Source organism: Coregonus lavaretus (assembly GCF_964263955.1).
Source record: "Coregonus lavaretus genome assembly, chromosome: 17".
Taxonomy (NCBI): Eukaryota; Metazoa; Chordata; class Actinopteri; order Salmoniformes; family Salmonidae; genus Coregonus; species Coregonus lavaretus.
In genome coordinates, this window is record NC_140004.1 from 24,784,749 (window position 1) to 24,928,927 (window position 144,179).

The 144,179-nt window shown below is 43.9% G+C and overlaps 5 protein-coding genes across 5 annotated transcripts in view; 3 read left to right on the plus strand and 2 right to left on the minus strand.

The window, feature by feature from the left end:
* The first annotated feature begins 3,422 nt into the window (after window positions 1–3,422).
* Window positions 3,423–101,616, plus strand: LOC311144520 (membrane-associated phosphatidylinositol transfer protein 2-like). The gene is made up of 25 exons (XM_084180546.1): window positions 3,423–4,044; window positions 61,047–61,264; window positions 66,248–66,462; window positions 67,414–67,535; window positions 69,610–69,843; window positions 70,074–70,415; window positions 71,237–71,332; window positions 73,877–73,981; window positions 74,131–74,195; window positions 78,599–78,843; window positions 78,986–79,169; window positions 79,993–80,112; window positions 80,361–80,575; window positions 89,259–89,434; window positions 92,788–92,958; window positions 93,984–94,136; window positions 95,348–95,512; window positions 98,172–98,320; window positions 98,430–98,546; window positions 98,654–98,770; window positions 99,422–99,570; window positions 99,806–99,955; window positions 100,092–100,272; window positions 100,519–100,647; window positions 100,750–101,616. Exons 2-25 carry the CDS (start codon window positions 61,187–61,189, stop codon window positions 101,101–101,103), a joined length of 4,032 nt encoding a protein of 1,343 aa, XP_084036672.1. The 5' UTR covers window positions 3,423–4,044; window positions 61,047–61,186; the 3' UTR covers window positions 101,104–101,616.
* A 6,742-nt stretch (window positions 101,617–108,358) lies between these two features.
* On the minus strand, window positions 108,359–110,331 carry LOC311145109 (uncharacterized protein). The gene is made up of 6 exons (XM_084181295.1): window positions 109,994–110,331; window positions 109,509–109,856; window positions 109,202–109,319; window positions 109,020–109,086; window positions 108,855–108,907; window positions 108,359–108,551 (listed from the first exon to the last, which is right to left on the minus strand). The coding sequence occupies exons 1-6, from the start codon at window positions 110,175–110,177 to the stop codon at window positions 108,548–108,550; spliced, it is 774 nt and encodes a 257-aa protein (XP_084037421.1). The 5' UTR covers window positions 110,178–110,331; the 3' UTR covers window positions 108,359–108,547.
* A 383-nt stretch (window positions 110,332–110,714) lies between these two features.
* Window positions 110,715–124,377, minus strand: LOC311144457 (bifunctional methylenetetrahydrofolate dehydrogenase/cyclohydrolase, mitochondrial-like). The gene is made up of 8 exons (XM_084180480.1): window positions 123,832–124,377; window positions 118,819–119,003; window positions 118,474–118,596; window positions 118,067–118,219; window positions 117,847–117,954; window positions 117,538–117,630; window positions 112,125–112,250; window positions 110,715–111,999 (listed from the first exon to the last, which is right to left on the minus strand). Exons 1-8 carry the CDS (start codon window positions 123,909–123,911, stop codon window positions 111,851–111,853), a joined length of 1,017 nt encoding a protein of 338 aa, XP_084036606.1. The 5' UTR covers window positions 123,912–124,377; the 3' UTR covers window positions 110,715–111,850.
* Window positions 124,378–124,748: 371 nt separating this feature from the next.
* LOC311144551 (MOB kinase activator 1A) lies at window positions 124,749–142,982 on the plus strand. The gene is made up of 6 exons (XM_084180581.1): window positions 124,749–124,944; window positions 125,519–125,685; window positions 135,596–135,689; window positions 139,858–139,991; window positions 140,091–140,254; window positions 140,526–142,982. Exons 1-6 carry the CDS (start codon window positions 124,931–124,933, stop codon window positions 140,601–140,603), a joined length of 651 nt encoding a protein of 216 aa, XP_084036707.1. The 5' UTR covers window positions 124,749–124,930; the 3' UTR covers window positions 140,604–142,982.
* A 147-nt stretch (window positions 142,983–143,129) lies between these two features.
* Window positions 143,130–144,179, plus strand: part of LOC311144320 (TRAF-type zinc finger domain-containing protein 1-like) — a 6,017-nt gene continuing 4,967 nt past the window's right edge. The window contains exons 1-2 of the mRNA XM_084180355.1: window positions 143,130–143,615; window positions 143,978–144,014. Coding sequence (XP_084036481.1) covers window positions 143,980–144,014 — 35 coding nt within the window. The 5' untranslated portion in view covers window positions 143,130–143,615; window positions 143,978–143,979. The remainder of the gene's footprint in view (window positions 143,616–143,977; window positions 144,015–144,179) is intronic.

A 144,179-nucleotide genomic window follows, 5' to 3' on the forward strand; every position in this document is an offset into this window, starting at 1 on the left:
AAGAGGACTGAGCACACCCCCATTCTCAACGACGGGGCTGTAGTGGAACAGGTTGAGAGCTTCAAGTTCCTTGGTGTCCACATCACCAACGAACTATCATGGTCCAAACACACCAAGACAGTCGTGAAGAGGGCACGACAAAGCCTATTCCCCCTCAGGAGACTGAACAGATTTGGCATCGGTCCTCAGATCCTCAAAAAGCTTCACCATCATCACCGCCTGGTATGGCAACTGCTCGGCCTCCGACCGCAAGGCACTACAGATGGTAGTGCGTACGGCCCAGTACATTACTGGGGCCAAGCTTCCTGTCATCCAGGACCTCTATACCAGGCGGTGTCAGAGGAAGTCCCTCCTAGTCATAGACTGTTCTCTCTGCTACCGCACGGCAAGCGATACCGGAGCGCCAAGTCTAGGTCCAAAAGGCTTCTCAACAGCTTCTACCCCCAAGCCATTATTATAAGACTCCTGAACAGCTAATCATTGCTACCTGGACTATTACGCTGCTGCTACTCTGTCTATTATTTACGCATAGTCACTTTAACTCCACCCACATGTACATATTACCTCAATTACCTTGACTAGCCGGTGCCACCGCACATTGACTCTACACCGGTACCCCCCTGTATATAGCCTCCCTACTGTTATTTTATTTTACTGCTGCTCTTTAATTATTATTATTTTATTTTTTTACTCAACACTTTAAAAAATACAATATTTAAAAAATGCATTGTTGGTTAAGGGCTTGTAAGTAAGCATTTCACTATAATGTCTACACCTGTTGTATTCGGCGCATGTGGCAAATACAATTTGATTTGATTTGATTTGAAATGCAGCCTCAGGATATGTGGTTTCCAGTTTGCATAAAGTCCAGTGAAGTTCTTTGAGGGCCGTCGTGGTATCGGCTTGAGGGGCGATGTACAAGGCCGTGACTATAACCAAATAAAATTATCTTGGGAGATAATACGGTTGGCATTTGATTGTGAGATATTCTAGGTCGGGTGAACAAAAGGACTCGAGTACCTGTATGTTACTACAATTACACCATGAGTCGTTAATCATGAAACACACACCTCCGCCCTTCTGCTTCCCGTAGAGATATTTATTCCTGTCTGCGCGGTGAACTGAGAACCCATCGTGCTGGACCGATTTCGACAGAATATCCCAAGAGAGCCATGTTTCCGTGAAACAAAGTATGTTACAGGCCTTGATGTCTCTCTGGAAGGAAATCCTTGCCTGGAGTTCGTCGATCTTGTTAACCAAAGACTGAACATTAGGGAGTAGTATACTTGGAAGCGGTGGGTGGTGTGCGCGCCTCGTAAGTCGAACCAACAGGCCACTCCGAGTGCCTCTCCTCCGCCGGCGATGTTTTGGGTCAGCCGCTGGAATCAGTTCAGTTGCCCTGGGGAGAGCAAACAAAGGATCTGCTTCGGGAAAGTCGTATCCCTGGTCGTAATGCTGGTGAGTTACCGTCGCTCTGATATCCAATAGTTTTCCCCGGCTGTATGTAATGATACAAAACACTTTCTGAGCTAATAATGTAAAAAATAATACATAAAAAAACAAAATACTGCAAAGTTTCCTAAGAGCTAGTCGCGAGGCCGCCATCTTCGACAGCGCCAGGTAGTCAGTCTATTCTTGTTGTCACGCCCTGGCTCTGGGGACTCTTAAATGTTGAGCCAGGGTGTGTAGTTTCTGTGTTGTGTTTATTTCTATGGTGAATATCTATTATGTGTAGATCTATGTTGGCCGGTTTGGTTCCCAATCAGAGGCAGCTGTAGCTCGTTGTCTCTGATTGGGGACCATACTTAGGCAGCCTTTTGGCACCAGTCAGTTGTGGGATCTTGTTCCGTGTAAGGTATGTTGTTTGTATGCTACCTTGGACTTCACGTTTCGTTTGTTGTTTTGTCGTTAATAAATATGAATGCATATCACGCTGCGCCTTGGTCCTTCTCGTCCGTAAACGATCGTGACACTTGTTCTGAGAAAAAATGAATAAATAGGCTACATTTCTTTAAATGTACAATTCTGTGAACTGTCTTGTGTAAGTTTTAAATTGACACAATACCTGTTAGCAAAGGTATCAGATAGAGATGACGTGCAGGAGCTTGCAGGGATTTGAAGTGGGTCTAGGGTGACAGGTATAGAGTACCATAGTATGAGTCATAATACCCATAAAACCTAGAGGACAAACAAGGAAATGGTTGCAATCGTTTTTTTACCATTCATTTTAGAAACACTTAAAATAAGGGCTGTGTTTTGTGTAGGCTTACTCTGGCGTGATGTTTTGATAACCGTTTAAATCTCTCTAGGACAAGTTGACTTTTATCAGTATATTCGGCTCTATTTACTATCAGATTCGAAAATGCTAATTAGCATCAAAGTAGACATCATGCAAAACTACAAATCCCTGCAAGCTCCTGCATGTCATATCTAGCTGAGATTTAAAACTTACACAAGACAGTTTACAGAATTGTCCATTTAAAGAAATGTAGCCTATTTATTCATTACTACATTTAGCTAACATTAGATAGTTAATCCAGAGATTCTTATCTTTGCCTCGATTCGGCAGTCTCGTCCAGATCATCATGGCATTTGTAGTTCTTTATGATAGCCACATTAGCAGCTAATTAGCATTTCATTTTTTGTATTATTTTTTTTTTTGGGGGGGGGATAAATACAGGTGAATATATTGATAAAAGTCACCTTGTCCTAGAGAGATTTACACGGTTATCAAAACATCACGCCAGAGTAAGCCTACACAAAACACAGCCCTTATTTTAAGTGTTTCTAAAATGAATGGTGGAAAAACATTTGGAACCATTTGTCCTCTACGTTTTATGGGTATTATGACTCATACTGTGTCTTTGAATGTAATGTTAAGCCTTATATCACTGTCATATGCACGACCTAAATTGTTCCTTTACATAATTTGATCTTTTCATAAGAATGCATCATATAGAGAGAAATAGTAATGGCATCTTTTTGTAGGCACTAACTCCGCCATGGTTCTTTGGACAAAGCCTATTGGGAAATTAATGGCGTTTTTGGATAAACGCCGAAAATAAGGTCTGTGGTAAACACAGGCTTAGGAGATGTTCTTCTATGAGATCATCTTCATCAGCTAACTTCACTTTTTGTAAATTTTGAAGCATTTATGTAATCAAAAAGAACATAAAGGCTTCCTAATTCATAAAGGTCATGTTAACTGACTGATATTGTCTCATATATCAAAATGTATAGGATCTTCTAAGCCTGTGTTAATCTCAGACCTTATTTTCGGCGTTTATCCTAAAACCCTATTCTTTCCCCATTAATTTTCCCCTAGGGATGGCTACACGAACCAGAGGTAATTTATTTCCGGTTGCGGAAATGGGTAATCTGCACGAGCGATTGGCCAACAGGGGGCGCATTCCATTTGGCCTGAGCGCGAGAGGGAAGCAAATTCATAGCTGTGGTTCACGTTCACATTTGCAGCGAACAAGACTAGAGGCAACTATCTGAAGCTCAGGATTGCGAGGATCTTCATCATATTTTCGCTATACTCTTGATTCAAGAGGTTATACGGATTTTGCTTTTACCGGTGTTTGAATCCAGAGCGTCTCATTCGCTTGAGCGGTAACTGAAGTGATGAAGGCAACTCGTGTGTGAATTACTACTGGATACAAGTACGTTTTAGTAGCCTACATGGCTTTTCCGTCAGTTGTCATAACTTGACTCCTGCTTTTTATCGGTTTAAGTAGTACCAAACAGTTTAGGGCCAACGTAGTTATTTGGTCAAGGACATGTGAGGACTCTGATGCAGCTCGAAACAGATGATGACCTGAGGCTGTCCCTAATTCCTGTTTTACATGAAGTCGTTCAACTATCAAACGGCCTCAAGACAACGGAAAGGAAACCGACTCAATTAATTTTGGGCTACATTGTAACATTTCAAGCTGGCATGTGATGCCACCTTTTATTTTCTATGTCCGCTGAGTAGCCTACAGAGGAATCAGAACGCGCTCGTGACCAAAAGAGGGAACGGACAATTAACTTTGATTTTGGGTGAGTCCTAGACAGTATTCTATTTCAGCGAACAGGTGCGCATCCTTTTTATGTAGAGTATGTGATGAGCATTGCAAGCCATCAATTTGTGATTACCATGCCGCGATGTTGCTAGGTAACTGACTTGTGTAAAGATGGTGGGTTTACTTTGGGTCACAGTGAAAACCTCGGAACAATTTAAATCCTTTCCTCCACAGACAGCAGCAATTCAAAATCCAATTGCATATGAAATGTTCACTATGCTCTCAATAGCTCACGATCAGAGATGTCTGTCTAGTAACGTTAGTAGGTGAATGATTCGATGCAGAAGCATCATGCTTGATTCCCTTGACTTACATTGTTACCACCATCAACAATCTCTTCATCAGCACACGGAAGAGATCAATTAATGCACGGGAGAGCTAATCAACATCTCTGGATTTGTTGCATGCTGTTGAAAAGAGATGCATTATAACACTTCAAACTGTTCCCTATGTCTGGTTATTGGGGAATACTTTTTGCCATTGAGTGATTTAAAAATGAGCCTGTTTGGTTAACTTTTACATTGTTGCCTCAGCCAGTCACTTGTTATAAATCTGAAGATTGTGTAACATGTTGCAACATACTGTACCTTTCCACTGTACCTTTCTTGAGAATCTGCAGCTACGGATTCAGTACTGATTCATCATGCAAGTGCATACCTTAGCCCAACCCATGCTTATCTCTATAATATTGAGAGCATTAGCAGGTTGCCCTTTGTGTTGTCATTCTATATTTTAGGTTGTAAATATTAGTCAGTTATCTCCTGACACCGAGGCCCATCTGGGTCGCTGTGTTCATAGTTTGTCATCTTCTATTTTCACATGATGTATTTTCCCACAAGGTTTGTAACTGAACTGTGCTTGTTGTTATAACAGGGTAATAATGATATTGATTGGAACAGTTATATATGGTAGCCTCTTGGAGTGATCTTGTGTTTTTCATCCAGGTTTTGTAATGGTCTCTTGTCAGTCTTTTAATAATTGGAATTAATAAGCTCTGACTGCAGCATAACCTGCACGTTTGTTCCACTTGATTTGACTGTCAAACTGAAGAGAGATAGTGTGCTGTCTGTCCATCAATGCCGCATAATATGTGAATTCCTGACCATGTCTCTTAATGTAGTCAGTTTGGTTAGGTTCTGTGGGCTTCCATGGTGAGGTGCGCTCCCCAGTCTACAGTAATTGAGGCCAGGGTGACTCACTCTCCAGTGCTGACAGGGGGCTGTGGCCTCTGCTGCCCAGATGGTGGTTCTGCACTGAAGGGCAGCCCTGACGCAGTGCCACTGTTCTGTAGGGCGGCCGCGCTACCACGGCACCCTACCCAAGGTTGCCCTCTCTCCCAGTGGCACTGTACTGAAAATATGCACATTCTTTCTGCAAATGTATGATTGTCGGGCCAAAAGGCGCAGGTTTCCCTTTAATTATTTGGTTGACAAAGTAGCTGAACCCCCCCTACTGTAGCAGGTTGTGGAGACATGTGGTGCCTCCCCCTCCAGGCCTGTGTAAAGGACAACATGGCATCACTCCAGCCACACACCATCAACACACTGATAGAACTGACGTCCTCCTCACACACAATAACATCAACATTACACGTCTACTGCCAGAAATAGATAAAGGGATTAAAAGTGCATAGGCTACTTTGAGGGGATGTGAGGAAACTGTTATGACACAGCTTTTTATTTTTAGGAAGTAGTAAACAGTGGAATTCCTGCCTTCCAAACATGGACGACAGGCTGCACTCGATTCTTAAGTGGCAAGTTGTTATTTTGAGATGACTCTGTAGGTGTTGACGTGTATTTCGTCATGTGCACAGGATCTTTGCACAGATCAGTTATCCTCCATGCTGGGCTTGTGGGATCTTGTTTTGTATCCTGATTTACAAGCATTTTTACAATTCAGTATCCCTAAAGAGACTTGACAACAAAGCCAAATGCAATCGGAGACTTGAAATAAAGATTCTGTACATTTTTGCTGTATGAATTGAATTAGTGGCATGTCTTTGCCATTATTTCCCCAGTGCACACCCAGATGTACAATTTTTTACATTTACGGATAGCCAGGGGCACACTCCATCACTCAGACATCATTCAGAAACAAAGGATTTGTGTTTAGTGAGTCCGTCAAATCAGAGGCAGTAGAGATGACCAGGGGTGTTCTCTTGATAAGTGAGTGAATTTGACAATTTCTGTCCTGCTAAGCATTCAAAATGTAACGAGTACTTTTGGGTGTCAGGGAAAATGTATGGAGTAAAGCGTACATAATGTTCCTTAGGAATGTAGTGAAGTAAAAGTTGTCAAAAATAGTAAAGTAAAGTACAGATACCACAAAAAACTACTTAAGTAGTACTTTAAAGTATTTTTACTTAAATACTTTACGTCACTGCAGAATGCTGTGGTAGCCACGCTGGTTAAGTGTGCCTTGAATTCTAAATAAATCACTGACGGTGTCACCAGCAAAGCACCATCACACCTCCTCCATGATTCACGGTGGGAACCACACATGCAGAGATAATCCGTTCACCTACTCTGCATCTCACAAAGACACAGCGGTTGGAACCAAAAATCTCAAATTTGGACTCATCAGACCAAAGGACAGATGTCCACTGGTCTAATGTCCATTGCTCTTGTTTCTTGGCCCAAGCAGGTCTCTTCTTCTTATTGGTGTCATTTAGTAGTGGTTTCTTTGCAGCAAATTGACCATGAAGGCCTGATTCACGCAGTCTCCTCTGAACAGTTGATTTTGAGATGTCTGTTATTTTTACTCTGAAAAAATGTAAATGCATTCCAGGTGACTACATCATGAAGCTGGTTGAGAGAATGCCAAGAGTGTGCAAAGTTGTCATCAAGGCAAAGGGTGGCTACTTTGAAGAATCTCAAATATGTTTTGATTTGTTTAACACTTTTTTGGTTACTACATGGTTCCATATGTGTTATTTCATAGTTTTGATGTCTTCACTATTATTCTACAATGTAGAAAATAATAAAAATAAAGAAAAACCCTGGAATGAGTAGGTGTGTCCAAACTTTTGACTACTACTGTATGTACAGATACTTCTGACACACGGTCAGCTTCATTATACGCTGCAGATTGTTATGTTTGCGCTCCCTGTTCAAAACACACGTCAGATAAATTGATTTATAACAGCATAAAGTGTGAAAAGGAAAATTAGTCACTGGGTATTTTCTCACTCTCTCACAAATGTTTCCGTGTGTCATGAGGCTGAGATGACTGTGTGTTCCCCAACCCCTGGAGTGGTGTCTGATGATAATAAAAGAAAAATTCCACTCAAACTATCTTTTGTTATTTGTTTCATTAGTCCACCGTTGATACAGTCCCACAATGTTTTGCAAGTCAGCAATCATGATAAAGAACTTTCAAAATACAGAAATACAGCCAGTATGATGTGTTTTGCATTATGTGATGTATTTTGCGTCATACCCGCTGTATTTCTGCCCAGCGTGAACGGCAAGAGCTCAGATATGCATCGAAACATGAAATGACCCCGGGAATCGATGGAACATCACTCAGAGATGCCCCAAAATGATATAACATAAATGGGTGAATCTTTGCTTTAAGGGGGGAGAACTTGAGGTGAAGAAGATCTATTATAGCCGTCAGGATAACCACTAATACCCACTGACCCAGGGAAACTCCTCACTCTCACTTGATTGTAGGGGTGTAACGGTGCACGTATTCATACCGAACCGTTCATTACGGGGACCTCAGTTTGGTCCACACTGTGAACCCGAATGAATACATAACAAAAAATATTTACAAAATAAATGTGTATTTATTATTATGATCTATAGGCTATGCCTACACTGAGTTGTAGGTGTATGCATCTTGAGTAAATCTGGCTATTCAGGCTATTCCGTTAAAACAACTAGAGCCTATGCGCACGTTGCAATCAAAAATCCAAATCTTAATTGGCGCATTTCAAACTGTCCTTTTCCAGACCCGTCGCCAGACCTCAGTCTTAAGGGGGGCATATGAAATGCATGGGAGGGCAGGGCACAATTATTATTAGCCTACAGTACGTATATTTAATAATAAATTCCCTCAAGTGGGGGGGGGACACAAGCATTTTTGGGGGCGGGCCCGGCCCCCTATGGCCCGCCCATAGCGACGGGTGTGTCCTTTTCTGAGGTGCAGCCTGGAACTAGTTCTGTACGATGGCGAGTGATGGGGTCGATAAACCAGAATTGGAGGATACTCCATCATCGTTTAAATCTCCAGTTTTCGAACATTTTGGCTTCCCAGTAGACTACACCGGCGATGGAGAGTTGTGGATAAAACGCTAACAGTATGTCGCCGCTCAACGAGCTGCCAACACCTCAAATATGTTGAAACATTTACGCCGACGTCACCCCAGTATACCGGAGCAAGATGGAAACAACAACACAACATCATCTCCCCTCTTCATTCAAGCAGCCCTTGGCAGCTGATTCTGACCTGGCCGAAGGAATTCCAATAGCCATAGGTAGGCTATGTTTATATTTTTTATAGTGTTTGGTTTATAGCTGCGGATATGCACCCATTCTCAGTGGTTGAGAATAGAGGGTTTCAGCACCTCGGGAAAGCCAGTGTGTAGAAAAGTACTACCCAAATATGCAAAGGAGGATATTGCATATTTCTACCTTTTGTATTTAGGATACATATCACCATGAAGAGAATGACATTCATATCCATAATTATGTATTTCTGTGTAGTACAGATCAGGGACCCATGAAGAAAATTATGTTACTGGGTGTAAATCCACTTCACTTACTGTAGTTCAATAACCAAAACAGATTTTTTCAAAGTCAAGGTGTCATGTCATAGCTGACACCCCATTCTTCTCCAGACATCTTTGAATCTTAATTCGGAGCAGATATTTAACAGAGTTTTTGGAAAAAGTGGTCACATAAAAAACTGAGGGAGAATTGACTGAAATTCTGTTACCAAACTTTGCATCTGCACAGTTCTTCCAGTAAATGTTTTTGTAAAATGTTCAGTGTAAATTGTTAAAAGTAGTTCTTGTGCATGGAGTTGTATGGTTTGTTAAACTTTGAAATCAATGGTTTTTGTTTGGCATATATTTTAAAAGAAAAACATGAGTCTCAGCGCAATTCTGTGGAATTGCCCAGAGGTTTAGTGGCTTCACCCCCTCCTCTCTTGCATGTGGTGTCTGCTGTGGTATTAGTGTGTTATGTGATGGAGCTATGGCAGAACACCAGATTGCTCACTGTCTGTCCCACCTCTCTCTGTCTGTGACAAGGCTTATGCTCCAGCCTGCCAATCCTCAGCCAGGGGAGAGGACAGGAACCTGGTGTGCTCTGGTGTGCTGTGCTGTACATAGACAAAGTCAGGTGCCAGAGCGGGATCTTGCCCAGGTAGAGGAACCCACTAGACTACATTCTGCACATAGCCTACCTTCATTAAGACTGGGGTTTGGCCCAAGTCTGTTGAGCCTGTTGAGCTTGTTTCTCACACAGTAGATCTACACAGATGTGTAGCGCTAGGATCCTTTGTCCCTCAGGCAGTGTTAGCCACACCCCTCAGAGACAGTCTTAACTTTTAAAACTCAAACCTTTCCAAGTCCTGTCATCACAAATTCACATTCTGTTCAGGCCCTCATCAAAATCACAGTAGGTTAAATAAATGGTTTTTACTTTTGCTGTGTCTGCTACTTTCACTCCTGATGCCCCGTTGTATTGCTGTTGCCCAGACTTTGCTGTTAAGATAGACCTTTTGTGTTTCCTGCAATCAATATTTAACATTCTAGTACATTCTGATGATGATTTAATTGGAGGTCAGAATGTGATATGTCCACGCTAAAGCTATTTATAAACTGGGTGGTTCGAGCCCTGAATGCTGATTGGCTGAAAGCCGTGGTATATCACAGGTATGAGAAAAAAGTACTTTTTACTGTTCTAATTACATTGGTAACCAGTTTATAATAGCAATAAGGCACCTAGGGGGTTTGTGGTATATGGCCTCAGATTGCAGCCCAAATAAATGCTTCACAGTGTTCAAGTCACAGACACATCTCAACATCAACTGTTCAGAGGGGACTGTGTGAATCAGGCCTTCGTGGTCGAATTGCTGCAAAGAAACCACTACTAAAGGACACCAATAAGAAGAAGAGACCTGCTTGGGGCAAGAAACACGAGCAATGGACATTAGACCGGTGGAAATGTGTCCTTTGGTCTGGATTCCAAATTTGAGATTTTTGGTTCCAACCGCCATGTCTTTGTGAGACGCAGTGTGTGTGAACGGATTATCTCCGCATGTGTAGTTCCCACCGTAAAGCATGGAGGAGGAGGTATTATGGTGTGGGGGTGCTTTGCTGGTGACACTGTCTGTTATTTATTTAGAATTCAAGGCACACTTAACCAGCATGGCTACCACAGCATTCTGCAGCGATACGCCATCCCATCTGGTTTGGGCTTAGCGGGACTATCATTTGTTTTTCAACAGGACAATGACCCAACACACCTCCAGGCTGTGTAAGGGCTATTTTACTAAGAAGGAGAGTGATGGAGGGCTGCCTCAAATGACCTGGCCTCCAGGTGAAGCTGGTTGAGAGAATGCCAAGAGTGTGCAAAGCTGTCATCAAGGCAAAGGGTGGCTATTTGAAGAATCTCAAATTATAAAATATATTTGGATTTGTTTAACACTTATTTGGTTACTACATGATTCCATATGTGTTATTTCATAGTTTTGATGTATTCACTATTATTCTACAATGTAAAAAATTTAAAAAATAAAGAAAAACCCTTGAATGAGTAGGTGTGTCCAAACATTTGACTGGTAGTGTACAAAAGTATGTGGACACCCCTTCAAATTAGTGGATTTGGTTATTTCACCCACACCCGTTGCTGACAGGTGTATAAAATCGAGCGCACCGCCATGCAATCTCCATAGTCTAACATTGGCCGTTGAATGGCCTTACTGAAGAGCTCAGTGACTTTCAACGTGGCACGGTCATAGGATGCCACCTTTCCAACAAGTCCGTTGGTCAAATGTCTGCCCTGCTAGAGCTGCCTTGGTCAACTGTAAGTGCTGTTATTGTGAAGTGGAAGCGTCTAGGGAACAACAACGGCTCAGCCGCGAAGTGGTAGGCCACACAAGGTCACAGAATGGGACCGCCGAGTGCTGAAGTGCTGAAGCACGTAAAAGTTGTCTGTCTTCTGGAAGCAACGTCCGCACAAGAACTGTTTGTCGGAAGCTTCATGAAATGGGTTTCCTTGGCCGAGCAGCCGCACACAAGCCTACGATCACCATGCGTAATGCCAAGCATCGGCTGGGGTGGTGTAAAGCTCGCCGCCACTGGACTCTGGAGCAGTGGAAACGTGTTCTCTGAAGTGGTGAATCACACTTCACCATCTGGCAGTCCGACATATGAATCTGGGTTTGGTGGATGCCAGGAGAACGCTACCTGCCCGAATGCATAGTGCCAACTGTGAAGTTTGGTGGAGGAGGAATAATGGTCTGGGTCTGTTTTTTTCATGGTTCGGGCTAGGCCCCTTAGTTCCAGTGACGGGAAGTCTTTACGCTACAGCATACAATGACATTCTAGACTATTCTGTGCTTCCAACGTTGTAGCAACAGTTTGGGGAAGGCCCTTTCCTGTTTCTGCATGACAACGCCCCCATGCACAATATGGTTTGTCGAGATCGGTGTGGAAGAACTTGACTGGCCTGCACAGAGCCCTGACCTCAACCCCATCGAACACCTTTGTGATGAATTGGAATGCCGACTGCGAGCCAGGCCTAATCGCCCAACATCAGTGCCTGACCTGACTAATGTTCTTGTGGCTGAATGGAAGCAAGTCCCCGCAGCAATGTTCCAACAGCTAGTGGAAAGCCTTCCCAGAAGAGTGGAGGCTGTTATAGGAGCAAAGGAGGGACCAACTCCATATTAATTATCATGATTTTGGAATGAGATGTTCAACGAGCAGGTGTCCATATACTTTTGATAATGTAGTGGACATCTATATAGGATCTCCAATTTAACCCCTTGTGTACAATTAACCTACTGTATATGTTTAGTTCTATCTCTAAGACATTCGTCCATCTGATTTTAAACATCATCACACACACACACACACACACACACACACACACACACACACACACACACACACACACACACACAGAACACGTTCTGAGTAATCAAGGAGTGTGATAGGAGGGGGTAAAATGAAAGGGCGGGCAGGTAGCTGACTGGTGGTGGCTATTCAGCAGCCTGATGGTCTGGGGGTAGAAGCTATTGGCCAGTCTGACAGCTTTTGCCATGATGCTCCTGTACTGCCCGCATCTGAGTGATGGAAGTGGGGAGAACAGGCAGTGGATCGGGTGGCTGAGGTCCCTGATGATCTTCTTGGCCTTCCTGTGACACCTGGTGTTGTAGGTGTTCTGGAGAGCAGGCAGTGTGCACCCAATGGTACGTTGGGCTGAGCGTACCACCCTCTGTAGAGCCTTGCGGTCAGCGGCGGTGGAGTTGCCGTACCAGGCTGTCATGCAGCCTGACAGTATGGTCTCGATGGTGCTCCTGTAGAACACTGTGTGTGTGTGTGTGCGTGCGTGCTTACAGGAGCTCATCAAACATTTATATTTTCTTGTTTTGGTTCTGCCTGTAACAGTGTGCTCATGTTTTTGTAATTTCCTTTCTGGAAGCAACAAACAGGAAGAGCAGAAGCATGTGTGTGTGTACAGCTCTTATTCACCATCGACCAGATTAGTTTACACTTCATATTGCAGTTACTGTGTGTAATGAGTTAATCATTCATTATATTATTATAAGCCATTCATTCATTATGACACTTGATGATGTTGATACTTGCCATCAGCAATTAGGGATATGTTTGCAGAAAATTACTGGTATCCAACCTTGCAGCCACTGCCAACATATAATCATGTCATTTTAAATTAACAGGAATAACTTGTTGAAAATACTTTATTTGAAGGTTTACTTAAACTGTGTGTTAACTATTAGTAAATAGTTTGTTAACCAAAATCAGTTATTTGAAAATCATTATGTATCATAGGCTAGTGGCTTGTGTTTTGGTTAATCATGTCACATGACCTGGATTTTAACCTTTATTGTAAGCCTTTTCCAGAAATGACAATTAGACCAAAAATGAGGATGGTGCTGGACCATCTGACATAAAAAGAAAAGGGTACAGTAATAAAAAAACGTTCAATAAAGGTTAAGATCCAGGTCATGTGACATGATTAACCAAAACACGGGGCCCTATCATAGCATATATCAACATGGTAAATGCATGTATACTTAATAGGGCTGTCCCAGACAACAACAAAAAATCTTAGACGACCGAGAGTCGTCTGTTCGATTGGTCGAAATGTTTAAACGTGTATTTTTCTATATAGACACACCCTATGTTTAAAAAAAATATATATTACGCTATATATAGGCTACTGAGCCTGTCTGATGCTTTAAGCACTGTGATTTAAAAATGAAGACACAAATTACTAAAGAGGGAGCCAGAGAATTATATAGCCTAACCAGAAGAAAAAAACCTGTTCACGACCCGACCCTCCTCCCGCTGCTGCTGACCTTCACAGATTCTGCCGTTATGCTCCTGAAGTTGCCGGTAATAGGCTACACCAGCGGTCGGCAACCTTTTCCATTTGGAGTGCCAAGTTATCGTACCATTTCTACTGATCTGCGTGCCAGTTATGATTTTCATATGTACATTTTCGTGGAACAGTTTAATTTCATTTATAATAAAGTCTTCATATCTCAAAATTAATGTAATGTGGTTAATCAAATTATATCTTATGAAAATGATACAAATCTAAAAGTAACTTCTATTGCCATTGCCAATATGTAAAAATAGCCTACATAAAGCCAACAAATAAAAACATTGCAGCCCGCAGGTAGAAAATATCCTGATACAAATAAATATCCTATAAATCACATTGGCTACGAATGGCCTGTTTGCAAGGAACTTGAAACATTGCTAGCACAAGCTTCAGTTGATTCCACCGGTCACAAACTTCCAACATTACATAAAATATTCTGGGCCCTCAGTTTCCCACGCCAGTGAGCTACAGACAGACACAGCTGTATGCTATTTGCGAAAGGCATAAGAATTAATCAGGTAGGCCTTTCTTATGACGTTTCCACTGGATCAGAGCATTACATCTTTTTCCCCTTTCATGCTGAGTGGTTATCGAAAGGGAGAGAGCTGGAAATATTTTTCAAATAGGCTACGTTGAGGAACTATTGTCATTCTCAATGGATGTAAAAACAGACTTTTGTTTACTTGCTGTCAGAGGCGAAGAAAAAATTACTTTGAGAAGCTCCCCAGTGATGGCAAGTTAAGACAATCAGAAATACTATCAGATCCCCAAATGGGCACATTTATAAGCCTACATTTGCGTGCAGGCCAGGTAGCCTAGGCCTACTTCTATGCGTAATCAGGTGCGTGTCCTTACTCAACATTGACAGGAGTGCTCCAAACAAAAGACAATGAATAAATTGACAACTCGTAAATGGAAATAAACCAAAACTTTTTTCTCACAAGTGTAGCCTAGGTTGTGCGCTCTGCAAACAACGTGTCCACTCTTACAATGACAACGGTAAGACTGTAATAATAATATATTGAATGCATTAACAGAAATGACCTTAACCAAACAAACATTGTAGATTATAAATTATGGTAATTAATGGCACATTTACATTTACATTTTAGTCATTTAGCAGACGCTCTTATCCAGAGCGACTTACAGTTAGTGAATACATATTTTGTACTACTGGTGATACTGGTGTGCCATCCCCGCGGCCTCCGCAATGGATTAGTCCACTCAGACAGGCGTTAATCAGACTGGTGTCTCGTGTGCCATAAAACATTTTTCATATATTTGCCACAGCTCGACTAAAAAAATATTGGTCGACCAACAGCCTATCGACCAAACAATCGACCAGTTGACTAAATGGGGTCAGCCCTAATACTTAAAATAATTTGTTAATAGGACCTGTAATAAATCATGGCTAACCGGAAATGTAGGTGTATTTATTCGATTTAGCTTAAATAACAAAAATAATGTTCATAAGCAGTTGATAAGAAGACCTTGAAATAAAATGATCAATTGATGGCCTAGTGAAAAGTCATCAACCTGAATTGTTGGTATGCTAATGTTTGAATTAGGCCTCTGCTTAATTCATGCTACTTCTGTAGCTGTAACATAGGCCTACATTGTAACAAACTTGTATTAAATATCACTCCCCCACTAAGCCTAGAACACCCGTGTTTTCTACATGACTGGCATAATCAGATTTGCATACAGGAAACAAAACGAGACACACTTCCTGGCAGTTGAGATTTTATAGACTTTTGTGGCCGTGCGGTGCATGATTTTGTTCATTTTGAAACTGTATAATTGGATACAAGATATCATGAGATCACTGAGCATGGAGAGTATAGAGAGAATGATGAGCATAGATCACAGTAGATTTTACAGGGCACAGACTCAACACAAACAAGCTTACAGCCTAAATGCTCCTTCTTGGGGAAACTCCTTAGATGGTATATAAGAGATGCTTCATGTTAGTAGTTGCAACAACCTTATGTACATGTTATGTACTCTGTATTTGCACAACTGCTTTGCTTTATCTTGGCCAGGTCGCAGTTGTAAATGAGAACTTGTTCTCAACTGGCTTACCTGGTTAAATAAAGGTGAAATAAATAAATAAATAAAAATAAATTTGTCCCAATTGTACTGATGTAAAAAATGTCAAAATGTGTTTACTCAGCGAACATTAACTGTAAATGTTTTCTTCTGCCTTGGCTAGTCAGAGGCTATCACAGTGTAACTGAATCATTCTTGTGTAACAACCCCTTCGCAGTCACCAGGTCCACATCAATAACTAACTAGGTCCACATAAATAACTATACTCAACTCATTTGCTTGTTGATTTGTGTGTGTGCTGGGTATTTTTCGTAGCTGTCTATTTACCACCACAAACTGATGCTGGCACTAAGACCGCACCAAATGAGTTGTACAATGAGGGAAAAAAGTATTTGATCCCCTGCTGATTTTGTATGTTTGCCCACTGACAAAGAAATGATCAGTCTATAATTTTAATGGTAGGTTTATTTGAACAGTGAGAGACAGAATAACAACAAAAAAATCCAGAAGAACGCATGTCAAAAATGTTATAAATTGATTTGCATTTTAAGGAGGGAAATAAGTATTTGACCCCTCTGCAAAACATGACTTAGTACTTGGTGGCAAAACCCTTTTTGGCAATCACAGAGGTTAGACGTTTCTTGTAGTTGGCCACCAGGTTTGCACACATCTCAGGAGGGATTTTGTCCCAATCCTCTTTGCAGATCTTCTCCAAGTCATTAAGGTTTCGAACCTTCAGCTCCCTCCACAGATTTTCTATGGGATTAAGGTCTGGAGACTGGCTAGGCCACTCCAGGACCTTAATGTGCTTCTTCTTGAGCCACTCCTTTGTTGCCTTGGCCGTGTGTTTTGGGTCATTGTCATGCTGGAATACCCATCCACGACCCATTTTCAATGCCCTGGCTGAGGGAAGGAGGTTCTCACCCAAGATTTGACGGTACATGGCCCCGTCCATCGTCCCTTTGATGCGGTGAAGTTGTCCTGTCCCCTTAGCAGAAAAACATCCCCAAAACATAATGTTTCCACCTCCATATTTGACGGTGGGGATGGTGTTCTTGGGGTCATAGGCAGCATTCCTCCTCCTCCAAACACGGCGAGTTGAGTTGATGCCAAAGAGCTCCATTTTGGTCTCATCTGACCACAACACTTTCACCCAGTTCTCCTCTGAATCATTCAGATGTTCATTGGCAAACTTCAGACGGGCATGTATATGTGCTTTCTTGAGCAGGGGGACCTTGCGGGCGCTGCAGGATTTCAGTCCTTCACGGTGTAGTGTGTTACCAATTGTTTTCTTGGTGACTATGGTCCCAGCTGCCTTGAGATCATTGACAAAACTCTAGACCACCTTTACTCCACACACAGAGACGCGTACAAAGCTCTCCCTTGCCCTCCATTTGGTAAATCTGACCATAATTCTATCCTCCTGATTCCTGCAAAAACTAAAGCAGGAAGCACCAGTGACTCGGTTAATAAGGAAGTGATCGGATGACGCAGATGCTAAGCTACAGGACTGTTTTGCTAGCACAGACTAGATATGTTCCGGGATTCTTCCGATGGAATTGAGGAGTACACCACATCAGTCACTGGCTTCATCAAAAAGTGCATCGATGACGTCGTCCCCACAGTGACCGTACGTACATACCCCAACCAGAAGCCATGGATTACAGGCAACATCCGCACTGAGCTAAAGGAGCGGGACTCTAACCCGGACGCTTATAAGAAATCCCGCTATGCCCTCCGACGAACCATCAAACAGGCAAAGAGTCAATACAGGACTAAGATTGAATCGTACTACACCGGCTCCGACAGGCTTGCAAACTATTACAGACTACAAAGGGAAGCACAGCCACGAGCAGCCCAGTGACACGAGCCTTCCTAGACGAGCTAAATCATTTCTATGCTCGCTTCGAGGCAAGCAACACTGAAGCATGCATGAAAGCATCAGCTGTTCCGGATGACTATGTGATCACGGTCTCTGTAGCCAATGTGAGTAAGACTTTTAAGCAGGTCAACATTCACAAGGCCGCAGGGCCAGACAGATTACCAGGACGTGAACTGAACTGGCAAGTGTCTTCATTGACATTTTCAACATGTCCCTGACTGAGTCTGTAATATCAACATGTTTCAAGCAGACCACCATAGTCCCTGTGCCCAAGAACACTAAGATAACCTGCCTAAATGACTACCGACCCGTAGCACTCATGTCTGTAGCCATGAAGTGCTTTGAAAGGCTGGTCATGGCTCACATCAACACCATTATCCCAGAAACCCTAGACCCACTCCAATTTGCATACCGCCCCAACAGATCCACAGATGATGCAATCTCTATTGCACTCCACACTGCCCTTTCCCACCTGGACAAGAGGAGCACCTACGTGAGAATGCTATTCTTTGACTACAGCTCAGCGTTCAACACCATAGTGCCCTCAAAGCTCATCACAAAGCTAAGGACCCTGGGACTAAACACCTCCCTCTGCAACTGGATCCTGGACTTCCTGACGGGCCGCCCCCAGGTGATAAGGGTAGGTAACAACAAATCTGCCACGCTGATCCTCAACACAGGAGCCCCTCAGGGGTGGGTGCTCAGTCCCCTCCTGTACTCCCTGTTCACCCATGACTGCATGGCCAGGCACGACTCCAACACCATCATTAAGTTTGCTGACGACACAACAGTGGACAACGATGAGACAGCCTATAGGGAGGAGGTCAGAGACCTGGTCCTGTGGTGCCAGGATAACAACCTCTCCCTCAACGTGATCAAGACAAAGGAGATGATTGTGGACTACAGGAAAAAAAAGAGGACTGAGCACGCCCCCATTCTCATCCACGGGGCTGTAGTGGAACAGGTTGAGAGCTTCAAGTTCCTTGGTGTCCACACCATTAACAAATTATCATTGTCCAAACACACCAAGACAGTCATGAAGAGGGCACGACAAAGCCTATTCCCTCTCAGGAGACTGAAATGATTTACAGCTACACCATCGAGAGCATCCTGACAGGTTGCATCACCGCCTGGTATGGCAACTGCTCGGCCTCCGACCGCAAGGCACTACAGAGGATAGTGCGTACGGCCCAGTACATCACTGGGGCCAAGCTTCCTGCCACCCAGGAACTCAATACCAGGCGGTGTCAGAGGAAGGCCCTAAAAATTGTCAAAGACTCCAACCACCCTAGTCATAGACTGTTCTCTCTGCTACCGCACGGCAAGCGCTACCGGAGCGCCAAGTCTAGGTCCAAAAGGCTTCTTAACAGTTTCTACCCTCAAGCCATAAGACTCCTGAACAGCTAATCATGGCTACCCAGACTATTTGCATTGTCCCCCCCCACCCCACCTCACCCCACCCCCTCTTTTACGTTGCTGCTACTCTCTGTTTATTATCTATGCATAGTCACTTTAACTCTACCCACATGTACATATTACCTCAATTACCTCGACTAACCTGTGCCCCCGCACATTGACTCTGTACCGGTACCCCCTGTATATAGCCTCCCTGCTGTCATTTTATTTTACTGCTGCTCTTTAATTATTTGTAATTTTAATTTTTTACTTATCTATTTTTTACTTAACACTTATTTTTCTTAAAACTGCATTGTTGGTTAAGGGGCTTGTAAGTAAGCATTTCACTGTAAGGTCTACACCTGTTGTATTCGGCGCATGTGGCAAATAACATTTGATTTGATTTGTGTCTATGTAGCCAATAGGAGACCAGTAGATTCATCAAGTGTATTTCTGGCTTTGACATGTGGATTTTCACCCTAGCACTCATGCATGTTCTATTTGATACCGGTCGGATCAAAAGATCAGTGCGAGGGGCAGGAGAGACGCAGCGTATTGGCCTGACCAGTCCAACCTCAGAAAGCCTGCATCCTGAGTCCCACCCTTCCCCTAATCTCACCCCTGGAGGCTGAATTATCACTATGGGCCAGATGATAAGATGCAGTTGATAGTGTCTGAGATACAAATGCATTAGTGTAGCTTGTTGTTGATCTGAGAAGGACCACTATCTCACTTTTGTGACCTCTGATTTGTCCACATTCCAGACATTCCCATGGCCTTGTCGACCAAAGTCAGTGGCTCTAACAATTCTGCACGGTGCTAGTCGTAAAAAATTATTAGCTACAGGCGATGATGATGACATTGGCACATGGTTCTTTTCTTACCACAGTTCATTGGAAGTAATAAAAAAGTGCATTGTTCAACTGGTAAAAAATAATGTGTGATGAGTTAAATGAATAGTTGCATGTTGATTATGAAGATGGACCACATATTTAGATAATGTTTCTTCCTGTATGCTGTTTCTATATTGTATATGTATGTTTGTATGTGACATTTGTATTAGTGCCTATGTGAGTACCAGAGTCTATTACAGCAAGCCTGCTTGTTTTAATGTTACATTTTTACCTCGGTTGGTACTTGAGGTGGTTGTCTTGATGATATTTTAAATTAACCTCCATCATTTACTCAGGTGCCATATCCTGAATGGAACATTGTGTTTCAGAACAGTTACCATGCCAACCTCCCTCCCCGTCCCCATACTGGTACCCAACTCAACTTATTCCACATTTTGTTGTTACAGCCTGAATTCAAAATTAATTAAATAGATACTTTTTCTCTCTCACCCATCTACACACAATACCCCATAATGACGGTGAAAACATGTTTTTAGAACCCCCCCCCTCAAAATGAAAATGATGTACAGAAATACCACATTTACATAAGTATTCATACCCCTGAGTCAATATGTTAGAATCACCTTTGGCAGCGTTTACAGCAGTGAGTCTTTCTGAGTAAGTCTCTAAGAGCTTTGCACACCTGGATTGTACAATATTTGCACATTATTATTAAAATAATTCTTCAAGCTCTGTCAAACTGGTTGTTGATCATTGCTAGACAGCCATTTTCAAGTCTTGCCATAGATCTTCAAGCCGATTTAAGTCAAAACTGTAACTCGGCTACTCCGGAACATTCAATGTCGTCTTGGTAAACAACTCCAGTGTTTATTTGGCCTTGTGTTTTAGGTTATTGTCCTGCTGAAAGGTGAATTTGTCTCCCAGTGTCTGTTGGAAAGCAGACTGAACCAGGTTTTCCTCTAGGATTTTGCCTGTGCTGGATTTGCCCCAAACATAAGGCTTTGTATACAGGACATGAAGTTCATTTCTTAGCCAATTTTTTTGCAGTGTAACTTTAGTCCCTTATTGCAAACAGGATATTCTGTATAGGGCTCCTTCTTTTCACTTTTAGGTTAGTATTTTAAATAGAATGTTGTTGATTCATCCTCAGTTTTCTCCTATCACAACCATTTAAACTCTGTAACTGTTTTAAAATCACCATTGGCCTCATGGTGTATTGATACACCATCCAAAGTGTAATTAATAACTTCACCATGCTCAAAGGGATATTCAAGGTCTGCTTTTTTTTTTTTTACCCATCTACCAATAGGTGCCCTTCTTTGCAAGGCATTGAAAAACCTCCTTGGTCTTTGTGGTTGAATCTGTGTTTGAAATTCACTGCTTAACTGAGGGACCTTATACAGTGGGGAGAACAAATATTTGATACACTGCCGATTTTGCAGGTTTTCCTACTTACAAAGCATGTAGAGGTCTGTAATTTTTATCATAGGTACACTTCAACTATGACAGACAAAATGAGAAAAAAAAATCCAGAAAATCACATTGTAGGATTTTTAATGAATTTATTTGCAAATTATGGTGGAAAATAAGTATTTGGTCAATAACAAAAGTTTCTCAATACTTTGTTATATACCCTTGGTTGGCAATGACACAGGTCAAACGTTTTCTGTAAGTCTTCACAAGGTTTTCACACACTGTTGCTGGTATTTTGGCCCATTCCTCCATGCATATCTCCTCTAGAGCAGTGATGTTTTGGGGCTGTCGCTGGGCAACACAGACTTTCAACTCCCTCCAAAGATTTTCTATCGGGTTGAGATCTGGAGACTGGCTAGGCCACTCCAGGACCTTGAAATGCTTCTTACGAAGCCACTCCTTCGTTGCCCGGGCGGTGTGTTTGGGATCATTGTCATGCTGAAAGACCCAGCCACGTTTCATCTTCAATGCCCTTGCTGATGGAAGGAGGTTTTCACTCAAAATCTCACGATACATGGCCCCATTCATTCTTTCCTTTACACGGATCAGTCGTCCTGGTCCCTTTGCAGAAAAACAGCCCCAAAGCATGATGTTTCCACCCCCATGCTTCACAGTAGGTATGGTGTTCTTTGGATGCAACTCAGCATTCTTTGTCCTCCAAACACGACGAGTTGAGTTTTTACCAAAAAGTTCTATTTTGGTTTCATCTGACCATATGACATTCTCCCAATCCTCTTCTGGATCATCCAAATGCACTCTAGCAAACTTCAGACGGGCCTGGACGTGTACTGGCTTAAGCAGGGGGACACGTCTGGCACTGCAGGATTTGAGTCCCTGGCGGCGTAGTGTGTTACTGATGGTAGGCTTTGTTACTTTGGTCCCAGCTCTCTGCAGGTCATTCACTAGGTCCCCCGTGTGGTTCTGGGATTTTTGCTCACCGTTCTTGTGATCATTTTGACCCCACGGGGTGAGATCTTGCGTGGAGCCCCAGATCGAGGGAGATTATCAGTGGTCTTGTATGTCTTCCATTTCCTAATAATTGCTCCCACAGTTGATTTCTTCAAACCAAGCTGCTTACCTATTGCAGATTCAGTCTTCCCAGCCTGGTGCAGGTCTACAATTTTGTTTCTGGTGTCCTTTGACAGCTCTTTGGTCTTGGCCATAGTGGAGTTTGGAGTGTGACTGTTTGAGGTTGTGGACAGGTGTCTTTTATACTGATAACAAGTTCAAACAGGTGCCATTAATAAAGGTAACGAGCGGAGGACAGAGGAGCCTCTTAAAGAAGAAGTTACAGGTCTGTGAGAGCCAGAAATCTTGCTTGTTTGTAGGTGACCAAATACTTATTTTCCACCATAATTTGCAAATAAATTCATTAAAAATCCTACAATGTGATTTTGGGTCAATTGGGTTGAGGTCGGGGGATTGTGGAGGCCAGGTCATCTGATGCAGCACTCCATTACTCTCCTTCTTGGTATTCTTGGTGAATACGTCTCTACTAACCTTGCACACCTAGACTGTGCAATATTTGCCATTCTTCCTTGCAGAATTGTTCAAGCTCAGTCAAATTGCATGGTGACCGCTCATGGACTGCGCTCTTCAAGTCATTCCACAGATTCTCGATGGGATTTAGGTTGGGGCTCTGACTAGGCCACTCAAGGACATTCACCTTCTTGTCCTTCAGCCACTGTACGGTTGTTCACTTATCCAAATAGGGTATTATACTGTTTTACTTGTAATACATTTTCAGAGTTTATTATATATATTTTTTCACTTGGATATTGTGGGTTACTGTGTGTAAATAAAGCCGGAAAAATACTCATTTTATGTGTTTTCATTTCAGGCTGTAAGGCAACAAAAGGTGAACATTTTTTAAAGGGGGTGGTGACTTTCTATACCCACATTTATTTTTATTTATTTTATTTTCTCCCCGGTCCCAGCTAAAAAGTTTGCAGAGGTATCTGGTTAGAATGTACCGTGTTCTGTCATGTCAAGCCTGCAATTTCTCTCTGTAGTGTTTTTTTGCCCTGACAGGTATTGCGTTTGGGAGGTGGGGGTGCAGTAAATCAAAAAAATTAGTGTTTTTGTGTATCAAGCCATTGGTGTGTGTTTTGCCTTGTCTGTCCTTGTAGAGGCATCTGTGCTTGGTTTGTGGGGTAGGTTCTTGTCAAATCTGCAGACAAATCCCTTTGTGGGAGTGATGTGTCTTGTCCAATGGAGCTGTGTTATGTGTTGCCATTCTAAAGGACTGGTGGGAGAGAGGTGATGAGCCCAGGGACTCAGGGGCCCACCATCTTCATCAGGGAAGTGCACAGCTATCAAAGAAGAAAAATGCAATTAGGCCTTACTCAAACGAAGCCAAGACCTCAATCCCCTGGTAGATGCTGGATTGGCAAATCTAATCAGCAAGTGCTCTGCTCTAGTGATGCGCGGGTTGACTCATAACCCGCAGTCCCTGTGGTCATATCTGCGGGTTTAGGGTCATGAAATATTGTGTTGATGAATGGCGGGTGGGTGGCGGGTTGAATAAAGAGAAAACAATGCATTCAAAATCCATAAATCTATAATTCTTGTGCAAATCTTATCTATAGGTTACATTTAGATTTTTCTTTCATAATTGTTTATCTGGCGTTAGTGCGTAGCCTGAACTTCAGGGCTTAACTGTAGCGAGCAAAATACATGCCAACTGCCAAATGCTTTTGGGAACTTGGGCAGCAAACGTCGATCTACTAAGGCAAAAAGGACAATATCAGAGTTTAATTCATTAAGAGAAAAGTTGCGGAATGGTTGCGGAAGATAAATAAAAGGGAGGGCCAGACCAGTAGTCTAATGTTTGGAAAAGATTTGGTGAATTGTAAAAGAGGATGATAGCAGTGGCTATGTTATGTGTGATGATTGTGAGGCGTTATGCAAATTCGACAACCACAAGACGGGACTTCAAAATGGCACGTCAAGGGAATTTTACTGTTCAGATGGGTTAAATGAAAGGCGGCAGGTAGCTTAGTGGGTAAGAGCGTTGTGCCAGTAACCGAAAGGTCGCTGGTTCTAATCCCCGAGCCGACTAGGTGAAAAATCTGTCGATGTGCCCTTAAGCAAGGCACTTAACCCTAATTGCTCCTGTAAGTCGCTCTGGATAAGAGCGTCTGCTAAATGACTAAAATGTAAAAAAAAATGTAAATGGAATTGTAGCCTAACTCAAATCTGGACACTGACTGTAGGCCTATAACCTCTCACATAGCCTAATATAATATTAACTCCTGATGAATTAAGCATTTCTTGCAGTAAAATGATACACCAAATGTCCATGTTGACTTGGGAACAGGAGTGGAGAAATATGATTAATTTATTTCAGCATCTTGAGAGAACGAATGCGCGGTTAGGGACCGTCTGTAAAGGTGCTATCTTTATCAGCATCATAAAAGCTGATAGTATTTCAACCACATAACATATGCTTCCAAGCCGAACTGAAATCTTATCAAAAACATGTTTCTTTAAAGGCAGTCAAACTGATGTCATTTGGACATTTTATGGAAAATATTTCCTTTTTTTTCTTCTTTCTTTTGGGTGCATTTTCTCCCTGGTCCCTAAAAGGTTTTGCTGCGGGAGAGATGCAGAGATGAAAGTGAAAACAAACTTTACCGATGTCAACTAGATTGAAGCATTCGTTCTATCGATTTTCTGACATTCTTCTGGTGAGCATGGGTTTATTTAGTCTTCTAGGGCAACATATAATGACAGAAGAGAAGCTGCATGTATCTCATTATAGACAAGTTGAATAGCCCCTACCAAAATGTTGGAAATTATAAGCAGAAACATAGGCCTATCAAAAAATCATTCAGCTATCTCTGACTGTACAGCACATTTGTATTTGCGGGTAGGAGTCGGGTGCTGGCCTCAGATTTTCACTTTATCACATAGTCGGGTGGTTGCAGATGGGTAAGCAATAATGGGTGGGTGCAGGTGAACAAAAAGCTGACCCGTGCTCACTACCCTGCTCTGCTTTGAATTATGAATGTTGCTGCCCCCTCTTCTAACCACACTGTTTTGTGGTCCTCTTTTGCCTAGGCCTGTCTGTCACCTGAGTGTGTTTGTTTGTGAAACTTTTAGTTACTGTGAACCTCAACTTTGCTGAATATTTATATATTGGATGTTCTTTTTATGTATGACGTGTCCCTCTCTCCTTGTATATGCCTGACTGTGTGTACAGTGCTTTCAGAAAGTATTCACACCCCTTGACTTTTTCTACATTTTGTTGTGTTACAGCCTGAATTTTTAAAATGCATTACATTTAGATTTTGTGTCCCTGGCCTACACATAATACCCCATAATGTCAAAGTAGAAATATATTTTTATTTTTTTATTTTTTTATTTTTATACAAATGAATTTAAAATGAAAAGCTGAAATGTTTTGAGTCAATAAGTATTCAACCCCTTTTGTTATGGCAAGCCTAAATTCAGGAGTACAAATTTGCTTAAAAAGTCACAGAATAAGTTGCATGGACTCACACTGTGTGTAATAATAGTGTTTAACATAATTTTTTTAATGGCTATCTCATCTTTGTACCCCACACATACAATGATCTGTAAGGTCACTCAGTCGAGCAGTGAATTTTAAACACAGATTCAACCAATTCCTCACAAAGAAGGGGACATATTGGTAGATGTGTAGAAATAACAGAAGCAGACATTGAATATCCCTTTGAGCATGGTGAAGTTATTAATTACACTTTGGATGTTGTATCAATACACCCAGTCACTACAAAGATACAGGCATCCTTCCTAACTCAGTTGCCGGAGAGGAAGGAAACTGCTCAGAGATTTCACCCAATGTTGACTTTAAAACAGTTACAGAGTTTAATGGCTGTGATAGGAGAAAACGGAGGATATTGTTACTCCACAATACTAACCTAATTGACAGAGTGAAAATAAGGAATCCTGTACAGAATAAAAATATTCCAAGACGTGCATCTTGTTTTCAACAAGACACTAAAGTAATACTGCAAAGAATGTGGCAAAGAAATGAACTTTATGTCCTGAATACAATGTGTTATGTTTGGGGCAAATCCAACACATCACTAAGTACCACTCTTCATATTTTCGAGCATGAAGGTGGCTCCATCATGTTATGGGTATGCTAGTCATAGGCAAGGACTAGGGAGTTTTTTTTAGGATAAAAAGAAACAGAATAGAGCTAAGCACAAGCAAAATCCTAGAGGAAAATATGGTTCAGTCTGCTTTCCAACAGACACTGGGAGACAAATGTACCTTTCAGCAGGACAATTACCTAAAACACAAGGCCAACTATACATTGGAGATGCTTACCAAGACTACATACCCAGAAAGACTCACAGCTGTAATCGCTGCCAAATGTGATTCTAACATGCATTGACTCAGGGGTGTGAATACTTATGTAAATTATATTTTTCTGTATTTCATTTTCAATACATTTGCAGAAATGTCTAAAAACATTATTTCACTGTCATTATGGGTAGATGTTTTTTTTAAATGCATTTTGAATTCAGGCTGTAACACAACAAAATGTGGAATAAGTATGAACACTTCTGAAGGCTCTGTATGTGTATCAGTTTGTGTCTGCGTTTGTATGTTCCCTCTCCCTGCTCCCACTCCCTGTGCAGTGTGTTTGTCTGCGCGCTCTGACTCACAGTGATCATGTAAAATAAAAGCGACAGCGCTGCTCCTTGTCACTTTACTCTGCTCCCCTCGTTCTTTTCCACTGGCCGCAGACGCCTGACTTTTATGTAGCTAAAAATAGCCCCCCCCCCCCTCCATCTTCTCCCTCCTCACCTCGTTCTCCTTTATTTCCCTGAATATGTGCTGCTGTCGGAAGTCTCTCCACATTATCCCTTTGCCACCTGGTTTCGTGTCACTCCGAGGCAGCTCCTCCTCTGGCCCTATCCTTCCATTCCCAATTTAGAATAGAGAGTGTGGCCGTGTTGTCCTTGTCAGAACCATCGGGGCCCCTCTGGGATGTGTCATGACACAGACAGGACTGTTGGATTTTTAAGCCTCGGTATGGTGAGAAACTTGTATGAGGGTAAATCCATTTGAATTCTATCACTATTTGACAGTATCACTTTTGATTTAAACAAAGTTTTCCATACATATTTGCCCATGGAAGAAGTGGTCAGATAGTGAGGTAAAGGTGACATCCATGTCTTCATTACTGGAAAAGATAAATGGTTGAGTTTGATATCATTTAAAAGCTTACAAACAAGGTTGTCAAACTACAGCACAGAGGCCAGATGAACTCGAGTCACTGGAGTGGGAGAAACTCTGAAAAAGTAATTTTTATGGTCAACAGGAGAGTGGCACTCTGTGTTCACCGAGTAGGACCCTTCTGGAAAGACTGTGACCACATCAGTAGTGCACACTGGCACAAAGAACTGCATGAGACATCACTCAGACACACCACTGTCCCAGGTGTCCCTCTTTTTAGTTCTTTGGCCTGATGGATGCTATTTGTTTTAATTTGTTTAGTAGGATCCCCATCATGGTTTCTGTTAGGAAAATGTGGCACCGGACAACGTGAGTAGGAAGATTTTAATTGACTATCCATTTGAGAAATGTACTTGACCCATATGCATTGGGTGCATAACCCATTAGGGCGTCCACCCACAGTGCTCAGAATGACAGAAATCACATTTGGATTATGGTAATGCATCTTAACAGAACATGCAACTCATGTAATGATGCAGCCAATAAAACATAATTGGAAAACACCATTCTAAACAGCACACCTGATAGTGGTTCCAAATGTGACAGAGATGAAAATCTCTGTTAGAAACTTAGAAAGAGGGGGAATCTAAAGATGCAACAACGAGGACGGGTTACTAATATGACTAGGATTGTGCCTTTGGCTTCTGGCCAATTAAATAATGTTGATATGAAAACCAATAGAACAGGAGAGAAATGGCATAGCGGTGGGTCCAATAGGGAAGTAAATGGAAATACATTTGCTAACATTCTATAATTACTCCTGTCTATACAGAAAGAAATCAAATCATTCAAAATACTTCACCAGAAAGCATGACATAGCCACAGAAGAATCAAGGATCATTAGCTTCTTTAAAAAAATTGCTGTGGATTGTTACAAATCACAAGTTCGTAGGCCTATGCCTATTTTTGGGAAGCACGCGTGGCAATAGGCCTAGCTGATTATTGAGTTGCGGCTGTCGGTGAAAAACATCTAAAATATGTGTGAAGATGAATTAGTCATTTGCCATTCTCATTCTCGGAGTGGAAACGTTGTTTGCAGAGGTCACAACCTGCTACACTTGTGAAAAACAAGTTTAGGTTAATTTCATAACCATAATTTACTAGATTTGTCAATTTGTTGTCTTTTGTTTGGCGTGCTCCATGTGAGCAATGAGCATGTGTCTGATAATGTTGAGGGAGCTCGCTCACCTGAGCACACACAGAAGTACACTACATGACCAAAAGTATGTGGACACCTGCTCATCGAACATCTCATTCCAAAATCATGATCATTCATGTGGAGTTGATCCCCTTTGCTGCTATAACAGCCTCCACTCTTCTGGGAAGGCTTTCTACTAGATGTTGGAACATTGCTGCGGGGACTTGATTCCATTCAGCCACGAGCATTAGTGAGGTCGGGCACTGATATTGGGCGACTAGGCCCGCAGTCGGTGCTCCAATTTATCCCAAAGGTGTTCGATGGGGTTGAGGTCAGGGCTCTGTGCAGGCCAGTCAAATTCTTCCACACCGATCTCGACAAACCATTTCTGTATGGAGCTCGCTTTGTGCACGGGGGGCATTGTCCTGCTGAAACTGGAAAGGGCCTTCCCCGAACTGTTGCCACAAAGTTGGAAGCACAGAATCGTCTAGAATGTCATTGTATGCTGTAACATTAAGATTTCCCTTCACTGGAACTAAGGGGCCTAGCCCGAACCATGAAAAACAGCCCCAGACCATTATTTATCCTCCACCAAACTTTACAGTCGGCACTATGCATTTGGGCAGGTGTTGTTCTCCTGGCATCCGCCAAACCAAGATTCGTGCGGCTGCTTGGCCATGGAAACCCATTTCATGAAGCTCCCGACTAACAGTTTTTGTGCTGACTTTGCTTCCAGAGGCAGTTTGGAACTCGGTAGTGAATGTTGCAACCGAGGATAGACAATTTTTACGCGCTTCAGCACTCGGCGGTCCCGTTCTGTAAGCTTGTGTGGCCTACCACTTCACAATAACAGCACTTACATTTGACGAACTGACTTGTTGGAAAGGTGGCATCCTATGACACTGAGCTCTTCAGTAAGGCCATTCTACTGGGAATGTTTGTCTATGGAGATTGCATGGCTGTGTGCTCGATTTTATACACCTGTCAGCAACAGGTGTGGCTGAAATAGCCGTATCCACTAATTCTAAGGTGTGTCCACATACTTTTTTAAATTTGTTTTATACCTTTACCCCTTTCTCTCCCCAATTTCGTGATATCCAATTGGTAGTTACAGTCTTGTCCCATCGCTGCAACTTCCCTACGGACTCGGGAGGGGCGAATGTCGAGAGCCATGTGTCCTCCGAAACACGACCCTGCCAAGCCGCACTGCTTCTTGACACACTGCTCGCTTAACCCGGAAGCCAGCCACACCAATGTGTCGGAGGAAACACAGTCCAGCTGGCGACCGAAGTCAGCTTGTAGGTTGCCCGGCCCGCCACAAGGAGTCGCTAGAGCACGATGAGACAAGGAAATCCCGGCCGGCCAAACCCTCCCCAAACCCAGACGATGCTGGGCCAATTGTGCGCCGCCTCATGGGTCTCCCGGTCACGGCCGGCTGTAACACAGCCTGGGATCGAGCCCGGGTCTGTATTGATGCCTCAAGCACTGCGATGCAGTGCCTTAGACCGCTACGCCACTCGGGAGGCCCTGTGTCCACATACTTTTGCATATATAGTGTACCTGGCCTGGTGTGCAGAAATGTAGTAAAGTGTTTTTCTAACATCCATTGCAAATGATAATATATTAACTATAGTTCCTCACAGTAAGCTATTTCAAAAGTACTTCCAACAATCTCCACCTCGATAATCACCAATCCTCAGTGTGAAAGAGCAATGGAAGTTATAGGCCTACTGCTGCATTGGCCTATAGGCTATGAGTTCCATGCGCTCATTTATTTAGTCGCCAATGGATCATGGTGTATCAATATGTCCATATGGCAGAGGCTGGTGATTTCGCATTAGTTTACTTTTAACTTTAAAATTGTTATCATTTTAATTAAGATTTTTATGATTAACTACGTGACAATGATTTTGAGAAAATAAAATGTTATTATTGAAATGAAACTGTTCCACGAAAATGCGCATATAAAAATCATAACTGGCACGCAGAATGGTAGAAATGGTAGGATAAATTGTAAGCTTCCCTAAACTTGAAATGTATGCGCCGCCTATGAAGTCTTATAAAATAATTGCCTCCACGTTTCCATGGTCGGATTTTGCCTATAGGCTACTTTGAAATAAAACGTTTATGTTTCAAACAATTAAGTATGTTTTCAAAATGCGTACGGCCTCCAGATCACATTGTAAAGTGGTGAGTGACGCGCTGAATGGGAGGTAGGGTGACCACATTTAAAATACCCAAATGCGGGACAACATAATTATTTTGCGGGACATTCGAGGGACAGTGTAGCCTACATGAATAAAAATATCTGCCTAGTCAGGTGTTGTTTTTGGAGTAACAGTAATGTTATGATATTATATTTTGATGTTTTATGTAGAATACTAATGAATCATTGTGATCTTCCAAGACATTGATTCAGATTTGATCTAACATTACTAAACGAGAACCATTGTGAAAAGTGGCACTCTGTGTCCTCCAGCAGCACTACACTCCTGCAGTCCACTGCACCAACCGAGCAATTGAAGCGTAGCCTACTCTTGATGCAGAAATGTGAGACCACGTGACTGTTTTATGAAAATCTCTGAACATTTTTCCAAGGAAAAGTTTATGGTTGGTCTCAGGGAATGTAAAACAGTTAGGATGGGAACCTTTTAAAAAGCATGGAGAGCCTCACAATTTTGACGAAATTACCGAAATTACCTCTTTTAGTCTAAAACAGCTAATTACTTACTTTTGTAGCTCTTCATCAGAAGCACACTTTTTGTAAGTCGTTAGGAGGCCTAACCATCCTCTCCAAGGTTAGCTGGAATTTAGCCCGAAAGGATTTGTTATTTCATAGTTTTGATGTCTTTACTATTATTATACAATGTAGAAAATAGTAAAAATAAAGAAAAACCCTGGAATGAGTAGGTGTGTCCAAACTTTTGACTGGTACTGTACATACACACATTAAAATTCAAAAACACAGGCATGGTAAGCACAAATAAAACATCACAAATCACCCAGAAACAATACAACAAATAAATAATGTGTCTGTTTGAGTGTGTGTGTGTGTGTGTGTCCCCTCACAGTCCCCACCGTTCCATTAGTTGTTTTTTAAAGGTACTTTTGCTGTTTGCAGGGAGTTCCATGCAATCATGGCACTGTATAAAACTGTGCATGTACTTGAATTCGTTTTGGACTTGGGGACTATGTAGAGACTTGTTGTGGCATGTCTTGTGGGCTATGTATGGGTGTCTGTGCTGAATGTTATTTGATTATGCAGACAATCTGTACAATCTGTATGTGCATGATGCTGCCTGGATAATAAGTGAACTTGAGTGAACTATGCCGTTAGGATTGTGTAGGCCTAATCTTTGTGCAGGTGAACAGTCTTATAGCCCACACTCATGGTTTCTATTCAGAGCAAGACTGTGATCATGTATAGGCCTTTGCCAACTTGCCAAGACTTATCTAACTAGGCCTAAAATAGAGTTCTATATCAATAAATTGCTTTGCTCGTCTCCTGAAGAGACCTTAAATAACCAGGTAGAGATAAGTACTCATTCTGTTCTGTGTTCCTTGGTTGAGTTTAAGCGGATGGATGAGTGTGCTAGCCTATTGCATAAGCAGCCAGTCGGTTGTTGTGGTGCTGCTGCTGCTGTGTTTGGTGCATCTATGCTGCTCCAGAGCCTGGGAGCCCAGTGAGAGGAGCAGCGGTTTTTAATAGCCCTGAATAGTGGCACACTGTGGGGAGCTCTGAGCTCAAATAATTTAAAAACGAAGAAGTAAAAGAGGCAATGCAGTCCCTCATCTCTATAAATAAACCAGCATCCACCCTTCTCACCCATCCCTCCCTCCCTCCCTCCCTCCCTCTCTCTCTCTCTCTCGCTCTGACGTTGGTCTTGGCGTCACGGCCTGATGTGTGCTCCTGTCTTTCTCCTTTTCTCCCTTATTTTCACCCCTCTTATCTGTCTCATTCCTTTCTCTTATCTGTCTCATTCCTTTCTCTTATCTGTCTCATTCTTTTCTCTTATCTGTCTCATTCCTTTCTCTTATCTGCTCTCTCTCTCTCTCTCTCTCTCTCTCTCTATACTCTTAATTTCTTCTGTTGCACACATGTATCTTTTTCTCCCCCGTTCTCTCCCTCTGTCCCCATTGCACTCTCCTTCTCTCAAAACTGTTTTTGTCAGTTCCAGAGCAGGAGAATTTGGGACACTATGGACTATGTTATTTTCAGGGACTGAATAGAAGAAGTTTGGGCTTCATACGTTTTCTCCAGTGCGACAGCGCTTTCCATTCACAGTTAGGACTTTCAAAAGCACATATTGCACTATTCTGCAACAGTGATGCAAAATGTTGAGATGATCAACTACATTGTAATAGCACCATTACATTACCTGACAGCATAGTGTACTGACTGGCTGCCTGTGGGTACTGTCAGGGTTTGCCTTAATGCTGCTCTCCTGTCCTTCCTCTCCCAGGTGGGGCTGGAGGACAGCCAAACTAACATGAGTGTTCGCTCCGCTTCACCAACACATGCTTTTTCCTCTCTGTTTGTGTCTCTGTTTGTCCTGATTGTTAACGTGTGAAGTGGTCAAGGATAACCTGTCTGGTTTATGTGCTTACTACGTGTACCAGTGAATGGGATCTATTTGTTTGAAATATATCATTTAAGGTGTGGTATGATATAGAGACAGCGTAAATAATTAGTGAATGAATTTCCTACATTCAATTATAGCTTATTTTTTCAGACAAAGAGTTCACAGGACAGACTTTCCAACAAGTTACATAATCACTAATCTCGGTTAACCCTGAACTAAAATCTAGCGTAATTGGTCAGCTGCTCGATTAAGTTCTGGGTCCATACGTGTTAAGAGATGAATAGATGCTAGAACGAGGAACCGGAATAAGGAGCTCCACCCTCTCTCTTTGCAAGTTACGGGCAAGTCTATGTGCCGAATGTCCCCTCCCCTTTCCAAAATTCTAAAGATGCTATTATACACCTGTGAAATTGTGATCTGTCCAAATAACCGGTAAAGAAAAACCAAAGCACCGGAACTATTGCTGCTCGTCAGCTATCGGTGCCCATAGTGTAAAGACAGATCTACGTACCATTTATGTTTATGTAGTCTGCCCACGAGAGATTACAAAATCACTATAAAATCAATCACGTTTTCGGGATCATCAATAGTACACCAATGTAGTTATGGTCGTCTGACTCATACTGTGCCTCATACAGTGCCTGTCTTCCATTTGATTTCCTCTTGGACTAGACACGACCACAGTGCAGACAGTTATATTTACCTTTCTATCTACAAATGAAGCGTGTTTTGCATTGTGTTTATGAGAGAGAGAGAAAGAGATGTTATGTAGTCCCCATGGGACGTCTAGTGGTTAATATTTGTAGTCTTTATGTTGTACAACAAATAGGCCTACACGTAGGGTTCTATTTGTGAAGTTATTCCCATGTTATAACACACAGTCAGAGGAAAATTACATTGTGTGGATATACAGTATGTGGACTACACTGTGAGACCAAGACACTGGCATAGAGCATAGAGGAATAATATAATCATACTGTATACAGTCACACAACATAAAAACAAGAGGGAGAGGAAGGAATCGAGGGAGAACATGGACATTAAATGGAACTGATGAACTATGAGGAAGAAGGGGGAGATATATCAAGTGAGGGGGAAAGAGGGGAGAGGGGGAGGAAAGAGAGAGAGATGCTCTGGCAGGGTCTGGTCTCCACTTTCCACGTCACTCTGACTGCATCCCAGCAGCCAATGATGACAGAGCCTTCTATGTCTCCATAGTAATATCCTGTTGAAGCAGTGATGTAGAGGATAGAGACTGAGTTTAGGGGCTCCATTGTAAAGAAGAAGAGCAATACTTTCCGCCCCTTCAAAAACCATTAGTCAAAAATCAAACAGAATATTCACAATGTTGTCTCTCTTCACCTCCTACATTGTCTGTATATTATTAGAGTTGATTGCCAGGCCACAGCAGCAATATCAATAACAAGATGTATTAAGCTATTGGTGGTAGAGGACCTCAACTCAAGGCAACGATGAATACATGAGAACTGGGGTAATTGAATGAATTCATACATGAACGAATATGTACAATGCCCTTCACTTTTTCCACATTTTGTTACATTACAGCCTTATTATAAAATAGATTAAATCAAAAGAAATCCTCAGCAATCTACACACAATACCCCATAATGACAAAGCAAAACAGGTTTTTAGAAATGTTGCCAAATGTATTAAAAAAAAAAACTGAAATACCTTATTCAGACCCTTTGCTATTAGACTCGAAATTGAGCTCAGGTGCATCCTGTTTCCATTGATCATCCTTGAGATGTTTCTACAACTTGATTGGAGTCCACCTGTGGTAAATTCAATTGATTGGGCATTATTTGGAAAGGCACACACCTGTCTATAGAAGGTCCCACAGTTGACAGTGCATGTCAGAGCAAAAACCAAGCCATGAGGTCGAAGGAATTGTCCGTAGAGCTCCGAGACAGGATTGTGTCGAGGCACAGATCTGGGGTAGGCTACCAAAACATTTCTGCAGCATTGAAGGTCCCCGGGAACACAGTGGCTTCCATCATTCTTAAATGGAAGAAGTTTGGAACCACCAAGACTCTTCTTAGAGCTGGCCGCCCGGCCAAACTGAGCAGTCAGGGGAGAAGGGCCTTGGTCAGGGAGGTGACCAAGAACCTGATGGTCACCCTGACAGAGCTCTAGAGTTCCTCTGTGGAGATGGGAGAACCTTCCAGAAGGACAACCATCTCTGCAGCACTCCACCAATCAGGTCTTTATGGTAGAGTGGCCAGACGGAAGCCACTCCTCAGTAAAAGGCACATGACAGCCCGCTTGGAGTTTGCCTAAAAGGCACTTAAAGACTCTCAGACCATGAGAAACAAGATTCTCTGGTCTGATGAAACCAAGATTGAACTCTTTGGCCTGAATGCCAAGCGTCACGTCTGGAGGAAACCTGGAACCATCCCTACAGTGAAGCATGGTGGTGGCAGCATCATGCTGTGGGGATGTTTTTCAGCGGCAGGGACTGGGAGACAAGTCAGGATCGAGGGAAAGATGAACGGAGCAAAATACAGAGAGATCCTTGATGAAAACCTGCTCCAGAGCGTTCAGGACCTCAGACTGGGGTGAAGGTTCACCTTCCAACAGGACAACGCCCCTAAGCACACAGCCAAGACAACGCAGGAGTGGCTTCGGGACAAGTCTCTGAATGTCCTTGAGTGGCCCAGCCAGAGCCCAGACTTGAACCAGATCGAACATCTCTGAAGAGACCTGAAAATAGCTGTGCAGCAATGCTCCCCATCCAACCTGACAGAGCTTAAGAGGATCTGCAGAGAAGAATGGGAGAAACTCCCCAAATACAGGTGTGCCAAGCTTGTAGCGTCATACACAAGAAGACTCAAGGCTGTAATCGCTGCCAAAGGCGGTTCAACAAAGTACTGAGTAAAGGGTCTGAATACTTATGTAAATGTGATATTTAAGTTTTTTTATATATATAAATTAGCAACAAAAAATGTTTACCTACTTTTTGCTTATGGTGTATTGTGTGCAGATTGATGTGGGGGGGAAAAAACGATTTAATCAATTTTAGAATAAGGCTTTAACCTACCAAAATGTGGAAAAAGTCAAGGGATTTGAATACTTTCCAAAGGCACTGTAATTCTGTGGAAATGGTCACTCCCAAACCTGAACTGTGGGAAGGTTTTCTCTTGACTGCATTATAAAGCCCATAACACGTCTAACACCATTAGTCTGACATGCTTAGTCGGTTCAAGTTCCCGTTTTTGTTTTGCCCAAGATTCATGGTATGCTGTTTTTAAGTGAAAATGCCTTGAAGATGTGTTTGGAACTTTCACCTGTGGAGAGGAACGAGGAAGAGTAGGGAGGAGGCTGGGGTATGAAATTACAGGCTTAAAATACAACTCTTTAAAAGCGTTTTTGACATGGGTACAGGGAAACCATCCGCAGGACGAGACCTGGTCTGATTGGGCTTGGGCTATGCCGTTTCTAATCAGCAGAGTGATTTCCCTGCCTTTTACTTCATCCAAGCAGGTGCACTGTCAGTGGTCGGCGCATTCTCGGTAATAAGCCCCATGACAATGGAACCATGCTGAGTTTGCCTTTAATCAGCTGATGATGACATCAGCGGGATTAATGGGGGGGGCAGCAGGGATGTTTTTCCCTTCCGTCTTTGAGTTACATAAGGCTGTTCTCTGTTACGCAGTTCATTCCAGCTCTTCGATTAAGCTACCTGGACAGAATTTCACTGATGGGAGTTTTCATACTACCACGGCACTTAACTGTTTTGCATACAAGGTCACCTCACCTAATCCAGTGTTTCAGGTGAAGGTATGGTGCAATGGAGGCTTCTCAGAGCAGGAAGGGGAGGACCATCTTCCTCTGTGAATTTCATAGATTTTTTTGATAAAACTATAAAAAATATATTTACATGTTACCAAATAATTGATTCAAACACACTGTTTTGCAATCAAGGTCTACAGTAGCCTAGGGCTGGGCGGTATACCGTATTTTACAATATACCGGTATTGATGCACGGACTGGTTTGGGTTTTTACTTTACCTTCTATAACGCTATTTGAATGTTTGGTTTGTTAAATGTGATACACCGTGTGTAACGTCCATTTTTATAGTTTACGTCGCTACTTGAGTCTTCTCTCTCCGCTCTATCTCTCTCCATGCCGCTTTCCACACAGACCTAGCCCCGCCCCGTCACTCAAGGAGCGCATTTGTTGTTCTTCCTTGACCACTAGACACTTGCGTTCAGTCTGCATGGTCAATGCTGTTTTCACTTTGCTTCTTAATATAAATCCTCTAGCGTTCTATAATTACACTATTCGTTTGTGTTTCTTACATCTGCAAACAGCTAGTTTTTATTTTCTTAGTAAGTTGGGCATAAATCTTGTTAGCCGCTAATACTAATCGATAGCTAGCTAATAATTGTACTGAGTCAGAGCAAACATAACTAGCTATACAGCCTGATAAAACCAGTGATGGTGTAGACCTATATCTGCATGTTTTTTGTGCAACAGTATCTTCTAAATCAAAGGAATACGCGAAGAAAGAATTTGTACATGAAGTAGCTAAGCGAAAACATTCAGTGTAACCAAAGATTATAGGGTCCCCTAGGAAATACTTGTCAACACTTTGGTTCCTACCCTATCACAATAACTCCACCCTGGCATTTTCATTTGTTGTCATGTCAAACACTGTATTCAAAGTGCCCATTATTATATTCTTACTATAGAATTAGAATAGTCATTCTATTTACATGATTCCGACAGTTCACCCAAGTATTTTGCTTCAAATCACAAGTCAATTCGCAATTGCAACATTTGGTAAAAAATAAGGCCTAGATTGTTTTCCCATATTGTGCAGCAATACGTGGCAGTGTGGAAATGACTTCAAATGAGTGCAGGAAATGCAGAAATTGATGAAAATGCTTAAAATTATTTTTTGGTTGATGTTGTATTGAACAGTATAAAACAATTAGAATGGAGAAAGACCCATTAAAATCACTTAGAATGTATGTGTTGCCACCCTAGGGTCATGCACTACTCATGAAGCAAATGTAGAACTTGTATTATTCAAAAACATGAGAAAAAAGAAGAAACCCACACACTGCTCTTGCTAGTATCACTGCTCTTTATTAAGCTAGCTCAAGAGGAGTGTGCGGGTTTCTTCTTTTTTCGCATCTTATTCAGCGGTTAACATGCACCTGCAACAAAGATAGCTCAGATGTGCGATTGTGTTTTGAATGTATTATTCAAAAACATAAAATACTGTCATACCGTCTAAAAAATGTTTTAAAGCCGTGATATTATATTTTGTCCATATTGCCCTGCCCTACAGTAGCACCATGGTGTAGCCGGAGGACAGCTATTTTCCGTCTTCCTCTGGGTACATTGACTTCAATACAACACCTAGGAGGCTTGTCGTTCTCACCCCATTCCATAGACTTACACAGTAATTATGACAACTTCCGGATGACGTCCTCCAACCTATCAGAGCTCTTACAGCATGAACTGACATGTTGTCTACCAAATCAAAGGGTCAGAGAATGAATCTAGTACTGAAAGCATAAGCTACAGCTAGCTAGCACTGCAGTGCATGAAATGTGGTGAGAAGTTGACTCAAAGAGAGAGAAAGACAATAGTTATACAGTTTTTAACAAATTCATTTCTTCAAAAAGAAGGTGATGCGAGAGAGAGCTAGTTATATTTCGTTGGTATATTTTTTCACTTTCACTTACTTAGCTAGCCGATGCAGCTAGCTAGTTTAGCCTACTTAAACACCCGGCTCAAACAGAGAGGGATGCTATGTTAGCTAGCTGGCTATGGCTATCCAACACTGTAACTCTTCCAAGTCAAGGTAAGCTTTTGGTTTTATTAATTTATTGCCACCCGGGCCCGCCGGTGTAACTGCTAAACTGCTTGCTCTACTGTACACTGTACTGCATGATTGTAGCGGGTTTACTAACGCATTAGTTCTAGTAGCTATGTTGATTATGACGTTAGCTAATAGGGTGACAACGATGTAGGCTGTGTGTAGCGGTTAGAGGTTATGATAGGAAGGTTTGGATTGGAAATGTTTTTTCGCCTGGTCACAGACAGCTGATGTGTTGTGCACTGAAGTCCACAAGCGAAGGGAAAAGGTGAGAGGAGTAAAGCACGTAGATGCGAGAAGGAATTATACAACGATCAAAGGGATCATGCTGTTTGTATGTGGCTGCTATGAAAGTGAACTGTGTTTGCGTGTGATCAGGGGGGTATTCATTCCTCCGATTCTGTTGAATACATTGAGCTGGGTGAATGGAATATGAATGACTGTCATCCAATATCCTGTAATAGAAATAAGGCCTTGCTCATGAAAAAAAAAATGGTCCTCCCTCATCTTAAACGGCACCGACCGCCACTGGTATGGTGTTGATTGGAGTGACAGCCAAGTATAAAAAGAGGCCCTGTGGTTCCTGGACTTAACGAGGCAGGACAATGCCGAACATAGCCTGAACCATACTACTAGCTACTAGTACATTGTTAATGACTGCAGGAGCTCACCGTAATCAATGCATGTACTTGAATTAACATCTGTTTACTATGCACCAATGGCGGCCTGGCAGCGGGATGCTGAGAGCTGCGGTCCACAATAACTAATCACTGAGTTCTAATTATAAAAGGTTATCCCCTTCCTCCATTGTAAGACAATTTAGTCCTGCCTTGCACCCCTCTACTTCTTCACCCCCTGATGTTTACAGCCATACTGCATCTAATTGAACAGAATAAGGTGTGTTTTACGGTGAGGGAAAAAAGTATTTGATCCCCTGCTGATTTTGTACGTTTTCCCACTGACAAAGAAATGATCAGTCTATAATTTTAATGGTAGGTTTATTTGAACAGTGAGAGACAGAATAACAACAACAAAAATCCAGAAAAACGCATGTCAAAAATGTTATAAATGTATTTGCATTTTAATGAGGGAAATAAGTATTTGACCCCCTCTCAATCAGAAAGATTTCTGGCTCCCAGGTGTCTTTTATATAGGTAACGAGCTGAGATTAGGAGCACACTCTTAACGGGAGTGCTCCTAATCTCAGCTTGTTACCTGTATAAAAGACACCTGTCCACAAAAGCAATCAATCAATCAGATTCCAAACTCTCCACCATGGCCAAGACCAAAGAGCTCTCCAAGGATGTCAGGGACAAGATTGTAGACCTCCACAAGGCTGGAATGGGCTACAAGACCATCGCCAAGCAGCTTGGTGAGAAGGTGACAACAGTTGGTGCGATTATTCGCAAATGGAAGAAACACAAAAGAACTGTCAATATCCCTCAGCCTGGGGCTCCATGCAAGATCTCACCTCGTGGAGTTGCAATGATGTATGGCAACTGGTATGGCAACTGCTTGGCCTCCGACCGCAAGGCACTACAGAGGGTAGTGCGTACGGCCCAGTACATCAAGCTTCCTGCCATCCAGGACCTCTATACCAGGCGGTGTCAGAGGAAGGCCCTCAATTGTCAAAGACTCCAGCCACCCTAGTCATAGACTGTTCTCTCTGCTACCGCACGGCAAGCGGTACCGGAGTGCCAAGTCTAGGTCCAAAAGACTTCTCAACAGCTTCTACCCCCAAGCCATAAGACTCCTGAACAGCTAATCATGGCTACCCGGACTATTTGCACTGCCCCCCCACCCCATCTTTTTACGCTGCTGCTACTCTGTTAATTATTTATGCATAGTCACTTTAACTTTACCCACATGTACATATTACTTCAACTACCTCAACTAGCCGGTGCCCCCGCACATTGACTCTGCACCGGTACCCCCCTGTATATATAGCCTCCCTACTGTTATTTTATTTTACTTCTGCTCTTTTTTTCTCAACACTTTTTTGTTGTTTTATTCTACTTTTTTATTAAAAATAAATGCACTGTTGGTTAAGGGCTGTAAGTAAGCATTTCACTGTAATGTCTGCACCTGTTGTATTCGGCGCATGTGGCCAATAAAATTTGATTTGATTTGAGTTGGTGCGATTATTCGCAAATGGAAGAAACACAAAATAACTGTCAATCTCCCTCGGCCTGGGGCTCCATGCAAGATCTCACCTCGTGGAGTTGCAATGATCATGAGAACGGTGAGGAATCAGCCCAGAACTACACGGGAGGATCTTGTCAATGATCTCAAGGCAGCTAGGACCATAGTCACCAAGAAAACAATTGGTAACACACTACGCCGTGAAGGACTGAAATCCTGCAGTGCCCGCAAGGTCCCCCTGCTCAAGAAAGCACATATACAGGCCCGTCTGAAGTTTGCCAATGAACATCTGAATGATTCAGAGGAGAACTGGGTGAAAGTGTTGTGGTCAGATGAGACCAAAATGGAGCTCTTTGGCATCAACTCAACTCGCCGTGTTTGGAGGAGGAGGAATGCTGCCTATGACCCCAAGAACACCATCCCCACCGTCAAACATGGAGGTGGAAACATTATTCTTTGGGGGTGTTTTTCTGCTAAGGGGACAGGACAACTTCACCGTATCAAAGGGACGATGGACGGCGCTATGTACCGTCAAATCTTGGGTGAGAACCTCCTTCCCTCAGCCAGGGCATTGAAAATGGGTCGTGGATGGGTATTCCAGCATGACAATGACCCAAAACACACGGCCAAGGCAACAAAGGAGTGGCTCAAGAAGAAGCACATGAAGGTCCTGGAGTGGCCTAGCCAGTCTCCAGACCTTAATCCCATAGAAAATCTGTGGAGGGAGCTGAAGGTTCGAGTTGCCAAACGTCAGGCTCGAAACCTTAATGACTTGGAGAAGATCTGCAAAGAGGAGTGGGACAAAATCCCTCCTGAGATGTGTGCAAACCTGGTGGCCAACTACAAGAAACGTCTGACCTCTGTGATTGCCAACAAGGGTTTTAGCCACCAAGTACTAAGTAATGTTTTGCAGAGGGGTCAAATACTTATTTCCCAATTGAAAAATGAATTTATAACATTTTTGACATGCGTTTGTCTGGATTTTGTTGTTGTTATTCTGTCTCTCACTGTTCAAATAAACCTACCATTAAAATTATAGACTGATCATGTCTTTGTCAGTGGACAAACGTACAAAATCAGCAGGGGATCAAATACTTTTTTCCCTAACTGTACATTGGAGTGCTGGTTTAGCAACAGGTTTTGATGTGCAGTGAGAGATCACGGTTGGTGGATAATTTACAACCTGCTTGTTGCTCAACTTGAGCTGCGTTTCAAGGAAGCTTTCAGAAGTTTAACACATGCACAAAATTATAGCAGTATCAATATCCAGCTCTTTTTCTTTATTTCTCTCTGTGTAAACCAGAGTCATTTTTAGAAGCAGGCCTGACTTGATGGGTAGGAGTAGGAGGAGGTACATGATGAAAGAGATGCTCGTGGGTGTCGAGTATTTTTTATCTCTCTCCCCGTAGCGGAATGATGAGTAGAGGACCAGGCCAGGGCAGGTTGTGCTGTGAATCCCTCCTGCTCAGCTTGTGGAGGGCATGGAGAGGCGATGACTGACTGCTCCATGGTACACCGTCTGGACCATGGGAGGCTGCCCTGTGGGTAAGGCAAGAGCCCGGCCCCTGGGCTGCCATGGTTGTTAAACAATATTCAGTAATTTTCCTACTTGGATCTTTCTAGTCACGGTATGTCCACATGTCTGTTTTCCTCCTAAATGTTCATAGGAGATCGGGGCGCGGCAGGTAGCCTAGCGGTTAAGAGCATTGGGCTAGTAACCATAAGGTCGCTGGTTCGAATGCCTGAGCTGACTAGGTGAAAACAAATCTGTCGATGTGCCCTTGAGCAAGGCACTTAACCCTAATTGCTCCTGTAAGTCACTCTGGATAAGAGAGTGCTAATTTAAAACATTTTTTAAATGGTCATGGGAGGCAGATGGCAATACTGCCAATTCTTACCACGAGTCACACAGACAAGACTGTATTGTCCTAAGCGCTTTGCCATTTTATCAGGATTGGGAGATAAGCCCACTCATGGGGTTCTTACTATACACTGAGCTGTTTTTGAAGTGGTTGTCATGGCTAACGTTGCTCCTGCAATGTCAAGGCGACTGTGAAAGTGATATCTGGTATTTTAGGCTGACTAGGGAACAACATTTTCCACTTGTATTTAAAGGGGTTTTATTATTGGCGCGTCATGAGGGAACCGTCTTGCCGCCTTACGCCGTCGTGACGATGGCCAGCACCAGCTGTTCTGCGCTGTTGTTAGATGTGTTTACATGTACATTATGTGTTCACTATGATAAGAATTACGTGAAGAGAGGTCAATGCTGAATTTTTAAAAAATTATTATCTAGATTGTTTTAATCATAGCTTGTCTTGCTATTACGTGAATAGCCCTTCCCTAGTAGGCCTATTCCTCTGTGGGAGTTGATGGTTGTTTGATGATACCATGGAATAGCCACAGAGCAGCACTACCTGGAAAATATTAGTGGGGTGTAGTAGAGGGTGTTAAAGGGGAACTGTGTTATGCGGCACTGAGATGGTACTGGCATTAGATTTTGTGCTTTACTCTGCCACAATCCCGTATTAGTGGGAGAATGTCATGTGAGTGTAGGTAGGCGTGTACATGTATGTAAGATTGTGTGTGTGTGCGCGCTGTTACCCGTCTGTCAGGATGCATAGATGTTTGTGTGTTTACTGGTGCTGTCCTGCTGATTCCAGTAGGGCTAAGCATCATGTTATGTGGGGCTTAGGCCCAGGATCTCTGTTGAGCCATTCTGGAACTATGGAAAGTTAGATTTTCGAGTTCTAAAAGAGCTGTTAAGCTCTCACAAAGTGCCCCATGCACAAGTGTAGTTAAACATAGAACCTTCTCAGGAGTGTGTTCTGAATGACCTCCCTGTGTCCCTGGGGCCTCAGGCTAGTAGCAGACACTGAGGTTGGATCAGTCTCATTGCAAACGCAGCCTGTGCTCTTCAATGTCTAACATCTTATAAAAAGATAGAGATCTGGGACCAGCACAAATCAAAATGTTACAGCAGATGTTACTCCCTTGCTGCTGGCCACCACTATTCAATTAAATTAAAATAACTTTATTTATAAACCAATGAGAAACCCTTCAGATGACACTGGCCCAGCCACAGTGGTACAGTTAGCCTAGTTTGAGTAGAGAAATCTCAGCCCCTCAGATTAATGCTGTGGGGCCACTGTGTGCTGCTATTGCGTCATTACCCAGGGTGTAGCAGTGACTGTATTTTTAGACGGGAATGGGCATATTCTACGTACGTACAGCGTCAGGCACTCTGCTTGCGTATGCTAGGATTATTATGACCATTCTATTTTTAGACCTCGTGTGTGTGTATGTGAAGGTTGCTGGTGGTACATGAATGAGAGGTATCTGCATAATTACCCATTCATTCTAGTTGGGGAAAGATTACTGTGTTTTCTGTTATGACATTTTCTGGGTAGCATCTGAACAGGAAACTTGCTTCACAAAATGTTCTGGGAAAACTACTAATCCTTTATCAGAAAAATGATGGTCTTCGGTTGAGGAACGGTGCTGATTTACACTGTTCAGTAGAAAAGACAGAAGAGAAAAGACTAGGCCTAAGCAGAGTAACTAAAGTAATTCTCTGTTTGATGGGGAGGTTTTCTAGGATGCTGCTCTCTGTTCTCTTTCAGTACCTGTGTCACTCAACCATCAGTGCACCAGACCAGACAATCTCTCTCTCTCCAGCTTGAGTGTTTAACAAGCACACCGAAAGGTTTTTAGAGGAGTTTGAAGTTACTAGTGTGTGTCAGTTTGTAACTGTCTTTTTTCCAGGAGGCTCTAAAAAAGTTGGGTAGAGAGAGAGCGATAACGAGATGATTGAAAGAGACAGTGAGGGAAAAGATGGGAAGGGAGGAGAAGAGTAACTGTGACAGAGAAGGCCTTCCCTTTCCTCCATCTCTGAGTGGTGAAGCAAGAGGCTAATGAATCTTGTATGTTGATGGCTGGCTGTGTGGTAGACGGTGAGGAGGGCTGGGCCATATCTGAATGCGTCAGCACAATCCCTTTCTGCAGCGTCATCATCGCTGCCCACAGGCTCCCGTCAGGTCCCCCTAGACAGAGCCACACTGTGACATTGCACCGGTCTGTTGGAATCTCTCTTGCTCTCTCTCTCTCTCTCTCTCTCACACACACTCATACCCTGTCATTCACTCTTCCTCAAGGGAATTTTGACTGCAGAGGTCTGTAGGGACAAAGACACAGGGGCCTTTCTCTTCTCTGGCTTGACTGCTTAACAGTCAACAGTGTGTTTTCAGCATGGCAGATCATTTCTGTCAGTGTGCGCGTTACAGTATTCAAGACTGTATTAGCATCTGTGGGTGTGTTAGCACATAATTGTGTGTGAGAGGGGGTGTGTATAAGCTGTATGTGTGATGGGTGTGTGTTATCAAATAGCGCTAGAGAAGTAGGCCTACATTTGTCGGTGGTGGCTCAGAGACTTGCTAATCTCTCACACACTCTCCTCTGTGTAGATTTCCCCCTGTTCCACTTCCCCTAGATAACCTCTAAACAGTGTCTGCGTCATGACCCTGTGCTGCCTCACAATTACGTTTACCGGTATGCACAGGCCCTACCCTTGCTATAGGCTATTTAATGAAATCTGTTAAAACAATGGCTCTCACATCCTTTCCTGCATATTTGTCCAACCAGATGCATTACAGTACAGTATAAACCAGCCCCTCCTCACCACAAGTAATGTGCATTAACCCCCCTTCTCTTTCCCTTCTTTATGAGTTTTCAGGCCTAATGGGAGGATGACATCTTGGACTGGGCCCGGTTTCCCAAAAGCATTTTAAGGCTAAGTTCATCGTTAGAGCCTTCGTAGGAGCATTGTTAAATTACAGAGCTGTTTCCCAAAACCATTGTTATTAACGCTGAACATGAAAATGCTCGTAATCTAACGCCTGCCTCAGACCACTCGTAGAACAGCTAAGTGCGTCGTTAGATGCTTTTTTGCCCTCTGCTAAATGAAAAAAAATATATATATATATATCCGCTAAACATAAAATCGCATGGTTTAGCCGTTTCTCTGTGACCTCCAATAACTTCAGAACAAAGTTGACTACAAATACAAAGTTACCAATGTCTTTGCAATTGATAGAAACAAGCAACGTATAAAAATATACTTCAAACGAAAACCAAGATGACTGCATTAAAATATAAACAGTAGGCTATAGGTCTATTTCAGTCATATTGAAATACATTTCATGTTCAATCAATGTAGTTATATTTTGCTACTTGTAGGCTACTGTCTGTAATTTGTGTCAATATATTTCATGTGTAGCCTAACATACCAAATTGGTGATTTAGTGCATTTTTATTGGGTAAGCCACTTCAATATTTGCAGCCGTTGGTGGTAATATTGTCATGAGCCCTCTCACTCCACCGGGTTACCACCTTAATTTGTTTCCACTATCTTCCACTTTGCTCACCACTCTCTCTCTACTCAGCCTAACTAGCTCCACCTGTCCCTGCTCTGTTCGGCTCTAATTACTCTGCCAGCTGCGCTGCATTACCCACTAACCTCTCCCAGTATTTAAAGTCCTGTCTTTCAGCTCTCCTTTGTCAGATCGTCTGCAAAGCTCACACCCGGAACCTGTTTGCTCGCGCTTCTGGCTCACCCTTGTTTTGTGACCCCGGACCTGCCTGATTCTTGGATACTCTTCTGCCCCAGGAAAACCAGACCTGCTTTCTGCCATTACGACTCCTGACTACTCTTCGACCCCGGTAACTCTGACCAGCCTTCTGCCTTGCTACAACGTGTTTGGATTTCCCTTGAACTGTACTTCTGCCTTGTTTCATCCGCCCCGTTGTGTCTGTGTTTCCTCCCCCCCAGGACTTCTGGACCACCAACCACCGGCGTCATCGGACGCATCGCTGCCACTGGGGGGGGGCACAGACCCAGCACATTGGACGGAATAACCCCTGGAGCCTTCACTCACTCCCTACTTCCCTTTTCCCTTAAGTTTAATAAACTTTCTGGTGTGACGCAATTGTGGTCCTCTTGTCGTCTGTCTGAACCGTGACAGTACGATCTGACCTTTATGGACTCAGCGCACACCTCCCCCGACATGGAAACCGAAGAACCTGAGCAACCCACCGCCATGCTACGCCTGGAACACACTGAGAGAGAGCTAGGCCGCATGAGCGGCGACATCACCTCTCTGCTTCAGGTCGGCCACCAACAGCATCAGCAGTTCCAGCAGCACCAGCAGCAGTCCCAGCAGCAGCAACAACAACTCGCCATGATCATCCAACTCCTCACCAACCTTACCCCAGCCAGTCTGCCCACCAGCCCTGCCTCCGAGTTACCTGCCCCGGTCATTGCAGCCGCTGCCCCGGAACCCAAGATTGGAAACCCCGAGCGGTTCAACGGCGATTCTACCCAGGTCCGGCCATTCCTGACTAGCTGCCGACTTCAGTTCTCCTTGCAGCCAAGGACCTTCGCCACGGAGGGGGCTAAGGTCGGGTATGCCATCACTCACCTGACGGGCCGAGCTCGACTCTGGGGAACAGCAGAGTTCGAACGTCAAACCCCCGCATGTGCAACCTTCGACCTGTTTGCTGAGGAGATGCTGAAGGTGTTTGACCTGGATTCACCAACCGCAGAGGCGTCTCGTGAACTGTTCAGTATTCGACAAGGCAGACGTACAGTCGCAGACCATTCCATCGACTTCCGAACCCTGGCAAGACGAAGTTCTTGGAACACACCATCGTTGGTGGACGCGTTCTTCCATAGCTTGGCTGACTATATCAAGGACGAGTTGGTCTCCCATGAACTGCCTTCCACTCTTGATGAAGCCATCGCACTGACTGTCCGGATCGACAGAAGGATACAGACCCGTCGTCGTGAGAGGGGGCGCCAAGGTCCACCAACTACCGGCATTCGGAGAGATCCGACTGGGCTCCTGTCAGCTACTGCCACTCACCCAAGTCAGCTTGATCAGTCTGAGCCTATGGAGATTGGGCGAGCCTCTCTCACTCCTGCAGAGCGCCAGCGCCGCTTCACCTCAAACCTCTGCCTCTATTGTGGAGGTGATGGACATCGTGTGGTAACCTGCCCTTTAAAAGCCGAAGCTCACCGGGCATAGGGGGAGTCCGGTTGAGCTCAATGACCATCCAGTCCTCCGACCGCAAACCCCTGCTGCAAGTTCACCTCCGCCTCTCTGACTCAACTCACACCCTGGCTGCTCTGGTGGATTCTGGCGCCGAAGCCAACATAATGGACATCAAGCTGGCACGCCAACTGGGACTGGAGAACCTCCGTTTGACACCTCCTATTCCTGCCCGGGCACTGGACGGACACTTACTCGGATCGGTCACTCATGTCACGGCCCCGGTCTTGATGGGTCTGTCCGGAAACCATCAAGAAACTATCCAGTTTCACCTGCTCCCCTCTCCAGGCCAACCCCTCATCCTGGGTTACCCATGGCTCCGCCGGCACAACCCTCAGCTCGACTGGGTGACCGGGGTGATCAGGGAGTGGGGAGAGGACTGCCACCGAACCTGCCTGCTTGCTGCCGCACTACCCCCTCGGCCAGTACCTACTAACTCCGCTCCTGACCTCTCCCATGTCCCAGAATGCTACCATGGTCTCAGAGAAGTGTTTAACAAAGCAAGAGCCACATCTCTGCCCCCTCACCGACCGTACGACTGTGCCATCGACCTCCTCCCTGGAACAGCCCCTCCAAGGGGCCGTCTTTATTCGTTGTCTGCTCCTGAAAGAAAGTCCATGGAGGATTACATCAATGACTCTCTGTCCACAGGATTGATCCGTTCATCTTCATCTCCGGCTGGTGCTGGCTTCTTCTTTGTGGGGAAGAGGGACGGATCTCTTCGCCCCTGCATCGACTACAGGGGACTCAACGACATCACAGTGAAAAACCGTTACCCTCTCCCTCTGCTCACCTCTGCTTTTGAGTTGCTCCAGGGAGCCACTGTTTTTACCAAGTTGGATCTCAGAAACGCTTACCACCTAGTGCGGATCCGGGAGGGAGATGAATGGAAGACCGCATTCAATACACCAACAGGCCACTACGAGTATCTGGTTATGCCTTTTGGCCTCACCAATGCTCCTGCTGTGTTCCAGGCTCTAGTGAATGATGTACTGCGGGACATGTTAAACAAGTTTGTCTTCGTTTACCTGGATGACATCTTAATCTACTCCAGAAACCTGTCTGAACACACCCGCCATGTCCAGCAAGTCCTTCATCGTCTTCTGGAGAATTCCCTCTACGCCAAGGCAGAGAAATGTGAGTTTCACGTCAAGACAGTGGCCTTCCTGGGGTACATAGTGGCAGAGGGAAGTATCCAAATGGATCCTGCCAAAGTATCAGCAGTCACTTCATGGCCAGTTCCGGAGAACAGAAAGAAGCTGCAACAGTTTCTGGGGTTTGCTAACTTCTATAGAAAGTTTATCCGGAACTACAGTACCGTTGCTGCCCCTCTCACTGCTCTAACCAGCACCAAGCAACCCTTCACCTGGACCCCAGCAGCCGACAAGGCCTTCAGTACCCTCAAGGTAAGGTTCACCTCCGCTCCCATCCTCCAGATGCCTGATGTGGACCGGCAATTCATTGTGGAGGTGGACGCCTCGGATGTGGGAGTTGGTGCTGTGATTTCTCAGTGGGCTGCGGAGGATAGGAAGCTCCATCCCTGTGCCTTTTTCTCACGTCGGTTGTCCCCCTCTGAGTGCAATTACGACATAGGGAACCGAGAGCTGCTGGCTGTGAAGCTTGCCTTGGAGGAGTGGCGTCACTGGCTGGAGGGGTCCACCATTCCATTTCTCGTTTGGACCGATCATAAGAACTTGGAGTACATCCGCACGGCCAAACGGTTGAACTCCAGGCAGTCCCGCTGGGCCCTGTTCTTCACCAGGTTTAATTTCACTCTGTCATACCGGCCTGGATCACGCAACACCAAGCCAGACGCCCTCTCCCGTCAATTCCAGAAGGATGACAACCCCTCCAAGGATCCTGTGTCGATTCTGCCAAGTCCCTGCATCGTAGCAGCTCTGACCTGGGCTGTTGAGGAACAGGTGCTGGAAGCTCTCCGTAACCAGCCCGGTCCCAGCACTTGCCCAGCTGACCGCCTTTTTGTCCCCGAAAACCTGAGGTCCCAGGTCGTTCAGTGGGGACATGACTCCCGCCTAGCTTGTCACCCTGGCTCCACCCGCACTTACAACCTGCTCGCCCAGAGGTTCTGGTGGCCCTCTCTGAGAAAGGATGTACGGGAATTCGTCCAGGCCTGCCCCATCTGCAACCAACACAAGTCGTCCTGCCAGCCCCCAGCCGGATTGCTGCAGCCCCTGCCTGTGCCCAGACGTCCCTGGTCTCACATCGCCCTTGACTTTGTCACGGGGCTGCCCCCTTCAAGTGGCATGACCGTCATTCTCACCATAGTTGACCGATTCAGCAAGATGGCACACTTCATTCCCCTCCCCAAGCTCCCAACCGCCAAGGAGACCGCCCAGGTGGTCCTGGAACACGTCTTCCGGATCCACGGACTGCCAAAGGATGTAGTTTCTGACCGTGGTCCACAATTCTCCTCCGCTTTTTGGAAGGAGTTCTGTCACCTGCTGGGAGCCACAGTCAGTCTGACTTCCGGATTCCATCCCCAATCCAATGGGCAGTCAGAGCGGGCAAATCAGGAGCTCGAGAAGGCACTGCGATGCATGACTTCACGCAACCCCCACTCCTGGTCGCAGCAATTGACATGGGTGGAGTACGCACACAATTCTCTGACCTGCTCTGCCATCGGTATGTCCCCTTTCCAATGTGTTTATGGTTACCAGCCTCCTCTATTTGCCAGCCAGGAAGGGGAGGTTACTTGCCCATCTGCACTTGCTTTTGCCCGTCGATGTCGCCGCACCTGGTCACAAGCCCGAGCCACACTTCTCAGATCCGTTGCCAGCTACACTACCGGGGCCAACCGTCGGAGAATCCCTGCTCCCACCTACCATGTTGGTCAAAGGGTGTGGTTGTCGTCAAGGAACCTGCCACTCAGGGTGGAGTCGCAAAAGCTGGCACCTCGGTTCATTGGCCCATTCCCTATCATAAGAGTGATTAGCCCAACTGCTGTCCGGCTCCAACTGCCTAATTCCATGAGGGTGCACCCCACTTTCCATGTGTCTAAGATTAAGCCCATTCATGAGAGTCCGCTGGTCCCTGCTGCGCCTTGTCCTCCTCCTCCACAGCTCGTCGATGGTGGTCTGGTTTACACCGTCCGCCGCCTGCTTCAGTCCAGACGGAGGGGTAGGGGTCTCCAGTACCTCATTGACTGGGAGGGCTATGGACCTGAGGAAAGGACCTGGGTGCCAGCTAGTCGGATTGTGGATAGGACTCTCATCACCGCCTTCCACCAACGGCATCCTGATCAACCTGCAATCCGTAGGGGCCGCCCCAGAGGGATCCCTAACCGTCCTGCCCGCTCGGCTTCCTGTCCTGTGCCTGATCCTGTCTCGGGACCTGTCCCATCTCCCGACCACGGCCCTCCGGCTTCCTCCGAGGATGAGGACGTTCGCTCGGACCGTTCGGAGGAGTTCTAGCCCTCCTCCGGCTCCCCTCCTCCCGCCCGGCGTGGTGTTGCTCTTGGGACTTCTGGGGCCGTCCCTTGGGGGGGGGGTTCTGTCATGAGCCCTCTCACTCCACCGGGTTACCACCTTAATTTGTTTCCACTATCTTCCACTTTGCTCACCACTCTCTCTCTACTCAGCCTAACTAGCTCCACCTGTCCCTGCTCTGTTCGGCTCTAATTACTCTGCCAGCTGCGCTGCATTACCCACTAACCTCTCCCAGTATTTAAAGTCCTGTCTTTCAGCTCTCCTTTGTCAGATCGTCTGCAAAGCTCACACCCGGAACCTGTTTGCTCGCGCTTCTGGCTCACCCTTGTTTTGTGACCCCGGACCTGCCTGATTCTTGGATACTCTTCTGCCCCAGGAAAACCAGACCTGCTTTCTGCCATTACGACTCCTGACTACTCTTCGACCCCGGTAACTCTGACCAGCCTTCTGCCTTGCTACAACGTGTTTGGATTTCCCTTGAACTGTACTTCTGCCTTGTTTCATCCGCCCCGTTGTGTCTGTGTTTCCTCCCCCCCAGGACTTCTGGACCACCAACCACCGGCGTCATCGGACGCATCGCTGCCACTGGGGGGGGGCACAGACCCAGCACATTGGACGGAATAACCCCTGGAGCCTTCACTCACTCCCTACTTCCCTTTTCCCTTAAGTTTAATAAACTTTCTGGTGTGACGCAATTGTGGTCCTCTTGTCGTCTGTCTGAACCGTGACAAATATCTCTCTAGGAGCTGAAACGTAGTCAGTATTGTGAAATAATGTTAAGGTAAGATTTGAATGAGAAAGCTAATCCGAGAGTAGCGCTCCCTTTCTTTCGATCCCATCAGTATCGACCCATGCTCCAACGACGCACTTACGACCATTCTCTCTGCGTAGTGTTTTGGGAAACGCATGTTACATCTTCGGCCGTTATAGGAAAGATGCATCTTTAAAACACTTGTAAGTTCCATCGCTATCGAGAAAACCGGGCCCTGGACTGTAATGCAAGGATCATTATACCTGCTTGTTGTGTCTAGGGTGCATGTTGAATCAGCCCTGTCCTGTTAACTGCTGGTGTGTTGACTGACATTGGTTACAATGGACCGTTTCACATCATTATGATTTTGACTGTAAGAGCACTAGAGAAGGGAGTTCTGGAAATTGATTTCACAATTTTTCTTTCCACTATGCTCCATATTACAAAAACTGCAGGGATTAGATCATGTGTTTTGGCACAGTGGCACCAGGCTTAAAGGAAAATAACACTCAAAGACTATATTTTGCATGTCAGCAATCAAGTTTTCAGGATATAGAACTTTCAAAATACAGAAAGTGTCACAGTATGATGCGTTTTGCCTCATTTGAAAAGTCTATATCTTGAAAACTTGATTGCTGACATGCAAAACATTTCCGGACTGTATCAACAGTCGACTAATGAAACTAATACCAACATATATTTTTGGAGTGGAATTTTCCTTTTAAGACCTTTGTAGACTGTACGATTTTAGCCGTCTTATGCCACGATTTTGCAGTCCCAGACAAAATGTCCACGTTGTGGGCAAGTTCTTAGGTCGTAAACGATTGTGGGACGTCTTGGCTCGTTCAGTGTGACAGGGTCTAAGTCTACTGATTAAGTACCGCTACGTGTGGTCGTAGGCGCTGACAAAGTTCTAGCAGTGTCAGAATTGTGTTTCCTTTATCGTGTAGTGTGGCTGCTGTTACGAGCCGATCCCAGTGACTGACCCTGAGAAACACGGCCGGCACTAAGTATGCACACAATAATACGATTATTGTGAATAGTCAGATGAATATAATAGTTTGAATTAAATGTTTATCCTACATGCTGTCCAAGGATAATTATTTCCCTATTTACATGACACATCTGAAATCAGGCTACCTGATGGGATTTTGATAAATGCATAAAATCACCAATCAAAATAAATGTTCTACCACAGCGACCATGTTATTTTTGGGAAGCCTATTTTAGTCTGAGTTTTGACATATAAAGTTTGTGTGAAAACGAGTTGTAAGATGGATACTTTCAGTTTTTCTGAACTCACTGGCTTGCGCTGCTGGTGCTGACATTTTACATTTTAGTAGACGCTCTTAGCCAGAGCGACTTACAGGAGCAATTAGGGTTAAGGGCCTTGCTCAAGGGCACATCGACAGAGCCTTGTCGGCTCGGGGATTAGAACCAGCCACATATATCTAATACACCGCTGCAGTTGATGTAGATGTAGCCTACTTCGGCTGACATAGCCTAACAAGCCAATCGCAGAATGTGATGACAGAACGGAAGCAAATCGTACAATCTGGCCAGGTTGATATCAAGATTTGAATTTGGTAACATCGTACAGTGTGACGTGATAATCGTAAAAGACTGAATCCGTCATAGTCTGCAAAGTCCTTAAGGGGGATTGAAAGGTGGTGTTCAGCTACTGCAGTGTTAGCATGATGAGTGGTAGTTTGATTTCTATTCTCTATCTACAGTAATGTTGTTATCTCTTCTCCCAACCCCCCGGGCTCCCTCCTGTTTCTCTGCCTGCCTCCTCTGTAGGGCTCTCTAGCCTACTTTAATCTCAGTGTTTCCCAGGAGTGTGGTTATTTTAAGTGGAGCATGATGTTCCGCTCTGCTTTTGTGGATGTGTCGTCCCATCTAGAGCAGGCTGCTTCTCTTTGTGTAGAGGATGAAGAAATAGCGGAGGAGGAGAGAGAAGGAAGAGGAAGAGTTAAAACCCCACAGCTCCACCGCCCTCCCACACTGTGAGCCAGTGCTGCCTGCCTCTCAGTCAGACCTGTTAAGTCATCAAATCTATATCTAATCTAATTTTATTTGTCACATGCTTCGTAAACAACAGGTGTAGACTGACAGTGAAATGCTTACTTAAGGGCTCTTCCCAACAATGCATAGGAATAAATACACAATGAGTTACGATAACTTGGCTTTATACAGTATTCAGACCCCTTGACTTTTTCCACATTTTGTTACATTACAGCCTTATTCTAAAATAGATTCAATATTTTTTTTTACTCATCAATCTACACACAATACCCCATAATGACAAAGCGAAAACAGAAATACCTTATTTACATAAGTATTCAGACCCTTTGCTATGAGACTTGAAATTGTGCTCAGGTGCATCCTGTTTCCAATGATCATCCTTGAGATGTTTCTACAACTTGACTGGAGTCCACCTGTGGTAAATTCAATTGATTGGACATGATTTGGAAAGGCATACACCTGTCTATATAACGTCCCACAGTTGACAGTGCATGTCAGAGCAAAAACCAAGCCATGAGGTCGAAGGAATTGTCTGTAGAGCTCTGAGACAGGATTGTGTCGAGGCACAGATCTGGGGTAGGGTACCAAAACATTTCTGCTGCATTGAAGGCCCTCAAGAACACAATGGCCTTCATCATTCTTAAATGGAAGAAGTTTGGAACCACCAAGACTCTTGCTAGAGCTGGACGCCTGGCCAAACTGAGCAATCTGGGGAGAAGGGCCTTAGTCAGGGAGGTGACCAAGAACCCAATGGTCCCTCTGACAGAGCTCCAGAGTTCCTCTGTGGCGATGGGAGAGAAGCTTCCAGAAGGATAACCATCTCTGCAGCACTCCACCAATCAGGCCTTTATGGTAGAGTGGCCAGACTGAAGCCACTCCTCAGTAAAAGGCACCTAAAGGACTCTCAGACCATGACAAACAAGATTCTCTGGTCTGATGAAACCAAAATTGAACTCTTTGGCCTGAATGCCAAACGTCACGTCTGGAGGAAACCTGGCACCATCCCTACGGTGAAGCATGGTGGTGGCAGCATCATGCTGTGGGGATGTTTTTCAGCGGCAGGGACTGGGAGACTAGTCAGGATCGAGGAAAAGATGAACGGAGCAAAGTACAGAGAGATCCTTGATGAAAACCTGCTTCAGAGCGCTCAGGATCTCACACTGGGGCAAAGGTTCACCTTCCAACAGGACAACGACCCTAAGCACACAGCCAAGACAACACAGGAGTGGCTTCGGGACAAGTCTCTGAATATCCTTGAGTGGCCCAGCCACAGCCCGGACTTGAACCCGATCGAACATCTTTGGAGAGACCTGAAAATAGCTGTGCAGCGACGCTCCCCATCCAACCGGACAGAGATTGAGAAGATCTGCAGAGAAGAATGGGAGAAACTCCCCAAATACAGGTGTGCCAAGCTTGTAGCGTCATACCCAAGAAGACTCAAGTCTGTAATCGCTGCTTCAACAAATTACTGAGTAAAAGGTCCGAATGGGATATTTCATATTTTTTTTAAATACATTTGCAGAAATAATCAAAAAACCTGTTTTTGCTTTGTCATGGGTTATTGTGTGTAGATTGATGAGGGGAAAAAACTATTTAATCCATTATAAAATAAGGCTGTAACGTAACAAAATGTGGAAAAAGTAAACAGCTGCACCATTGAGAGCATCTTGACTGGCTCCATCAACGCTTGGTATGGCAACTACTTGGCATCCGACTGCAAGGCACTACAGAGCGTAGTGCGGACGGCCGAGCTCCCTGCCATCCAGGACCTCTATATCAGGCTGTACGCTTGTTAATTTAGCAGACAAGATATGCTTTTAAGTCCGGTGCCATTATTTTAAATAATATGATTTTATAGTAAGAAGAATATAATTGAACTTAGCTGAATAAAATAGAAAGGATATTTTCCCATTCTGGAGGGAGTGTGCATATGAAGTGGCTGTGTTGACTGTAAAAGTGATCATTTGAAACAGATCCTATATGCTAGATTTATAGTTATTTGGCAACTTTAGTTGTGAATGATACAAACCTTAGAATGTCTTTAGAAATCAGAACATATGCATGATGCGACTATAGGCTATTGATGATTTGAGAAAATTGTTTTTAAAAAATCTATGTTATCTGTTCCTTGCCTCAGGCTGCACACACTGTTCTTTCATCAAGTGATCATATTTTCACCCATCAGACTATTCTCAATTTAATATTGTCTTTACTAAAATGTCAAATTAGTTTAGATTTAGAATGGCCCATTATCAAATGGGCAGGAACAGGGGCAGGGGAAAAATACTTGTCATCTGTATGCACTGGAATAGTGAATGTAGGCCGCTTTCCCACTGGCTCGCTTTTCAATCATGCCAGGTAGGCTACTCCGGTTATTTCACTCCATGCGTCAACCACTGTTTGAGGAGCATGCAGCCTCTTGCTGTGCGACATGTGATATTCCGCCCAGACTCTGTATGCCTTGGGCTCTCCAACCCTGTTTCTGCAGCTACCCAGTGCTTAATTTGGGAAACCAAGTGAAATCTGTTTGGGAACATCACTAGTAACATGTTTTCACAACAATTTAATTCAACTGTTGATGCACTGGAAGAGGGACAATAGAGCCCTGTGTACCAGGCCATTAGTGACCTAATGGTCGTTATTGAGTTGGGCACTACCAACGCATGTCCAGAGTGCATAAGAGGAGATTACCGTGACTCAATGGTCACGTGGAATTTTACTGCAGTCATGACACATGTATGCCAGTGTGGTGGTAATACAGTCACCGCAACAGCCCTATACTGGCCTCCTCTCTATAGGCGTTCTCATTGTCATCGGTGATCAGGATACCACCGTCGTGTTGTCAGCAAACTTAATGATGGTATTGGAGTCGTGCGCGACCATGCAGTCGTGGGTGAACGGGGAGTACAGGATGGGACTAAGCACGCACCCCTGAGGGGCCCCCATGTTGAGGGTCTGTTTGGTGGATGTGTTGTTGCCTACCCTCACCACCGGGGGGCGGCCCGTCAGGAAGTCCAGGATCAAGTTGCAGAGGGAGTCCCAGGGTCCTGAGCTTAGTGATGAGCTTGGACGGCAGTATGGTGTTGAACGATGAGCTGTGTTGATGTAGAAGTGTTTATCTCGAGCTGGATGGGTCCCATCCATGTCCTCTGTGTTCTAGTGGTGCATCACTCACCTTTTAACGGGTTAAGTGAGAGTGTCTGAGTGGAGGGGTGTGGGTGGGAGGTTGGGTGGAGCTCTCGACAGGTCGAAGACCAGAGTGTGGAGGGCGGCGTCACTAGGAGGTTCTCTCAAAGTCAGCCTTTGTTCAGTGGATGAGTGTCACAGTGGGAATATATTAGCGTGATTAGATGGGATGGCTGAGAGCCAGAGACGACCACAGTTGCTGCTATTGGGGGAGCGTTATGGTTATGCAATGCTGGGGTAATCACTAGTGGATGACCATGGGCTGCCAGTGTCAGGCCTGCAGTCAGTGTTCTGGGTTCGCTCCCCAGGTTAGGCCTCAGGAGAATGGGGAAATGGGATTGGATCAGTGAAAATAATCTAAAGGCTGGTTTACAGTCAGTCTATCGACATTTCTGTAGACAATTGTCGTAATGACATCATGAACATTCTATTGTCATAGTATAAAGACAAAACGACAGCCTCTGCATGACATCAACAGCCCGGTGCTCCAAATAGCGTACTTTCTCTATTTTAACACCAATAAACCCATCCATCCAGGCAAATAAAATCAATTTTCTAAATCTTTTGGTTCGTTGCTAGCTAGCTAGCTGACTAGCCAGTTCAAATAATGACCAGTGTATAGCTGACACCGTTTTAACTTTAGCTACTTTTTGTTCATTACTACAGGAAAATAAACCCAAAACAACATCATTATTTACAAGGTAATTGCGAGCTTACAGAAAATAGCTTACTGCCACAATGTGACGAAATAAAAGTAGGTAATTCTATCTGAGAATTTTAGAACTGGATTTTATTTTCTCTACATTTTAGTCATTTAGCAGACACTCTTATCCAGAGCGACTTACAGGAGCAATTAGGGTTAAGTGCCTTGCTCAAGGGCACATCGATAGATTTTTCACCTAGTCGGCTCGGGGATTAGAACCAGCGATCTTTCGGTTACTGGCACAACACTCTTAACCACTAAGCTACCTGCCGCCCCATCATCTCTAGTGTTTTAAGGTCTGATTTTTCAAGACCAAGCTGCTGGTTAACTTTCCACACTCTATGACCAACTTCCACCTAGACACCTGTAGATCATCAGTTGCTGTTAAAGGAACTGTCCAGTGTTTCCAGATTTCTATGAAATATGACCTATAATTCATTAAAATATGAGTGAAATTGTTAAAAAACAGCTTTTCTGTGTTGGAATGGTGTGGGCGTACCCCAATAACAGAATTGTGTGACGAGTCACACATAGAAGCCCCACAGTCCCTCCCACCACCAGCCCCCCTCCCCTCCCTCTGTCCCTCTCACCATGCTGATCAAGGAGTACCGGATCCCAATGCCAATGAGCGTGGACGAGTACCGCATCGCCCAGCTCTACATGATCCAGGTGAGGCCAACAGACACCTCCAACTCCTGACCACTCACCTCCAGGACAACACCTCCACCCCAGGGTTCAACAGAACACTCACTGGACAACAAATCTGTACTGGAGCGGAGGGGGAGGTTTTGTTGTGTGGGCATACTGTATACCGGTTATTAAAAATATTCATGCCTGTAGACCGCTGATTGGCCAGCTCATCCTCTATGAGGAAATAGCAAACATTTTTGAAACTGTCTGTTTGAGATATAAGTTTGAGGTGGGTTTTTTTTTTTTTTTTTAAGTGTTTATTCTCCAATATATGAGTATAGGATGAGTCAACAACATTATTTGGGTATGAGTTAACAGAATATGAAGTTTTAAAAGTGAGATTTTCACTGGACAGTTACTTTAACTAAGGGTTGGGCGGTATCCAGATCACCCCGGGATTTACGGTATTACCGGTTTGGGCAAAAAAGCCCATTGGGTGTCTATTATCAGAATGCTAACAGAATTAGCACAAGTAATAGTGAATTTCCATGGAGGCTGCTAGCTAAATATGCTAATGAGAGCAAACGAAAATAAACTAATTGCAAAGACAGGCAATCCAGCTCATAAAGTTATACATATATAGGTAGAATCTACTGCATGTCATTTTTTGTGAGTTTGGACATTTACAAGTGAATGTGAACGAGGGACATTGTGCAAATGTACAAAGTTTTGATGCATGCAGTACTGGCTCTTCAGCAGCATGTCTACATGCTGTGTCTGTGTGGAGTCTGGAGTCACTAGGGCAACGGGCCTGCCTGCTCTGTTTTGAGAAGATGGGGAGGAAGCAGACAGGCCTCGAAAGGGAGGAGAAAAAACAAGTAAATCAAGATAGCAGTGGCAGCTGTACAAATAACTCATCCAAAGGGCTTCTCCTTGTCAAACAAGGCAGAAAGCTAACATAATATGATGCCCATCACCTTATTAATTAATCCACTAGCAAGTTAAACTAGGGGCCGTGTTAACGCATAATTCTGCGTTTTTCACGCAGGAAAAAAATATAAAACGCATAAGAAATATCTTGCTCCGTTTTGTAAACACATATCTAAAATGCTTCTTATTGTAATTTCTGCTCGGCATCAGACTAATTTTGTGCTTCAGTTGCACTTCTAAACTCGGATGAGAATTCACCAACAGGCATTCTATCAGCAGACAGTGCTCCCACTGATGTGGAGCTTCTTTTCTCCGGTACTTTTCTCAGTGTAGCCAGCCTATTTTGCTCCGGTAAAATGCAAGATTAACTTTAAGCAAAACGTTAGGAAATGTAGCTGGCTACATTCTTTATATGACAGGCCTTAACATTAGAAATATGATGGCCATACATCGTTTTTGCAAGAATTACCTTGCTTTTTCATTGTAAGCTCATTTACTTGTGTGGCTGCCAGCCAAATAGCATTGCACTTCTGTTGTCATCTGATGAAAATGAAGCTATTTTATGCCGAATGTGTTGCACTATAGTTGTACGTCCCTGATCACTCTAGTGAAGCAAAAAAACACTGTTGACTTTCAATATAAAACACGACCCCTGTCAATACACAGCTGGACTCACCTGCTCCCACTTTCTCCTGTTGTGCTATTTGCAAACAAACACGTGACTGGCTCAACTGTGCTGGGGAACTAAGTAAGCTAAAATAATGTGACAGGTGAAATAAGAACATGATCTGCTTTACGCATTGCACAAGTTGACTGCAGGTATTTACTAAAAAAATTGCAACAAATATTAAAATGTATTGAAAAACTTCAAATAAATAGTTTAGACGGTATTGAAAAAGCATCCCCTGCCTATTTCCAAATACCCCGGTATACGGTATATACGGTATATTGCACAAGCCTACTTGAACTGTTCAGCTATCTTACCGTTATGTCTCTCTTCTCATCCACAGGCACCATCGATGAGGACGCCAGCAGTGAACTGACGAGTCACACATAGAAGCCCCCCAGTCCCTCCCACCACCAGCCCCCCTCCCCTCCCTCTGTCCCTCTCCCCTCTTCCTGACCCCTATCCCCCCACCCCAGACTCACCATGCTGATCAAGGAGTACCGGATCCCAATGCCAATGAGCGTGGACGAGTACCGCATCGCCCAGCTCTACATGATCCAGGTGAGGCCAACAGACACCTCCAACTCCTGACCACTCACCTCCAGGACAACACCTCCACCCCAGGGTTCAACAGAACACTCACTGGACAACAAATCTGTACTGGAGCGGAAGGGGAGGTTTTGTTATTGGCCCTCCTGTAGCTCAGTTGGTAGAGCATGGCGCTTGCAACGCAAGGGTTGTGGGTTCGATTCCCACGGGGGGCCAGTATGAAAAATGTATGCACTCACTAATTGTAAGTCGCTCTGGATAAGAGCGTCTGCTAAATGACTAAAATATAAAAATATTATACAGGGGATTTTCTACCGCGATTGGTCATTAAAGTGCTCAATTATAAATTGATTGGTCACACAGCGTTTAATGTTGTAATACAGCTGGGTTCCCAAACTGGTGTCCGGCGCCCAAGTATTTTGCCCCCTAAGTTTTCTGAGCAAAAAAATATATATATAAACTTAGAATTTTATTTGTTTGACATAAAATACTGTAAAAACACCAGGAAATCAGCTCCAAGTGATTTTAATTTAAGCAATCTGTTCCCAAGTATTCCCGCGCATAATAGAGAGACACCTGATCGTATACAAATGTAAGCAAAGTTTTAAATGATTTTTTTTAGTCAGCAAATTATTTGTAATTATGTTCAGGTCCCTGACCATCCGCTCAAGATAAAGTCGTCCCGCGGCTGAATCTAGTTGAATCTGGCTGCTCCTTCCTTCCCTCCCTCCCTCCCTCCCTCAGCTGGGTGTGTGTTTTGTCCAGGGAGGGAGGGAGGGGCACTCTGCTACTCTCTTACAGCAGGCAGGAACTGCTGTGACGTGAAAGCCGGCAGTCTGAAGCTGCTAGGAAGGCCCATTCTCCCCCAGGAGGGATGTTTCTAATGGATTCATTCTTTCTGTTGTTTATTTAGAAGCCAGAAACATTTTGCTTGTAGGCACTATGTAGGGATAATTAAGAAGCTGCTAACACAGGATATTGAGAATCACAATCAACGCTCCTCTGAATTCTCTTCTGTCTACTAGGCAGGTTGATTTAACTGCAGCTGTCCCTATTTAGCTGCATTACATGTAGCCAGCCCAGCCCTCTCCCTCTTCCCCTGCCTGCCTATGTACAGTAAATACAATTTGTCTTTAACCTTGCTGGATTAGATTTTGCAATATCGCTCCATAATAGATCTTGTTCCTACTGTAGCTGATGGTGGTGGAAAAAATCCGAGGAGATTAAAGCACCACTCCTTAATGTTGTTGCTGGTACTCTCTGGAAGGGTGCCAGGCCTCTTTGTCTACAACATTGTTATTTGTTATTTTTGTGCTGTGCATTATCCTCCGGTGTACATCACTGGCCACTAATCCAGTTGAGCTCCATTTCCCTGTAAATGGGTTTGAACATGGGCATGTGAACAGACATGCCCCAAGGCAGTCATAAAAGTTGTGTGCCTGCTTCTTTAGTGCTTTGTCAATACTGTATTAAAGGGGTTGGGTACTGTGCGGACTTGTACTAGACCTGTTTAAATAGGACTGTATCAGAGGAAGGGTTTTGACACTAGAAGGAAGAGTGGCTGATAAGTAATTTCCAAAAATGGGGTTGAGCTCCAGAGCCATTGATTCTGGCCCAGTGCCATAGGTACTGGCGAACCTCAGCAAAGTGAAAAGAGAGAGAATCCACAAGGATAGGGTGTTTACAGGCAGGCTGAGGCAGGCAGGCAAGGGAGGAAGGATGGTGTTAAATTGACCTGTTGGATCAGTGACCCATAGTTACCTTTCCCCCTGACCTCAGCCTTCTGTGTGCAGCCTCACTCTCTCGCTGCTGTGAAGTTCCCATTACCCAGGGCTCTGCTGACCTTTTTTACAAGGAGCACGTGTGCGCCTAAGTTGTGCACCTAATGAAACATATTTGAGATAATAAAGCTAGAATCCTTCACTGGTGTTCCTAAAATAAAATTCCAGGTCGCACAGAAAAATATTTAGGCGCATATACGAGTAAAATGGTCACACTGTAGAGCCATGTTACCATGCCAACCATGACATCAGCAGCATGCCGGCAGTCAGGTTTTGTTAGAGAGAGAGAGAGAGAGAGAGCACGTGAGAGAGGAGAAGAAACGGTGAGGAGAAGAAACAGAGAGCGTGAGGAAAAGGGACAGGGAGAGTTAGAGACGGAGCGGAAGAGGGGAGGGAAGAAACAGAGAGGGAAATATATTTTAGGGAGAGTAGGAGAGGCAGGGTGTGGATGGATACCCTGTCTTCATTACTGCATGTTACCAGGGCAACCTCAGGCAGAATGCCTGCCCCTGATTTATCCCCAGTGTAAGCATGGTGGCTCAAGCCTGGGCCTCTCCGTACAATGAAAATCTTCTCTTTACTGTATGAGTATCTTCACTTCAGCAGGCCAGACTCCTCCTGACTCCATGTTCCACACTGCTGTCTCTTGTTTACCTTCATACCTTATCACGCTGCCTCCTCAATTGATAGTTAATTGTGAATGTATTATCGCGACTGTGATTTGCAAAGATATCAGAAATGCAGGGTGTAAGTTCAATTAAGTGGGCACTTTCTCTCTCGCTCGCTCTCTCCCTCCCCTTTCCGTATTTATTCACCACCCACCATTTTGCTCTTCCAGTTTCCCTGATCTGATGTCGTGAGGAATAGGCCAGGATATGACTCTCTCCTCCAGTCAATACAGCCAGCCAGGTAGTTATGAGGAAGCTGAACAGATAGATTACAGAAAGACTGTCCTCTATATTTAGTCCTTCCTGAATAACTTCATGTAATGTAGCTTCCTTCCTGAATGTAATTTATCCTTTAGTAACCTTACCTCTCTCTGTCAGTTTGGGTTTAACTCCTGGAAACATGTCAAACCAATGAGGAAAGATACATAAATAGAAATAGCAATGGAACACCCCTGCCTGCATTCCCTTCCTCCCTTCCTTTTTCAGTTCAGTTTTGTTAGAGACCCTTGTTAGAGCCTGTTCCTTTAGCTCTATTCTCCCTAAGGGGAGGGCTGAGCTGTGGCCTGGCATTTTTTTATCTTCCTGATGGTTTCTTCTGAGCTCCAGAGCACCAAGAGCCAGCCTCTGGCAGGAGGGCAGGATTGATACTGGCCAGTGGCACCCGGGTTTGCAGGCCACAGGCACCTGTCAGCAGGATAATGAAGTGCCTTGCATGTGTGTGGGTGTGCGTTTTCTGTGTGTGGGTGTGTACAAACTACAGTATGTTTGTGTAAGCGTCTGGCTGTGTCTATATATGGGCGTGCGTGTGTGCGGCTGTGTGCACATAGGCCTATACTGTATGCGTTGCAGAGTGTTTTTGAGCATCTGCTTGTGTTTGTGTGTGTGTGTATCTTTGTGTGTGTGTATTGTGTGCTTCTGCAGTCAGTCTGTCAGTGTCTGTGCTGTGTCTGAGGAGCTTTGTCTGGCTGTTGAGAGCAGGGTAGGTGACTAATGAACAACCTGTCAAAGGTCATGAGGGCTGGAGGAGTGGATGCCTCGCCGCGCGCATCTCATCTCTCCACTACACCACTGATTCACTGCCTGCTCTCCTATTGTCCCTCTCCATCCTGTTGTCCCTCTCCATCCTGTTGTCCCTCTCCATCCTGGTGTCCCTCTCCATCCTGGTGTCCCTCTCCATCCTGTTGTCCCTCTCCATCCTGGTGTCCCTCTCCATCCTGTTCTCCCTCATCATCCTGTTGTCCTTCTCCATCCTGTTCTCCCTCTCCATCCTGTTCTCCCTTTCCATCCTGTTCTCCCTTTTCATCCTGGTGTTCCTCTCCATCCTGGTGTCCCTCTCCATCCTGTTCTCCCTCTCCACCCTGTTCTCCCTCTCCATCCTGGTGTCCCTCTCCATCCTGGTGTCCCTCTCCATCCTGGTGTTCCTCTCCATCCTGGTGTTCCTCTCCATCCTGGTGTCCCTCTCCATCCTGGTGTCCCTCTCCATCCTGGTGTCCCTCTCCATCCTGGTGGTCCTCTCCATCCTGTTCTCCCTCTCCATCCTGGTGGTCCTCTCTATCCTGTTCTCCCTCTCCATCCTGGTGGTCCTCTCCATCCTGTTGTCCCTCTCCGTCCTGGTGGTCCTCTCCATCCTGTTGTCCCTCTCCGTCCTGGTGGTCCTCTCCATCCTGTTCTCCCTCTCCGTCCTGTTGTCCCTCACCATGCCCAAAAATGCTGCCTGTAATTAGTAAAATGCACTGTGTGCTTCGACAGGTTGATTTATGTACCATCATTTATATCAAAGTGAAAAATAGAGCATTATGTAAAAGCAGGTAGTAGCTAAGGTATTAAACGCACATGTAATATTGACTCTCTGATATTAACTCAGAGTCTCTGGGAATGTTATACTGTAGTCCTTGCCCTTACCCTCACGTTTTCACCGTCCTCAGCCACTTGGACTCTGTTCCCTAGTGTACTTTTAGCAAGCCTGTTTCCCTTGTTTCTACATCAGCAGGAAGCCTCTCCCTGGTGGATCCCACTGCGTTATGTTTGAAAAGTAAAGTCATCAAACCATTAAGTCCCCTATGACGTGTCCTTCCAGCCCCCTACCCTCCCCCATTACTGTTGTGTACCTGGAATGTAAATATGGGAAAGGTGTGTCTCACTGAGCTGGCTCAGCAGCTCTCCTGACTAAGCAGTGTAGATCATACCTAGAGACAAATGTTTATTGTCCACACATATGAGTCATGACATGCAGTGTTTCAACTGCTGGAACTTTACTAGCAGGGTAGAGTTTGTCCAAGCATCTGTTTTATGGCAGAAATCCTTTGTGAGTCGCATATGGAACCGGTGAAATAACAGACCCGGTGATTTCTAGACCTACTGGTGGAGCTTAGATTCATAAAAACAACATTTGTTTTGGTTTTGATGCCACACTTGACTTGTTGTTGTCTTCACATCAGTGTGCTTCACCTGACCTCCCTTGTTTAACCTCATTTCAGTCCTCAGTTGACCTTTGACCTATGCTTCCTCCCCTAACCCATCACTGTAATGTATTGTGATCTGAACAGAAAAAGAGCCGGGATGAGACCTGTGGCGAGGGCAGCGGAGTGGAGATCCTGGAGAACAAGCCGTATGAGGACGGCCCAGGGGGAATCGGACAGTACACTCACAAGGTTTACCACATCGGCATGCACATCCCCAGCTGGTTCCGCTCCATCCTGCCCAAGGCAGCGCTCCGGGTGGAGGAGGAGTCCTGGAACGCCTACCCCTACACCCGCACAAGGTGTGAGACTATTACCCCCTACAGGAGTACCACCCTTACACCTCCCACACACAGGAGTACCACCCTTACACACCCCCACAAGAGTACCACCCTTACAACATCAAACCTTATCCATAATGGAGTGATTGTTTATCCAATCTGCCCCTTCAGGAAGAAAATAATGTTACTAAGAGCCAAGTAAAGAGCCAAGCAAAGCTAAAAGATTCCAGAGCAGTTATCAGAACACTGCAGAGCGTGCCAACCAAGACATGGGCAGTCATCCGGTCAGCAGCTCTGCTAGCCAGCCTATCGTTAGGAAATGATTGACCCCCTAGACTTAGGGTGTGTTTGTTTGTTTGTCTGTCTGTCTGGGGCCTGGGCAGAGCTGCAGGCGTGAGGCTGAAATGAGAAGCGCCCCTTGAAAACACTGTCAAGGTATTGATAGACTGGAGCCGTCTGCTGACACGTTCATCAAAGCAGTGACAGCTCTGCTGCAGACGACAGATGGGCAGGGCTAACAGCTCTCCACCTCGCCTGGAGCCAGAGACAGAGAGAGAGTGAGAAAGAGCTAGAGTGACCAACAGAGACAAAGATGAGCAGTAGCTAGCTCTTGCCAGGTAGAAATGTTTAAGACTTGCCCATCATTTAGCCCAGAACCCACTAAATAACAGAGACATCGGCAGGTAGCATAGCGGTTAAGAGCGTTGGGCCAGTAAGCGAAAGGTTGCTGGTTCAAATCACCGAGACGACTAGGTGAAAAATCTGTCAATCTGCCCTTGAGCAAGGCACTTAACCCTAATTGTTCCTGTAAGTCGCTCTGGATAAGAGCGTCTGCTAAATGACTCAAATGTACAAATGTGATGTTTCCACCATACACAAAGCATTTTTCTGTGATGATATACTGTGTCCAGGTCAACATATTGTGCTTATTTATTACCGACGCCTCTAAGCTTGCTCTCCTCTCTCCTCCAGATACACCTGTCCCTTTGTCGAGAAGTTCTCCATTGACATTGAGACGTACTACAAGCCAGACCTGGGAAACCAGCCAGACGTCTTCAACATGTCCCCAGCCGAGAAGAGGCTAAGGACTCTGGGTAAGACCCTGTGGTGCCAGTCTGGGACAAATAGTGGGAGATTAGAAGGACAATAGAGCTTCAGACCACAGTGTCCAAATTGACAGCACTTTTAGATGATGATGGTGATGATTTCTCCTCACTATGGACAACTTTCTACTACCTGCAGCAGTAAAGTCAAAATGACAGGTCTAGGTTAGTGGTCTTGTTTGAATAGCCATGGTTATTGTTGAGGGCTTCCTGATGCATGACCTCCACCAGGGTTAGAGTGAAGCTCCTGGGCTCACACAGCAGCCAGTAGAGTAGAGGCCCACTGGTGGCCGTTTGCTTCCACTGCAGCTGTTTTCCTGTTGTTGGCGGCAACAGAGGTTCTCGTTCTGACGCTGCTCAGATGCTCGTGGTTTGAGGCCATGCAGTGACCCAATTTACGTGATTCATTGTCACAATGTTTCTGAGATGTCATTAATGACGTTTCTACCATGGTTCATCCTCAGCTCTTGGACTGAAAATTGAAAATATACGTCCAAGAAATTCCTTACTTGGTTACAAGTCACATGATAAGTTGCATGGACTCACTCTGTGTGCAATAATAGTGTTTAACATGATTTTTGAATGACTACCTCATCTCTGTACCCCACACATACTGGCTCTGTAAGGTCCGTCAGTCAAGCAGTGAATTTCAAACACAAATTCAACCACAAAGACCAGGGAGGTTTACCAATGGCATTGGCCTCCTGTAGCTCAGTTGGTAGAGCATGGCGCTTGCAACGCCAGGGTTGTATGTGTATGTATGTGTATATATATATATATGTATGTATGTATGTATGTATATATATAAAAAACATGGGGGATTGGAAGTGATGCAAACAATTACATTGATGGAAGTTACAATCTATCTGCAATATTAAGCTGATCTACCCCCTAAGAAAAAAAAAAAAAGAAAAAAAAAAAAGAAGGGCACCTATTGGTAGATGGGTAAAGAAAAAGCAGACAATGAGCATGGTGCAGTTATTAATTACACTTTGGATGGTGTATCAATACACCCAGTCACTACAAAGATATAGGAGTTCTTACTAACTCAGTTGCCGGAGAAAAAGTAAACCGCTCAGGGATTTCACCATGAGGCCAATGGTGACTTTAAAACAGTTACAGAGTTGAATGGCTGTGATAGAACTGAGGATGGATCAACAACATTGTAGTTACAATACTAACCTAAATGACAGAGTGAAAAGAAGGAAGCATGTACAGAATAAAAATAGTCAAAAACATGCGTCCTGTTTGCAATAAGGCACTAAAGTAAAACTGCAAAAAATGTTGCAAAGAAATGAATGTTATGTCCTGAATATAAAGCATTATGTTTGGGGCAAATCCAACACAACACATCACTGAATACCACTCTTCATATTTTCAAGAATGGTGGTGGCTGCATCATGTTATGGGTATGCTTGTCAATAAACAGAATAAAGCTAAGCACAGGCAAAATCCTAGAGGAAAACTTGTTCAGTCTGCTTTCCAAAAGACACTGGGAGACAAATTCACCTTTCAGCAGCACAAAAACCTAAAACTCAAGGCCAAATATACACTGGAGTTGCTTACCAAGATGACTTTTAATGTTCCTGAGTGGCCTAGTTACAGTTTTGGCTTAAAAATCTATGGCAAGACTTGAAAATGTCTGTCTAGCAATGATCAACAACCAACTTGACAGAGCTTGAACAATTTTAAAAATAATAATGTGCAAATATTATACAATCCAGATGTGCAAAGCTCTAAGAGACTTACCCAGAAAGACTCACAGCTGTAATCGCTGCCAAAAGTGATTCTAACATGTATTGGCTCAGGGGGCTGAATACTTATGTAATCAAGATATATTAGTGTTTTATATTTCATAATGTTTTTACCAATGTTACAATTTTTCTTCCACTTTGATATTAAAGAGTATTTTGTGTAGATCTTGACAAAAAATGAAAATGAAATCCATTTTAATCCCACGTTGTAAAACAACAAAATGTGGAAAAAGTAAAGGGATGTGAATAATTTCTGAAGGCACTGTAAATGTTATTTGTGGCAAGTGTTGAAGTCAGACTCTCTCTTGCAGACCCCATCGACATTGTCAAAGATCCCATCACCCCACATGAGTACTTGCAAGAGGAGGACCCTCGGATCTACAGGTCAGACAAGACCAAGAGAGGGCCTCTGCAGGAGGACTGGATCAAGGAGTACAACAACAACCCGGGGAAGACGCCCATCATGTGTGCTTACAAACTGTGCAAGGTGGAGTTCCGCTACTGGGGCATGCAGTCCAAGATCGAGCGCTTCATCCATGATGTAGGTGCGTATGAGATGGGATGAGGCGTTGGAAGAGTAGTTTGAACAATACCTTAATATATCCCTGCCCGTTGCTGGCTATATGAGTGCTAGGTCCATGGAGCAGTTGTGTTTCCATACTACAGGCATGCTGCTGCTGACATCGTGTCAAGATGTTAGAGGTGGCGGCCTGTTGGGATGCCCTGATGTTTTCCAGTGCTGTCTGTCTAAACTCTCTCCCCTGACCTTTCTCAGGTCTGAGGAAGGTGATGGTGCGGGCCCACCGGCAGGCCTGGTGCTGGCAGGACGAGTGGTACGGCCTGACCATCGAAGACATCAGGCAGCTGGAGCTGGAGACCCAGCTGGCCCTGGCCCAGAAGATGGCCCAGTTCAGCCAGGCAGACGAGGCCACAGAGGCCAATGGAGCTGTTTCATCCTCAGACAAGAACCAGGAGGTCAAAGATACCATCAACTCCTTAGAAGCTGACGAGGTGGTCAGTGCAGGGGGCGGGGGAGACTCTCTCCAAACAAAACGAGCAGGGCTCACCAAGCAGTGGTCCACCTCCTCCAGATCCTCCCGCTCATCCAAGAGAGGAGGTGAGATGTTTGAGCCCAATTGTCTGTATCTGTGTGGAGGTATTGGACTGTTGACAATTAATTTTCCAAAATAAAATGTTCAAGCAGGTGGTGTACAAACATCATGTGTTAGTGAGTATGTATCTAGGTGCTGTATCTACAGTACCACTGTCACAGCTTTATCCAGATAGTTTTAACCTGCTTAAATATACAGTCTATGGACAAACCCCTCTCCTACAGACAGTACAACCCCTATCCCCATCCTCACTTCTAAGCAGCAGTCAGAATCCTGCTTGCCACCTGGATCCTCTCGCTCTCCACCAGCCAGACTAATTTCATCCCCTATTACCCCCCTCTCCAGAGCGCTCCTGGGCTATTTATAGCAGCAGTATTGACATCACAGGCTAGAGGAGGCTGACGCTCTTCACACTGACCCTCCGCTCCACCCCTGCGGCTCCCGTCTATCGGCTGACAGGCACAGCTGCGCTTCCCAGCCCATGAGCATCCAGTATGTGCTAGCCAGGGTTTCAAAGAGACCCCCTCCCCTCCCCACTCCTCCTCAGTGATATAGGAGGCAAACAACAAAGACATATGATGGACAGTCCTACTTTTAGTCCAGGCTCTTTTCTTCACACCCCCTCCTGACCACTGAGCAATCCTTCTGTGATTAAGTCAAGCATTACAGAGACTGTTGAGTGTTTATATAACACTGTGTGTGTGTGTGTGTGTGTGTGTGTGTGTGTGTGTGTCAGTATGAGCGTATGTCAGTAAGAATATTATTCAGTTGGATCTTTAAAATAACAGCGGTACTGTTTGTTTCCCTCCCTGTTTGTGTGTTTCAGCGAGCCCATCACGCCACAGCCTCTCTGAATGGAGGATGCAGAGCATAGCACGAGACTCCGAGGACAGCTCAGAGGAGGAGTTCTTTGATGCTCATGGTAAATCCACCATTTTGATAGTCGTCAAAAAAGCCTAGAGTAGGTTAGAGTAGATAACACTAGTAATGTGTTCCCTTTCCCATAACCCTCCTGGTGCTTCCTCCTCTGACTCTGCATGCGTCTCTTCAACACAGATCAGTTCTTAAGTTACCCAGATACCCAGCATGATTTGGGCCTGCGGTTGAAATAGGTGGGTGTAGCTCGACACACGGTTGTTCGTCTGTTGGGTGAGTCCAGGAGATGACTCAACCCGGGTTGGCTTGTCCTGAAGAAGTGCTGAAATCACCACCCTCTACCTTCACCTGTTCCCAATTGCCAAAACTATCTCACCCTGCCCTCACACACACACACACACACACACATGCTCACAAACGCACACACATTCCCTGTGGCGAGTAAATCATCCCATCAAGTCAATCCACAAAATGATGTTCTATTGTGTAGGGGTATGTGTGGAAGCATGATTCACTTAGATGTTCTATATGACATCATGCATTTAGAAGTATGAATAACAAGTAATTAAGTAAGAATAATAAAGCAATGCATGTTTTCTTTTTATTTATATGATACTGATGCTATTTGGTTGTCATCTTTATCTAACTGTTGAAACTGTTCATGATATGTCATGAATTAACTGCATTTGCATTTAGCTGCATGTTCAAATATATATACCTGTATGCTTTTGGTGTTTGTGCCATTATTTATGTTCACAATGAGATGATAAATTGTTGTTTCATTCATGGATTAATCTGTTTTTCACTAACAATCATACAGTGGTATATACATCATGCATACCCCAGTATGTGGCTAAAGGGATTCTTCAACTTCTCATTGGACACCTGATTAGTATATTTAAATCAATTACAATGTGGAAAATAAATGCTGAAACACAATGAACAATATTTCACTATAACTCTTCTTTTATAACAAGCAACCCTACTCAGTCGCTTCATGAGTTAATCCCTTGAAAATGAACTGAGCCAACTTTGCCATATGAGCAAAGATTTCTAGAGCAGCAGTCTTGTGGGGTTGTAATTTTATAGGACAGTAAGCACTGAGCACTGACATTGGCTCCACTGAATCTTTTCCTCATTACATTTTCCTTGTGAGTACGGTAGTATATCATAAGAGTTGAGAACACCCATGCCTCTCCACCCTGTCTCTGTGTTAGCCATTCATTAAGATGGTTATGATCAGTTGGTGATGCGATCAAAGAGATTACAAGGATGACAAAAGCGTACATACAGGCATATGTAATACAATGTCAAGTCAGATAGTAGGTGTATACACTGAGTATACAAAACATTAGGAACACCTTCCTAATATTGAGTTGCACCCCCTTCTTGCCCTCAGAACAGCCTCAATTCGTCGGGCATGGACTCTACAAGGTGTCGAATGCGTTCCACAGGGATTCTGGCCCATATTGACTCCAATACTTCCCACAGTTGTGTCAAGTTGGCTGGATGTCATTTGGGTGGTGGACCATCCTTGATACACACAGGAAACTGTTGAGCGTGAAAAACCCAGCAGCGTTGCAGTTCTTGACACAAACCGGTGCGCCTGGCACCTACTACTGTACCCCGTTCAAAGGCACTTAAATATTTTGTCTTGCCCATTCACTCTGATTGGCACACATACACAATCCATCTCAAGGCTTAAAAATCCTTCTTTAACCTGTCTCCTCCCCTTCAGTGACACTGATTGAAGTGGATTTAACAAGTGACATCAATAAGGGATCATAGCTTTCACCTGGATTCACCTGGTCAGTCTATGTCATGGAAAGAGCTGTTCTTAATGTTTTGTACACTCAGTGTATATAGCCATAACATTTCATCCATAATCATAGTGCCACACTACTTACACTGTATCCATTCATGACATTCTATGTTAGGTCATGATGACATGACCAATGTGACACATGAATGCTACCGTTTGTAGCACCATTTTGATCAATTTATGCTGAAAAGTGTTTCATTGAGCATACTCAGATAAATGCTCATGCTCATGTAAAAGCTTTTATACTCCTCAGCTTCTCCCTGATCTGTGCAACCGAGGACCAGCAAAAAAATGTATGGCCTTTTATGAGTGGTGACCTTTTGATAAAGCAGACGTGCATAGGCTACAGTATGTGTAATGTGATTTCACTGAAAGATCCCAGTGTCCCAGTGGCTTGTTGATTCAATTGAGGAGGCTATGCTACTGCAAAACCACTGGTTTTCAGAGGAACACATAAAATGCAGGGTGGCAATTACTTTATTAATCAGTATTCATATTTATTTATCTTAAAGTAGTGCTCACATGGCCACATAATGTAATATGGTAGGGATCAGGGTGTATGTTTGTCTGTATCTGTACTCAGCCAGTACATGGAGGCCCCTTTCACATTTGTGAACATATAAATGTCTAAAAAGTTTGGTGTTCCTTGTCACAGAATGTTTGAGAATGATCTGTGACTGGTCATCTGAATATACTGAAGATGAGATAACATGGCACATTGACTTAGCAGGTGTTAGTAAAAATCACGTCTGTCCCTTCTCCACACAGAGGACTTGTCAGGTGATGAAGAGGTCTTTCCCAAGGAGATCGCCAAGTGGAACTCTAACGACCTCATGGACAAGATTGAATCGGCTGATGCAGAAGACACTCCTGGTATGGAGAGGAACGCTGTGTGTGTTAATTGATTGGAGATGTCTGAGAGACAGAGGAGAGATGGAGTTTGTGTCAAAGTTTCCTTTTACAGACAGTATTATATTACTCTGATTCTCAATATTAAAGTGTGTCTGTGGATGTTTCTGCAGGAGAGCTATACAAGGACATGACAGGGGACTATGAAAGGGAGGCCAGCGAGGAGAGACTAGATGAGGTAGGTACCTGGGAGGGTGAATGGCTTTTCAACTGAACATTGGTATACCAACAACACCATGACAGCCAGATCCAATATCAGTAGCATGTCACATAGAATCTGTCTGGCTGAGATCATATACATTGATTGTGCCGACGAAGATGGCGGCCTCGCGACTAGCTCTTAGGAAACTTTGCGGTATTTCGTTTTTTCATGTATTGTTTTTTAAATTATTAGCTCAGAAAGTGTTTTGTATCATTACATACAGCCGGGAAAAACTATTGGATATCAGAGCGGCGGTAACTCACCAGCATTATGACCAGGAATACGACTTTCCCGAAGCAGATCCTTTGTTTGCTCTCCCCAGGGCAACTGAACTGATTCCAGCGGCTGACCCAAAACATCGCCGGCGGGGGAGAGGCACTTGGGGCGGCCTGCTGGTTCGACTTATATTACACGCTAATGTTCAGTCTTTGGATAACAAGGTCGGCGAGCTCAGTGCAAGGATTTCTTTCCAGAGAGACATCAGGGCATGTAACATACTTTGTTTAACAGGAAACATGGCTCTCTCGGGATATTCTGTCGAAATCGGTCCAGCCAGATGGGTTCTCAGTTCATCGCGCAGACAGAAATAAATATCTCTCCGGGAAGCAGAAGGGCGGAGGTGTGTGTTTCATGATTAACGACTCATGGTGTAATTGTAGTAACATACAGGAACTCAAGTCCTTTTGTTCACCCGACTTAGAATACCTCACAATCAAATGCCGACCGTATTATCTCCCAAGATAATTTTCTTCGGTTATAGTCACGGCCGTGTATATCCCCCCTCAAGCCGATACCACGACGGCCCTCAAAGAACTTCACTGGACTTTATGCAAACTGGAAACCACATATCCTGAGGCTGCATTTAATGTAGCCGGGGATTTTAACAAAGCAAATTTGAGGACTAGGCTGCCGAAGTTCTATCAACATATCGACTGTTGTACATGGGCTGCTAAAATTCTCAACCATTGCTATTCAAACTTCCGGGATGGTTATAAGGCCCTCCCCCGCCCTCCTTTCGGCAAATCTGACCACAACTCCATTTTGCTCCTCCCTTCCTATAGGCAGAAACTCAAACAGGAAATACCCGTGCTAAGGACTATTCAACGCTGGTCTGACCAATCGGAATCCACGTTTCAAGATTGTTTTGATCACGCGGACTGGGATATGTTCCGGGTAGCTTGCGAAAATAAACAATTTAGACGAATACACTGAAACGGTGACTGAGTTTATCAGGAAGTGTATAGGAGATGTTGTGCCAACTGTGACTATTAAAACCTACCCTAACCAGAAACCGTGGATAGATGGCAGCACTCGCGCAAAACTGAAAGCGCGAACCACCGCATTTAACCATGGCAAGGTGACTGGGAATATGACGAATACAAACAGTGTAGCTACTCACTCCGCAATGCAATTAAACAGGCAAAACATCAGTATAGAGACAAAGTGGAGTCGCAATTCTACGGCTCAGACACGAGACGTATGTGGCAGGGTCTACAGACAATCATGGACTACAAAAGGAAAACCAGCCACGTCGCCGACACCGACGTCTTGCTTCCGGACAAGCTAAACACCTTCTTTGACCGCTTTGAGGATAACACAGTGCCACCGACGCGGCCCACTACCAAGGACTGTGGGCTCTCCTCCGTGGCCGACATGAGTAAGACATTTAAGCATGTTAACCGCCGCAGGGCTGCTGGCCCAGACGGCATCCCTAGCCGCGTCCTCAGAGCATGCACAGACCAGCTGGCTGGTGTGTTTACGGACATATTCAATCTCTCCCTAGCCCAGTCTGCTGTCCCCACATGCCTCAAGATGGCCACCATTGTTCCTGTACCCAAGAAAGCAAAGGTAACTGAACTAAATGACTATCGCCCCGTAGAACTCACCACTGTCATCATGAAGTGCTTTGAGAGACTAGTCAAGGATCATATCACCTCTACCTTACCTGTCACCCTAGACCCACTTCAATTTGCTTAATGCCCCAATAGATCCACAGACGATGCAATCGCCATCACACTGCACACTGCCCTATCCCATCTGGACAAGACGAATACCTATGTAAGAATGTTTTTCATTGACTATAGCTCAGCATTCAACACCATAGTACCCTCCAAGCTCATCATTAAGCTCGAGGCCCTGGGTCTGAACCCCACCCTGTGCAACTGGGTCCTGGACTTCCTGACAGGCCGCCCCCAGGTGGTGAAGGTAGGAAACAACATCTCCACTTCGCTGATCCTCAACACTGGGGCCCCTCAAGAGTGCGTGCTCAGCCCCCTCCTGTACTCCCTGTTCACTCATGACTGTGGGGCCAAGCACGCCTCCAACTCAATCATCAATTTTGGAGACGACACAACAGTAGTAGGCTTGATTACCAACAATGACGAGCCTACAGGGAGGAGGTGAGGGCTCTGGGAGTATGGTGCCAGGAAAATAACCTCTCACTCAACGTCAACAAAACAAAGGAGATGATCGTGGACTTCAGGAAACAGCAGAGGGTGCACCCCCCTATCCACATCGACGGGACCGCAGTGGAGAAGGTTGAAAGCTTCAAGTCCCTTGGCGTACACAAAAACGGACAAACTGAAATTGTCCACCCACGCAGACAGTGTGGTGAAGAATGCGCAACAGAGCCTCTTCAACCTAAGGAGGCTGAAGAAATTTGGCTTGGAACCTAAAACCCTCACAAACTTTTACAGATGCACAATTGAGAGCATCCTGTCGGGCTGTATCACCGCCTGATACGGCAACTGCACCGCCCGCAACCGCAGGGCTCTCCAGAGGGTGGTGCGGTCTGCCGAACGCATTACCAGGGGCAAACTACCCGCCCTCCAAGACACCTACAGCACCCGATATCACAGGAAGGCCAAAAAGATAATCAAGGACATCAACCACCCAAGCCACTGCCTGTTCACCCCGCTATCATCCAGAAGGCGAGGTCAGTGCAGGTGCATCAAAGCTGGGAACGAGAAACTGAAAAACAGCTTCTATCTCAAGGCCATCAGATTGTTAAATAGCCATCACTAGCACATTAGAGGCTGCTGCTGCCTATTGAAGTCACTGGCCACTTTAAGAAATGGAACACTAGTCACTTTAATAATGTTTACATATCTTGCATTACTCATCTCATATGTATATACTGTGTTCTATATTATTGTACTATATCTTAGTCCATGCCGCTCTGTCATTGCTCGTCCATATACAGTGAGGGAAAAAAGTATTTGATCCCCTGCTGATTTTGTACGTTTGCCCACTGACAAAGAAATGATCAGTCTATAATTTTAATGGTAGGTTTATTTGAACAGTGAGAAACAGAATAACAACAAAAAAATCCAGAAAAACGCATGTCATAAATGTTATAAATTGATTTGCATTTTAATGAGGGAAATAAGTATTTGACCCCCTCTCAATCAGAAAGATTTCTGGCTCCCAGGTGCCTTTTATACAGGTAACGAGCTGAGATTAGGAGCACACTCTTAAAGGGAGTGCTCCTAATCTCAGCTTGTTACCTGTATAAAAGACACCTGTCCACAGAAGCAATCAATCAATCAGATTCCAAACTCTCCACCATGGCCAAGACCAAAGAGCTCTCCATGGATGTATACAAATGTGTCTTTGCCCTTGGTTTATGTTGTTGTTCTTGGCTTGTTGTTGTGGTTGGCTAAAGTTGGAAGTGTTTGCTGTGTGACCAGCTGGGGTGTAGGTTGGTCCAGTGTCTCTTAATGATGCTCTAATGCTGTCTGAGTGTGAAGATGAAAGCTGGACGGGCATGCTGTTGTGCTGCTACATTACTATTGCTTTACTATCAATATTGCGTTACCAGAAGGGTGACATCACATATAGACTTCCTGTGATTCATGTCTGAAGGAAGTGGAAGTGCACACTGAACACACAATGAGATGTATCACTATACACTGAGTGTACAAAACATTAGGAACACCTGCTCTTTCCTTTCACCATGTTAATCCAGGTGAAAGCTATGATCCCTTATTGATGTCACTTGTTAAATCCACTTAAATCAGTGTAGATGAAGGGGAGGAGATGGGTTAAAGAAGGATTTTTAAGCCTTGAGACAATTGAGACATGGATTGTGTATGTGTGCCATTCAGAGGGTGAATGGACAAGACAAAAGATTTAAGTGCCTTTGAACGGGGTATGGTGGTAGGTGCCAGGCGCACCGGTTTGAGTGTGTCAAGAACTGCAACGCTGCAGTTGTCAGTGGTCATGAATCATTAGCAGCCAAGCCAGAAGCATGGTTCTATGGGTGAATGGCTTCATTTCCCTTGAGTTTAACAGATCTCTCTAATGCCCCTCATCCTGCCTTTCCTCTTTACCTCCCATTCACCCCATCAATTCCCCCTCCTTTCCTCTCCCCATAATAGGACCTCTCCTCCCAGCAGTGTCTGCAGCCTTCTAAGATCCACATGCTGATCCTGGTGCTCCATGGAGGCAACATCCTGGACACGGGAGGAGGGGACCAGACCAGTAAGCAGGGTGACATCAACACCATCAGCACTACCTTTGACACAGTGATGCGCGTGCACTATCCCACCGCACTGGGACGAATCGCCATCCGCCTGGTGCCCTGCCCTGCCATCTGTGCTGAGGCCATCTCCCTGGTGTCCAAGTGAGGGACACACAGACACACACACACACACACACTACACAACCATAAATATTGTAATGTGTACATAACTACAGTACACACACTACCCAATACTACTACTATTACGAACCTTTACCCTGTGTGTGTCCGTCCCTGGCTTCAGTCTGAGCCCGTACAGCTATGATGAGAGCTGTCTGTCTAGCAGTCAGGACCACATCCCCCTGGCTGTCCTGCCTCTCCTGGCCACCTCCGCCCCCCAGTACCAGGAGGCTGTGGCCACCGTAATCATGAAAGCCAACCAGGTGTACAATGACTTCATCAGGTCCATTGATGGGACAACCTTCAAGGTGAGGTGCTGCCACTGGCCTGTCAGCCTCGCCATTGTTCCAGGTGTGGGCATGGGCTGCTCTTTATTTGGAGCTCTCAAATGGCCAAACATAATATCTTCAGTCCAAACACTAAGATTCAAGAGCATGTTCCCAAGTCAAGGAGGAGATACACTTGATTTATTGTGAAGAACATCAGTTTTGAAGCCTTTTAGTACCAATGAATTATGTGAGTGGTTTCTGTTTCTGAATTATGTGGGTGTTTTCTGTTCCTCAATGTTCCTTTAGATAACCAAAATGACGCTAGCATTCGATATATTTGACACAGGTTCAATTTAGTATAAATTCTATCCTTTTTATAACAAATTATCAGAAACTCACATAATTTAATAGATTGCTCATTCCATAAAGGGTGTATTTTCATCTAGCTTTTGGTTTGTGTGTAGGTGTATGTGTTTTCTTTTTTTTTGGGGGGGGGGGGGGGGTTTACTATCCTTGTGGGGACCAGAAGTCCACAAGGACAATTCGGACAATTATGACATTTCGTCGGTCCCCACAAGGAAAACGGCTATTTTAGGCATAGGGGTTAGGTTTAGGGTTACAATTGGGGTTAAGGGTTAGGTTTACGGTTAGGGAAAATATGACATTGAATGGGAATCCATTGTTTGGTCCCCACAAGGATAGTAAAACAAACGTGTGTGTTTGCGTGAGCGGGTTTGTTTGATTACATGGTTATGACATCTGATTAGTTTAAAAAGGGTTGGACCATCTTATCTGCATCCTGTTTGATAGATATCTAATGATCTGATCTGTTTTAGTAAATTGACCTGTGACCTCTTTGTAGGTGTGCCTGATTGGGGACTGCGTGGGAGGGATCCTGGGGTTTGACGCCTTGTGTAGCAGCAACCAGACTATTGGTGAGAGCCAGAACAGCAGCCGCAGGGGTAGTGTAATCAGCATACAGGTAAGACCCAAACCTTAAAGCTTAGCTACTCTCCCTGTTCCTAAGTTTTGCCCCTCCCCCAAATCCCAGACACTCACCCAGAAGCTCTTATTCACCCTAAATACAGCCCTCCACTATTTCACCACCACATTTCTCCTCTAAGAAAGGACACTTATCCAGCGCCCATCCTAGTTCTGGTGCCGTTTACTTATCGGTCATTTCACTATACATTCTGCAATCTCTGTCCTTCCTCCCATACCTCCCTGCAGGACCAGGACCTCCTCTCCCCAGGTATCATCATCAACAGTGGGCACGGCTCTGCCTCTCCCACCCTGGAGGGCAGCCGCCACCTGAGCCGCAGCAACATTGACATCCCCCGCTCAGGAGGACCAGACGACCCCAAGAGAGAGCTGCCCCGCAAGACGAGCGACTCCTCCACATATGAGTTGGACACCATCAAACACCATCAGGCCTTCCTGACCAGGTGTGACGGGGGGTTACATTACTACAGTTACATTACATCATTGATGTAGCTGATGGTTAATATTGTTACTTTCACTGTACTGAGAAGGGTATATGGCTATGCATGTGATATTGTAGAGTAATGGGTATGGCCGCCACACGGGCGGTCACAAGACATGAAGGCAGTCAAATTCCACATGACCGTTTAGTCACGGTAATTAGGCTTCTCCAAGCTCTGATGCAGCTGATGGTCATTAGTTGCCTACCAAACTTGCTAACTGCCTGGTACTCAGCACTCTATTGTCCCTCTAATCACTCTGACATTTTATTTATTTATTTCACCTTTATTTAACCAGGTAAGCCAGTTGAGAACAAGTTCTCATTTACAACTGCGACCTGGCCAAGATAAAGCAAAGCAGTGCGATAAAAACAACAACACAGAGTTACATATGGTGTAAACAAAACATAAAGTCAAAAATACAACAGAAAATATATATACAGTGTGTGCGAATGTAGTAAGTTATGGAGGTAAGGCAATAAATAGGCCATAGTGCAAAATAGTTAAAATTTTGTATTAACACTGGAATAATAGATGTGCAACAGATGATGTGCAAATAGAGATACTGGGGTGCAAATTAGCAAAAATAAATAACAATATGGGGATGAGGTAGTTGGGTGGGCTAATTTCAGAATGGCTGTGTACAGGTGCAGTGATCGGTAAGCTGCTCTGACAACTGACGCTTAAAGTTAGTGAGGGAGATAAGAGTCTCCAGCTTCAGAGATTTTTGCAGTTCGTTCCAGTCATTAGCAGCAGAGAACTGGAAGGAATGGCGGCCAAAGGAGGTGTTGGCTTTGGGGATGACCAGTGAGATATACCTGCTGGAGCGCAGACTACGGGTGGGTGTTGCTATGGTGACCAGTGAGCTAAGATAAGACGGGGATTTGCCTAGCAGTGATTTATAGATGACCTGGAGCCAGTGGGTTTGGCAAGGAATATGTAGTGAGGGCCAGCCAACAAGAGCGTACAGGTCACAATGGTGGGTAGTATATGGGGCTTTGGTGACAAAACAGATGGCACTGTGATAGACTACATCCAATTTGCTGAGTAGAGGGTTGGAGGCTATTTTGTAAATGACATCGCCGAAGTCAAGGATCGGTAGGATAGTCAGTTTTAAGAGGGCATGTTTGGCAGCATGAGTGAAGGAGGCTTTGTTGCGAAATAGGAAGCCGATTCAATGCAAATGTATTCGAAAATCGAATCAAACACTTCATGAGAGCCCATGTGCTCATGTTGCGCAACATTTCTATAGGCTATGCAATTGAGGGAGAAAACAGAGTGATGGCCGCAAATAATCAGCCATCACTCTGTTCGATCCCATCAGCTTTCTATAGGCTAGGCCTACTATATTTATTTCTCAATTTTTCTAATATTAAGCACATTGCTTATATTTACAGTGCCTTGCAAAAGTATTCATCCCCCTTGGCGTTTTTCCTATTTTGTTGCAATACAACCTGTAATTTAAATGGATTTTTATTTGGATTTCATGTAATGAACATACACAAAATAGTCCAAATTGGTGAAGTGAAATTTAAAAAATAACTTGTTTTAAGATCTGGTGCAACCAATTACCTTCAGAAGTCACATAATTAGTTAAATCAAGTCCACCTGTGTACAATCTAAGTGTCACATGATCTGTCACATGATCTCAGTATATATACACCTGTTCTGAAAAGCCCCAGAGTCTGCAACACCACTAAGCAAGGGGCACAACCAAGCAAGCGGCACCATGAAGACCAAGGAGCTCTCCAAACAGGTCAGGGACAAAGTTGTGGAGAAGTACAGATCAGGGTTGGGTTATAAAAAAATATCAGAAACTTTGAACTTCCCACGGAGCACCATTAAATCCATTATTAAAAAATTGAAAGAATATGGCACCACAACAAACCTGCCAAGAGAGGGCCGCCCACCAAAACTCACAAACCAGGCAAGGAGGGCATTAATCAGAGAGGCAACTAAGAGACCAAAGATATCTCTGAAGGAGCTGCAAAGCTCCACAGCGGAGATTGGAGTATCTGTCCATATGTCACGTTCGCTGAAGGACGGATCAGACCAAGGCGCAGCGTGATATGCATACATGTTTATTAAATGCTAAACACACAACAAAACAACAAACCAACGACACGTGAAGTCCAAAGGCTAACACAAAACAAGCCTAAACACGGAACAAGATCCCACAACTAAACAGTGCCAATAGGCTGCCTAAGTATGATCCCCAATCAGAGACAACGAGCGACAGTTGCCTCTGATTGGGAACCACACCGGCCAACATAGATCTATACATACTAGATCATACACATAGCTATACACAACATAGAAAATCCACACCCTGACTCAACATACAAGAGTCCCCTGAGTCAGGGTGTGACAGTACCCCCCCCCCCCCCCCCCCCAAAGGTGCGGACTCCGACCGCACAAACTTTACTTAACAGGGTAGGGGCCGGGTGGGCGGATCCAGCTGCAGGCGTGACGACCACATACTCTCCGCCTCCCTGTTGCGCCCCTGGTCTGGTCTGGACCTCGGCGCGCTGCTTCCCCTCTCCTTCCTCTCACGATACTCCAAGCCCTGTATGGACCCCGGTGTGGGAGACCCTGAACCTGGAGAGGGGCTGACGTCTGGGTCTGGACTGGAGCTGCTGACCGGAGCTGGACTAGGCACCGGTGGAACGGACTGCTCTGGCTCCGGAGTGGAGCAGCTGACCGGAGCTGGACTAGGCACCGGTGGAGCGGACTGCTCTGGCTCCGGAGTGGAGCAGCTGACAGGAGCTGGACTTGACCCCGGTGGAGCGGACTGCTCTGGCGGAATGGGCACGGGCCGGACTGGACACACGCACCACTGGCTTGGTGCGAGGAGCAGGAACATGCCGGGCCGGACTGGGAACATGCACCACTGGCTTGGTGCGAGGAGCAGGAACGGGCCGGGCCGGACTGGCGACACGCACCACTGGCTTGGTGCGAGGAGCGGGAACAGGCCGGGCCGGACTGGGAACACGCACCACTGGCTTGGTGCGAGGAGCAGGAACGGGCCGGACTGGCGACACGCACCACTGGCTTGGTGCGAGGAGCAGGAACGGGCCGGGCCGGACTGGGAACACGCACCACTGGCTTGGTGCGAGGAGCAGGAACGGGCCGTACCGGGCTGACGACACACACCACTGGCTTGGTGCAGGGAGCAAACACGGGCCGTACCGGACTGGCAACACGCACCACAGGTTTGGTGCGGGGAGCAGGCACGGGCCGTACCGGACTGTGGAGGCGGACTGGAGGTCTGGAGCGGAGAGCTGGCACAACCCATCCTGGCTGGATGCCTACTTCCGCACATTATGTGTGAGGCATTAGCACAGGACGCACTGGGCTGTGCACGCGCACTGGCGATACAGTGTGTAGAACCGGCGCAGGATATGCGGGACCGAGGAGGCGTACTGGAGACCAGAAGCGTTGAGCCGGCACACCCCGTCCTGGCTGGATGCCCATCTTCGCACGGCACGTGCGTGGTGCTAGCACAGGACGTACAGGACTGTGCCGGCGCACTGGCGACACAGTACGTAGCTCCGCATAACACGGAGCCTGCCCAGTCACACGCTTCCTGGCGTGAGTACAGGGAGTTGGCTCTGCTCTGAAACTAGGCTCCACCAACCACCCCGTGTGCCCCCCCAAACATTTTTCTTGGGGCTGCTTCTCGGGCTTCCTCCTCGACCGGCGTCCTCTGTGTTGACGTTGCTCCTCTCCTGCCTGGGCATCTACCTTCGCCCATGGTCCTTTCCCCGCAAATATCTCCTCCCATGACCAAATCTTCCCCACCTGTGTCCAGGGTGTTCGGTCCTCCTGGGCACGCTGCTTGGTCCGTGTTTGGTGGGATCTTCTGTCACGTTCGTTGAAGGACGAATCAGACCAAGGCGCAGCGTGATATGCATACATGTTTTTTAAATGCTAAACACACGACAAAACAACAAACCAACGACACGTGAAGTCCAAAGGCTAACACAAAACAAGCCTAAACACGGAACAAGATCCCACAACTAAACAGTGCCTATAGGCTGCCTAAGTATGATCCCCAATCAGAGACAACGAGCGACAGCTGCCTCTGATTGGGAACCACACCGGCCAACATAGATCTATACATACTAGATCATACACATAGCTATACACAACATAGAAAATCCACACCCTGACTCAACATACAAGAGTCCCCTGAGTCAGGGCGTGACACCATAGGACTACTTTAAGCCGTACACTCCACAGAGCTGTGGCCAGAAAAAAGCCATTGCTTAAAGAAAAAAATAAGCAAACACGTTTGGTGTTCGCCAAAAGGCATGTGGGAGACTCCCCAAACATATGGAAGAAAGTATGAGACTAAAATTGAGCTTTTTGGCCATCAAGGAAAACGCTATGTCTGGCGCAAACCCAACACCTCTCATCACTCCGAGAACACCATCCCCACAGTGAAGCATGGTGGTGGCAGCATCATGCTGTGGTGATGTTTTTTGTCAGCAGGGACTGGGAAACTGGTCAGAATTGAACAATGATGGATGGCGCTAAATACAGGGACGTTCTTGAGGGAAACCTGTTTAAATCTTCCAGAGAATTGAGACTGGGACAGAGGTTCACCTTCCAGCAGGACAATGACCCTAAGCATACTGCTAACACAACATTCGAGTGGTTTAAGGGGAAACATTTAAATGTCTTGGAATGGCCTAGTCAAAGCCCAGACCTCAATCCAATTGAGAATCTGTGGTATGACTTAAAGATTGCTGTACACCAGCAGAACCCATCCAACTTGAAGGAGCTGGAGCAGTTTTGCCTTGAAGAATGGGCAAAAATCCCAATGGCTAAATGTGCCAAGCTTATAGAGACATACCCCAAGAGACTTGCAGCTGTAATTGCTGCAAAAGGTGTCTCTACAAAGTATTGACTTTGGGGGGGTGAATAGTTATGCACGCTCAAGTTTTCAGTTTTTTTGTCTTATTTCTTGTTTGTTTCACCCAAAAAATTATTTTGCATCTTCAAAGTGGTAGGCATGTTGTGTAAATCAAATGATACAAACCCCCAAAAAATCCATTTTAATTCCAGGTTGTAAGGCAACTAAATGGGAAAATGCCAAGGGGGGTGAATACTTTCGCAAGCCACTGTACAACAGATGTATAGCCTACCTGGCTGGCATGAAAATAAACCACGGGGAAAAGCGTCCTCCATTCGCTATTTAAGTGCATAGATGACATGTATTTTTTCCCGCTGCCCCTGTTTCGATACAGGTGCATGATAATGGTCCATTCTAAATCAAAACAAATTTCACACATATACAGTGGGGGAAAAAAGTATTTAGTCAGCCACCAATTGTGCAAGTTCTCCCACTTAAAAAGATGAGAGTGGCCTGTAATTTTCATCATAGGTACACGTCAACTATGAGAGACAAAATGAGAAAAAAAAATCCAGAAAATCACATTGTAGGATTTTTAATGAATTTATTTGCAAATATGGTGGAAAATAAGTATTTGGTCAATAACAAAAGTTTCTCAATACTTTGTTATATACCCTTTGTTGGCAATGACACAGGTCAAACGTTTTCTGTAAGTCTTCACAAGGTTTTCACACACTGTTGCTGGTATTTTGGCCCATTCCTCCATGCATATCTCCTCTAGAGCAGTGATGTTTTGGGGCTTTCGCTGGGCAACACGGACTTTCAACTCCCTCCAAAGATTTTCTATGGGGTTGAGATCTAGAGACTGGCTAGGCCACTCCAGGACCTTGAAATGCTTCTTACGAAGCCACTCCTTCGTTGCCCGGGCGGTGTGTTTGGGATCATTGTCATGCTGAAAGACCCAGCCACGTTTCATCTTTAATGCCCTTGCTGATGGAAGGAGGTTTTCACTCAAAATCGCACGATACATGGCCCCATTCATTCTTTCCTTTACACGGATCAGTCGTCCTGGTCCCTTTGCAGAAAAACAGCCCCAAAGCAAGATGTTTCCACCCCCATGCTTCACAGTAGGTATGGTGTTCTTTGGATGCAACTCAGCATTCTTTGTCCTCCAAACACGACGAGTTGAGTTTTTACCAAAAAGTTCTATTTTGGTTTCATCTGACCATATGACATTCTCCCAATCCTCTTCTGGATCATCCAAATGCACTCTAGCAAACTTCAGACGGGCCTGGACATGTACTGGCTTAAGCAGGGGGACACGTCTGGCACTGCAGGATTTGAGTCCCTGGCGGCGTAGTGTGTTACTGATGGTAGGCTTTGTTACTTTGGTCCCAGCTCTCTGCAGGTCATTCACTAGGTCCCCCTGTGTGGTTCTGGGATTTTTGCTCACCGTTCTTGTGATCATTTTGACCCCACGGGGTGAGATCTTGCGTGGAGCCCCAGATCGAGGGAGATTATCAGTGGTCTTGTATGTCTTCCATTTCCTAATAATTGCTCCCACAGTTGATTTCTTCAAACCAAGCTGCTTACCTATTGCAGATTCAGTCTTCCCAGCCTGGTGCAGGTCTACAATTTTGTTTCTGGTGTCCTTTGACAGCTCTTTGGTCTTGGCCATAGTGGAGTTTGGAGTGTGACTGTTTGAGGTTGTGGACAGGTGTCTTTTATACTGATAACAAGTTCAAACAGGTGCCATTAATACAGGTAACGAGTGGAGGACAGAGGAGCCTCTTAAAGAAGAAGTTACAGGTCTGTGAGAGCCAGAAATCTTGCTTGTTTGTAGGTGACCAAATACTTATTTTCTACCATAATTTGCAAATAAATTCATAAAAAATCCTACAATGTGATTTTCTGGATGTTTTTCTTCTCAACCTATGATGAAAATTACAGGCCTCTCTCATCTTTTTAAGTGGGAGAACTTGCACAATTGGTGGCTGACTAAATACTTTTTTCCCCCACTGTATATTATTTAGTATATGTAAAGACAAGATTACATCAAGAATAGTTTGATGGGTGACAATATTAGCCTATCACTTGTGAATGATATATTATCACTTGTGAATGATGCACAGCATAAGAAACAATGCCTTTTCTGTGACTTTTTCGAATCATAGTCGCACACCTCATGTAGCCTAGCCCATAGGCCTATATGTTTTAATAAGGTTTGTATCACAACTAAAGTGGCCAAATAACTTCTTAAAATTAAGCACATTAATCCGCTTTACAAGGGGTGTAGAGCATTACTGGCATAAGCAGCGCGCGAGTTTCCATTTTGGGGAAGATAATTTGCACCATAAAAATGCACCTTTATAATAAAAGCATTACATGCAGAATTGCATTTGCGGTCACTTATAGCCTACTACCATGTGCGCATTGCTGTGCTTATAATGTGAAGAAAATAGCCCTATAATTTATCATTTTAAGCTAAACGTTCTGATCTGTTGCGTAAGCACATTGCATTAAAAAAAATGTGGATGCTAGTGGTTGTATTAATTTGGGATCTATCGCATCCCACAACTGTCCCAGACTATGTTTGGAATATTTATTTCTCGCACAGATTATAAGAGGTCGACTTTTGTACTATGGGGGATAGTAGATTGACATAGGCTAGTGCGTTTGCTGTTCGTTAGGCCTACTCATCTTGTTGGCTGACGAAAAGTAAATGTGGACAGTTCTTCCAATATCTTCAATATGCACCTCGGAATTGGATAAGGACGCGCGCAGTTGCGTCCCCGATGTGTCTGTCTTCACTTGTAGCCTGTGAGAAAGACCTGATCATGTGATGGAGCGCACAGCACTCAGGGAGAAGGGCACAACGGCCAATGGCTGCAAAAGGCATGGATTTTTTTAGGGTGCATTACAGCCACATAAAGGGGATGCCGCCGTGAAATTCAAGGCATTATCAAGTGCTTGTCAAATTGTGAATGAGTGACTGGTGTAGTGTGTACAGCCTGTACAAAAAACAAAGCAGAGCTCATGCCTTTCAAGCAACTTTTTTCAAATCATCATTAGAGTCGCATCATGCAGCCTGAGAATGTATTAAAAATCAAAACATATAGCCCAACGTTTGTAGAACAACTAAAGTTACATTAATAACTCTAAATTAAGCATATAGGAATACCTATTTCTTTGTTGACCGCTCAACACAGAATAGCTGCATGTGCGGCACTCCCTCAAATTGTTTGGAGAAAATATTCAGCTTTGTTCAATTGTATTCTTCATGCTATAAAATAATGCCATGGAATTCTAAGAAAATATTTTTTGCTAAATGAACTAGTGTAGCCCACAGCCATTTGGCATAGCCAGATCAGGACCTAAAATAAGGACAACTCAAGAGTATGCTATTCTGTTCTTCTGAAATAGACTACATTTTCTTCATATCATGCTTCTTTAGACCTGTCTAAAATAAATAATGCATTTATTGTAGGCTATATTACATGAATGTATTACTTTTTTTAAATGTAGATGTTCCAAAGGTCTGCGTCAGTGGCTTGTAGGTTATGTGTGGAAGCCAGGAGATGCTAAATGTGAGACCGACAGTTATTTGCTTGACAATCACCGGCTGATGAAATTTTGTGACCTCCACAGCCCTAGTCATGGGTTGCTATAATCGTTTACCTACATGGGTCTCGGTTTCTCTTACTGTGTGCTGTGTTTGTGTGTATACAGTACATGTGGATGTGGGTGTGCTTCCCTCCTTGTGACTCTGACTGTTTGTTGTCCACTCAGCCTTCACTCCAGTGTTCTGCGGACCGACCCATACTCACGCAGGTCCAGCAGCAGCACCTTCCAGGATGCAGGCTCTCTGGGGAAGTTTGACTTTGAGGTGGCAGACTTCTTCCTCTTCGGCTCTCCTCTGGGCCTTGTCCTCGCCCTGAGGAAGACTGTCATTCCTGTGCTGGATGGTAAGCCCACCTAAACAGAGGTAAAATGAATAAAGCACCTTAAAAATGTGTTATTTAACATTTAAAAGTGTTGTGCTATGAATTGGGTGGTGAAAACGTAGGAGGTACTGTGGGGTCTTATCTCCTTGAAACCCCCTTCTTCTCCTTTATACGGTCGTCACTAGTTACCACAGCCACAAAGTCAGAAGGCCCGCCTACTCTACCAATCAGATGAGGGAATGTGATGACGCGTATGCCGGTTTAAAAGGCCCGTCTACCCGACCAATCAGATGAGAGAGTGTGATGACACGTTTCCGGTTCGTGGGAAACGCCTAATTTCCGAAATGGCATATCTCGAGTTCAAGTTTGCGGACTAAATACATTTGGGAACAAGAATTGGCAACGTCATTAAAATTCATAACATTGAAAAAGGACAAACTTTTTTGGCAAAAGTGTAAGTTGTCTTTTCTTTTTTAGATAACTAGTAACAAACTTTGGCTACTCTAGTCTAAAATGAGCTAGCTAGCTAGCATAAAGGATTCCATTCCAAGCACAGTTATTCTGAGTGGCGCAGGGGTCTAAGGCACTGCATCGCAGTGCTAACTGTGCCACTAGAGATCCTGGTTCGAATCCAGGCTCTGTCGCAGCCGGCCGCGACCGGGAGACTCATGGGCGGCGCACAATTGGCCCAGCGTCGTCCAGGGTAGGGGAGGGAATGGCCGGCAGGGATGTAGCTCAGTTGATAGAGCATGGCGTTTGCAACGCCAGGGTTGTGGGTTCGTTTCCCACGGGGGACCAGTATAAAAAAATAAAATAAAATAAAAATATGTATTCACTAACTGTAAGTCGCTCTGGATAAGAGCGTCTGCTAAATGACTAAAATGTAAAATGTAAATGTTATTCTATTTGATAGAGCAACGTTGTTAGTTTCCCTACAAGCCTTTCAATCTAATAGTAATATAACATATTTTTGACCTTCAACAGATGCACAGCCTTTGGCAGGGAAAAAATATACTGTAAAGAGCTTTGGGTGTCTAGAAAAGTGCCATGTAAGTTCAATCAATTGCTATTATTAAATGTTTTGTCACCTTCCATAGCTTGAAGACCATGCCTTTGTACAGAGATGGAAACTGGACTGCAAGGCTATGTTAAGTTAAATAAATAAATTACTATAGTAAGTGCCTAGGTGTCAAATAAAGTAACAGGGTTGAAGTTTTCATCTTAAATCAGCCAAAAGAATGGCCAATTTCAAACATGTTTTACTTGTGGATTTTGAAAATAAAAATCTAAAATCAAGATGTACATTTCTTTGTTTACATGCCATTTAAAAAACGATGCAGATATTTGAGTAAACCTACACTGAACAAAAATATAATATATTTTGAAGATTTTACTGCGTTATATTTCATATAAGGAAATCAGTCAATTGAAATAAATGAATTAGGCCCTAATCTATGGATTTCACATGACTGGGAATACAGATAGGCATCTGTTGGTCACAGATACCTTAAAAAAGAAGTAGGGGGTGGATTAGAAAACCAGTCAGTATCTGGTGTGACCACCATTTGCCTCATGCAGCATGACACATCGCCTTCGCATAGAGTTGATTAGTCTGTTGATTGTGGCCTGTGGAATGTTGTCCCACTCTTCAATGGCTGTGCGAAGTTGCTGGATATTGGCGGGAACTGGAACATGCTGCCGTACACTTCGATCCAGAGCATCCCAAAATTGCTCAATGGGTGACATATCTGGTGAGTATGCAGGCCATGGAAGAACTGGGACATTTCCAGCTCCCAGGAATTGTGTACAGATCCTTGCGACATGGGGCTGTGCATTATCATTTTACATTTTACATTTTAGTTATTTAGCAGACGCTCTTATCCAGAGCGACTTACAGGAGCAATTAGGGTTAAGTGCCTTGCTCAAGGGCACATCGACAGATTTTTCACCTAGTTGGCTCGGGGATTAGAACCAGCGACCTTTCGGTTACTGGCACAACGCTCTTAACCACTAAGCTACCTGCCGCCTCATGTTGAAACATGAGGTGATGGCGCCGGATGAATGGCACGACAATGGGCCTCAGGATCTTGTCACGGTATCTCTGTGCATTCAAATTGCCATCGATAAAATGCAATTGTGTTCGTAGCTTATGCCTGCCCATACCATAACCCCACCACCACCATGGGGCACTCTGCTCACAACGTTGACATCAGCAAACCGCTCGCCCACACAACGCCTTCTGCCCGGTACAGTTGAAACCGGGATTCATCCCTGAAGAGGACACTTCTCCAGCGTGCCAGTGGCCATCGAAGGTGAATATTTGCCCACTGAAGTCGGTTACGACGCCGAGCTGCAGTCAGGTCAAGACCCTGGTGAGGGCATTGAGCACACAGATGAGTTCCCTGAGACGGTTGCTGACAGTTTGTGCAGAAATTATTGGGTTGTGCAAACCCACAGTTTCATCAGCTGTCCGGGTGGCTGGTCTCCGATGATCCCACAGGTGAAGAAGCCAGATGTGGAGGTCCTGGGCTGGCATGGTTACAAGTGGTCTGTGGTTGTGAGGCCGGTTGGACGTACTACCAAATTCTCTAACACGACGTTGGAGGTGGCTTATGGTAGAGAAATGAACATTACATTCTCTAGCAGCAGCTCTTGTGGACATTCCTTTAATCAGCATGCCAATTGCACGCTCCCTCAAAACTTGAGACATCTGTGGCATTGTGTTGTGTGACAAAACTGCCCTTTATTGTCCCCAGCAATAACCTGTGAAATGATCATGCTGTTTAATCAGCTTCATGATATGCCACACCTGTCAGGTGGATGGATTATCTTGGCAAAGGAGAAATGCTCACTAACAGGGATGTACAAAAATGTGTACACAAAAGTAGCGAGAAATAAGCTTTTTGTGCATATGGAACATTTCTGGGATCTTTTATTTCATCTCATGAAACATGGGACCAACACGTTTATATTTGGGTTCAGTATATTTGGGTTTAAGACAAAGTAACTATGAGTAAGGGCAAACATCAAGATAAGCTTGCAAGCTGAGTTTGAATAAGACATCCGATTACCACTTTGCATTTAGAACGGTTGGTTTTATTATAGCTAATCAATTACCAAATCATTGATGGATCACTAGATAAAACAAATGCATGTCTCTTGTCTGTCCCTGCAAGCCGGTCGGCATATGTGTCATCACACTTCCTCATCTGATTGGTTGAGTAAGCAGGCCTTCTGACTTTGTGGCTGTGGTAACTAATGACAACCCCTTTACGCCTGTTAACTCAATTCAATTTAAGGGCTTTATTGGCATGGGAAAAGTACATTAACATTGCCAAAGCAAGTGAAGTAGTTAACTCTCTGTCTCCCCCTAGTGGCCCAGCTGCACCCTACCTGCCAGCAGGTCTACAACCTGTTCCACCCAGCTGACCCCTCGGCCTCGCGCCTGGAGCCCCTCCTGGAGAAGAAGTTCCACCTCCTGCCCCCTTTCAATGTTCCCCGCTACACACGCTTCCCCCTGGGGGACGGCAACTCAGCTCTACTGGGTGAGCACACTGGATTGAGTGCTGGAAACTTGTACATACACACACACACTCTTGTACCTGTATGAGCATATAACTGTTGTGCATTCATATGCAAAGAAAAATTTACATATTTTGTTACATTCATAGGTTATATAACCCGTGTTTTGATTAACCATTGGGGACTCTGTGTGATGTAACAGGGTGTGTAGAAACTGACAAGTGATGGATTATGTAGTTCGTTTTCTTTCCCACAAGGAATGTCTCAGACCTTTTGCCAGTGGTCTGTGGATTGCTGTTAGAGGCCGAAAAGGCCTTCAAGTTGAGAAAAATGTTCTATTGTTTGTTCTTCAAGTCTTTGTGAAGCAATGTTCTCATCTATATGTTTTCATGGTGCTGCTAGTTTCTGTTATGGCTGGCTAGCCCTTACAGTAGAGGAACCTTACAGGCTACACTGCATCCTTTCTGTTTAAGTAGGGCTCAATGATACACTATTATTCTGGATATCTAAGTTGCTATTCAAGAAGTAATGCTAGAGACTCAATCAGTCCTTTGCTGATACTCTTTTCCATTCATGGATATCCTTTAATCAGCAAGAGCAACAAGGGAAGTGCTAGTTGTGAATGGCTACTAGCTGTGAATCTTTTTATCTTAGATATGATATAATAGATTGTTAAGTAATATGATGATAGTTTTGATCTAATGAGCTGTCAGCCCATATCCTCAGGTTTACTGTGCAGCATTGAGAAAGTTTAAAAGATACATTTTGGTTCGTTAATCAGTATGTGCCGAGGTACATTTAAATGTGAGTTAGAGCCAGCCGAGTCTGAATTAGAATCTAGTACCAGCATTACCCTTCTACTGCTCACTTTAGCTCAACTCTAGAACTTGTTGTTGCCTTAGTTACAGCTACTGCAGTATTTCCTGGGCTTGACTCGCCTTTGCTGTCTTTTCTGTGTCTTCATTGTCTCCTTTTCCCCCTCCTCTCTCGGCCTCCTTCCCCTGCCCCCCTGCCCCCTCTCCTCTGACCCCCCCACCTCCCCCTCTAGTGGAGACAGTCCAGAGCAACCCTCAGCTCCTGCTCGATAGTGGGCCCCCCCTCTCTTTCCGCTGTCAGGAGCCCATCAGCGAGACCTGCATCCCTGTGCCCGTGCTAAACTGGCAGGAGGGCTCCCTCAAGGCCACACCTGCTGTTCTGGAGTGTGTGTAGCGTCTCCTCTTCACCTCTCGGGGGGGAAGTCTCTCACTCTGTGTCATACACGTGTATTTTTGTGTTAGTTGCAGTTGCACCCTCCCTTTCCACACTGACTGTGTCTGTGTGTGTATGTTTTCACACCCTTACCAATACTGGTGCATGAAAATGCTGTGAGAATGTTACCCCAGTCATGAGTTGGGGTCACATTACTGGCTGTTCCAGGTCAAACATGTCCTGCATGAGCCCTGTTTCTGCAGTATTCAGTCCATTACCTTTATTATAGCTCATTAGCATGGCTCTCAGAGCCTGTCTGTTTACACTATCTCTACGAAAATGAGGTCATTTTGCTAATCAAAATGTAATAGTCATTGTTGTTGGCATTTTAGTGATTTAGAGAGACAGCAATGGCTTTCACAGTGAATTATTCAGATAGGTACTTGGAGGAAACCTTGACCTGGAAGAGTCTGTCCTTGTTCTGCTGTGTTGTGCTTGCTGTTACCATCAATTATGAATGTCCTTTGTAATGGTATGAAAATACAGTACCACTACCTGCATTCATTGTTGTGATGTGGTTTCTTTGCTGCTGCAGCATCTCCTTAACGACAAATACAAGAGTTGGGGAGTGTGTAAAGGTGATAGGAAAATGTCTCCTTATAAACCATAACACTGTGACTAGAGAACTATCTTCTCCTAGTGGGGGATTTTGCCAAATTGGAGGCTTGGAAGCTATACGGATTGTGTTGCTCAGATGTCTGCTTGAACCATGGAACCCTGCCGCTTGCATTGTAATTGTGTATCCTTGTGTATCCTTGTGGTCAATATAGTTTCTCCTGACCTTTCTGTTACAACAACATGTTGATTACACATACTAAATGGACTGTTATCACCTTAGTGATACATGCTAATAATAATCCAGCTAATCCTTTGACAGACATTAAACATTTTGAGACATAGTAATGTGACAGCCAATAGAGTAAAAGTTGCCACACATGTCACTTTTCACATGCTGTTTTATTAATCAGACTACTATTTGACCACTCACTGATTGCCCCAGAAATCTGATGTTGGCTCCTGCTGGTTTCACACCCACTGAAACCATGGCCCATCACATATCTTGGTTGCAAACCCCCTCCTTCTCATCCTGTTTCCTCCCTGTTCATCCACCTCTCCTCTCCTCTTGTCTATGTCTAATGGGATATCCTTGTTTCGGCTCAATAGCGGATGTTGTTCAGTCTCATGGTGGTGTCTTCATGGACAGTTCGTACCCCTCCTCCCCTGTTACGGGCCCCCACTGCCGGGGCCTGCGGAGGGGCAGTGAGGGCAGCATTGCCAGCCAGGTCTCAGGAATGGCAGACAGTTACACTGCCACCAACATAGCCAACAGTAAGTGTTCTCGTTACCACAAGTATCTCTCTCTCTCTCACTCACACTGCTCCATCTCAACTCCTCTTTAAGTCAATCTCTTCTCGTTTCTCTCTCACACACACACACACAGACACACTGCTCCATCTCAACTCCTCTTTCAGTCAATCTCTTCTCTAGTCTTTCTCTCTATTTCTCTCTCTCTTTCTCTCTCTCTATTTCTCTCTCGTTCCTCTTTCTCTTTTCTTTCACCCCCTCTCTCCTTTCTCTCTTGCTCTCTCTTCCTCGTCCTACTCCACTTCATTCTCATCCCAATCCTTTCTCTCTCTGATTCTCACCCTCCTTACTCACACTCTGCACACATCACTCAGTGCGCCGGATCCCGAGCGGCTCTGTAGTGACCCAGTTGTGCCTGCATTCACAGAATAACTACTTAGTTACCTGCTAACTCAGCTCCAACACATTACGACACCTGTGATGGATTACACTGCTCTAAGCCCCTTCATCATAGAGGGAGCGTAACATCACCACAGACATACAGTGGACCTTATCCATTGTTCAAATACAATGTGCCAGAAGATTAATACACTTCTACTGAAGAATCAAAAGCTCACGTCCTGCCACTGCGTGTTTGTCCTACTCTGAGCCATTGTTTGAATGTAAATGCAAAGGAGGAGTTCTGCATTTGTTTAATGTGTTTGCAATGCATGTAAAGAGACCCCGTTTCGCTGAGTCATTCCTGCATCGTTCGCTCCCTGTCGCACTGTCTACCCAGATGCCCAAGCTTCTGTTGTGTTTGATGTAAAGAAGAATGTCTCCCAAAGTCTTGCTTTCCCTTGTAATCTCTATCTGAAGTGGATATGTCCTATATAAGGACCAATAACACATACATACGCATCACATGGCTTTCAAAACATTTACTAACGTTCTACTCAGTTGGGAAGTTGTAATAGTGCATTGATGAGGTCATTTCCAGTTCATGGTTGTTGGAAGAATTGCTTGTTGCTTGTCAAAAGCAAGTGCCATGGAATGCTTTTGTCGCTGTTCAGAAATGCAACAAAATGGAAAGTTTTGTCGTGAAAAAAAGAGTACGAAAATGGGTTTTGTCAAAGATAATTCTAATCTTCCTTTTTCAGTTCATCTGAGGACCAGTCGGACACTTAATTGATTACTTTGTTTTGTAGCCAGTTTCAGGTTGTGAATGCAGCTTGTAGCAGAAGTACTTCACACGTGTTTGCTAACTGGAATTAACTGCACTATAAGATATTGTACTCGACTGTATGAAAACGATTCCCTTTGTCATTATCCATCATTCATTTTCACGTGGTTGATTTATTTTTGTTTTGTTTCCCATAACACAAGCATGCCAAATTAACCAAACCAAAAAACTCAGCCTTTTGTCCCAAATTGCCTTGACATCACAAACCAAATTCTCCCTGAGAAGCCCCCTCAAGTCCCCTAGAAAACAAAGGAGTGACCCAGTCCCAGGAACTACTGATACAGATCCAGGAAACGGGCCACAACCAGACCTAGAGGCAGACCCAGACGCAGACGCCAACAGAGGTGTGAGCCCCTGTGGCTCTGGTCAGTTAGAGACACTTGTCAGCTGGCCTGGATTATGCCATATATGACCTGGTCTCACTGGACTCCAAGGCAGAAATGGATCAGGGTATTCTTATAAAACACTGGACCCTATCAACTATGTACCAAATCCAGGCTCAGCCTACTACTGACTTTATTCTGTGAAATCCTAATATATTGCACAATCAATCTCTTTTTAACATTGTTCTTGTCTACCAGAGATTTCTCTCAGCTTGTCTCGGTTTCTCCCTTTCTGTTTCTATGATGACCATGTTCCCTGGTGGACTATGTTTTTCGAATACAGCACAGTCCCATTAACTTCACAAACCAGACCAGTAAGAGAGACCCTCTACATACTGAGATGATATTGTGACTTTAAAAGTGTAACATACCCATCATCCAAGAATGCTACTTGCCCAACTTCCCAGTCTCTGCCTCACAGTTGACACCATTCAACAAAGGCAAGTTTGTGAGCAGTCCACCACCAACTAAATGTATTAATACTGAAGATTCTTTACAAAACCATCACACAATTTTACCACTGCCACGTGGTGGAGCCCTATGGACATTGTAACAGATTCAATAGAGTGAAACAATAACAAAACGGTTATTCAGAAATTTGTGCCCTAGCCTGTTCTGGAGGCAAACATTACTTCATCAGTGACAGTCCCAGTGTGAATCCACTTAGTGAAGTTTTATTTGGCAAAATCATTGACTTTATAATCCCATCGTCCCTTTTCTTCATAGTTCATATACTAATACAAATAACTGCTGGTTTGTTGCTATTTACGTTGACTCGTGTCTTGAACCAACTTTAACAATGTAATTATTGCATAATAATGATTATCTTCCTTATCTATATTTATTTCAAGAGTAACAATCTTCAACTCCTGCCTTACTTCCCCTATAGCTGAGGAACTGCTGTGGACTATCTGGGCTTTGATAGTGGTTTATGATTGAGTACAGCCTTCAATACAGCCAAACGGTTTATGGTTGAACTTTTCCAGTGGTGTGTATTGGGATGTTTTGCCCCTCTGCCTTACTCACATTGCAACTATGCCACCCCACCCCTACCCATGTACCCCCTCTCACCATGCAGTCGCAGCCCGTTGGTGGGGCACCAAGCGGGTGGACTTTGCCTTGTACTGCCCTGATGCCCTGACAGCCTTCCCCACAGTGGCACTACCGCACCTCTTTCATGCATCCTACTGGGAGTCCACTGATGTAGTGTCCTTCCTGCTGCGACAGGTGAGCTCACCCCACAAACTTCCATGGCCTGTGCTTCTGGCCCACTTTAAAATGTACACTAATGTAGCTATGGTGAGTATGTGTGTTGTCATCTATATGTTTATTTTAGATTATGCGGCATGACAACTCCAGCATACTGGAGCTGGATGGTAAGGAGGTGTCAGAGTTCACTCCATCTAAACCCCGGGAGAAGTGGCTCAGGAAGAGAACCCACGTCAAGATCAGGGTACAGTCTGCTGCAGCTACAACAGTGTTGACCACTTGAAGAGATTCACTCTAGCTAACACTGTAATTGTGTCTCAATCTATTCATGTGTGTGTATTTCTTTGACAGAATGTGACAGCCAATCATCGTGTAAATGATGCAGTGTTCACAGAAGGTGGGCTGCAGATCGTGACTGGCCGCTTCATGTACGGACCTCTGGACATGGTCACACTGACGGGGGAGAAGGTGGGCTCTCTCTCTCTTTTTCTCTCTCTCTTCTCTCTCTCTCTCTCTCAGCAATCAGTATGATCATTTCCCATTAGAACAATGCAAACAGTGGGTCTGTAACACACAAAGGCCTACATACAAATATAGTTATCCCTCCATCCATCCACCTTATCCCTATGTACTTATCCCTATGTACTTATACCTCCATCCACCTTATCCTTATGTAGATATCCCTCCATCCACCTTATCCCTATGTACTTATACCTCCATCCACCTTATCCTTATGTAGATATCCCTCCATCCACCTTATCCCTATGTACTTATCCCTCCATCCACCTTATCCCTATGTACTTATCCCTATGTACTTATCCCTCCATCCACCTTATCCCTATGTACTTATCCCTCCATCCATGAGTCTTATCTGTATTTGTTTTCAGTTCAACATACTTTACGTGTATGTGTGCATATCCAATGTGTTTGTGTTCAAAGTGGTCGTATATCTATCTCTATGCTGGTCCTTTGTAGCTCAGTTGGTAGAGCATGGCGCTTGTAACGCCAGGGTAATGGGTTTGATTCCCAGGACCACCCATACGTAAAACGCTTGACTGTAAGTCGCTTTGGATAAAAGCGTCTACTAAATGGTATATATAGTATATATTATGTTTACAGGTGGACATCCACATCATGACCCAGCCCCCGTCTGGAGACTGGGTGTACTTTGACACGGAGCTGACCAACAGCAGTGGCCGCGTGTCCTTCATCATCCCAGAGAGCAAACGGCTGGGGGTTGGCATCTATCCGGTCAAACTGGTGGTCAGGTGAGACTGGCATCTATGGCACACTCTTCTATGGCCTCTTTCAGCCAATCCGGTCCTGAGGCTTCAGAAATGCTGACCTTTGTTTTTGGAGGGTTTTAGGTGACTCTGTCAAAAAACACTTACATCTCTTTTGTCTTCTTTTTTTATTCTGTTCCTCTGCCTCTTTTTCTTTCCATATGTCTCTGTCTCTTCTCCTCCATCTTCCAATTTTTTTGTGTCCTTCTATCACTGCCAGGGGGGACCACACGTTTGCAGACAGCTACCTGACAGTGCTTCCCCATGGGACAGAGTTTGTTGTGTTCAGTATAGATGGCTCATTCGCTGCCAGCGTGTCCATCATGGGGAGCGATCCCAAAGTGCGAGCCGGAGCAGTCGATGTGGTCAGGTAACATGCACCTGGCATCACTTGGGATTGAACAGTCATAAGCATCTGCCAAAATGATTTATGTCTGTTTCTGTCTCTATAACCCATTGTGTTGCACTCTCTCCACTCTTTCTTATACTGTTTGATTTCTTTCCAGGCACTGGCAGGACCTGGGCTATCTGATCGTCTATGTGACGGGGCGTCCAGACATGCAGAAGCAGAGAGTGGTGGCCTGGCTGTCTCAGCATAACTTCCCCCATGGCATTGTCTCCTTCTGTGATGGCCTGGTCCACGACCCACTCAGACACAAGGCCAACTTCCTCAAGTCACTCATGGAGGTCAGGATGGGAGTGGGAGTGGGGGTTGGGTGGTGGGTTTGTTGAGGGTACTGGGGTGGGTAACAGGGGCTGGGGGTAGGTTCAGAAGTAGGTGAGGGCTGAGGGGAATGGTGCAAAATACATGATAGGTGGACAATGAAGGGATGAAGGAAGAGATGGGGCAGACAAAAAGATTGAGAGATTTTCAAGTAAATACGTTTTCTTGGTCAGAATTTGTAGATGACACTTTCATTGCTGGTTCCACAGGCTCACATGAAGATCTTTGCTTGTTACGGTTCTACCAAAGACATCGCGGTCTACACCTCCATCGGCCTCTCTCCCTCCCAGATCTACATCATTGGCCGACCCTCCAAGAAGATGCAAGCTCAGTGCCAGGTACGATACACAAGCACTGACTTTTTAGTTTAGTCCTGGTTTACCATATTCAGCACTTCATTACATTATATGACTGTCTCTTTCCCCTGCCTGTCCCAACAGTTCATTACAGAGGGCTATGCGACCCACCTCTCTCAGCTGGAGTACAACCAGCGCTCCCGGCCAGCAAAGACCAGCAGTGCCCGCATGGTCCTACGGAAAGGCAGCTTTGGTGTGGGTGCAAACAGCGACTTCCTGCGGAAGCGGAACCACCTGCTGCGCACCATCTCCGCCCAGCCGGCCTCCAGCTTGCCCACTGGCAGCGGCCACAGTAGACCAGAGCGCACAAAGAGCCAGTCAGACAGCCACAGCCAGCACGGCCCGGGACCAGCCCAGCGCAGCATGAGCATTGCAGCAGGCTGCTGGGGCCGCAGTGGCAGCACCAAGCTGGAGCCTGGGGTTTTCAACCCAAAGTAGGAGGATGAAATTGAGAAAGGACAAAGGTGATGAGGAAAGGGAAAAACTGCAGAAAGAGAAATTCAAGAAATGAAGATTGAGATGACAAGAGAATAATTTAAAGATGTGAGAGTGAGATGCTGATCGTAGGCTTTCAAAGCTCTAAATAGAGACAGGAAGAAGAATGAGAGAATACATGCAGTAAAGAGGTCAATGTAACGTGGGGGAAAGCGCAAGGACGCTGTCATTGGCGCCTATTCAAAAAAGCTGATCTAACAAATTGGATATTCGTCAAATCCATCAGGATTTATGTGTTCTAACAGGCCCACAATGTGGTTACTAAAATCAGATTTGGATATATTTGGCAGTTTTCGCTTCATAATATATAAATGTCTGCTAAATGCTAACTTCTGTTCGTATAAGCTGGTAGTAAAGCAAGTCATAGAAATCGTTGGCGGTAATTGAAGCCGTTTTTAAGTGTAATGCTTGGTGACAATAACATAAACATGACATCCATAAAAGCATTATACTCCGAATTATAAACTGGGTGGTTTGAGACCTGAATGCTGATTGGCTAAGAGCCATGGTATATCAGACAGTATACCACAGGTAAGACAACAATTTATTTGAACTGCTCTAATTACGTTGGTAACCAGTTTATAATAGCAATAAGGCACCTCGGGGGTTTGTGATATATGGCCAATATACCACGGCTAAGGGCTGTGTCCAGGCACTCCGCGTTGCGTCGGGAATAAGAACAGCCCTTAGCCGTGGTATATTGGACAAATACCACACACCCTCGGGCCTTATTGCTTAATTCTACCCCAACATTGTGTGAAATACACATATAAACAATAGCATAAATGTAGGCTAATTTTGATGGGCGACAATGAGGAGATTCTGAATCTTGTGTGCATGGTGTTTCTGATGTTTTGGTCAAATTCCATTGATCTCTTTACCACATCTATACAGCATTGAAAACCTTTGGTGCTACGAACCAGTCTTTATAAAGCAACACCATCAATATACCTGAATCAACAAAAATAACAACAGGCAGAGGCAATGCCTCTTTTTTTTTTCAGACAATGATACAATGGAGAAAGGCCTTTTTAAGAAGCATCTTATTTAAGCAAGGAACATGCATGCACAGCACACAAACAAAACTCTGGCCAACAATAGGAAGAGACTCCTAAAGAAAGAGACTTGGACTGTTTCTGAGTTGCATATTTTTAAAGTTTTTATTTATCATATATGTCTTTAATACCATATATGGATATACAGAGTGTGTGTCCTGGACTGGGGCTTCAGATTGGAGCTGGTTTCATGCGGGTTCCATAATGTGGTAACTCCAGCGCCCCCATGTTGCCGATTTGGCTTAACTCCTGATAGATCCATGTGCCCCATCTCCCACTCTGGGGTACGCAGGTGGGTTGCACCATGACACAGTCTACAGTCTCCAGAACCACACACATACAGCCGAAATAGAATTATAGCAGTGCTTCAGCAGCTGCAATACTCTTAAGTCTGTATACCAATTGCGCTTTGATTACAGTAGAGACCCCAATCATTGTCTGTTTTATCATACAGAATGTGTTACATTATAGTCCACTGTAATTATTGCCTATACTTAAGTATATTTATGTATATCAATTGCAGGGCAAACTTGTATCACTGTAAGGTGATGTGCCAAAGTAGGCAGTATGAAATTGTGCTCAATTTACTACTGTATGTGAAGGGAGAAGCTGAATGGAAGATGTCCGTTGATTATATTGTATGTAGAGCTGGGGTCAGGCCTACCATGGGGCAATTCTCTAGTATCCTCTTCACACTGAGGACATGCACATTCAGGATACACTTTTTCATTATTATTTAACATGTTACATAGATATAAATGTATATATTCCTTTTTTGTGAACAGAAAAACTATTGTTTTAGTGCTTCTAACTACATAGTGTTTCATTTTTTATGTTATTTTCTCATGCAATCATCCGCAGCAGCCAATACACAGCAGAGGTATTTGCCTTCCATAGTATTGCATTTCTACCACATTGACTGATCATGCAAATGATGAGTCTTGTGTTAATGTATCTGCTATCTTAATGTGTCATATGTTTATTATGATATACACTACATGGCCAAAAGTATGTGGACACCTCGTCGAACATCTCATTCCAAAATCGTGGGAATTAATATGGAGTTGGTCCCCCCTTTGCTGCTAATAACAGCCTCCACTCTTCTGGGAAGGTATTCCACTAGATGTTGGGACATTGCTGCGGGGACTTGCGTCCATTCAGCCACAAGCGCATTAATGAGATCGGGCACTGATGTTGGGCGATTAGGCCTGCTCGCAGTCGGCATTCCAATTAATCCCAAAGGTGTTCGATGGGGTTAAGGTCAGGGCTCTGTGCAGGCCAGTCAAGTTCTTCCCACACCGATCTCGACAAATCATTTCTATATGGACCTCGCTTTGTGCACGGGGGCATTGTCATGCTGAAACAGGAAAGGGCCTTCCCCAAACTGTTGCCACAAAGTTGGAAGCACAGAATCGCCTAGAATGTCATTGTATGCTGTAGCGTTAAGATTTCCCTTCACTGGAACTAAGGGGCCTAGCCCGAACCATGAAAAACAGCCCCAGACCATTATTCCTCCTCAACCAAACTTTACAGTTGGCACTATGCTTTCGGGTAGGTAGCGTTCTCCTGGCATCCGCCAAACCCAGATTCGTCCGTCGGACTGCCAGATGGTGAAGCATGATTCATCACTCCAGAGAACGCGTTTCCACTGCTCCAGAGTCCAATGGCGGTGAGCTTTACACCACTCCAGCCGACGCTTGGCATTGCGCATGGTGATCTTAGGCTTGTGTGCGGCTGCTCGGCCATGGAAACCCATTTCATGAAGCTCCCGACGAACAGTTCTTGTGCTGACGTTGCTTCCAGAGGCAGTTTGGAACTCGGTAGTGAGTGTTGCAACCGAGGACAGGCGATTTGTACGCGCTACGCGCTTCAGCGTCCCCGTTCTGTGAGCTTGTGTGGCCTACCACTTCACGGCTGAGCCGTTGTTGCTCCTAGACGTTTCCACTTCACAATAAAAGCACTTACAGTTGACCGGGGCAGCTCTAGCAGGGCAGAAATGTGACAAACTGACTTGTTGGAAAGGTGGCATCCTATGACGGTGCCACGTTGAAAGTCACTGAGCTCTTCAGTAAAGCCATTTTACTGCCAATGTTTGTCTATGGAGATTGCATGGCTGTTTGCTCGATTTTATACACCTGTCTGCAACAGGTGTGGCTGAAATAGCCGAATCCACTAATTTGAAGGGGTGTCCACATACTTTTGTATATGTAGTGTATTTTGAAAGTCAATCACTTCCTGAGCTGTAAATGAGGCATTGAATGTTATTGAGCATGTAGACAATACTATTTAGGTTCAGTTGGGAGTTATTTGTTGAAGCCTCCGATGAAAAATCTGTAGATATTTGTAAAAATATGCTTTGGAAAGTAGGAACATACTGTAGAGTTAAGATGATTGATTTTAGGATTATTCATGCTAATGATGTGTGTACCTTTTCCCTGTTTCAAAACTGTGTAGAACTATGACTGTAATGGACCACTGAGTACTGAAATGTTAGTGAGAAGGTGCAATATTACCCACAATCATGCCACAGCAGCAGATCCACCATATAGAAAGAATGCCACAATGCATCGACAATCAGTTAAGCAGGCACATGCAGCAGCAGAGACAGAACCTCGTGCTAACACACTCACAAAATGTCTAGGTGCCCTGTGATTTGAGACATACGGGTATAAACATTTTCAAAGCACATGATCATCATAGCAAATTGTTTAGCCAAATGGGATCTTGGTTGAACTGTCATTACATTTCTGGTGTGATCCTGGGACAGCAAGGAAGACAGTGTTAGAGGTGTATGGGGAGGGAGGAGCATCATGGTGAAGTGGGGTCCTCGCAATCCAGACTGCTCTGGTCTATAGCCCTGTTTATACCTGGTACTAACATGTGCCCGTTGTCCTGATCTTGTCCACATTCTGATTGTGCCCACATTTTCAGACTGGTGTAGACTATTAAAATACACATTGTGATCTGATTGTGATCAGATCTTCCTGACCAGGCACGCATTGTGTCTGGATATCAATCTAGTGAAAGCAGATATGGATGGTCAAACCATTTAAATTATTATACCGGCCTCTAAAATCATTGACAGGTAGCACAATGTACTTATGGCATCAGTAATGAAAGAAAAGCTTAATAATCACCAGTAATTATTTGACCCTTTCAACTACTCCTACAACTTTGACTTATCAATTGTCCCGTTAGCAATAGACTATATTAGCAGACTTAGACCTATTTCATTTCAAACTTCACATTTCTCTAGTAAAGGCTACTTATTGTTGTTATCCATATCAGTAAAATGTCCTCGATAAATGGTCGGTTTTGATCATTTTCAGTTTATCGTCCCAGCTCTAGTAGACTTGACTAACCTTAATAAGAGTGATTGGATCATACTGATCAGATCATGAAACTCACATGTTAGCACAAGGTTTAAATGAGGCTATTGTGAACCCAATGTTCTAGAATCCTTGCTTTACCACCAATTCATCTCATACATATAATATGAGCTCATGCTATTCCTGTCCATTGCCCTACTATAGGCATATTTCAGGGTGACCCAGAAAGCATCACCCCAAATACACATGAACATGCAACAGGCATGGTGAAGAATGCAGTCAGTTGAGATGGAAGGGCTTGTGTTGTGAAGAAATGCAGTTGTAACTGATACTTTGGGCTACGAGTCACTGTCCATATTATATGCTTTTTACCTTTTTTTGTGGCACATAACTCTAAGGGCAACCCACATGGATTTCTCTGTAGACAACAGTCTTTCTGTGCATCCTAACAGTGAAATTGGAGAAGACTGGTTAGCACATCCAGCTAAAAGAAAACATACACCTCTCTAACAATTATTACATGGTTGCTCTTTAAAGCATCAGTCTTGCTCCAGAGATACTGTATCAATCAACTGGACACTGACACCCCAAGAATGTAAAGATAGACTTGTGCAATCATCAGTTATGCTCAGACATATCTGGACAAAGACATTCCCCGTAGTTCTGCTACTGGCAGATGCAGATATTACTAGAGGCCTTTCAGTACAGTCGTGGTCAAAAGTTTTGAGAATGACACAAATACTAATTTTCACAAAGTCTGCTGCCTCAGTTTTGATGATGGCAATTTGCATATACTCCAGAATGTCATGAAGAGTGATAAGATGAATTGCAATTAATTGCAAAGTCCCTATTTGCCATGAAAATGAACTTAATCCCCCAAAAAAACATTTCCACTGCATTTCAGCCCTGCCACAAAAGGACCAGCTGCCATCATATCAGTGATTCTCTCGTTAACACAGGTGAGAGTGTTGACGAGGACAAGGCTGGAGATCACTCTGTCATGCTGATTGAGTTAGAATAACAGACTGGAAGCTTTAAAAGGAGGGTGGTGCTTGAAATCATTGTTCTTCCTCTGTTAACCATGGTTACCTGCAAGGAAACACGTGCCGTCATCATTGCTTTGCACAAAAAGGGCTTCACAGGCAAGGATATTGCTGCTAGTAAGATTGCACCTAAATCAACCATTTATCGGATCATCAAGAACTTCAAGGAGAGAGGTTCAATTGTTGTGAAGAAGGCGTCAGGGCGCCCAAGAAAGTCCAGCAAGTGCCAGGACCGTCTCCTAAAGTTGATTCAGCTGTGGGATCGGGGCACCACCAGTGCAGAGCTTGCTCAGGAATGGCAGCAGGCAGGTGTGAGTGCATCTGCACGCACAGTGAGGCGAAGACTTTTGGAGGATGGCCTGGTGTCAAGAAGGGCAGCAAAGAAGCCACTTCTCTCCAGGAAAAACATCAGGGACAGACTGATATTCTGCAAAGGGTACAGGGATTGGACTGCTGAGGACTGGGGTAAAGTCATTTTCTCTGATGAATCCCCTTTCCGATTGTTTGGGGCATCTGGAAAACACCTTGTCCGGAGAAGACAAGGTGAGCGCTACCATCAGTCCTGTGTCATGCCAACAGTAAAGCATCCTGAGACCATTCATGTGTGGGGTTGCTTCTCAGCCAAGGGAGTGGGCTCACTCACAATTTTGCCTAAGAACACAGCCATGAATAAAGAATGGTACCAACACATCCTCCGAGAGCAACTTCTCACAACCATCCAAGAACAGTTTGGTGACGACCAATGCCTTTTCCAGCATGATGGAGCACCTTGCCATAAGGCAAAAGTGATAACTAAGTGTCTCGGGGAACAAAACATCGACATTTTGGGTACATGGCCAGGAAACTCCCCAGACCTTAATCCCATTGAGAACTTGTGGTCGATCCTCGAGGCGGATGGACAGACAAAACCCCACAAATTCTGACAAACTCCAAGCATTGATTATGCAAGAATGGGCTGCCATCAGTCAGGATGTGGCCCAGAAGTTAATTGACAGCATGTCAGGGTGGATTGCAGAGGTCTTGAAAAAGATGGGTCAACACTGCAAATATTGACTCTTTGCATATACTTAATGTAATTGTCAATAAAAGCCTATGACACTTATGGAATGCTTGTAATTATACATCAGTATACCATAGTAACATCTGACAAAAATATACCATAACACTGAATCAGCAAACTTTGTGAAGACCAATACTTGCATCATTCTCAAAACTTTTGACCACGACTGTACATTTCCCCTTTTGCCTTAAATTTGCTGTTTCCCTGGTCTGACTCATGCCTCCATGGAATAATCCTCCAATAGAATTTGCTGTATGGTCACTGAAAAGGGCCATTATTTCCCAATGAGACTTTGGTATGACTTGTGTTTGGTTGGTTTTATCTCCAGGGAAATAGTATAAATGTACATAGGAATATATTAAATAAAACGACTTGCACACTGCGCTTAAAAACATGTTTCATCTCACACGCTTATTGAAATGGCAATGCTGACAATTTGATCACATCAAAACGTCCCAATACCTTGGCTTTGTTAAAGCGTGGTATATTTAGTATACATTTTATTTGTGTTACTCTAAAGTTTGACAGTTATATTTACCAGTTCCCTGTGTTTCCCTGTACAGTGTATAAAAAGTAAGTATGAAGAACAGAAATTAAATGTGTGGTTACTTGTCTCTAAATTATTTGAATGGCGGGTGTAAGATTAGGTTTTAAACCTGTAACTGAAATAGTAAATACCCGATGCACACAGGAATGGTCAAGGATAATTATCTAAGAAAAATACTTTATTACATGGTAAAAAAGTAAATCGCATCACACAGTTGACTTCTGTTTTTGTGGTCAGTTTGAATGTATGTTTCATTTAATTTATAAAAACTGACAGTTCAGCCATCATTGTCATTCTGAATTTCTGATGCATTCAGAGAAAGTCCAAAGTGAATTGTGATGAAAGGATGCTGGTCAACTAAAATAAAAAATAACATTTTATTACATTTAATTTGAGCAATTAAACAAAGTGTGGCCAAACCTAATTTAAAGTGTGACCAAACATTATGTATTTGATTGAGTCACACTTGCAGTACAGTACAGTCATAGATAGGCACAGAAAGGGTTGTTTTTCACTTTCATTTTGGAGACATGTAGGGATCCTGTCACAAACTAGGCACAGCCCAACTACCTGGAGATTTATTCTTCTGTCCTATCTAAACACAATAGTATAGATGGCTACTTCCTCCCATAGCCTTTACATCAGGGGGTTACCCTCTACCTGTTTAGTCCTAGTTTCTTCTGAAAGGAGTTTCCGTCTCCCTTTGTGGCTTGCTGTGACAAGAGAGGAGGGCCAGTGTTAGGTAGGCATTTTTTTTTAGGTAGATGACAACATTTTAACCCACAGCACACATAGCTGCATGGCCTTTGATGGTTTTCCATTTACCTTGATGTCTTTGTGTCTCTCTTTACTGACAATCTCCTCAATGATCTCTCCCTCTCCCCTTATCAGCCTGAAAAACAAAAACAGAAGGAATAAAAACCAGCACACACCCATATAGGAATAGAGACTGAAACTACTGAACCATAGATGCCATGGGAACACTGTTGTATATAGCGTTGGTGTACCTGGTGCGTCCAGTCTCAGGGTCTACCACCCTGCGGATGACACTCTGCTTAGCCTCATACTCCTCCTTTGTTAAGGGCCTCTTGGTGGATAGCCTGGCTTTCTGCTCATCTGTCATTGCTACAGAATGGACAAAAACAAAACATCCATCTGCTCAGCTTTATATCTGGTTTCATCTTCCATTCTTTGTTGAGCTAGGTAACAAATAAACATCTAACTACTGACGATATATGACAAAATATGAGACCGCTACAAGTCTAAACTCAACTGCTGGCGCAAATTCCCTATGGATCTCATTGACCAGCATACCTGGTCCATGATCTTCTGTGCAATCATCACTCTGCCACAACTCCAGGAAGGGCTGGGGGGCGCTGCCTACAGGCTGTGGGGGGGCTGGAGGGGGCATCAAATCTACAAGCAGGGATGCTCTTCTTTCTTCCAATTTCTTTATCTTCTTCATTTTCTTCTTCTCCAATTTCATCTCTTTCTTCAACTTTCTTTTCTTCTTCTTTAACTTCTTCTTGAATTTTTTCTTTTTCCTTTCCTTCCTCTTGGACTTTCCATCACTTGAGGAGGATGAGGAGGATGAAGAAGAAGAGCTTGACGAGGAAGATGAGGAACTTCTTTTATTTTTCATTTTTTTCTTCAGTTTCCCATCTGAAGCAGACAAATGTACACATTGTAACATTGATAGACATACAAAGACATTTCATTATCTTATTCTCTGACATTAGATATCTGTCTATGTGAGGATGTACAGTGTGAAGCTGTCTACTACTACTAGTGAATAAAACCTTGGCTCTTGCTGAAGGAACGTGATGCTTTCTTTGAAGGGGTCGGACTCGCACTGCTGCTGGACGATGAGGAAGAAGAGGAGGAGTGTCTTCGCTTTTTCTTGGCCAGTTTTTTCTCTCCGAATTGTCTGCTCGTGCTCTTGGTCGTATCCGCGGAACTGTCGCGAGATCTACTGCGCTCCATAGTCGAAAATGTATGCTATGGCAATCAATTAATCGTATTCCTCTAAAACTTTACTGACGTTTCTGTAAATAAATGTAGAAATACATTGCTAGCTACAGCTGAAAATGAGTGGCGACAAAACATGTCCACCCCAAAATAAATAGGTCGTGCAACTGTTTTATTCCCCAGTGCATTTCCGGATCGTTAGGAAGAGTGTCCGCTTCACATTGCTGTCCTCTTGCACACTGATCATGTACTTTTATGGGCCGCCTATCATATTGGCAATGAATTACCTGAATAAACCTTTTTATTTTATTTATGAGACTGATATAAAATCAAGATGTATATCATACTCAAAACTATTTTTCACCTCTGAGGGTTGAAGTAGAGGGTTAAAGGTATTGCATTATGTGATATTTTGTATCATTCCTATACAAACTTAACGAGAGTGACCTACCTGCAATCTTTACAATGGAAATTATCATATTAAGACTGATGTGTCTGTTGCAGAGCTATGCTATAGGCACCTGTTCACCCCAAAAAAACATGAAGACCATCCATTTGCAAAAACATTTTATTTCGAAATAATTTTTACAAAGGCATTTTTGAAACTAAATGTAAATGTTATGGTGTTTAACAGACTTGTTTGTTGCTTACATTTCATTACTAGCCCTTAACCCTCTTAGCTCACAGTGCTTATGTGACCTAAAGCAGGGATGGGCTTTTATTTATTTTTTACTTACTGTTGCGAGTTAGAATAGTAAGATACACATTGCTTGACTTGGACTAAAATAGGTGCCGGTATTCATTTTGTGTGCCAGAACTGTTTATATTTAGGGGCAGGAGCACCACAATACTTTTGAGCTAATATTCTATAAGAGGAACAGGAGCTCAAGCAGTAGAACATTTGAGGTGCAAGTGCTCAGCACCGGTGAGCTCCTGCCTAAGTCAAGCACTGAGAATACACAAGGTGCATTTTGATATTTGGTTGTGCATCAGCAGTTTTTCTTGTTATGTCAGTCATTGATAGTCAGTGAATTAGCCCATGTCAGCTAAAATTGTTTAGATAGCTGGCCACTAAACGAATTTAGCAATCTAAACTTGTTATCGTGGTCGGGGGGGGGGGGTTGGATGTGGGTACGCAGACTCGCAACCAAATGCGGCCCCTCATGATGAGCAGATTTTTTTGTGGCCCCCACCCCCATCAAAGTTGCCCATCCCTGATCTAAAGGGTGTTGTAGAGATGGGAGATAGACAAAACTGTCCATAGAATAAGGAATTGGAATAATTAATTGGAATAATTAACTGTCTTTCTTGGTAATTTAAATTGACCGGTTCCCCTTGCAATTTTTTATGCTTTCAACATATTTGACAAATGAATGCAGAGAAATAAATAAACAGGTAGTTCAAATTCACCTAAAACCAACAGGTCTCATAAAAAGGACATGAGACAAAAATATAATAGAAAGCCTAGAAAATAATAAATATGTAGTAGCTGCATGGGTGAGTTGTAACATTCTGAAATGGCGGGTAGAGGTTATGTAAGTGTAAGGTACCAGCAAGTTGAGAACCTTAAAGCTATCATGTTTTCATCCATGTCTGTGTGCAAGGGAGTTCACCGAGTTGCTCAGAGTAAAAAGTGGAGGGGTGTGGGGATGTAATGTGTCACTGTTGACGGGGTTAGGCATAGCCTGTTATGAAGAGGCTACCATTCGGATCCTCTCAGGGGGAGTCAGCAGGAGGTTCTTAGCTGCCTTGATGGTGTTCTTCATAAGCATGGCCACTGTCATGGGTCCTACTCCTCCAGGCACTGGGGTAATGAAGCTAGCCTTTTGCCTCACACCTACAAAGGTAGAGATAAAGGGAGAGAAAATGTTGCAGAGAAAATGTGTGTGAGAACACAGTACATGTTAGGATTAATGCAAAATTAGACAAATTGTGAAGTCTGTCTAGATTAGAAACTCGTACCTTCAAAATCCACGTCCCCTACAAGTCTGTTCTTGCCAGTCAGAGGGTCATGCACTCTGTTTATTCCAACATCAATGACGGCTGCTCCTTCTTTGATCATGTCTGCAGTGATGAGGTTTGGAATCCCTGAGATTAGGAGAGGGTTTAGAGGGAGATCAGTTAGTAAGGGACCACACACACACACCGCATCCATGGCTGTAATGGTCATTTGTTCTAATTTCATATTTTTTTAAATAATAAAAATATATAAATTGTACACAATAAAGAAAATCAATTACGGGTCAATATCTAAATGTTGCTCCCAGCATTGAGCAAAGCTCAGAACATTTATATTCTTGATCTGACTGAGTTCTAAATTGCACCTGCCTCTGCGAATGAGTGGAATCATGAACAGTGGTTTGTTCGTTATGGTCGCCTGCATCCCCCGGATATGCCCTTTTTAGCAGCACATTCAGCGCACTCTCAAATTGCTAACTCCGCCCTCTCACGGCACAGGCCGAGGGCGACGTGAAACAAACTACCCCAGCTTGCGAGATGCCGGACAAAAGGCAATTAAAAACCATCCCGCGACTCCTGCCATGTCTACAGACATCCCCCAAACAAACAAAAAACGACTCTCGGAGAATAAGTGCACAACTGCTAAATAGTCGCTTATAGATACAATACCAGTCAAACGTTTGGACACACCTACAGTTGAAGTCGGAACTTTACATACACTTGGGTTGGAGTCATTAAAACTTGTTTTTCAACCACTCCACAAATTTCTTGTTAACAAATTATATTTTTGGCAAGTCGGTTAGGACATCTACTTTGTGCATGACACAAGTAATTTTTCCAACAACTGTTTACAGACAGATTATTTCACGTGTTTCGTTATGTTTGGAGGAAAAAGGGGGTCACTTGCAAGCCGAAAAACACCATCCCAACCGTGAAGCACGGAGGTGGCAGCATCATGCTGTGGGGGTGCTTTGCTGCAGGAGGGACTGGTGCACTTCACAAAATAGATGGCATCATGAGGAAGGGAAATGATGTGGATATATTGAAGCAACATCTCAAGACATCAGTCAGGAAGTTAAAGCTGGGTCGCAAATGGGTCTTCCAAATGGACAATGACCCAAAGCATACTTCCAAAGTTGTGGCAAAATGGCTTAAGGACAACAAAGTCAAGGTATTGGAGTGGCCATCACAAAGCCCTGAGCTCAATCCTATCCTATGTGGGCAGAACTGAAAAAGTGTGTGCGAGCAAGGAGGCCCACAAACCTGACTCAGTTACACCAGCTCTGTCAGGAGAAATGGGCCAAAAATCACCCAACTTATTGTGGGAAGCTTGTGGAAGGCTAACCGAAACGTTTGACCCAAGTTAAACAATTTAAAGGCAATGCTACCAAATACTAATTCAGTGTATGGAAACTTCTGACCCACTGGGAATGTGAAATAAATCACTCTCTTAGATCCTAACTGACCTAAGACAGGGAATTTTTACTAGGATTAAATGTCAGGAATTGTGAAAAACTGAGTTTAAATGTATTTGGCTAAGGTGTATATAAACTTCCGACTTCAACTGTACTCATTCAAGGGTTTTTCTTAATTGTTACACATTTTTACATTGTAGAATAATAGTGAAGACATCAAAACTATGAAATAACACATATGGAATCATGTAGTAACCAAAAAAGTGTTAAACAAATCAAAATATATTTTAGATTTTAGATAATTGCCACCCGTTGCCTTGATGACAGCTTTGCACTCTTGGCATTCTCTCAACCAGCTTCACCTGGAATGCTTTTCCAACAGTCTTGAAGGAGTTCCCACATATGCTGAGCACTTGTTGGCTGCTTTTCCTTCACTCTGCCGTCCGACTCATCCCAAACCATCTCAATTGGGTTGAGGTCGGGGGATTGTGGAGGCCAGGTCATCTGATGCAGCACTCCATCACTCTCCTTCTTGGTAAAATAGCCCTTTCACAGCCTGGAGGTGTGTTTGGGCATTGTACTGTTGAAAAACAAACGATAGTCCCACTAAGCCCAAACCAGATGGGATGGCGTATCGCTGCAGAATGCTGTGGTAGCCATGCTGGTTTGTGTGCCTTGAATTCTAAATAAATCACAGACAGTGTCACCAGCAAAGCACACCCACACCATAACACCTCCTCCTCCATGCTTTATGGTGGGAACTACACATGCGCAAAATCATCCGTTCACCCACAAAGACACTGCGTTTTGAACCAAAAATCTCCAATTTGGACTCCAGACCAAAGGACAAATTTCCACCCGTCTAATGTCCATTGCTCGTGTTTTTTGGCCCAAGCAGGTCTCTTCTTATTTTTGGTGTCCTTTAGTAGTGGTTTCTTTGCAGCAAATCGACCATGAAGGCCTGATTCACACTGTCCCCTCTGAACAGTTGATGTTGAGATGTGTCTGTTACTTGAACTCTGAAGCTTTTATTTGGGCTGCAATTTCTGAGGCAGGTAACTCTAATGAACTTATCCTCTGCAGCAGAGGTAACTCTGGGTCGTCCATTCCTGTGGCGGTCCTCATGAGAGCCAGTTTCATCATAGCGCTTGATGGTTTTTGCCACTGCACTTGAATAAACTTTCAAAGTTCTTGAAATGTTCCGTATTGACTGACCTTCATGTCTTAAAGTAATGATGGACTGTCATTTCTCTTTGCTTATTTGAGCTCTTCTTGCCATAATATGGATTTGGTATTTTACCAAATAGGGCTATCTTCTGTATACCTCCCCTACCTTGTCACAACACAACTGATTGACTCAAACACATTAAGAAGGAAATAAATTCCACAAATTAACTTTTAAGAAGGCACACCTGTTAATTGAAATGCATTCGAGGTGACTACCTCATGAAGCTGGTTGAGAGAATGCCAAGAGTGTGCAAAGCTGTCATCAAGGCAAAGGGTGGCTATTTGAAGAATCTCAAATATAACATTTTCTGATTTGTGTAACACTTTTTTGGTTACTACATGATTCCATATGTGTTATTTCATAGTTTTGATGTCTTCACTATTATTCTACAATGTAAGAAATTGTACAAAAACTTTTGACTGGTAGTGTATGTCAGACAGGTGGCTATCAGCCGGCAGAGACTTCTATTGCAGTAACGTTGAAGGGCTCTGGCTAGAATTACTTAGCTTCTTACTTCATCCTTCTAGCTGGCTAACGTTAAACGGAGCCTACCTCAGCAGGGGCAAAAAATAGGCTTCTACTGTAAGTTCTCATAATAACTTTGCTTTACAGAGAGTAGGCTACTGAGACAGACAGTGATGTGGCGCTCACTGGTAAGGCTGAGGCAAGCTGCAATGCATGCAGGAGGAAGCAGAGGAGACAGAGAAAGAAAGCGGAAGCAAGCAGAGAGATGTTAGTACAGTGGTTCCCAAACTTGGGGTCAGGCCCCATGTGGGGTCCCTTGAGAAAATCTGTACTAATCTTTTCAAACAAGTTAGGAACTTATAAAAAAGAAGATATGCTTCAATATGAACATCTCCACATGGCCCATATTCCATATAAGCCTACATTAAAATGCAATCAAAATGCAAACAATAAAGTTCTAAAAAATATGTTTAGTCGTTAATGCTATGTGTCAGTGTGAATCATCTCTCATATTTTCCCCCTTACAGGGGTATAACATTACAATTGTATAGCTAATAGGCAATGTGTTTTTTTGTAGATGGACTGAGGTGATTGAACCTACAGCAGCCATGCTAATAATGGCTGGGGGAATTTATGCTGCTCTCCAAATATTATTGTAAAATTGTTTGAACTGTATAGAAATGCAGTAAATGAGCTTCACCTTTCAAAGTTGGTTTGCACTCGGTTGGCTAAGTACTCTCTGCCGGCAAACGCTACCGGTGTGTCCGTGCCTTAAGATACCCACCCAGGACAAGCTACTCAAGAGATAGAGCCAGCTAGTAGTCACAAATTATAAACTTACAAATACAGTGAGGGAAAAAAGTATTTGATCCCCTGCTGATTTTGTACGTTTGCCCACTGACAAAGACATGATCAGTCTATAATTTTAATGGTAGGTTTATTTGAACAGTGAGAAACAGAATAACAACAAAAAAATCCAGAAAAACGCATGTCAAAAATGTTATAAATTGATTTGCATTTTAATGAGGGAAATAAGTATTTGACCCCTCTGCAAAACATGACTTAGTACTTGGTGGCAAAACCCTTGTTGGCAATCACAGAGGTCAGACGTTTCTTGTAGTTGGCCACCAGGTTTGCACACATCTCAGGAGGGATTTTGTCCCAATCCTCTTTGCAGATTTTCTCCAAGTCATTAAGGTTTCGAGCCTGACGTTTGGCAACTCGAACCTTCAGCTCCCTCCACAGATTTTCTATGGGATTAAGGTCTGGAGACTGGCTAGGCCACTCCAGGACCTTAATGTACTTCTTCTTGAGCCACTCCTTTGTTGCCTTGGCCATGTGTTTTGGGTCATTGTCATGCTGGAATACCCATCCACGACCCATTTTCAATGCCCTGGCTGAGGGAAGGAGGTTCTCACCCAAGATTTGACGGTACATGTCCCCGTCCATCGTCCCTTTGATGCGGTGAAGTTGTCCTGTCCCCTTAGCAGAAAAACACCCCCAAAGCGTAATGTTTCCACCTCCATGTTTGACGGTGGGGATGGTGTTCTTGGGGTCATAGGCAGCATTCCTCCTCCTCCAAACACGGCGAGTTGAGTTGATGCCAAAGAGCTCGACCACAACACTTTCACCCAGTTCTCCTCTGAATCATTCAGATGTTCATTGGCAAACTTCAGACGGCCCTGTATATGTGCTTTCTTGAGCAGGGGGACCTTGCGGGCGGTGCAGGATTTCAGTCCTTCACGGCGTAGTGTGTTACTAATTGTTTTCTTGGTGACTATGGTCCCAGCTGCCTTGAGATCATTGACAAGATCCTCCCGTGTAGTTCTGGGCTGATTCCTCACCATTCTCATGATCATTGCAACTCCACGAGGTGAGATCTTGCATGGAGCCCCAGGCCGAGGGAGATTGACAGTTCTTTTGTATTTCTTCCATTTGCGAATAATCGCACCAACTGTTGTTACCTTCTCACCAAGCTGCTTGGCGATGGTCTTGTATCCCATTCCAGCCTTGTGTTTTTCTGTCTCTCACTGTTCAAATAAACCTACCATTAAAATTATAGACTGATCATTTCTTTGTCACATTTTTACACATTTACATCATTTAGCAGACGCTCTTATCCAGAGCGACTTACAAATTGGTGCATTCACCTTATAGCCAGTGGGATAACCACTTTACAATATGTTTTGTCAGTGGGCAAACATACAAAATCAGCAGGGGATCAAATACTTTTTTCCCTCACTGTAAGAGATAGACAGGTAGTATACAAGGTAAAGATATATCCTCAGTAGGAGGAGAGGATCCATACCTGCAGCAGCAACAACGATGTCTGCAATTCTTGTGTGCTGACGGAGCTGATCCTTTGGTGTGTAACGGTGAGAGATGGTGACTGTTGCATCACCTGCAGAACCAAAAAATAAGTAAATGCCAGGGCCATGATCCACAAATTCCATTTCAACTTCATCATTTCAGCTTTAAGTTAAAACTCAGTATTATCTTTATTACCCATTGTTAATCTACTTTGACATTATTAATAATAATAATCAATTAATAATAATTGATCGCAATTATATAGCATACACCCTATCACTGTAGCCCCTAAGACATCCAGACTCACCACCAGGCCTCTCATGGCGCCCATCTGAGTGCAGCAACATGGCAATGGGCATGCCCACATTCTTGGAGCGTCCCGCCACCACAACATTCTTCCCAAGGGTAGGAATTCCTGGGAAACAGGAATGAACAGTCAGTGACAGAGTTGTCATTATTTTCCCCATAACAGTCTAATTCCATTCATATAACAGAGGGAGGTGAGAGCTCCCCTCCCACTAGCTCACCTGTGCGTTTGATGATTTCCCAGACTCCCCAGGGAGTGGCGGGCAACATGGTGGACTGGTCCAGGCACATGCGGCCCACATTGACCACGTGGAAGCCGTCCACATCCTTGCCAGGGGACACAGCATTACAGATGCGCCGCTCATCAATGTGTTCTGTGAGAAGACGGTGGGAATGATGGTTACAAGACAGTATGTAAATGGCTGTTCTACAGTAAATAGGGCAAAGGCCAAACCATTCAGGGATATGCAAGTATTAGCTATACATATTCAAAACAGCTTCAAACTGTCACTCTTTCTTTGTCTACAAAGGTTGTATAACTGTTTGCTCACCAAGAGCAATAACCCCCCTACCCATATGCCCTTTCCAATGCCATGCATCGTCTCCTCGCCCTAAAGCCACTCCTTACCTGGCAGAGGCAGCTGCACCAGCAGGCCGTCGACCCGGTGGTCTGTGTTGAGTTTGTAGATCAGGTCCATGAGTTCATCCTCAGAGATACAGGAGGGCTTCAGGATGGTCTCACTGCTGATACCTGCAGAGAAGAAGAAGAGGGAGGAATTATGAACCCATTCTATCCCAGATTAATATGAACAGGGACAGAGAGAGGGATGGTGACCAGGAAGAAAGAGGGAATTAGAAAGCCACGTTGAAAATTCATAGAGTAGTTTCTAAGTCAAGTATGCCCAGTATGTACACTGTTGTGCAACTGAATTCAGCTCCAGCACAGGTAAAGTGTGTGAGTGTGTTTACATACCAACATCAGCTGCAGCCCGGGTTTTATTCAGGACGTAGGAGTGACTGGCTGCATTATCTCCTACAAGGACCACGCTCAGGTGGGGTCTCCGGTTGCCAGTGGAGACCCACTGTTCAACATCGGCCCTGGCCTCCTCCCGGATCTGACAGGCCAACTTCCTGCCTGAGATGACCACTGCTTCCTGTCTAGAGAATCAGAGAGGCAGATGTTAGAGGACAGCAGAACATGTAAACAGCCAGGGGAACGTATACACTGGGGTGGGCACGTGATTTATAGTCCTGCAGACTAGTTGACAATCCCAAAGTGAGTGTGCATGGCAGTCTTAGCCAGCAAGGAGTGCTGGTAGGCAACCATGTAGGGTTCCCCATAAGCCAGCGATGGCAAAATACAGTCAAACCATGTACAGGGCTCCTGGTGTTACCCATGCATGAGAAGTGTGGCGGCTAAAAACAGCAATACACGAGTTACACTGTGGCCCATGCTATTAAATAAACTTATTGGAACCCCTGGCCTTTAAGTCAAGTTGTTGGCCTCGGTGTGGAGTGCCATTCACACTCACTTTGCCCAACTTCCAACGTGCACACAAAGCATGAACATAATGTTTTGGTCTGGGTTTTTTTGGTCTCCATAGGAGGACAACCTTGTTGGAAATGTGTTGAGTTCTCAGCAAACAGTTGACCACAGACCATGTTAATGAGTAGTTCATCTCTGACAGGATAGAGGGCATCACAACCAATGAGAGGTCTGCAGAATGCAGAAAGGACACAATAGGCCTTAACTTCCACCCAATTAATATACCTTTGTCAAAAATGCATGCACTTTTCACAACTTGCTGCCTACCAGACTAGTTCTCCTTCACACAGTGCCAGTACCATGATAGGGAAAGGATTGGCAGCAGACCCAAAGAATCAATACTGTCAGCTCTGAACTAGAACCCAAGCCAATGTGTTTTAACACATTTCCTAATTACCAATCAGCAAGGCTGTGCCAGCTCTGTTCCCAAGTATGGGCTTTGTCCTGAGTGTGAAATGTAAATAGAACAAACAATGCAACTTGTTTTGTGTTATGGTTTTATAAAGTAGGCTATGCTCATCTGAAGTGATGATAGGTAACTGTTCTGAAAAAACACTGTCCTATGTTGACCCTAACCTTCTACTCAATAAAGTGCATCTTGAATGTGCATGCTCCAAATGAGACTCATCTCGTGCTGGCTTAAAAGTGGCTAAATCAGTTGTGATGTTAGTCATGTGCATAGTCACAGTGCAAACACAGGCGTTTTTTGTTTCTGGATGATGTCTGGAACATTAATTATCCTAAGGAATGTGCTGCAGCAAGGCATGCCTCAAATAAAACATGGAATTAATCAAATACAGTGGGGAGAACAAGTATTTGATACACTGCCGATTTTGCAGGTTTTCCTACTTACAAAGCATGTAGAGGTCTGTAATTTTTATCATAGGTACACTTCAACTGTGAGAGACGGAATCTAAAACAAAAATCCAGAAAATCACATTGTATGATTTTTAAGTAATTAATTTGCATTTTATTGCATGACATAAGTATTTGATCACCTACCAACCAGTAAGAATTCCGGCTCTCACAGACCTGTTGGTTTTTCTTTAAGAAGCCCTCCTGTTCTCCACTCATTACCTGTATTAACTGCACATGTTTGAACTCGTTACCTGTATAAAAGACACCTGTCCACACACTCAATCAAACTCCAACCTCTCCGCAATGGCCAAGACCAGAGAGCTGTGTAAGGACATCAGGAATAAAATTGTAAACCTGCACAAGGCTGGGATGGGCTACAGGACAATAGGCAAGCAGCTTGGTGTGAAGGCAACAACTGTTGGCGCAATTGTTAGAAAATGGAAGAAGTTCAAGATGACGGTCAATCACCCTCGGTCTGGGGCTCCATGCAACATCTCACCTCGTGGGGCATCAATGATCATGAGGAAGGTGAGGGATCAGCCCAGAACTACATGGCAGGACCTGGTCAATGACCTGAAGAGAGCTGGGACCACAGTCTCAAAGAAAACCATTAGTAACACACTACGCCGTCATGGATTAAAATCCTGCAGCGCACGCAAGGTCCCCCTGCTCAAGCCAGCGCATGTCCAGGCCCGTCTGAAGTTTGCCAATGACCATCTGGATGATCCAGAGGAGGAATGGGAGAAGGTCATGTGGTCTGATGAGACAAAAATAGAGCTTTTTGGTCTAAACTCCACTCGCCGTGTTTGGAGGAAGAAGAAGGATGAGTACAACCCCAAGAACACCATCCCAACCGTGAAGCATGGAGGTGGAAACATCATTCTTTGGGGATGCTTTTCTGCAAAGGGGACAGGACGACTGCACCGTATTGAGGGGAGGATGGATGGTGCCATGTATCGCAAGATCTTGGCCAACAACCTCCTTCCCTCAGTAAGAGCATTGAAGATGGGTCGTGGCTGGGTCTTCCAGCATGACAACGACCCGAAACACACAGCCAGGGCAACTAAGGAGTGGCTCCGTAAGAAGTATCTCAAGGTACTGGAGTGGCCTAGCCAGTCTCCAGACCTGAACCCAATAGAACATCTTTGGAGGGAGCTGAAAGTCCGTATTGCCCAGCGACAGCCCCGAAACCTGAAGGATCTGGAGAAGGTCTGTATGGAGGAGTGGGCCAAAATCCCTGCTGCAGTGTGTGCAAACCTGGTCAAGACCTACAGGAAACGTATGATCTCTGTAATTGCAAACAAAGGTTTCTGTACCAAATATTAAGTTCTGCTTTTCTGATATAAAATGCAAATTAATTACTTAAAAATCATACAATGTGATTTTCTGGATTTCGGCAGTGTATCAAATACTTGTTCTCCCCACTGTACATTTAGGCAGACAGTTGGAGGAAAGATTGTCTGCAAAAGCTAGGTTTATGTACACTACCAGTCAAAAGTTTGGACACACCTACTCATTCAAGGGGTTTTCTTTATTTGTACTATTTTTTACATTGTAGAATAATAGTGAAGACATCAAAACTATGAAATAACACATATGGAATCATGTAGTAACCAAAAGTGTTAAAGAAATCAAAATATTTTACATTTGAGATTCTTCAAATAGCCACCCTTTGCCTTGATGACAGCTTTGCACACTCTTGGCATTCTCTCAACCAGCTTCATGAGGTAGTCACCTGGAATGCATTTCAATTAACAGGTGAGCCTTCTTAAAAGTTAATTTGTGAAATTTATTTCCTTCTTAATGCGTTTGAGCCAATCAGTTGTGTTGTGACAAGGTAGGGGAGGTATACAGAAGATAGCCCTATTTGGTAAAAGACCAAGTCCATATTATGGCAAGAACAGCTCTAATAAGCAAAGAGAAACAACAGTCCATCATTACTTTAAGACATGAAGTTCAGTCAATACGGAAAATGTCAAGAACTTTGAAAGTTTCTTCAAGTGCAGTCGCAAAAACCATCAAGCGCTATGATGAAACTGGCTCTCATGAGGACTGCCACAGGAATGGATGACCCAGAGTTACCACTGCTGCAGAGGATAAGTTCATTAGAGTTACCAGCCTCAGAAATTGCAGCCCACAGACACATCTCAACAGCAACTGTTCAGAGGGGACTGTGTGAATCAGGCCTTCATGGTCGATTTGCTGCAAAGAAACCACTACTAAAGGACACCAAAAATAAGAAGAGACCTGCTTGGGACAAAAAACACGAGCAATGGACATTAGACGGGTGGAAATTTGTCCAAATTGGAGACTTTTGGTTCCAACCGCTGTGTCTTTGTGAAACACGGTGTGGGTGAATGGATGATCTCTGCATGTGTAGTTCCCACCGTAAAGCATGAAGGAGGTGGTGTTATGGTGTGGGGGTGCTCTGCTGGTGACACTGTCTGTGATTTATTTAGAATTCAAGGCACACTTAACCACCAGCATGGCTACCACAGCATTCTGCAGCGATACGCCATTTAATCTGGTTTGGGCTTAGTGGGACTATCATTAGTTTTTTAACAGGACAATGACCCAACACACCTCCAGGCTGTGTAAGGGCTATTTTACCAAGAAGGAGAGTGATGGAGTGCTACATCAGATGACCTGGCCTCCACAATCCCCCGACCTCAACCCAAAATTGAGATGGCTTGGGATGAGTCGGACGGCAGAGTGAAGGAAAAGCAGCCAACAAGTGCTCAGTATATGTGGGAACTCCTTCAAGACTGTTGGAAAAGCATTCCAGGTGAAGCTGATTGAGAGAATGCCAAGAGTGTGCAAAGCTGTCATCAAGGCAAAGGGTGGCTACTTTTAAGAATTTAAAATATAACATATCTTTTGATTTGTTTAACACTTTTTAGATTACTACATGATTCCATGTGTTATTTCATTGTTTTGATGTCGTCACTATTATTCTACAATGTAGAAAATAGTAAAAATAAAGAAACCCCCTTTAATGAGTAGGTGTGTCCAAACTTTTGACTGGTACTGTGTATATATATATATATATATTTAAAAGGTTGTTTAAACACATAGGATATGAAAAACAACTGTGAATACTGATCACTGTAGTTGTTTGGTGACCCCCATTTGTAACAACTGTCTGAATACTGATCACTGTAGTTGTTTGGTGACTCCCATTGGGAACTTGCTCGCCTATATGCAAGTGTTCTGTGCGATTTCATCAGCCATGTACCACTGCAATGATACCGGCATAACGTTAGGCGGCGCATTACGACGATCATTGATTCAAGACCACTCTTCGCTACAATGTATCGTTTAAAACGTTACATAATTGTCCTCAGGGCACAATCAGAAACGTTATATGCATAGAGACGGTCAGATGCCGGGATACGGTGACACATAGAAAACAAACGTAAGGGAAAGTGCCATAGACAAGCAGGAAATTAATACCTGGTAGGCTACCTTAAAAAGAAGAGGGCGCATTTTTCATATAGAAAGCAACCTATCATAGTTCACCAAGATAGATAAATAACAATAATCTATTTGATATCTTAATTGTATAGGATTACTAATACATACCTTGATGCTGACATATGTAGACTACACACTTGATGCTGCGATTGCTGGCATAATTTTCTCAGAGCCCTCAGCGTTGCCATGTTTACTGATCTAGATAGGCTAAGTAATCAAACGATGAGAAAGGTGAGAGAGAAGTGAGGGCGATTGAAAGAGGAAGCAAGCCCGGTCTGACAAACAGACCACCGTCTGTAAAAAAAAGATAGATAAGGCTCGAGATGTTTTAAAGGCTGAAGTCCCCCCGCCCGCATATTGTATCCACGTCAGTTTCCAGGCAAAATGGCCACACCTCTAAATGCAAAGCTGCCGAACCCTCCTCGAACCTGGTGGCAGCAGTGCTTTCCTTTACCTCACTCACTACCCTGGCTTATGTTCTGAAAAACGACCCTTGACTAGTTCGAGTTCACCACTGAAAACCATAGAAAAGTAAAATCCCGTTTTATTGAAAATGCCCATGTGGTTTGGTTTACAATTGCCAAAGGTATGGATTGCAATCGGCTTGTGACTGGTGAAAACATCCAAACTCAGGCACGTGGAGCCCATTGTCATTTAGCATACATGTGCCTCTGCCATAAAAGTTGAGGTGCATCCGGAAGTCAATAATTCTCGGACACTTAAATATTTCTTATAAATGCGCATGCCATGATTTGTAATTGTGTATAAATACGGTTAATGCTATCCGGAATCCTTGGGACGTCCATACACAAAACACTAACCCATTTCAACTTCAATTGTATAATGTCAGAGTTTGGACCTCTCAAGTAACTAAGATTGTAAGGACCGTATGAATACTGCTGAACCAACCATGTTACATCAATTACTGAAATGGTTTCCATGTGAGTCCATATGAGGGCGACAAACGTACATGTCAACAAAATGTTGCGCTAACTATCTACGTCAAAATATTATTTATTCTGCGTACGACACACACTGACAAGTGAGAGAAGGGTTGAAAAGTTCGGAGACTTTTCACCAGGGAAGCTAGAAAGGCTGTATATTCACCAAACAACCAGTGAAACGTTCGACACGACAGTTTTACTTTGAGCGTCCACATTCTTTGGTCTGCATTTGTCTTCGTTTTTCGACCGAAATTAAGTTAACGATGAGCTTCCTATTGTAAGTAAAGCTAGCTATGTATGTCGCGTTTTACTCGTAGCAAGCTAATGTTACCGCGCTGGCTAGCTAACATGTTAACTATAACGTTAGCTATGTTTGCATAACTTTAGATGCAAACATATTGACTAATTAGTCATGATGTAACCACAGATTATCATAATCTTTGCTGTAACTGTTGATTATCTTACGTTTAATATAGTTAGCCAAATGTGACTAACGTTACCCAGCTAGCTAGATTAGCTAACGTTAGTTAGCTAAATAACAACACGATCATGTCACGTTATAGTTATCTTACGTTAATTAGTTAAATTAGGTGTTTCACTCATCAGGGGAACTGCTCATTGACGCATTTTTAGCATGTAGCCAACTAGTGAATAAGTTAACTAGCTAGTAAACAATTATAGATAGCCTGGCTTCCTTCCTGTTTTGTTGCTGTCTGCTGATCGGAGTAAAGTGTTTAACAGGAAGACTCTGGCTAGTATGGTTTCATATCTGAGCACATCTACTCATCACTAATAGCTAAAACGTGGAACATCACAGTTTGACTCGAGCTCCCTCTCCTCCCTTGATCCAGTGGCAGTCGCTCATCTAAGACCTTCAAGCCGAAGAAGAACATCCCAGAGGGCTCCCACCAATACGAGCTGTTGAAGCATGCAGAGGCAACGCTGGGGAGTGGGAACCTGAGGCAGGCTGTCATGCTGCCAGAGGGGGAAGATCTCAATGAGTGGATTGCTGTTAACAGTGAGTAAAGGGTGATTGAAGGAGGGGAGCACAGATTGAATTGACACATGTTCTTAATGACAGCCTTTAGGTTTCACAGGCGGACGCACAGTCTAGTGGTTAAGTAACCGAAAGGTCGCTGGTTTGAATCTTTTGGTGCCCTTGAGCAAGGCACTTAACCCTAATTGTTCCTGTAAGTCGCTCTGGATAAGCGCGTCTGCTAAATGAGCGAGAGAGAGACAGGGCCAAAAATATTGGCACCCTTGCACTTTTTTCAAATAATGCACAATTTCTTCCAGAAAACTGTTGAAATTAAACAATATTTTGGTATCCACATATGTATGTCTTTGGTTTGCAGTTGAACAAAACAAAAAATCGGAATAATTGACTAATCTTACCTTAATCCACAAAGAAATCCGACAATATTATTGGCACCTTCTAGAAGTAGTTAGACATAATTAGATTTCAAGCAGGTGATTCTCCTTTACTTTGGAATTGAACTCACCTGTGGTGAGTTGCAGGTGCCTGCAATATAAAAATCCCTAATTCAATGAGTTTGAATAGAGAAAAGGACCCATTCTCCTGTTTTGTGACACAGTGTGTACCGCAAGGAGAATCGAAAGAAACCAGATAATTATCTGAGGAGATCAGTCAGACACAATATTGTAGCCAAGCATGGACAATCTCAAGGCTACAAGTCCATCTTCACAGACCTTGATGTTCCTGTTTCCACTGTACGTAATGTCATCAAGAAGTTTAAGGCCCATGCCACTGTAGCCAACCTCCCTGGACATGGCCGCAAGAGAAGTTGATGGATGATTGCAGCAAAGGAATGTTAGAATGAACGATCAACTGCCACACAGATTCAAGCTGACTTTCAGACATAGGGTACGACAGCTTCAACTCGCACCATCCGTCAACTCAATGAAAGGGGGTTATATAATAATAAATAATAATATGCCATTTAGCAGACGCTTTTATCCAAAGCGACTTACAGTCATGCGTGCATACATTTTTGTGTATGGGTGGTCCCGGGGATCGAACCCACTACCTTGGCGTTACAAGCGCGGTGCTCTACCAGCTGAGCTACAGAGGACCAGGAGACCCAGGAGGACCCCACTGCTGAAAGAGAGAGACATAAGAAAGCCCGACTGCAATTTGCCATAACACACCTGAACATGCCAAAATCCTTCTGGGAGAATTTTGGTAAAGAACACTTTCTCTGTTTACAGAAAACTAAATGAAGCCTTCGACGAAAATAAAACCTTCCCTACAGTCAAACATGGAAGAGGTTCAGTGATGTTTTGGGGTTGCTTTGCTGCCTCTGGCAATGGGTGCCTTGAACTTGTGCATGGCATCATGAAATCAGGAGAATACCAAGGCATTTTGGAGCACAATATCGGACCCAGTGTCAGAAAGCTGGGTCTCCTTCTTAGGTCATAGGTCTTCCAGCAGGACAATGACCCCCAACACACTTCAAAACGCACCCAGGAATGGTTCAAGACAAACGCTGGACTGTTCTGAAGTGGCCAGCAATGAGTCAAGATCTAAATCCCATTGAAAACTTGTGAAGAGATCTGAAACAGCAGTTGGGAGAAGGCACCATTCAAATCTGGGAGAACTGGATAAGTTTGCACAAGAGGAGTGGACCAAACTGCCAGTACAGAGGTGCAGGAAGCTTTGCTGTTTATAGGAAGCGCTTGATTGCAGTTTTTTGACCAAAGGCTGTGCTAACAAATAATAGGTCTAGGGTGTACATTTTGTCAATACCATTTCTGTTAATTTTCTGATTTTAAATTGATCTGTAATATTAACAGTGAAATAAAGAATTGTGGAGACTAAATTTCAACTTATTTTTAGGGATAATAGTGAGTTACTTGAAAAAGTGCAAGGGTGCCAATATATTTAGCCACGTGTGTATGTACAGTACCAGTCAAAAGTTTGGACACACCTACTCATTCAAGGGTTTTTCTTTATTTTTACTATTTTCTACATTGTAGAATAATAGTGAAGACATCAAAACTATGAAATAACACATATGGAATCATGTAGTAACCAAAAAAAGTGCTTAACAAATTCAAATATATTTTATATTTGAGATTCTTCAAAGTAGCCACCCTTTGCCTTGATGACAGCTTTGCACACTCTTGGCATTCTCTCAACCAGCTTCATGAGGTAGTCACCTGAAATGTGTGTTATTTCTTAATGCCTTTGAGCCAATCAGTTGTGTTGTGACAAGGTAGGGTTGGTATACAGAAGATAGCCCTATTTGGTAAAAGACCAAGTCCATATTATGGCAAGAACAGCTCAAATAAGCAAAGAGAAACAACAGTCCATCATTACTTTAAGACATGAAGGTCAGTCAATCTGGAAAATGTCAAGAACTTTGAACGTTTCTTCAAGTGCAGTCGCAAAAACCATCAAGCGCTACGATGAAACTGGCTCTCATGAGGACCGCCACAGAAAAGGAAGACCCAGAGTTACCTCTGCTGAAGAGGATACATTCATTAGAGTTAACTGCACCTCAGATTACAGCCCAAATAAAAGCTTCAAAGTTCAAGTAACAGACATATCAACTGTTCAGAGGAGACTGTGAATCAGGCCTTCATGGTCGAATTGCTGCAAAGAAACCACTACTAAAGGACACCAATAAGAACAAGAGACTTGCTTGGGCCAAGAAACATGAGCAATGAACATTGGACCGGTGGAAATCTGTCCTTTGGTCTGGAGTCCAAATGTGAGATTTTTGGTTCCAACCGCCGTGTCTTTGTGAGACGCAGAGTAGGTGAACGGATGATCTCTGCATGTGTGATTCCCACCGTGAAGCATGGAGGAGGTGGTGTGATGATGTGGGAGTGCTTTGCTGTCTCTGATTTATTTAGAATTCAAGGCACACTTAACCAGTATGGCTACCACAGCATTCTGCAGCGATAAGCCATCCCATCTGGTTTGGGTTTAGCGGGACAATCATTTGTTTTTCAACAGGACAATGACCCAACACACCTCCAGGCTGTGTACGGGCTATTTGACTAATAAGGAGAGTGATGGAGTGCTGCATCAGATGACCTTGGCTCCACAATCACCCGACCTCAACCCAATTGAGATGGTTTGGGATGAGTTTGACCGCAGAGTGAAGGAAAAGCAGCCAACAAGTGCTCAGCATATGTGGGAACTCCAAGACTGTTGGAAAAGCATTCCAGGTGAAGCTGGTTGAGAGAATGCCAAGCGTGTACAAAGCTGTCAAAGGCAAAGGGTGGCTACTTTGAAGAATCTGGTTACTACATGATTCCATATGTGTTATTTCATAGTTTCTATGTCTTCACTATAATTCTACAATGTTGAAAATAGTAAAAATATAGAAAAACCCTTGAATGAGTAGGTGTGTCCAAACTTCTGACTGGTACTGCATTTGGAAAGTATTCAGACCCCTTCACCTTTTCCACATTTTGTCAAGTTGAAGTAGTTTTTTTCTCCCCTCATCAATCTACACACACAATACCCCATAATGACAAAGCGAAAACAGGTTTTTAGACATTTTTTGTTTCTGGATGATGTCTGGAACATTAATTATCCTAAGGAATGTGCTGCAGCAAGGCATGCCTCAAATAAAACATGGAATTAATCAAATACAGTGGGGAGAACAAGTATTTGATACACTGCTGATTTTGCAGGTTTTCCTACTTACAAAGCATGTAGATGTCTGTAATTTTTATCATAGGTACACTTCAACTGTGAGAGATGGAATCTAAAACAAAAATCCAGAAAATCACATTGTATGATTTTTAAGTAATAATTTGCATTTTATTGCATGATATATGTATTTGATCACCTACCAACCAGTAATAATTCCGGCTCTCACAGACCTGTTAGTTTTTCTTTAAGAAGCCCTCCTGTTCTCCACTCGTTACCTGTATAAAAGACACCTGTCCACACACTCAATCAAACAGACTCCAACCTCTCCACAATGGCCAAGACCAGAGAGCTGTGTAAGGACATCAGGGATAAAATTGTAGACCCGCACAAGGCTGGGATGGGCTACAGGACAATAGGCACGCAGCTTGGTGAGAAGGCAACAACTGTTGGCGCAATTATTCGAAAATGGAAGAAGTTCAAGATGACGGTCAATCACCCTCGGTCTGGGGCTCCATGCAAGATATCACCTCGTGGGGCATCAATGATCATGAGGAAGGTGAGGGATCAGCCCAGAACTACACGGCAGGACCTGGTCAATGACCTGAAGAGAGCTGGGACCACAGTCTCAAAGAAAACCATTAGTAACACACTACGCCGTCATGGATTAAAATCCTGCAGCGCACGCAAGGTCCCCCTGCTCAAGCCAGCGCATGTCTAGGCCCGTCTGAAGTTTGCCAATGACCATCTGGATGATCCAGAGGAGGAATGGGAGAAGGTCATGTGGTCTGGTCAGAAAAAAATATAGCGCTTTGGTCTAAACTCCACTTGCCATGTTTGGAGGAAGAAGAAGGATGAGTACAACCCCCAAGAACACCATCCCAACCGTGAAGCATGGAGGTGGAAACATCATTCTTTGGGGATGCTTTTCTGCAAAGGGGACAGGACGACTGCACCGTATTGAGGGGAGGATGGATGGGGCCATGTATCGCAAGATCTTGGCCAACAACCTCCTTCCCTCAGTAAGAGCATTGAAGATGGGTCGTGGCTGGGTCTTCCAGCATGACAACGACCCGACACACACAGCCAGGGCAACTAAGGAGTGGCTCTGTAAGAAGCATCTCAAGGTCCTGGAGTGGCCTAGCCAGTCTCCAGACCTGAACCCAATAGAACATCTTTGGAGGGAGCTGAAAGTCCGTATTGCCCAGCGACAGCCCCGAAACCTGAAGGATCTGGAGAAGGTCTGTATGGAGGAGTGGGCCAAAATCTCTGCTGCAGTGTGTGCAAACCTGGTCAAGACCTACATGAAACGTATGATCTCTGTAATTGCAAACAAAGGTTTCTGTACCGAATATTAAGTTCTGCTTTTCTGATGTATCAAATACTTATGTCATGCAATAAAATGCAAATGTAATTACTTAAAAATCATACAATGTGATTTTCTGGATATTTGTTTTAGATTCCGTCTCTCACAGTTGAAGTGTACCTATGATAAAAATTAGACCTCTACATGCTTTGTAAGTAGGAAAACCTGCAAAATCGTCAGTGTATCAAATACTTGTTCTCCCCACTGTATATAAATACCTTATTTACATAAGTATTCAGACCCTTTGCTATAAGACTAGAAATTGAGCTCCGGTGCATCCTGTTTCCATTGATCATCCTTGAGATGTTTGTACAACTTGATTGGAGTCCACCTGTGGTAAATTTAATTGATTGGACATGATTTGGAAAGGCACACACCTGTCTATGTAAGGTCCTACAGTTGACAGTGCATGTCGGAACAAAAACCAAGCCATGAGGTCGAAGGTATTGTCCGTAGAGCTCCGAGACAGGATTGTGTCGAGGCACAGATCTGGGGAACGGTACCAAAACATTTCTGCAGCATTGAAGGTCCCCAAGAACACAGTGGCCTTGATCATTCTTAAATGGAAGAAGTTTGGAACCACCAAGACTCTTTTAGAGCTGGCCGCCCGGCCAATCCGAGCAATCGGGGGAGAAGGGCCTTGGTCAGGGAGGTGACCAAGAACCCAATGGCTACTCTGACAGAGCTCCAGAGTTCTTCTGTGGAGATGGGAGAACCTTCTAGACCGACAACCATCTCTGCAGCACTCCACCAATCAGGCCTTTAAGGTAGAGTGGCCAGACGGAACCCACTTGTCCTTAAAAGGCACATGACAGCCCACTTGGAATTTGCCAAAAGGCACCTAAAGGACTCTCAGACCATGAGAAACAAGATTCTCTGGTCTGATGAAACCATGACTGAACTCTTTGGCCTGAATGCCAAGCGTTACGTCTGGAGGAAACCTGGCACCATCCCTACGGTGAAGCATGGGGGTGGCAGCATCATGCTGTGGGGATGTTTTTCAGTGGTAGGGACTGGGAGACTAGTCAGGATCGAGGGAAAGATGAACAGGGCAAAGTACAGAAAGATCCTTAATGAAAACCTGCTCAGGACCTCAGACTGGGGCGACGGTTCACTTTCCAACAGAACAATGACCATAAGCGCACAGCCTGGGCAATGCAGGAGTGGCTTCGGGACAAGTCTCTGAATGGCCCAGCCAGAGCCCGGACTTGAACCTGATCGAACGTCCCTGGAGAGACCTGAAAATAGCTGTGCAGTGACGCTCTCCATCCAACCTGACAGAGCTTGAGAGGATCGGCAGAGAAGAATGGGAGAAACTCCCCAAATACAGGTGTGCCAAGCTTGTAGCGTCATGTCCAGGAAGACTCGAGGCTGTCATCGCTGCCAAAGGTGCTTCAACAATGCACTGAGTAAAGGGTCTGAATACTTACAGTTGAAGTCGGAAGTTTACATACACCTTAGCCAAATACATTTAAACTCAGTTTTTCACAATTCCTGACATTTAATCCTAGTAAAAATCCCCTGTCTTAGGTCCGTTAGGATCACCACTTTTAAGAATGTGAAATGTCCGAAATAATAGTAGTGATTTATTTAAGCTTTTATTTCTTTCATCAGTTTCCCAGTGGGTCAGAAGTTTACATGCGCTCAATTAGTATTTGGTAGCATTGCCTTAAAATTGTTTAACTTGGGTCAAACGTTTCGGGTAGCCTTCCACAAGCTTCCCACGATAAGTTGGGTGAATCTTGGCCCATTCCTCCTGACAGAGCTGCTGTAACTGAGTCAGGTTTGTAGGCCTCCTTGCTCACATGCCTTTTCAGTTCTGCCTACAAATGTTCTATAGAATTGAGGTCAGGGCTTTGTGATGGCCACTCCAATACCTTGACTTTGTTGTCCTTAAGCCATTTTGCCACAACTTTGGAAGTATGCTTGGGGTCATTGTCCATTTGGAAGACCCATTTGCAACCAAGCTTTAACTTCCTGACTGATGTCTTGAGATGTTGCTTCAATATATCCACATAATTTCCCTTCCTCATGATGCCATCTATTTTGTGAAGTGCACCAGTCCCTCCTGCAGCAAAGCACCCCCACAGCATGATGCTGCCACCCCCGTGCTTCACGGTTGGGATGGTGTTCTTCGGCTTGCAAGCTGCCCCCTTTTTCCTCCAAACACTACGATGGTTATTATGGTCAGTTCTATTTTTGTTTCATCAGACCAGAGGACATTTCTCCAAAAAGTACGATCTTTGTCCCCATGTGCAGTTGCAAACCGTAGTCTGGCTTTTTTATGGCAGTTTTGGAGCAGTGGCTTCTTCCTTGCTGAGCGGCCTTTCAGGTTATGTCGATATAGGACTCGTTTTACTGTGGATATACAGTGAGTGAAAAAAGTATTTGATCCCCTGCTGATTTTGTACGTTTGCCCACTGACAAAGACATGATCAGTCTATAATTTTAATAGTAGGTTTATTTGAACAGTGAGAGACAGAAGAACAACAACAACAACAACAACAACAACAAATCCAGAAAAACGCATGTCAAAAATGTTATAAATTGATTTGCATGTTAATGAGGGAAATAAGTATTTGACCCCTCTGCAAAACATGACTTAGTACTTGGTGCCAAAACCCTTGTTGGCAATCACAGAGGTCAGACGTTTCTTGTAGTTAGCCACCAGGTTTGCACACATCTCAGGAGGGATTTAGTCCCACTCCTCTTTGCAGATCTTCTCCAAGTCATTAAGGTTTCGAGCCTGACGTTTGGCAACTCGAACTTTCAGCTCCCTCCACAGATTTTCTATGGGATTAAGGTCTGGAGACTGGTTAGGCCACTCCAGGACATTAATGTGCTTCTTCTTGAGCCACTCCTTTGTTGCCTTGGCCGTGTGTTTTGGGTCATTATCATGCTGGAATACCCATCCACGACCCATTTTCAATGCCCTGGCTGAGGGAAGGAGGTTCTCACCCAATATTTGACGGTACATGGCCCCATCCATCGTCCCTTTGATGCGGTGAAGTTGTCCTGTCCCCTTAGCAGAAAAACACCCCCAAAGCATAATTTTCCACCTCCATGTTTGACGGTGGGGATGGTGTTCTTGGGGTCATAGGCATCATTCCTCCTCCTCCAAACACGGCGAGTTGAGTTGATGCCAAAGAGCTCCATTTTGGTCTCATCTGACCACAACACTTTCACCCAGTTCTCCTCTGAATCATTCAGATGTTCATTGGTAAACTTCAGACGGCCCTGTATATGTGCTTTCTTGAGCAGGGGGACCTTGCTGGCGCTGGATTTCAGTCCTTCACGGCGTAGTATGTTACTAATTGTTTTCTTGGTGACTATGGTCCCAGCTGCCTTGAGATCATTGCCAAGATCCTCCCGTGTAGTTCTGGGCTGATTCCTCACCGTTCTCATGATCATTGCAACTCCACGAGGTGAGATCTTGCATGGAGCCCCAGGCCGAGGGAGATTGACAGTTATTTTGTGTTAATTCCATTTGCGAATAATCGCACCAACTGTTGTCACCTTCTCACCAAGCTGCTTGGCGATGGTCTTGTAGCCCATTCCAGCCTTGTGTAGGTCTACAATCTTGTCCCTGACATCCTTGGAGAGCTCTTTGGTCTTTGCCATGGTGGAGAGTTTGGAATCTGATTGATTGATTGCTTCTGTGGACAGGTGTCTTTTTATACAGGTAACAAGCTGAGATTAGGGGCACTCCCTTTAAGAGTGTGCTCCTAATCTCAGCTCGTTACCTATATAAAATGCACCTGGGAGCCAGAAATCTTTCTTATTGAGAGGGGGTCAAATACTTATTTCCCTCATTAAAATGCAAATCAATTTATAACATTTTTGACATGCGTTTTTCTGGATTTTTTTGTTGTTATTCTGTCTCTCACCGTTCAAATAAACCTACCATTAAAATTATAGACTGATCATTTCTTTGTCAGTGGGCAAACTTACAAAATCAGCAGGGGATCAAATACTTTTTCCCTCACTGTAGGTACTTTTGTACCTGTTTCCTCCAGCATCTTCACAAGTTCCTTTGCTGTTGTACTGGGATTGATTTGCACTTTTCGCACTAAAGTACGTTAATCTCTAGGAGACAGAACGCCTCTCCTTCCTGAGCGGTATGACGGCTGCGTGGTCCCATGGTGTTTATACTTGCGTACTATTGTTTGTACAGATGAACGTGGTACCTTCAGGCATTTGGAAATTGCTCCCAAGGATGAACTAGACTTGTGGAGGTCTACCATTTTTTTTCAGAGGTCTTGGCTGATTTCTTTTGATTTTCCCATGATGTCAAGCAAAGAGGCACTGAGTTTGAAGGTAGTCCTTGAAATACATCCACAGGTACAATTAGCCTATCAGAAGCTTCTAAAGCCATGACATCATTTTCTGGAATTTTCCAAGCTGTTTAAAGGCACAGTCAATTTAGTGTATGTAAACTTCTGACCCACTGGAATTGTGATACAGTGAATTATAAGTGAAATAATCTGTCTGTAAACAATTGTTGGAAAAATTACTTGTGTCATGCACAAAGTAGATGTCCTAACCGACTTGCCAAAACTATAGTTTGTTAACAAGAAATTTGTGGAGTGGTTGAAAAAACGAGTTTTAATGACTCCAACCTAAGTCTATGTAAACTTCCGACTTCAACTGTATGTAAATGTTTTTTATTTTGAATACATTTGCAAAAATTTCTAAACCTGTTTTTGCTTTGTCAATATGGGGTGTTGTGTGTAGATTGGGGGGGGGGGGGGGGGGGGTATTTAATCCATTTTAGAAGAAGGGAATATTATTTTGTCTGTGTGCTCAGTATCTCAGAACACCCTTGGTTGCTGCCTATCTTTCAAATTAAGTACTTTGTCATTGGGCATTTGGTTGCCCATTCAGTTATGCTTTTGCATTAGATAATATGGGCCTTTGGTCTGCTCTCTGTTTCAGCTGTGGACTTCTTCAATCAGATCAACATGCTCTACGGCACCATTACTGAGTTCTGCACTGAGACCAGCTGCTCTGTGATGTCTGCAGGGCCTAGGTAAGATAGACAGGGAGACAGACTATTCAAATGGAAAAGGAAGATGCAAATGTGTCTGTCTTTGCTGTGGATTAATTTGACCAATTTTTGGCTTAAGAACCTTCATCAGACAGACATTCCATGCATATTCCCTCTTTCAGTTATATTATTCTCTGAAATGACCTGAAGAGTGATAAAACACTTTTTTTTTTTTTTTACTACTTTGCAGATATGAAACAGACAATCATAATATCAGTCAAAAATATAAAATTCCCAGTTTATGCTACAAAACCAACTTTGTAAGAGGGATTAAAAATAAGTTATGACTCAAAATGACAGAGTAAGGCATTGTTGGCAGAATAGATTGATGCAGTTCAATGCATCGATTCATATATTTCACCAATACATGTTGGTAGTCCAACAAATATTGATACCAGGTTGTAAATCACAGTTGGCCTGGTACATTGTTTGCTTCCTCCAGCCATTGGGGATGCACTGTTTCAGTTTCAATGACTCAATATTTTGGAGAAAAGCGGACGAATGTAACTAAGGTTGGGAATGCCAATACAATCAAACTAGCAAGGGCAATCATAACGTGGGTAATAGGCTAGCTTATGTATTTAGGTAGCTATGTATTTAGCAAGCTAAAAACACGAAGCCTAACGTTAGATTGGCAAAAGTATGTGGACACCCCTTCAAATTAGTCGATTTGGCAATTTTAGCCACACCCGTTGCTGACAGGTGTATAAAATCGAGCACACAGCAATGCAATCTCCATAGACAAACATTGGCAGTAGATACAGGTGTCCTCATACTTTTGGTCATGTAGTGTAGCTGCTGGGAGGATGATGACATTGGGCGAGTGGCCAACTTTGTCTCCCCATGTTTTTCTGTGGCTACAGCTAGAGATGGTGTCATTTGGTTAGCTAGAAAGAAATTTGAATCACTTTGCTTGCTAGCTATGCTAAACTTGAACAACTGTTATCCACAGTTCAGCATATCTCTTAGTTGTCAATCAAATGTATTTAGCATCGGTCAAATGGGCGGGCAGGCAAGTTCCCATTCAGTTGTCAAAACGTGGCTTGGGACAAGCATGCATTGGCGGGCGAGCAGGCTACTATTCCCCGTTGTTTATCAGTGCAATTTTGACAGCCAACTACAAGCTGAAAACGTTTGAGAGGGTTTATCTACTGTTCCCTCGTTAGATTTTAGATCATATCGTGCTTGCGAACAACAGTTTATATTGTTGATGTATAGACAACTGAGGGAGAGTGAGCCTACCTTTTTCATGGTGGTTTGATCAATAGGACTGTAAAGTTTCCAAATGTAAGACTCCCGTGGTATTTACATATTTGCAGAAATCCATTCAGGTGTAGTTTGTGGCTTTTGGCCAATTCCTTTTAAGATCTAAAGTCGCGCTACTGCCTGTAAACACATGATCCAGTTAAAAGTGAATGATGGCAGGCCCGTGTGGCCAATGGCTTATTTGCATATAGGCCTATTGTAGCTCTGATTGGTTATGGCGCACCGGTCTGTATTGACTCCTGTCCTGGACAAGACAGATGTTTTTATTAGGTTTTATTTAATGCAGTGTCTATTAATTGTCCAAACGCACAGCCGCTTTCCCACTCTATATTGCTATAGAGTTTTCACTAATGCCTTCCTCTACGTCATTTCCAAATATTCGATGAATCATTGAAAACTTGAAAATGACCATATTTAAGTGCTTGCTTGTCAGAAAATGTAAAAAAAATGAATATCCTTCCTGGGGGTGTATATTATAATAATACGATTTAATGTTGCTAAAACGCTGTCAGTTCCGCTTTTAAACTTGAATATGGTAGTTATTCACATGCCACTGCTATGGTCAGCCCAGGCCTGACTTCCCACACGCACACACAGAAATGCTTTATTTTGCTACCTAATTTTAAACTTTGGTTCAGTGTGTTAGTTTCACTTCATGTTTTTACAATGTCAATGCAGTACAGAACAAATCATTTCTGGAGTTTTCTCTGAGCCCATATTCACAAAGCGTCTCACAAGAGTGCTGATCTGATTTATGTAATCTTATTCATTATGATTTAAAAGGGAAAACGGATCCTAGTTCAGCAGTCCTTCTCAGAGACACTTTGTGAATTCTGATTCTTGTGTCAGCTGAAACCACTTGAAATATAAACGCAACAATTTCAAAGATATTATTGAGTTACAGTTCATATAAGGAAATCAGTCAATTGAAATAAATTCATTAGGCCCTAATCTATGGATTTCACATCACTGGGAATACAGATATGCATGTGTTGGTCACTGATACTATATATATTTTTTTTAAGGTAGGGGCATGGATCAGAAAACCAGTCAGTATCTGGTGTGACCACCATTTGCCTCATGCAGCTTCTCCTTCGCATAGAGTTGATCAGGCCGTTGGTTGTGGCCTGTGTAATGTTGTCCCACTCCTCTTCAATGGCTGTGTGAAGTTGCTGGATATTGGCTGGACCTGGAACACGCTGTCGTACACGTCGATCCAGAGCATCCCAAACATGCTCAATGGGTGACATGTCTGGTGAGGTATGCAGGCCATGGAAGAACTGGGACATTTTCAGCTTTCAGGAATTGTGTACAGATGGATCCTTGCAACATGTGGCCGTGCATTATCATGCTGAAACATGAGATGATGGCGGTGGATGAATGGCACAACAATGGGCCTCAGGATCTTGTCACGTGCATTCAAGTTGCCATCGATTTAAAATGCAATTGTGTTCGTTGTCCGTAACTTATGCCTGCCCATACCATAACCCCACCACCACCATGGGGCTATCTGTTCACAACGTTGACATTAGCAAACCGCTCGCCCATACGAGGCCATCTGCCCAGTACAGTTGAAACCGGGATTCATCCATGAAGAGGACACTTCTCCAGCGTGCCAGTGGCCATCGAAGGTGAGCATTTGCCTACTGAAGTCTTATGACACCGAACTGCAGTCAGGTCTAGACCCTGGTGAGGATGACGAGCACGCAGATGAGCTTCCCTGAGACTGTTTCTGACAGTTTGTGCAGAAATTATTGGATTGTGCAAACCCACAGTTTCATCAGTTGTCAGGTGGCTGGTCTCAGACGATCACGCAGGTGAAGAAGCCGGATGTGGAGGTCCTGGGCTGGCATGGTTACACGTGGTCTGCGGCTGTTTAGACGTACTGCCAAATTCTTGAAAACAACGTTGGAGGTGGCTTATGGTAGAGAAATGATCATTCATGTCTCTGTTAACAGCTCTGGTGGGCATTCCTGCAGTCAGCATGCCAATTGCACGCTCCCTCAACTTGAGACATCTGTGGCATTGTGTTGTCTGACAAAACTGCACATTTTAGTGGCCTTTTATTGGCCCCACACAAGGTGCACCTGTGTAATGATCATGCTGTTAAATCAGCTTCTTGATATGCCACACCTGTCAGGTGGATTATCTTGGCAAAGGAGAAATGCTCACTATCAGGGATGTAAACCAATTTGTACGCAACATTTATACGCGTTTTGTGCGTATGGACATTTGAAACATGGGACCAGCACTTTACATGTTGCATTTTATATTTCTGTTCAGTGTAGTTTTGGCACTTCCTCAGAGTTCCTTCTTCTTGCTCTATTTTCGGTCTCTAATCGGGAGGAAAATACCCGAGCCGACTTCCTGCCAACATGGCCATAATCAAGGTCACTGTAGTGTTTTACCTCTAGTCTCTTCTGCTCTTTTCCAGCTCCTGAATCTTACTCTAGTATACTCTGTACTAATCATTTATGGTAAATGTCGTCTTCTAAGAAGAACAGAAATTAAATCTGTGCACTGGTAAAATGCTGTGTCTTAATAGGACAACCTTTTATACCCCAAACTGGGTCTTGTTAGGAAGATGTCCTCTTCTAGCCATATGACTGTCCAACAAACACTGATGTTGAATTGTGCCAAAAACATTCAGAGGAAGCCAGAATTTCATGTTATTAAAACTAAATTAAAATTCTCATTCCATCTGTAGTCCCGTGTAGCTCAGTTTTGCAACGCCAGGGTTGTGGGTTCGATTCCCACAGGGGGCCAGTATGAAAAAAAAAATTATGCACTCACTAACTGTAAGTCGCTATGGATAAGAGCGTCTGCTAAATGACAAAAAAATAAATAATAATCTCGCTATTGGTCCGTCTCTACCTCCCTCAAGGTATGAATACCACTGGGCTGATGGCACCAACATCAAAAAGCCCATCAAGTGCTCTGCTCCCAAGTACATAGACTACCTGATGACCTGGGTGCAGGATCAGCTGGATGATGAGACACTCTTCCCCTCCAAGATAGGTTAGTTGAAAAATCAGTTCGTATGAATTCGAAACCTTCACAACTTTCGCCAAGACCTTCGGCTTTTTGACAATAGAACTCCCGCTCTGTCTCCCTTAGGAGTGCCCTTTCCCAAGAACTTCATGTCTGTGGCCAAGACTATTCTGAAGCGCCTGTTCAGAGTCTATGCCCACATCTACCACCAGCATTTTGACTCTGTGATGCAGCTGCAGGAGGAGGCCCACCTAAACACCTCCTTCAAACACTTCATCTTCTTTGTCCAGGTGCCAATACTAATACATTCCAAATATCAAATGTTCTCTTTATTGCTGGTTAGAAATGATTGTCATGATTCTGTCAGAGGGGTTCTTGTCATAAATCATGCTTCCATGGATGTAGTAAATAGTATTATATTCCCATTGATGCATTGTGCAATTATAATTCATGGTTAACAGGCGTACTTGTTACTATCCTGTGTAAATATAGCATAGCAGGTAAAAATGATGTTCGATCACATATAGCTTGTGTGGTATTTTACCGTGTGTGTCTGTGTAGGAGTTCAACCTCATTGATCGGCGTGAGCTGGCCCCCCTGCAGGACCTCATTGAGAAACTGGGCTCCAAGGACAGATAAACGCCTTCCTCTCTCGCTCTCGCCTTTCTGGCTTTCTGTAACTTTTTCACTTTGTGCATTTTTATTCCCCCTCTTTCTCCCTACATTCATTACCTGTATATTTTCTATTCTAGGTTTTTTTGCTCTCTCCCTCTAGTTGTCTGACATTGTTTCAGAGCTTGTTTTGTTAAAGGTCACTCTAGTCTTTAAGGTAAGATACCAGGGTGTAGTATATTAAAGGTATTTTTATAATTGGGACCTACTGACCTGTACTGTGGACCAATATGTTTTAGGAGTTGAAATGGAAACCAGCAATTCTTTCCTATAATATTTGGGTCAGTTTATAGTATATTAATACCCTAAACAGTTTTACAAGCACATTTTAAAAACTTTAACAATCACATTTTCAGTTGGGGTTTTAGTCAATGTACTTAAATACTGTTTTTTGGGATCTTGTATCTGAAACGTTTTTGTATTTTAGATTAAGGTGAACGAAGTTGCAAAAGACAGGGGATATTGATCAATAAATATTTGCAGTGACACTTTTGATATACTTGTGAATCTTCCATAGTTCATAAACAATCAGTGATCATATTTCTATGCTCGACCTGACTATTTAGGTGTTATACGGTATTTTAAGAGAACGCGATCAAAGTATCAGAGAGGAAATGAAATATAGTATAATGTGAATATTTTGATCTTACTCATTCTCATTTCACTCAAATAGCACATGTGCCTCAGTTATGTTTTTACTATGTCAAATTCCTTGGATGCCTTTGTCCTTCATGCTGGTATTTAATTGTAATATCAGTATCAAGTCAATCCTTGTTTTATTGTTTATCAAGTCAATCCTTGTTTTATTGTTTATTAAACATACCTTTACTCAAGCATGCAAAATGCAATATTAGCAATAGTGCTCGCACCAATACATGACACGGGTGAGTGTATGTGATATTTGTCATTTTTTTCATGTTTAAACATGTTTTGTGTTATTTGTCTTATCTGAGTGTGTGACATGTTAACTCACCCTTGTCATTGTGTTCAATCCAGGCACAGTGCTAAAGCAGCAGGGCTGTTTGTTGTGCCACCTTGACACATTCAATTTTGATCCCATTCCATCCAAATTCCTTGCCACAAATTGAATGTTATTTATAAAGAAAAAAGCTATTAGTATTTACCCTCTTCCTGATTTGGACTGAGTGTAAAGGTCTATGTGCTACTCCATTTGATACCTTAGACATGCTCCGGAACTTTGGCGACTACTAAGTATTTTTTTTAAACCTCCCACTTTGGGCAGGATGTGTTAATGTGTAGTTCATACATGCATAATCTATGAGCAGAATTACCTCAATTAGCCACGAAATCCCTAGTTTGAAAACGACTTTTCTGGAATCAGTGCTGTGCTATTTTCCCCCAAGTGGGCCAGCCCCCTAGCAATTTGAGTTCAACCAATGAGCTTCAGCCCTTTGCCATATGAGTGATAGCTAGCAAGAGGCACATCATGCACACACAGCAAAGTGAGAGGGAGCAATGACGTGTTGTGCATACTACGTCAAGTATGTCATTTTGGGGGACCACTTTTGGCTCGTTAGTGCTACTTTCAGAACTACTGGATAAAAAGTATAGAAAAGTACTGGAGAATCTCTAACTAATTTCAGACAATTTCGGCCAATGTAAATACGTTTTTACACAGCTTATATCTCATTTGGCCCCCTGGTTGGAAAATACATCCTTGTAAAAGTATGATCTACTAGCCAACACATGGTATTAAGCAAGTGTGAGATTGGTGTGTCTTTACAAATCTCCAGCATGTTTGTAATATTCATAATCTTTCCTAATATGTGCTTATGTTTGATCTGTCTGGATAAAGTTACCTGATATACTGCCAGTATGTGTACTTATAGGTTTTATTACATTCAACATTGATTTTGAATGTGGTGTTACATTCCCCATAGGCAATGCGATGTTGGGAATAAGACAATACACACACTGTATGTTTCTGGAATATATTAAGCGTAGTTTTTTTTTGTTGGAAAAAGATGGCTACTTTTTATTTACACATTACATTTTTTGGGTCTACCTTTTTTTCTCCCAGATATCCAATGAAAACAGTTTGTAAAGCCATAGATTTGGAGTTACATTTAATCTTATTTTTTGATATTGCTGTTAAATTAACTAACTTTGGTTAAGGAATTTTAAAAAGGGTATGACTTTTTATATATTTTGGAGGTAATTTGTGGCCAATGTGATTTATGTTACAACTGTGAGTCCAATACTCTGCTGTAAATAGGGTAATTTACAGCACATTATCTTAACAAAACTGTGCCTTTAGAAAATATTGTCTGAATTTACAGTATTCACAGCGGAATAGCTTAATAAACATTAAAATGACTTTGTGGAGATTCTGTTTGTATTGAAATGATTTGAAATGGGTATGAGAGTTGAGACATTTAATTTATAGCTCAAGTGGTCAAAAAGAAGTGTGGAACTAAGTGAAATCTTTCTTGATAATAACCCATCTTGACCATTTCACTGCTTTTGCTCTGCCTGGCATAAGATCACATCTACTTTTAACAATCACTCCCATCAATATGTCCTAGGCTATTGGTTATTTCTATCAACATTCTGTCAATGAAATGTTATTATCCGAAGACAACATTCAGAAATACTATTCATTTTGTCGAAGTGTTTGTTGACCGTTTTGGGTGGTCTCATTGGTCAACAGTATTTCGATTAGCGAGTCAGATACTAGATACTTGTGTGTCGCTAGCTACTTTCAGGAAACGCTTGCTGACAAGCTAACATGGCTTGCATAAACGAGCTTGGAAGGCAGCAAGCTAGCTAGGGTTAAACTAAAACAAAGTAAGCAGCAGAAGGGCTTTCTTGTCGCTATGGAAGTTTTATTCTGACATTAGCTATTGAAAACAGCGATTTAAAGCCTCATTTAGCTAGCTAGCTACTAGCTAACTAGCGCCTAGCTACCTAGAAAGAAGCCAAGTAAACTTACAAGGGACCGAAGTCACAGCACAGCAGGTATGTAACTTTCTCATTTTATAGATAAAGGTACAAGTGGCTAAATCTAAACTACCTGCATTGAACTGAAACAATAGCTAGCTACGTTGCAAATTTGCTTGGTCATTGTCAGCCAAATGACAATACAAAATGGGAACGTTTTCCAGCTAGCTTGTGTGTTTAATTATCTAACGTTAACGATACGGTTCTTTACTTTGGGCACATACTGGGATAACTAACTAGCAATAATGTGGGTTGTTAACGTTATATCGGTAACTAACAAACTAGATTTCTTCAGTGGATTGGTTATTGCCACCCCAGTTTCAAATGTCACTTGGCAATTGTATCCTCTTTATCTCTCTCCCTTTTTATGTCCCTGCAAGCCATGGCAGATGAAAGCACACAGTTCTGTGCCAATTGGTAAGTACACGTTATATACAAAAGTATGTGGACACCCCTAGTGGATTCGGCTATTTCAGCCACACCCGTGGCTGACAGGTGTATAAAATCGAGCACACCGCCATGCAATCTCCATAGACAAACATTGGCAGTAGAATGGCGTTTCTGAAGAGCTCAGTGACTTTC

Coding starts and splice junctions, on each gene's coding strand:
- LOC311144551 (XM_084180581.1), top strand. Junction 135,690..139,857: donor GTGATGTCTGCAGGGCCTAG/GTAAGATAGACA, acceptor ACCTCCCTCAAG/GTATGAATACCACTGGGCTG. Junction 139,992..140,090: donor ACTCTTCCCCTCCAAGATAG/GTTAGTTGAAAA, acceptor TGTCTCCCTTAG/GAGTGCCCTTTCCCAAGAAC.
- LOC311144457 (XM_084180480.1), bottom strand. CDS start 123,911: ATGGCAACGCTGAGGGCTCTGAGAAAATTATGCCAGCAATCGCAGCAT. Junction 112,251..117,537: donor CATCGTTGTTGCTGCTGCAG/GTATGGATCCTC, acceptor TCCTAATCTCAG/GGATTCCAAACCTCATCACT. Junction 112,000..112,124: donor AGGGGACGTGGATTTTGAAG/GTACGAGTTTCT, acceptor CTACCTTTGTAG/GTGTGAGGCAAAAGGCTAGC.
- LOC311144520 (XM_084180546.1), top strand. CDS start 61,187: ATGCTGATCAAGGAGTACCGGATCCCAATGCCAATGAGCGTGGACGAG. Junction 80,113..80,360: donor GTAGTGTAATCAGCATACAG/GTAAGACCCAAA, acceptor ACCTCCCTGCAG/GACCAGGACCTCCTCTCCCC. Junction 92,959..93,983: donor CGGCAACTCAGCTCTACTGG/GTGAGCACACTG, acceptor CTCCCCCTCTAG/TGGAGACAGTCCAGAGCAAC.
- LOC311145109 (XM_084181295.1), bottom strand. CDS start 110,177: ATGGAGCGCAGTAGATCTCGCGACAGTTCCGCGGATACGACCAAGAGC. Junction 109,087..109,201: donor CCTGAGACTGGACGCACCAG/GTACACCAACGC, acceptor TTTGTTTTTCAG/GCTGATAAGGGGAGAGGGAG. Junction 108,908..109,019: donor AGAGACACAAAGACATCAAG/GTAAATGGAAAA, acceptor CTCTTGTCACAG/CAAGCCACAAAGGGAGACGG.